Source organism: Mobula hypostoma, chromosome 28 (genome assembly GCF_963921235.1).
Source record: "Mobula hypostoma chromosome 28, sMobHyp1.1, whole genome shotgun sequence".
NCBI lineage: Eukaryota > Metazoa > Chordata > Chondrichthyes > Myliobatiformes > Myliobatidae > Mobula > Mobula hypostoma.
In genome coordinates, this window is record NC_086124.1 from 20,588,748 (window position 1) to 20,695,495 (window position 106,748).

The 106,748-nt window shown below is 51.8% G+C and overlaps 2 protein-coding genes and 1 long non-coding RNA gene across 3 annotated transcripts; 1 reads left to right on the forward strand and 2 right to left on the reverse strand.

The window, feature by feature from the left end:
* Positions 1 to 5,511: 5,511 nt before the first annotated feature.
* Positions 5,512 to 72,977, reverse strand: LOC134339145 (protein bicaudal D homolog 2-like). Its single transcript, XM_063035509.1, has 8 exons — positions 72,644 to 72,977; positions 27,348 to 27,560; positions 22,906 to 23,058; positions 19,860 to 20,252; positions 18,036 to 18,854; positions 16,347 to 16,498; positions 11,258 to 11,492; positions 5,512 to 7,235 (listed from the first exon to the last, which is right to left on the reverse strand). The coding sequence occupies exons 1-8, from the start codon at positions 72,851 to 72,853 to the stop codon at positions 7,218 to 7,220; spliced, it is 2,193 nt and encodes a 730-aa protein (XP_062891579.1). The 5' UTR covers positions 72,854 to 72,977; the 3' UTR covers positions 5,512 to 7,217.
* A 162-nt stretch (positions 72,978 to 73,139) lies between these two features.
* On the forward strand, positions 73,140 to 77,142 carry LOC134338822 (uncharacterized). The gene is made up of 3 exons (XR_010016292.1): positions 73,140 to 73,275; positions 74,910 to 75,058; positions 76,907 to 77,142. It is a non-coding gene; the product is annotated as an uncharacterized LOC134338822 (long non-coding RNA).
* Positions 75,542 to 105,638, reverse strand: tktb (transketolase b). Its single transcript, XM_063034897.1, has 14 exons — positions 105,376 to 105,638; positions 95,668 to 95,785; positions 93,683 to 93,796; positions 91,769 to 91,866; positions 90,346 to 90,537; positions 90,101 to 90,228; positions 89,475 to 89,668; positions 87,939 to 88,103; positions 83,663 to 83,819; positions 83,258 to 83,388; positions 79,545 to 79,628; positions 77,826 to 77,922; positions 76,168 to 76,287; positions 75,542 to 75,905 (listed from the first exon to the last, which is right to left on the reverse strand). Exons 1-14 carry the CDS (start codon positions 105,621 to 105,623, stop codon positions 75,733 to 75,735), a joined length of 2,019 nt encoding a protein of 672 aa, XP_062890967.1. The 5' UTR covers positions 105,624 to 105,638; the 3' UTR covers positions 75,542 to 75,732.
* Positions 105,639 to 106,748: the final 1,110 nt, after the last annotated feature.

A 106,748-nucleotide genomic window follows, 5' to 3' on the forward strand; every position in this document is an offset into this window, starting at 1 on the left:
TGGCTCCCAGAGCTGGGCAAGTTCATAGTCAAATGTCCCGAGGTAACATGGTGGAGGGGTTCACTCGACGGAGATAATGGAGATGTGATGCTCCCTAACGAAGACTTCAAGAGTGTGTGATGGGACAGTGTGGAGGGAGCTTCACTCAGTTTCTGACCCCAGGAGTGTGTGATGGGACGGTGTGGAGGGAGCTTCACTCTGTGTCTGACCCCGGGAGTGTGTGATGGGACGGTGTGGAGAGAGTTTCACTCTGTGTCTGACCCCGGGAGTGTGTGATGGGACGGTGCGGAGGGAGCTTCACTCTGTGTCTGACCCCGGGAGTGTGTGATGGGACGGTGTGGAGGGAGATTCACTCTGTGTCTGACCCCGGGAGTGTGTGATGGGACGGTGTGGAGGGAGATTCACTCGGTGTCTGACCCCGGGAGTGTGTGGAGAGAGTTTCACTCTGTGTCTGATCCAGGGAGTGTGTGATGGGACGGTGTGGAGGGAGATTCACTCAGTTTCTGACCCCAGGAGTGTGTGATGGGACGGTGTGGAGGGAGCTTCACTCTGTGTCTGACCCCGGGAGTGTGTGATGGGACGGTGTGGAGAGAGTTTCACTCTGTGTCTGATCCAGGGAGTGTGTGATGGGACGGTGTGGAGGGAGATTCACTCAGTTTCTGACCCCGGGAGTGTGTGATGGGACGGTGTGGAGGGAGCTTCACTCAGTTTCTGACCCCGGGAGTGTGTGATGGGACGGTGTGGAGGGAGATTCACTCAGTTTCTGACCCCGGGAGTGTGTGATGGGACGGTGTGGAGGGAGCTTCACTCAGTTTCTGACCCTGGGAGTGTGTGATGGGATGGTGTGGAGGGAGCTTCACTCTGTGTCTGACCCCGGGAGTGTGTGATGGGACGGTGTGGAGAGAGTTTCACTCTGTGTCTGATCCAGGGAGTGTGTGATGGGACGGTGTGGAGGGAGATTCACTCAGTTTCTGACCCCGGGAGTGTGTGATGGGACGGTGTGGAGGGAGCTTCACTCAGTTTCTGACCCCGGGAGTGTGTGATGGGACGGTGTGGAGAGAGATTCACTCAGTTTCTGACCCCGGGAGTATGTGATGGGACGGTGTGGAGGGAGCTTCACTCAGTTTCTGACCCCGGGAGTGTGTGATGGGACGGTGTGGAGGGAGCTTCACTCTGTGTCTGACCCCGGGAGTGTGTGATGGGACGGTGTGGAGAGAGTTTCACTCTGTGTCTGACCCCGGGAGTGTGTGATGGGACGGTGTGGAGGGAGCTTCACTCTGTGTCTGATCCAGGGAGTGTGTGATGGGACGGTGTGGAGGGAGATTCACTCAGTTTCTGACCCCGGGAGTGTGTGATGGGACGGTGTGGAGGGAGCTTCACTCAGTTTCTGACCCCGGGAGTGTGTGATGGGACGGTGTGGAGGGAGATTCACTCAGTTTCTGACCCCGGGAGTGTGTGATGGGTTAGATCCGATTGGGAATTCTGAAGAAGTTTCAGAGAGCTCAGGGAAGTGCAGAGGGAGGTAGAACCAGAGCAGGAGAGGGAGAAGAATGTGGAGAGATGCGAGAGATGCAGAGGGAAGTGTGTGACAGTAATTCTAAACCCACTTTCTCCCTCTCCTCCATTTCCGGAAGTTTCCATGTGTGGTTCCTGCCACAAAGTGTGGGTGGGTTGGACAGCATTTCGTTGTCATAATGGAATTTCTTTTTCCCAAAGAGAGGGAGCGGGAGGGGGTGGGGGAGAGGCTTAGCGAAGGCTGGGTGGAAACTTCCGGAACTCTGTTATTCCGCTAATCGGAAAATCAGAAAGCGGACGATTAATCAGAATCATAGTCAGGACACTCGAATACAGTACTGGGTAATTGTAGGGGAATGTCTCCCCTCTGTGGCAAATCCTGGAACTGCAGCTCCCTCTGCCCCCTCCCGGGATCAGACACAGGGTGAAGCTCCTTCCACAGGGTCAGACAATAACCGGGGGCGGTAACCTGCCCCAATGACTACTGCCCGGTGGCATTAACATTAACCATTATGAAATGCGATGAGCATCTGGTCACGGTGCACATTAAAGCCTTTCTCCCGGCTACACTAGTACCTTTCCAGTTCGCATCGCTTAAGATCGATCCGCCTACGATGCAGCATCCTCTGCCTTCCACTCCATCCCGTCCCACCTGAAAAATGGGATCTTATATACCAGGCTGCTGTGTATGGACTCCCGATCGGCGTTCAGCACCATCGTGCCCCCAAAACTAGCGGGGAAACTGTCCTCGCCGGGTCTCAACACCTCCCTGGACTTTTAGGCCACAGTCAGCCCATGCGAGCGGCAACGTCTCTGGTCCCGTTACACCGAGCACTGGCGCTCCCCGAGGCTGTGTGCTCAGCCGCTGCTCTTCACACTGCTGACACGGGATCCAGCTCAAACCGCGCTCTCAAGTTTGCAGTTGACATAACAGTGGTTGGCTTTATCGAGGACATTGACGAGATGGAGCATGGAGAGGAAGTGCAGCGGCCGGTGGGTTGGTGTGAGAACAACCTAACCCAGAACGTGGAGAAGACAAAGGAAATCATTGTGGACTTTAGCAAGGTGCAGATGAACCATCCCCCTCTGCGAATACCTGGTTCCTCGACAGAGTTAAGTTCCAGGGAGTTCACATCACGGATCACCTCACCAAGTCCCTTTCTATCACCTCCCTGAACAAGAAGGCACAGTTCGTAATTTGTTCAGATTCTTGTTCGATGCTGACTCGTCTTAAAACAGGTCACTCTAGCAGTAAGTCACATTTACTGCTGGGAGCTCTTCAAACTTCACTTCACACTCAAAGTATTGGTTTCCATGTCCTCTTCTTACGGACCCCGGCACGTAGAGGTGTGGAGGGGAATGAGCAGCTTGGTGGTGTTTAAGAGTTCACCTTCCACTTAGCAATCAGAAGCTAAGGGGTTGGTGGGACTAAGAATTAGCGGATTGTAGCAAGATCCGTGGGGTAATGGGCATCAGGGGAGACCCCTTTACAGAATATTACAAAACCGTTGGATTGATGGAAGAAGAGGGTAAAACAAGAAGGGAAGGAATTATATCGACTAGATTTAGAATTGGGCATACTATGCATAACTATTTCTTATATCTTGGAAAACATCAGTCTGGGGTGTCTAGGTGTTCTCATCGTTATGAAACGGTTGAACATATTATCTTACAATGTGAAGCATACAGGGTTGAAAGAAAGCAAATACAGACAGCAATACTAGCTTTGGGGGTTAACAGTCCATTTAAAAACTTTAAGTTATGGAAGTGAATTTAATTTAACTCACAATATTGTCTTTCATTATTTACCATCTACAGGGCTTTTTAGGGTAATTTGGTTTTCATTTGATAAAGAATTAGTAAGGGTTTTATTTCCCAACTCTCTACGCCATACTCCAGTTGGTGGCGGGAATGCACCTTTAAATTGGACTGCCAACCGCCATTAAATAGTCATACTTTATTGATCCCGGGGGAAATTGGTTTAAATGTCAGAAGTGCGCCTCCGCTCCCTAAGAAGACTGAAGCAGCAAGGCTCCCCGCTTCCATCTTCCAACTGTGCTTTATAGGAGCACCATTGAGAGCATGCTGACAAGTTGCATCTCTCTCTAGTATGGGAGCAGCCGAACAACGGACCAAAGGTCCCAACAAAGGAACTTTGGGGAACAGCCGAGAGGGTCACAGGGTTTTCCCTACCACTCATTGGGGTCATGATCAGGAGCGCCCCTTTTAGTATTATCAAGGACCCCACCCATGCATCCAGCATCCTCTTTGACGCTCTACCATCCGGCAGGAGACTCTGATGCATAAAATCAAGAACGGTCAGGATGGGAAAGTTTCTGCCCTCAGGCCATTAGGCTTCTGAACTCCCTGTCGATTCGTATTCCAAGTGTCACTGGTTAATCTGTTCCATACCTTTCGGTATTTAATCTATGCACTTCAGTTTGTTATTTATGTGTGGTTCATCTGTAGATTTTATCCTTACCTTCATAAGTCATCGTGTGTTGTGTGTACTCCAGTGTTTTACACCCTGGTTCAGAGAAACGTTGCCTCGTTTCTATATACATTTTATGGTTATATACGTCATATACATGTATGTAGTGAAATGGCAATAAACTTGACTGGACTCGACAAGAGTGAAGCTTCCTCCACGCCGTCCCATCACACACTCCCGGGGTTAGACACAGAGTGAAACTCCCTCCACACTGTCCCATCACACACTCCCGGGGTCAGACACAGTGAAGCTCCCTCCACATCGTCCCTCCACACTTTCCCGGGGTCAGACACAGAGTGAAGCTCCCTCCACACCGTCCCTCCACACTTTCCCGGGGTCAGACACAGAGTGAAACTCCCTCCACACTGTCCCATCACACACTCCCGGGGTCAGACACAGAGTGAAGCTCCCTCCACACTGTCCCATCACACACTCCCGGGGTCAGACACAGAGTGAAGCTCCCTCCGCACCGTCCCATCACACACTCCCGGGGTCAGACACAGAGTGAAACTCGCTCCACACGTCCCATCACACACTCCCGGGGTCAGACACAGAGTGAAGCTCCCTCCACACCGTCCCATCACACACTCCCGGGGTCAGACACAGAGCGAAGCTCCCTCCACACCGTCCCATCGCACACTCCCGGGGTCAGACACAGAGTGAAGTTCCCTCCACACCGTCCCATCACACACTCCCGGGGTCAGACACAGAGTGAAGTTCCCTCCACACCGTCCCATCACACACTCCCGGGGTCAGACACAGAGTGAATCTCCCTCCATACCGTCCCATCACACACTCCCGGGGTCAGACACAGAGTGAAGCTCCCTCCACACTGTCCTATCACACTGTCCCAGGGTCAGACACAGAGTGAAGCTCCCTCCACACCGTCCCATCACACACTCCCGGGGTTAGACACGAAGTGAAACTCTCTCCACACCACCCCATCACACACTCCCGGGGTCAGACACAGAGTGAAACTCCCTCCACACCGTCCCATCACAGACTCCCGGGGTCAGACACAGAGTGAAGCTCCCTCCACACTGTCCCATCACACACTCCCGGGGTCAGACACAGAGTCCCTCTACAGTGCGTACTGCCTCACGACTCTGGTGATCTGGGTTCGATCTGGCCGTCTGCATAAGTACACACGCCCGCACATAGATGGGCCGAAGGGCTGGTTGCCAGGCGGTGTTTTCCCACAGAAGCTTGTGTTCTTGAGAGCAGGAACGAGCATGCCTTGAGCAGCAGACCCTGGGATCCAGTCCGATTTCCCTTCCCCACCTCCCAGCTCTCCCTCTCCCTCCATGCCTCCACCCCACTGCAGCCACCTCCTCCTCCCTCTCTGCCTCCCCTCACCTCCCCCCTCCCTCCCTCCATCCACCCCCACCCACACACAAGCACTTTCCCGAGGTTGCAGTGTAATAAATTTTATGTTTCGGAGGACGTGCGATTTTGGCAGACGTTCTCCCCCCACCCCCACCCCCGCCCAACCCCACGAGTTTAGCTCGGCGCCGGGTCCCCATCCAGTCGCTCGCTCTCCGAAGTTCACCGTTTGTGCAGAACGTGTATTTACAGCGTGTGAATGTAAGGCTGAGCAAGCACAAGGCACTTGGGGAGTTAAGGCACGGGCACAGACAGGCACGGCGACTGTAGTAATACTGACATGGCACAGGAACCAGCCGGCGGCACTGGCTGGCAGGAGAGGGGCAGCCAGCAACGTGCAGACAACAGGGTGAAGGAGAGAGAGGAGATGGAGATGGGGGGGGGGAGGAGAGAGAGGAGACGGGGGGGAGAGGAGACAGGAGAGAGAGGAGATGGAGGGGGAGGAGACAGGAGAGAGAGGAGATGGAGATGGGGGGAGGAGAGAGAGGAGACGGGGGGGAGAGGAGACAGGAGAGAGAGGAGACGGGGGGAGAGGAGACAGGAGAGAGAGGAGATGGAGATGGGAGAAGACAGGAGAGAGAGGAGATGGAGGGGGAGGAGACAGGAGAGAGAGGAGATGGAGATGGGAGGAGACAGGAGAGAGAGGAGATGGAGGGGGAGGAGACAGGAGAGAGAGGAGACGGGGGGAGAGGAGACAGGAGAGAGAGGAGATGGAGGGGGAGGAGACAGGAGAGAGAGGAGATGGGGGTGTGGGGGGAGAGGAGACTGGAGAGATGTCCGCACATTTACACTGCCTGACCGCAATCCCAATTTGAACTGAGAACCTGGAGGAACCTGTGGGTAGGGACAGAAGGGTCATGTGGGGGGGGGGGACGAGTCTGGGGGACACTCCAGTGCTGTGGGCCTGGAAATGAGATCTTCGGACAGATGGAGAGCTGGACGGTACACTCCTCCTGACGGGTGAGGGAGGCGGCGTGCAGAACGTTGAATGTACAGTGGGAAAAGTCAGGATGGCCAGCTTACCCTCGTACTGTCCCCAACTCCTACCCCATCCTGCTTCACCTCTGTCTCTCCTCTCCTCCCTTCACTCTCTCTATCCCCCCCTCAGCCTTTTTCGCTCTCTACCCCACTCTCTCTCCCTCTCTCGCACTCTCTCCCACCTGCCTCTATATTTCTGTCGCTTTCTTTCTGCATCTTTCTGTGTCACTCTGACTGACTCTGTGTCTCCCTGCCACTGTCTGCCTCTCTCTCTCTCTCTCTCTGCGTCTATCACTCTCCCTCTCTCTCTGTCTCTCTCTCCCTCTCTCTCTCTGTCTGTCTCTCCATCTTCCCGCTCACCAGGCAGCCCCTCCCGCTGACGACAACTCTGCAGACCACCCATTGCCCCGAGACATCAGGGTCTTTCCCTAACCAAGAAGAGAGTCGTAGCCCTGCGTGACCACCCTCGCTGACCAGACCGGATTCCACACCGGGAGAGAGGGTGGGAGCGAGAGGGAAAACGCGATGCGCCACAAAGAGACGGTCATTTCCAGCGGCGAACCAGGAGATTTTAAACCGGAGCGACACAGTCCCGAGAGAGTCAAAGGCACCAGTTACATAAAGTGCACGGTGGCTCGGCGGAAGTTCGGAAAGCAACCGAGACTCGATTGCCGGACAAACTGTTTATCATCAGACCGCGTTTCAGCCCGAGAGAGACGGAGAGAGGGGGAGAGAGGAGGGGTGTTGCAGGGCGATGAGACGATTCCACCCTCGGTCTGTCGTGGATCGATGGATTTCTGTGAGGGTTACTGCCGGCGACCAGCTGGGAGAAGGCACAGGCACTGTCTGCTCAAGTATTCTGCTGGTGCTGTGGGGCAGAGAGAGACACAGACAGTCAGCTCCGAGGCACAGACGGAGGGAGGAGGAGTGGGGGGGGGGGGGGATGATGGCAAAGATGGAGTGTACGACAGAGAGCATTAGACCCGTCCCCACCGATACCGTATCCCGGTGTTATACAGTGACAGACCAGTCCCCACCGGTACCGTAACCCGCTGTTATACAGTGACAGACCCATCCCCACCAGTACCGTAACCCGCTGTTATACAGTGACAGACCCGTCCCCACCGGTACCGTACCCCAGTGTTATACAGTGACAGACCCGTCCCCACCGGTACCGTAACCCGCTGTTATACAGTGACAGACCCGTCCCCACCGGTACTGTACCCCAGTGTTATACAGTGACAGACCCGTCCCCACCGATACTGTACCCCAGTGTTATACAGTGACAGACCCGTCCCCACTGGTACTGTACCCCAGTGTTATACAGTGACAGACCCGTCCCCACCGGTACCGTAACCCGCTGTTATACAGTGACAGACCCATCCCCACCAGTACCGTAACCCGCTGTTATACAGTGTATACAGTGACAGACCCGTCCCCACCGGTACCGTAACCCGCTGTTATACAGTGACAGACCCGTCCCCACCGGTACCGTACCCCAGTGTTATACAGTGACAGACCCGTCCCCACCGGTACCGTAACCCGCTGTTATACAGTGACAGACCCGTCCCCACCGGTACTGTACCCCAGTGTTATACAGTGACAGACCCGTCCCCACCGATACTGTACCCCAGTGTTATACAGTGACAGACCCGTCCCCACCGGTACTGTACCCCAGTGTTATACAGTGACAGACCCATCCCCACTGGTACTGTACCCCAGTGTTATACAGTGACAGACCCATCCCCACCGGTACCGTACCCCAGTGTAATATTGACACACCCGTCCCCACCGGTATGGTACACCAGTGTTATACAGTGACAGACCCGTCTCCACCGGTACCGTACCCCGGTGTTACACAGTGACAGACCCGTCTCCACCGGTACCGTACCCCGGTGTAATATTGACACACCCGTCCCCACCGGTATGGTACACCAGTGTTATACAGTGACAGACCAGTCCCCACCGGTACCGTACCCCGGTGTCATAAGGTGACTGATCCGCCCCCACCGTTACTGTACCCCAGTGTTATATTGTCAGACCCATCCCCACCGGTACCGTACCCCGGTGTTATACAGTGACAGTCCGTTCCCACCGGTGCCGTACCCCGGTGTTATATAGTGACAGTCCGTCCCCACCGGTACCGTACCCTGGTGTTATGTTGACAGACCCGTCCCCACCCACCGGTACCGTATCCAAGTGTTACACACTGACAGACCTGTCCCCACCAGTACCGTACCCCGGTGTTATATTGACAGACCCGTCCCCACCGGTACCGTATCCCGGTGTTACACAGTGACAGACCCGTCCCCACCGGTACCGTACCCCGGTGTTATATTGACAGACCCGTCCCCACCGGTACAGTACCCCGGTGTTATATTGACAGACCCGTCCCCACCGGTACCGTACCCATTGTTATACAATGACAAACCCGTCCCCACCGGTACCATATCCCAGTATTACACAGTGACAGACCCATCCCCACCTGTACCATACCCCAGTGTTATACAGTGACAGACCCGTGCCCACCGGTACCGTACCCCGGTGTTACACAGTGACAGACCCGTCCCCACCGGTACCGTACCCCAGTGTTACACAGTGACAAACCCCGTCCCCACCTGTACTGTACCCCAGTGTTACACAGTGATAGACCCGTCCCCACCGGTACCGTATCCCGGTGTTATACAGTGACAGTCTTTCCCCACCGGTACCATATCCCGGTGTTACACAGTGACAGACCCGTCCCCACCGGTACCGTACCCCAGTGTTATATTGTCAGACCCGTCCCCACCGGTACCATACCCCGGTACCATATACAGGTGTTATATTGACAGACCCGTCCCCACCGGTACCGTACCCCGGTGTTACACAGTGACAGACCCATCCCCACTGGTACCGTACCCCGGTGTCATAAGGTGACTGACCCGCCCCCACCGGTACTGTACCCCAGTGTTATATTGTCAGACCCGTCCCCACCGGTACCATACCCCGGTGTTATACAGTGACAGTCTGTCCCCACCGGTACCGTATCCCGGTGTTACACAGTGACAGACCCGTCCCCACCGGTACCGTACCCCGGTGTTACACAGTGACAGACCCATCCCCACTGGTACCGTACCCCGGTGTCATAAGGTGACTGACCCGCCCCCACCGGTACTGTACCCCGGTATTATATTGTCAGACCCATCCCCACCGGTACCGTACCCCGGTGTTATATTGTCAGACCCATCCCCACCGGTACCGTATCCCGGTGTTACACAGTGACAGACCCGTCCCCACCGGTACCGTACCCCGGTGTTATATTGACAGACCCGTCCCCACCGGTACAGTACCCCGGTGTTATATTGACAGACCCGTCCCCACCGGTACCGTACCCATTGTTATACAATGACAAACCCGTCCCCACCGGTACCATATCCCAGTATTACACAGTGACAGACCCATCCCCACCTGTACCATACCCCAGTGTTATACAGTGACAGACCCGTGCCCACCGGTACCGTACCCCGGTGTTACACAGTGACAGACCCGTCCCCACCGGTACCGTACCCCAGTGTTACACAGTGACAAACCCCGTCCCCACCTGTACTGTACCCCAGTGTTACACAGTGATAGACCCGTCCCCACCGGTACCGTATCCCGGTGTTATACAGTGACAGTCTTTCCCCACCGGTACCATATCCCGGTGTTACACAGTGACAGACCCGTCCCCACCGGTACCGTACCCCAGTGTTATATTGTCAGACCCGTCCCCACCGGTACCATACCCCGGTGTTATACAGTGACAGTCTGTCCCCACCGGTACCATATCCCGGTGTTATATTGACAGACCCGTCCCCACCGGTACCGTACCCCAGTGTTACACAGTGACAGACCCATCCCCACTGGTACCGTACCCCGGTGTCATAAGGTGACTGACCCGCCCCCACCGGTACTGTACCCCAGTGTTATATTGTCAGACCCGTCCCCACCGGTACCATACCCCGGTGTTATACAGTGACAGTCTGTCCCCACCGGTACCGTATCCCGGTGTTACACAGTGACAGACCCGTCCCCACCGGTACCGTACCCCGGTGTTACACAGTGACAGACCCATCCCCACTGGTACCGTACCCCGGTGTCATAAGGTGACTGACCCGCCCCCACCGGTACTGTACCCCGGTATTATATTGTCAGACCCATCCCCACCGGTACCGTACCCCGGTGTTATATTGTCAGACCCATCCCCACCGGTACCGTATCCCGGTGTTATACAGTGACAGACCCGTCCCCACTGGTACCATATCCCGGTGTTATATTGACAGACCAGTCCCCACCGGTACCGTACCCCAGTGTTACACAGTGACAGACCCGTCCCCACCGGTACCGTACCCCAGTGTTACACAGTGACAGATCCGTCCCCACCGGTATCGTACCCCGGTGTTATATTGACAGACCCATCCCCACCGGTACCGTATCCTGGTCTTACACAGTGACAGATCCGTCCCCACTGGTACTGTATCCCGGTGTTATACAGTGACAGACCCGTCCCCACCAGAACCGTACCCCAGTGTTATACAGTGACAGACCCGTCCCCACCGGTACTGTACCCCGGTGTTATACAATGACAGACCCGTCCCCACCGGTTCCGTACCCCGGTGTTATACAGTGACAGACCCGTCCCCACCGGTACCGTACCACAGTGTTATATTGACAGACCCGTCCCCACCGGTACCGTACCCCAGTATTACACAGTGACAGACCCGTCCCCACCGGTACCGTACCCCGGTGTTATGTTGACAGACCCGTCCCCACCGGTACCGTACCCCAGTGTTATACAGTGACAGACCCATCCCCACCGGTACCGTACCGCAGTGTTGTAAAAACACAGTGGGTTCAGTGGACAGATACCTGTGGGCTGGCGCGTGTTCCCCTGGCGCGGTTCTTTGCGTGCACCTTGGCTCGGTTCGTCCTGGCACAGTGGCGGGGTACGTCAGTGAGGGCGTCCTGTACCTCCAGTCTCTGAGTGAGCGCCAGCTTCTGCTGTATGGCCATGCGCAGCAGGGAGTTCAGCGTCTTCTTCTCGTCCTCGGCTGCGGCCAGCTGCCGCTGCATCTCCTCCAGCTGGGTGACGTACTGATCACATCTGCAGCGCGGTCAGGGAACAGGGAATCAGCTGGCGCCCAAAGTTAATTCCACAGACTACACACACACACACACACACACACACACACGATGTGCTGGAGGAGCCCAGCAGGTCAGGCAGCATCTACGGATGGGAATAAACTGCTGACACCTCGGGCAGAGACCCTTCGTCGGGGCTGGACGGGGGTGCAGGAACTGGAGGGGATGACACAGACAGGGAGGGAGGACCTGCTTGACTGACAGAAGTGAGAAAGAGCTGCTGACACAATGAAGGAAGCCCTGAATGCCACTCGAGATTTGGGATATTACAGTCGCAACTTTCTACAGATGTGCCGTGGATTCTGACTGGCTGCACTACTGTCTGATATGGGGGTGCGGGCACCACACAGGATCAAAATCAGCTACAGAGAGTTGTAAACATAGCTTCACCATGGGCACTAGTCTCCGTAGCAACCAGGACATCTTCACGGAGTGATGCCTCAAATAGGCGGCATCCATCATTAAGGACCCCCAACACCCAGGACATGCCCTCTTCTCAATGCTACCATCAGGAAGGAGGTACAGCAGCCTGAGGGCACACACTCAGTGATTCAGGAACTGCTTCTTCCCCACCGCCATCCGATTTCTAAATGGACACTGAACATACGAACACTACCTCACTACTTTTTTATTTCTATTTTTTCACGACTGGAAAGGGTCTCGACTGTGTGGAAAACATCATGTGTGGTGTCAGTATCCAAGAAGGGCCGACCGAAAGTCTTGAATGACTCCCGTCCAGTGGCCCTGACCTCACACATCATGAAGACCCTAGAGAGGCTGGTCCTGGCTCACCTCTGACCCCTGCTCAGATCAGCCCTTGACCCCCTGCAGTTTGCCTCCCAGGAGCACATTGGAGTCAACGATGCTGTTATCTACCTGCTGAACAGAGCTTACTCCCGTTTGGATAAGATGGGCAGCACTGTGAGGATCCCATTTTATTGTGCCTTCAATACCATACAGCCCTCATTGCTGGGGGAAAAGCTCCATTCAATGCAGGTTGGCACTGCCATTGTATCCAGGATAATGGACTACCCGACTGGCAGACCTCAGTCTGTGTGGCTTCAGAGCTGTGTGTCAGACATGGCTACAAGCAGCACTGGGGCACCCTTTCCTCTTTACCCTGATACCTCAGACTTCAGATACAACATTGAGTCATGTCATCTGCTGAAATCCTGAAGACTCAGCAATAGTTGGGTGTATAAAGGGTGGATGGGTGGATGGGAGGATGAATACAGGACCCTGGTAGTGGACTTTGTTAAATGGTGCAAGCTGAATCATCTGCAGCTCAACATTAGTAAGACAAAGGAGATGGTGATGGACTTTAGGAAGTGTAAGCCTGCACTGCTCCCTGTTACTATTGATGGTGAGGACGTGGAAGTGGTGGGGATCTACAAGTACTTGGGGGTGCACCTGGATGACAGACTTGAGTGGAGTATCAACAAGAGGCTGTGTACAAGAAGGGCCGGAGTCACCTCTACTTCCTGAGGAGACCGAGGTCCTTTGGAGTCTGCAGGCCCCTCTTTCACACGTTCTGTCAGTCTGTTGTCACTAGTACAATCTTCCATGCGGTGACGTGCTGGGGCAATGGCATCAACACAGGTGAGGCCAACAGGCTCAATAAACTGATTCGAAAGGCTGGCTCTGTTGTAGAACAGGACTGGAGGCTGTGGTAGAACAAAGGACCCTACAGAAAATCCTGGCCATTCTGGACAATGTTTCTCACACTCTGCATTGCCTGAACAGAGGAGCACTTTCAGTATTAGACTAAGATAACTGCACTGCTCCAAAGAGCGCTGTACAAGGTGATTCTTACCCTCTGTCTTTGGGCTGTATAGCCGGGGCAGTGATGACCCCACTCCTGTTAGACTGTTTGAGGTCTGAAAAGAGGATGCTATCTAAGTTGCATGCCATCTTGGACAATGTCTCCCATGCACTACCTAATGTACTGAGTGGGCACAGGAGTACATTCAGCCAGAGACTCATTCCACCGAGATGCAGCACAGAGCGTCATAGGAAGTCATTCCTGCCTGTGGCCATCAAACTTTACAACTCCTCCCTTGGAGGGTCAGACACCCTGAGCCAATAGGCTGGTCCTGGACTTATTTTCTGGCATAATTTACATATTACTATTTAATTATCTGTGGTTTTATTACTATTTAACTATTTATGGTGCAACTGTAACAAAAACCAATATCCCCCGTGATCAATAAAATATGACTATGACTATGTAACTTATTTTTTAAAATTCTTTCTTGCTTCTCTTCTAATATTTGTATTTCTGTGCAATTGTGACACTGTAATTTCCTTTGGGATCAATAAAGTATCTACTAGTGGCCACCCATTTTAATTCCACTTCCCATTCCCATATGTCCATCCATGGCCTTCTCCACTGCCGGGATAAGGCCACACCTAGACTGGAGGAATATATTCCGAATGATATCACAAACCCGAGCTGCAGAGCCCTTGAAATAGCTCAGGGTGTTCCGAAGTTCAGAGATGAACTCCGACATCGTCTGTGAGGTGTGTGACAAGAATACACATAGATTAAGATGTTAGCTGTCCTGTGTGATCAGCAGTTAGTCTGCCACCTGTCTTCAGGAGAGAGAGAGATAAGGAAAACAATGGAGCAGCATTTGGAGATGTGTAATGAAGGGACGGGAGGGAGAGTAACAGAAGGAGGGGGCTGTCAAGAGCGGCTCCCCCTTTGAACCCTGAACTGTTTGAAGTGATGGACAGGCGATATCCCAGCAGAGGGATAAAAAGGGACAGGTTCGCTATGGCAGGACACACACGACACCCGAGGTAACAAGACCCTGGAAGCGGTGCGTCTCTCACAAGTCAGTGGGAAGTACCGGGCCATAAACGCACAGGGTGGAAAGGCACGATCGGCGGGAACCTGGTGTGTGTCCACCCTTGCCTGCGATTACTGCGAACTGAACTGAACTAAATTGAACTGAACTTTGCGTCACTTTGAAACTGGTCATTTACCCCTAGACAACGATAGAACTTGATTGATCATGTTATCTTAATTCTGTGTACATGTATGTTTATCATTGCTGAACTGTTGCATTCATTATCCTTTTGATTAGAGTACTGTGTTGCTTGTTTCTTTAATAAAACTTTCTCAGTTCTAGTAATCCAGACTCCAACTGAGTGATCCATTTCTGCTGGTTTGGCAACCCAGTTACGGGGTACGTAACAGGTGCCTCTGAATGGCCTCCCAGTGGAAGTTACAGATTTCCTCTGGGTGCTCTGGTTTCCTCCCACAGTCCAAAGATACACCAGTTAGTAGATTCAATGGTCTTTGTAAACTGTCCTGTGATTAGGCTCGGGTTAAATTGGGAGCTGCGGGGGTGGAGGGCTGGAAGGGCCAACTCCACACTAAATAAATGAGTCTGTAGGTCGTGGAATCACTTCAGAATTGAGGTGAGTGTGTTGCAAGGACGTGGCTGGGGACAAACCCAAGTGCAGGACACAGGCGTTAGCACCGCCGCGAGTGGGGAACCGGTATCCAGGAGAGTCTTTACACAGAGACAAGGGTCACGTAGATCAGGGGTCCCCAGCCTTTTTGCACACGGACCGGTTTAATATTGACAATATTCTTGCAGACCGGGGGGCGGGGGGGGTGTTCAAGTAGGGTTAAACTCATCTCAACATGTCTTTTACAGTTAGGGTTGCCAACTTTTTCACTCCCAAATAAGGGACAAAAGTAGCAGTCAAATCCCGGGACACTTTACCCCTGGAAAGACGACCATGACCATGAAGCCTTGCGCGGGCACCTGTGTGCGCATGCGTGTCGTGCGAATGTAATGTGCGCATGTCGATTTTTTCCCCCACCAATCGGTTTTGCCTTCATCTTCCCGACTACACTGTACATACATTATTTCTACTTTATATAGGCTGTGTAGTTATCATATCATTCCCGCTTTTACTATATGTTAGTGTTATTTACTTTCAGTTTTATGTGTTATTTGGTATGATTTGTTAGGTTAATTCTTTGGGTCTGGGAACGCTCAAAAATTTTTCCCATATAAATTAATGGTAATTGCTTCTTCACTTTACGCCATTTCAGATTACGAACGGTTTCATAGGAACGCTCTACCTTAGCGGGGGAAATACGGGACAAACCAATTTAGCCCGATATACGGGATGTCCCGGCAAATAAGGGACAGTTGGCAACCCTATGTTCAAGTTGAACAGTGCGTGACAGGGAATGAGGAAAGGTGCAGCTGACTCATATCGCTTCCTCGCAGCCCGGTAGCACATGCTTTGCGGCCCGGTGGTTGGGGACCGCTGACGTAGAGTATCCAGGAAACGATGCAGAACTTAGAAGTGACAGTTCTCAGGAATCAGGTTTACTCACACACTAGGGTCAACCAATGAACTGGCAGCTCTTTGTTGTGATCACAGGGTCTTTACCCTGCATTTCCTGATGGAAAGCAGGTGTGTGTAGTTAGGGGAACCTGGGAATGATTGGAATTTCAACGAGGGAATTGAGGCCGAATTCCTGAGTTAACTAGCAAGGTGTGGGATTGCCAGAAGGGACCATGACAGAGTGAGGTTATCAACGCTGGTTCAGGAACATGATGGTTGAGGGGTAACAGCTGTTCCTGCCCCTAAGGCACCTGTGCCCCCTTCCCAATGGCAGTAAGGAGAAAAGAGCCTGGCTTGGGTGGTCCGGGGGTCTTGATGAGGGACGCTGCTTTGTGGCAGTTCTCCTTGTGGATGTGCTAAACGGTGGGGAGAGCTTTGCCTGTGATGGAAGACACAGTTTTCACTGTACCTCATAAACCAAGTCCAAATCCTGTTCCCGTACCTGCTAGCGAACATGGCTCGGAGGGAGGAGAAGGTGGCGGCGTCCTCCTTCAGAGCCTTCAGCTCACTCCGCAGCTTCACCATCGTGTCCGACACCAGGCACTTCTCGTTGTCGTACTTGTTCTTCAGGTTTGACAGGGCCACCTCTGCCGTCTGCGGAGACAGTGTCAGATACTCCAGTACTCCAGTACTCCAGGCAGTAGGGTGGGGGTGTGGAGAGATACCAGACAGGGCCTCTGCCGTCTGCGGAGACAGTGTCAGATACCCCAGTACTCCAGGCAGTCGTGGGGGCGGGGGGGAGAGAGAGATTTGACAGGGCCACCTCTGCCGTCTGCGGAGGAGGTTTGCAGAGACGGCGTCAGGTACTCCAGTACTCCAGACAGTCGTGGGGGGGGAGAGACCAGACGGTGGGACAGACCACCGAGGGTTCGAGCGTACGGGGCCCAGCGATCCTGTGGGGGGGGGGTTGAAGGGAAAGTGGGGGGGGAGAGAGGGGGAGGGGGGGAGGGGGAGAGAGGGGGGAGGGGGAGAGGGGGGAGTGGGGAGAGGGGGGAGAGAGGGGAGAGAGGGGGAGAGGGAAGGGGGAGGGGGAGGGGGAGGGGGAAGGGGGAGAGGGGAGAGGGGGAAGGGGAGAGGGGGAAGGGGGAAGGGGAGAGGGGGAAGGGGAGAGGGGGAAGGGGAGAGGGGGAAGGGGAGAGGGGGAAGGGGGAAGGAGGAGAGGGGGAAGGGGAAGGAGGAGAGGGGGAAGGAGGAGAGAGGGAAGGGGAGGGCGAGGGGGAAGGGGAGGGCGAGGGGGGAGAGGGGGGAGGGGGAGGGGGGGAGGGGGAGGGGGGAGGGGGAGGGGGAGAGGGAGAAGGGGAGGGGGAAGGGGAAGGGGAGGGGGAAGGGGAAGGGGAGGGGAGGGAGGGGGGGAAGGGGAGGGGAGGGAGGGGGGGAAGGGGAGGGGAGGGAGGGGGGGGAAGGGGAGGGGAGGGAGGGGGGGAAGGGGAGGGGAGGGAGGGGGAGGGGAAGGGGAGAGGGGGAAGGGGAGAGGGGGAAGGGGAGGGAAGGGGGAAGGGGAGGGAAGGGGGAGAGGGGGAAGAGGGAAGGGGAGAGGGGGGAGGGGGAGGGGAGGGGGAGGGGAAGGGGAGAGGGGGAAGGGGGGAAAGGGAAGGGGAGAGGGGGAGGGGAGGGGGAGAGGGAGGGGAGAATGGAGGGGGATGGGGAGGGGAGAATGGAGGGGGATGGGGAGGGGAGAATGAAGGGGGATGGGGAGGGAGGGGTGGGGGAGGGTGGTAGGGAGTGAAAGAGGGTGGAAGTGAGGGGGGAAAGATGGGGAAGGAGGGGAGGGGGGAGGGGAAGTGGAGGGAGAGAGGGAGGGGGAGAGAGGGAGAGAGGGGGAGAGAGGGAGGGGGAGGGGGAGGATGGAGGGGGATGGGGAGGGAGGGGTGGGGAGGGTGGTAGGGAGTGAAAGAGGGTGGGGGGAAGATGGGGAAGGAGGGAGAGGGGAGGAGGGGGGAAGGAGGGAGAGGGGAAGAGGGGAGAAGGGGGGAGGGGAGGGGAGGAGGGGGAGAAGGGGGGAGGGGAGAGGGGGAGAGTGCGGGAGAGAGGGAGGAGGGAGAGAGGGGGGGAGAGGGAGGTGTGGGGAAGAGAGGAGGGAGAGAAAGGGATGTGGCGGTACAGAGAACAAAGACCCCCTGCCCCTCCCTACCTGTTTGTTGGCCTTGAGCACGGTGCGGAGGGTGGCGATCTGTTCCCGCTTGGTGCTGAGGAGCGAACGCAGCTTCAGCACCTCGGAGAGCAGTCCCTCCTTCTCCCACTCCGCTCCTCCGCCTCCGCCTCCCGCGGCGGCCGCCCTCCTCCGCTCCCGCCCCTCCAGTGCCTCCTGCAGGTGTCCAAGCTGTCGGCGGAGCACGCCGCACAGCCCCAAGGCATCCAGCGGTTCTGGGACTGAGGCGGTGGGGGAGAGCTCCCCTCCGCCGCTTCCGGTTCCCCCTCCTCCTCCTCCTGTCGACCCCGACGGACTGAGCCGCCCCCTCCGGCCAGCTCGCACGTAGTCCAGCGTGACCCGGCTGGGCGTCCGCCTCTCGCCCAGGCACACGTGGTGGTAGAGGGCGGCCATCTCCTCGCTCAGGCCGCTCAGCTCATCCTGGAGGCGGCAGAGGGAGCGGCCGGCCTCGGCCGCGGCCCGCAGCTCGGCCCTCAACCCGGCGATCAGCTCGCGGTCCTGGCGGCTGCGGCGGGCGTGCAGACGGCAGCTGGCAGCCAGCTCCTCCGCCTCGGACTGCCACACCTCCAGCTGGCGCCGCAGTTCGGCCTCGCGTTCGTGGCCTGACGCCCGCAGCTCCTGCAGTTCGGAGTGCAGGCGGGCGCACTCGGCCAGCTGCGCCCGAGACCCGGCGTCCAGCACAGCCCCCGAATCGGAGTCCTCCTTGCCGTCCTCGTCAGCCACCGCTGCCTGCCCACTCGACTCCAGGCGTTGCCGAAGTTCCTGCACGCTGCCCAGGAGCGTGGCTTTCTCTAATTCCATCTGAGGGGTGTGGGGGAGAGCAAACAAGGAGGGAAGTTAATGACAGCTTTGCTCCAATCCCCCTCCCCTTTTCACTGCCTCATTCCCTCTTCCCTTTCCTCCTCTTCCACAACTCTCTCCCTCACACCTTCCCACTTCTGCATCCTCTCTCTCTCCCCAATCTCATTTACTCCAACCATATGCCGTTTCATTCCACCCCCCTCATTTCCCACCAACTGCCCCCCAATGCAACCCCTGACCCACACACTTTGGCGGGGGGGGGGGCAGGGAATCATTAACTCACCAACCCCGCACGTTTGTTGGGACGCGGCCGAGAACTGGAGCAGGGAGAAGGTGTAGACTCCACACACACACACACACACAGACACACACACACACACACACACACACACAATCACTTGCACAGACCATGAAACACACACACTCATACAGGTAGAGTGACACATACAGAGAGTTACACAAAGTCACACACACAGAAACTATTGCACACACACTGTCACACATACACACAGCTACACAAAGTCACACACACACACACACACACACACGCACAGACAGACACACACACACACACACACACACGCACAGACGCGCACACACACACACACACAGATCATGGCACACGCTTTCACAAAGGTAGTGACACTTACACACTGGCACACAAAGTCCCACACATACAGAAACCAGGGTTTCTTTGTCCCACACACTCAGATACAACCTCACACACACACACACACACACACACACACACACAATCACACTTGTAGTTACACAAAGTCTTACACACACACACAGAGAAACAAGGTCTTTCTCAGAGTCACATGCACAGACTGTGACACACACATGCACAGTGACACATACATACAGTTACACAAATTCACACAGCACCAAAACAAGAACTTTTTCTCTCACACAAACACACACACGGCGGGATTGAACCAGGGATGGGTGGGATCTCTGCTCTGTGTTGGGGGGGTGGGGCGGGGAGACACTGTCCAGCCACACCTGCTCCAGCTGCTGCTTCAACATCTGGATCTCAGACAGGCTCAGCTCGCTGAAGAGGTCGGGGGTGGCCGCGGACCTGGCCGCCCCCGGGCTCTCGCCGTTGGCCTGGCCCGGGCTGCTCTGGAAGCCGCTGTCCTGCCCGTCCGAGGCAGCGCTGTGGTCGAGCCGCAGCCCGCTGCATTCCAGCAACTGCCCACCGCCGCCGCTCAGCGCCACCAGCTCTGCCCGCAGGGCCGCCTTCTGCTCGCGCTCCGCCCGCAGGCTCTCCAGCCCCTCCTCCAGCTGCCGCTCGACGATGGCCCTCAGCCTGGCCGCCTCCTCCAGCTGACCCTGCAACGTCTCCACGTCCTCCTCCCGTTGCCTCAGCTCGTGCTTCAGCCCCTCAAACTCCACCTGGGGTGATTGGTAGGAGAGTGCCAGAGAAGAGTTCAGTTATGGGAACACCTCCTCCCCACCCGCCTCTCCCCACAGCCCGTTCCCGGTGGTCACTGACTCTATACAGGTCCACAATCCCTTATCCGAAATCCTTGGGGCCAGTTGCATTTCAGAATTCAGAATTTTTCGGATTTCAGATCCCCCCTCCTCCCGATACCAAAAAACATGTATGCTCAAGTCCCTTACTTACTGTCTCAGAGCGGACTTTAGGACCCAGCGGCGCACCAAACCTACACACATCCTCCCATATACTTTAAATCATCTCTAGATTACTTATAATACCTAATACATTGTAAATCCTATGTAAGTAATTGTTATACTCTATTGTTTAGGGAATAATGACAAAAAGAAATTTTATTTCCAACAAAAACATTCAATAAAACTTAAAAATATATAGCTTCAAACGAACCGAATCAAACAGATGGTAAATGATTTATTGGAATGAATGTAGAACGTCACTGTCGCTATAAAACCTCAGTAACTTGTTTTTCTGTTTATTTAAATCATATACAGTTGGTAGCTCTGACACTATTTTCTTCAGTAAGACGCCGCACAGACACACCACAATCAAGCTTCTGCAATAACTCCACTTGCTGCGTTATTGATAGAGAAGATTCCTTCTCTTTTTCTCATTGTTACCCATAGGGGTATCTGCAGCTCTTTTTGACATTTTCACAGTGACGTTAAACACAAAGTCAACAGTGAACACAAAATATCAGCGAACACCAAATGCACGTGTAACCAGTACGAGCGCTGAATCACAACTGACGTCTGGCGGCCTCTGCTAGTGCTGCCACGTCACACCTGAGTGACGTCAGCTGTTGGTGAAAACAACGTCAGTTTTCGGAGCTTTTTGCATTTCAGAATTTCGGATAGGAAGGAATGTGCACCTGTACTAAAATTTCAACAGCTTTCCTCCCAAGCTTTCCTGGATTCCAAAGTTTACGACAATCTTTCCCCAGAAGTTTCCTCGAAACGTTCCCAGCTTCCAAAGTTTTCCCAATAGTTCCCTGGTTTCCAATCCCCAGTTTCCAAAGCTTTCCCCAATAGTTTCCCCAGTTTCCCAAGATTTTCTTGAAGTTTGCCCAATCTACAAACTTTTCCCAGAAGTTTCTCCAGTTTCCAAAGTTTCTCCAAAACTCCCCACCCCGTTGACCGTAGTCACTCCTCCCAGTACAGAGACTTCCTCTCCGACCCACATGTGGTCACCTCCACTCCCCCGGTATTGCTCCCATATACCAATGCTCACCCCGGTATGCACCTGAAGCAGACAAGATTCTTGCCTCCATTTAGGAGGGTGAGGTGCATGGGGTGTGGGGAGAGAGGGAGAGATGGACATGGCGGGAGACACTGATAGAGAGAGGTTCAAGACCCTAACATACAGGAAGAGAATTGGGCCACTTGGCCCATCGAGCCTGCTCTCCCATTCAATCATGGCTGTGTTTTCTTTCTAACCCCATTCTCCCGCTTTCTCCCTGTAACCTTTAACCTCATTACCAACCAAAAGCCTATTGCTCTCCACCTTAAGCACACCCAATGACCTAGCCTCCACAGCCGCTAGTGGCAATCTATTCCACAGATTCACCTCCCTCCGGCTAAAGAAATTAATCCTCGTGTCTGTTCTAAAAGGACATCCTTGTATTCTGAGGCCGTGCCCTCTGCTCCTCGACACCCCCACAACTTTACCCGAGCCTTTCAATATTCAGTAGGTTTCGATGAGATCTCCTTTCATTCTAAATTCCAGCAGGTACAGGCCCAGAGCCATCAAACACTCCTCACGCATTGACCAATAATCACTGAGGAGAAGATGGCAGTGCGACACAGCTCGCAGCGGCCACTCCGGTGATGATGATGTCTGTTATCTGTCAAGTAGGGTGCCGTGCACAATCCTGATTTGATGGAGACGGACGTGAGAGCACGGAGGAACATCTGGTGAAACTTCTGAAATGCCTGCTTCACTGCTGCTGCTACTGTGTGGTCCGGAATCTCCGGAGGGGAAGGCCGTGAGTCCTCGGCTTTGCTTGTTGCTCGGCGGCCGGGATGGGGTCGAAGCCCTCGGCAGAGATGGTGCTCGGTGCTTGGTGTCAGAGGGGCTGGTCGGAGGCTCGAAGTTTTCGGACAGACTCGGAGTCGGCTGCGGTCGGGTGCTTCCAATGCATCGGCAGTTGTCAGCGTCTGGAGGTTCATGGCAGGGAGAGTTTCTCCCTTCTTCCGTCTGTGTGAGATGAAGGGGCTATTGGGACTTGAGACTTTTTTTTTTTACTGTGCCCATGGTCTGCTCTTTATCAAATTACGGTACTGCTTTGCACTGTTGTAATTATATGTTATAATTATGTGGTTTTGTCAGTTTTAGTCTTGGTTTGTCCTGTGTTTCTGTGATATCTCTCTGGAGGAACATTGTATCATTTTTAATGCATGCATTTTTAAATGACAATAAATGAGGACTGAGTGTCCTCATAATCTAATCTAATAATCTGATATAAAGGGGCGAGACATTGTCCCATCCCTGAAAACCCATTGTCTGTGGACTTCTCTGGAAGCAGGGAACAGAGGGGGGAAGGGAGAGAAAGGGGGTTGGAGCAGGGGTGAAGCAAGTCATAGGACGTCCCACCTGATTCTCCCGGAGCGTAGAGACCAGCTTCTGCAAGGAGATATTCTCTTCCTCCAGCTCGGTGCAGTCCTGAAGCTGTTGGCTCTCCCGCACCTTCGACTCCTTGATCTCCTCCCGCAGCTGACACCTCTCCAGCTCCAAGCTCTCACATTGCTAGTCCGTCGAGGGGTGTGGGGGTGGGGAGGGGAGAGGAGAACGCACAGGGTTAACAACGGCTTTCCTGGAGAGGATGCAGAAGAGGTTCACCAGGACACTCCTGTAATGCCGTGGGCTCTTAACTTGGTAAGCAGCCTCATGTGTGGCAATTTGTCAAATCCAGGCAAAGTTACTGGCATGGTTAGCACATTGGCTAATTGGTAGGAGGCAGCGTGTGGGAATAAAAGAATCCTTTTCTGGTTGTCTGCCAGTGACTAGTGGTGTTCCACAGGGGTTGGTGTTGGGACAGCTTCTTTTTATGCTCTATATCAATGATTTAGATGATGGAATAGATGGCTTTGTTGACAAGTTTGCAGACGATACAAAGATTGGTGGAGGGCAGATGATGTTGAGGAAACAGGTAGGCTGCAGAAGGATTTAGACTGATTTGGAGAATGGGCAAGAGAGGGGCAAATGAAACACAATGTTGGAAAATGCATGGTCATGCACTTTGGTAGTAAGGATAAATGTGCAGACTATTTTCTAACCGTGGAGAAAATCCAAAAGTCTGAGATGCGAAGGGACTTGGGAGCCCTTGTGTAGAACACCCTAAAGGTTAACTTGCAGGTAGAGTTGGTGGTGAGGAAGACAAATGCCATGTTAGCATTCATTTCAAGAGGTCTAGAATACAAGAGCTGGGATGTGATGTTGAGGTGAAGCCTGACCTTGAGCATTCTGAACCATTTTGGGTTCATTTAAGTGCTGGCATTGGAGAGGGTTCAGAGGAGGTTCACAAGGATGATTCCGGGAATGAAAGGGTTATCATACAAGGAACATTTGATGCCTCTGGGTCTGTACTCGCTGGAATTCAGAAGGATGAAGGGGGATCTCATTGAAACCTTTTGAATGTTGAAAGGCCCAGACAGAGTAGATGTGGAAAGGATGTTTCCCATGGTGGGAGAGTCTAGGACAAGAGAGCACAGCCTCAGTATAGAGGGGCACCCTTTCAAAACAGAGATGCGGAGAAATTTCTTTAGCCAAAAGGTGGTGAATTTGTGGAATTTATTACCACAGGCAGCTGTGGAGGCCAGGTCGCTGGGTGTATTTAAGGCACAGCTTGATCTGTTTTTGTTAGGATATGGCATCAAAGGTTACGGGGAGAAGGCTGGGACGTGGGGCTGAGGAGGGGGAGAAAAGGATCAACAGTGATTGAATGGCACAACAGACTCGATGGGGCACATGGCCTAATTCTGCTCCTATGCCTTATGGTCTTATGACTAGAGAGTACGAGCTTTCAGGAGAGCTTGGACAAACCTGGGCTGTTCTCTCTGGAGTGGCGGAGGCCGACAGGAAATCTGATGGAGGTCTATAAAATTACAAGCAGAGATGAAGAAGACAGAATATTTCTCGCCAAGGTTGGAAATACATAGATTGAGAATGGGTTGGAGATGAATGGGCTACCTTGGGGTCCAAGTCCATCGTTCCCTGTAAGCGGCCACACAGTTAGAAACATGTGAAGGTGTAAGGCACGCTAGCCTTCATTGGTCGGGGCACTGAGTACAAGAGTTGGGAAGTCACGTATAAGACATTAGTGAGGTTGGTCTGGAGTACTGAATTCAGTTCTGGTCGCCCTGTTAGGGAAGGGTGTGGAGACTTTGGAGATGGTGCAGAGGATTAGAGATGAAGGGGTTCTCCAGTTCTGATCACCCTGTAACAGGAAGGAAGTGGCAGCTTTCAAGAGGGTGGAGAAAAGGTTCACCAGCATGCTGCCTGGATTAGAGAGTGTGAGAGTTTGGACAGACTTGGGTTGTTTTCTCTGGAGCGGCAGAGGCTTTGGGGGGGGTGCGGGGGGAGACCTGATAGAGGTTTATAAAACTAGAATCTACACATTCAAACTGAAAGGGACCTCAGGGATAAGATTATCACACAGGGGGTGGTGGTGGGTATATGAAGAGGAAGTGGTAGAGGTGGTTAAAATTACCACATATATAAGACACTTGGACAGGTTTACAAGGATGTTGCCAGCAGTCGAAGGGCTCAGTTAAAGGGAGAGTTGGGGCAGGTTAGGACTTTATTTCTCAGAACGTAGGAGACTGAGGGGTGACCTTACAGAGGTGTATAAAGCCATGAGGGGTATAGACAGGGTGAATGCACACAGTTCTTTCTCCCCAGAGTTTGGGAAATCAAGAACTCGAGGGCACAGGTTTAAGGAGAGATTTACTAGGGATCTGAGGGGCAATTTTATCACCCAGAGGGTGGTCCGTATATGGGATGGGCGGCTGCCAGAAGAGGTGCTTAAGGCAGGTACATGAACACTATTTGAAAGACATTTGGACAGGTTCGTGGACAGGAATGGTGTAGAGCAGCCATGGATCAATACCATTAACCAAGGGGTCCGTGGAGCCCAGGCTGGAAACCTGGGCAAATATGGGTAAGCAGCATCTAGCTGGGACGGGAACCTCAGTCAGCATGCACCAGATGGGCTGAAGGGCCTGTTTCTGCACTGTGTGACTCAGTAAATCAAAGTGTTATATATCATCCCTCATTGAGTACCTTAATGCCCAGTGTTATTGATCTTATATGTAATATATAATACAATCTTGACATTATATTTAATCATGACATTGAAAATTATATTTTAAATCTTATTTTATTCATTTAGAGATAGGGCCAGAAGTTAGAGCACGGAACCTCCCAGCCCTTCGAGCTGCACCGCCCGGCAATCCCCCGACTTAAGTCTAATCACAGGACAATTTACCATGACCAATTAACCTACTAACCAGTACGGCTTAGGACTGTGGGAGGAAAGTGGGGCACCCGGAGGGAACCCACACGTTCCACGGGGAGCACGTACAGACCCGTTACAGGGGAACTCTGAACTCCGACGCGGCGAGCTGTAATAGCGTTGCGCTAATTGCTACACGACGCAACACCCTCGTGCATATAACACTCCAAATAACACATCTGTCCTGTTCGAGAGTGTAAGACAGTCGTAGGGACCATGGATAATCACAGTTCTCCGTGACTTTAGCTACTGTACATTGTTGGCAGTGGAGAGAGAGACCGGAGACTAGAGAGGGACTGTGGGCGGTGTGGGTGTGAGGAGGGCGCCGCTTACGGCTCGTCCCTGGATCGTGAATGCCTCCCTACCTTGAATCTCTGTGTTGCCCTCCCCTCCCTCTTCCTGCTGCACGCCGGATCTCCCAGCCAAGGGAGAGCCGGGTGCTGGTGGGGGACCAGCAGAGGGCAGCAAGAATCCTTGTAGCTATGCAGGATGTGGGCTAGGCGTCCATATCCGAATCTCACCTCTCCAGGCGTCTGGGGAACGGGGCAGGGGCAGAGATAGACAGGGAGGGTGTTTTTGGGATGAGGTGAAGACTGACCATGAGGGAGACAGAGGGTGTAAGGGGCATGAAGATGCTAATGAGAGGGTTTGAGGTCAAGAAGGGAGGAGGGAGGCTGATGTGGGTTGGGGGATGAGGAGGGAGATATGGATATGAGGGAGGAGAGAGGAGAATGGGGATTCAGGGACAAGGAGGGAGGAGGGGAGAGGATGAGGATCCGAGGACGAAGATGAGGTGAAAGGAGGATTGAGTTTGAGGATAAAGAGGATGGGGGTTCGAGGACGAGGAGGGAGGTAGCTGGGGGTTCAAGATTGAGGAAGGAAGGGGAGGAGGATAGGGGTTTGGGAATGAGGAGGAAGGAGGGAGATGTGGGTTCGAGAATGAGAAGGTTAGAGGATGGGGCTTTGGGGATGAGGAGGGAGGATAATGGGGCGTCAATGACAAGGATGAGATGAAAGGAGGATGGAGGTTTGAGGATGAGGAGGGAGGCGGATGGAGGTTTGAAGACGAAGAGGGAGGAGGATGAGTGTTCGAAGACAAGGAGAGAGGAGGATGAGTGTTCAGGGACAAGGAGGATAGGGATTTGAGGAAAACTAGGGAGGAAGGAAAAGGATGGGATTTTGGGAGTTTGAGGACAAGGAGGGAGGAGATGGACATTCAGGGATGGGGGGAGTTGGGGGTGAGATGGACGTTCAGGGACGGGGGGTTTGGGGGTGAGACGGACGTTCGGAAATGGGGGGTTGGGGTGAGATGGACGTTTGGGGATGGGGGGTTGGGGTGAGATGGACGATCGGGGATTGGGGGTGAGATGGACGTTCAGGGACGGGGGGTTGGGGGTGAGATGGATGTTCGGGGACGGGGGGTTGGGGTGAGATGGACGTTCGGAGATGGGGAGGGGGAGATGGAAGTTCAGGGACAAGGGAGCTATCAGCAATGAGAACGCTCTCCCCCTATCCCCAGTACCTTGCTGAGTTCCTGCAGCTGGGCTGTGAGCCTCTCGCCCTCGGCTGTGGCATTGACTAGTGCTTGGCGAGCCTGCCGGGCCTCGGCCTGCAGCTCCCCCACACGCGCTTCTGTCACGGCTTCCCGGCGGGCTGCCTCTCGCAGCAGAACCTCCTCCCGGGTCTCCCCGTCCGCCGCCACCTTCCTCTGCTGGCTGCAGGCTTCCGCAAATGCCTGTGGGGGAGGGAAGAGAGAAAGGAAAACATGGGGGGGGCAGGTAGGTAGAAGGTAAGTTTGGACAATGAGGAGGGGGGTCAACACCCAGATCAGACACAACCCCTGCCCGATCCACAGGCGCCCGGGTCAGACCCCAAACTCCAACATCCATTATTGGAACCCCACCCTCCCTGCCGCAGCCTCTGTCTCCCCCTCCCAACCCTGTTATCACAATTACTGAATACAAAAACAGGCCCTTCAAACCCATCTGGTCAATGCCCTCCAGGATTACCATCCAAGCCAGTAGCATTTGGCCCGTATCCCTCTAAACCTGTCCAAGTGTCTTTTAACTGCTGTTCATGTACCTGCCTCAGCCACTTACTCTGGCACCTCTCCATATAGAGACTACCCTCTGAGTGAAAAAGTTGTCACTCAGTTTCCTATTAAGTCTGTCCCCTCTCACCTTAAAGCTGTGCCCTCTGGTTCCTCATTCCTCAGCCCTGGGGAAAAGGCTGTGTACAATCACCCTCGTGATTTTATCATCCCTCAGTCTCCTACACACCAAGGAATAAAGTCTCAATCTGTTCAACCTCTCTCCATATCTCATACATCTGACAACATCCTCGTAAATCTCCTCTGCACTCTTCTCAGTTTAATGACATCAATGGAGAGCGTGAAGAGCACGATGTTCCTTGGGGTGCACACGACAGACGATCTGTCCTGGACCCACAGCTCCTCCTCATTCCCAGTGGCGTCTTCACTCTCTAAGGAGATTGAGGCGTGCAAGGCTCCCCATCCTCATTCGAACAACAGCACCATGGAGGGGGTCCTGTCTGCCTGCATCACTGCGCGGTACGGAAACTGCAAGGCACCGGACCGCAAGGATCGCTAAAACCGCCGAGAGGATCCTCGGGGTCTCCCTCCCGCCTGCTTGCGACATTCACCAGGAACGCTGCAGAAGAAACATTACTGAGGACGCCTTCCACCCATCCCGTAATCCCTTTGACCTGCTACCATCAGGAAGGAGGTACAGGAACATCAGACTGGGTAGCAGCTTCTTCCCCTGGGCTGTGAGACGGTTGAACACCCTGCTACCACCGAGGTCTCGTCATTAGGACAGCAAGCTGTTCACTGCTTTTTGTACTTCATGTGTATTTTGAGATACATTTTATGAACCCATTTGTGGTAATATTTTGCTTTCTGTGCCATGTGTGATATGTGTATTGTGGGGGCACTGTGGTCCGGAAGAATATACTTTCGTTTGGTTGTATACATATACAGTCAGATGACAATAAACTTGAACTCAAACTTGAAATCTTTCCTATAGCAGGTGACCAAACCTGAACACAATATTCTAACAACACACACGAAAAATGCTGGTGAATGCAGCAGGCCAGGCAGCATCTATAGGAAGAGGTGCAGTCGACATTTTGGGCCGGGACCCTTCATCAGGACTAACTGAAGGAAGAGCTAGTAAGAGATTTGAAAGTGGGAGGGGGAGGGGGAGATTGGAAATGATAGGAGAAGACAGGAGCGGAGGGGAGGGGTGGATCTAAGAGCTGGAAAGTTGATTGACGAAAGGGATATCAGACTGGAGAAGGGAGAGGATCATGGGACGGGAAGCCTGGGGAGAGAGAGGAGGGGGGAGTGGAGAGCAGGCAAGGAGTTATAGTGAGAGGGACAGAGGGAGAAAAAAAGAGAAAAAAAAAAAACGGGGTGGAAATAAAAAATATAAAAAATAAATAAATAATGGATGGGGTACAAAGGTGAGGAGGGGCATTAACAGAAGTTAGAGAAATCAATATTCATGCCATCAGGTTGGAGGCTACCCAGACGGAATATAAAGTGTTGTTCCTCCAACCTGAGTGTGGCTTCATCTTGACAGTAGAGGAGGCCGAGGATAGACACGTCAGAATGGGAATGGGATGTGGAATTAAAATGTGTGGCCACTGGGAGATCCTGCTTTCTCTGGCAGACAGACATGTCTTGTACAACAGCAACGTGACGCCCCAACTGCCCTGACTGACAACGGCCAGCACGCCAACGCCTTCTTCACCATGTAATATTCCAGTGTTACACTGAGGTCAGTTAACTTCTGGTTTAAAATGGCGCTGCTGAAGGCAGGCGACAGCTTACTGGCCACTCCCAAAGCAAGAAATGCAAGTAAGTACTTTATTAGTAACACTTTTTCCTCTATATAATTATGGCAAACAACCACTGCAAACAATGGCGTGGCTGAGTCGCGGGTCGTAGCGTGCGGATGTGAGACGGAGTCGGAGAGAGGTTGAGGCGTATTCGAGACGGAGTCGGGGTGTGCAAAGCTGAGAAAAGTCAGAGCGGAGGAAATCGGGAGTGAGGTTGGGTTGGCCCAAGCAACGCCAGTGTGGAGAGGCCGGGTACGGCGGCAGGGTCCAGGCCTAGGACGCATCGATGCGGCGGGGTTGGGCCAGTTCCGCTCGTTGCTCACCCACATTTACTCTGCTCTTTGGTGAACTGAGCCTGAGGCTGTGGGCCTGCTCTGGCTCCTGCAAACTTTGCGTCTACGGACTCGAGTTTGTTCTGAATGTTATTTGCTTACTTTCATTCTTTGCACGATTTGTCTGCATATTGGGCATTTGTCAGGCTTTTTTTAAAAACTGGGCTTTTTTTGATTTCTTGTTTTGTGGCTGCCTGTAAGGAGCCGGATCTCAGGGTTGTATAGTCTATACATACTAAATGTACTTTGAACTTTGAAGCACTGAGGTCCTGTGTCCTCTCGAATTGTCCCTGACTGACACCAGGTTCCTCAAGCACCTCAAGACAGGAACAGTTCTTCCCCTCTGCCGATCAGATTTCTGAATGAAAATAAACTCATGATTATTACCTCAGTATTTTTCCTTCACTTTTTGCAATAATTTTTGCACAGAGAGCTGGCGGGAGGAGAAGATGGCGGTGTGACGCAGCTCGCAGCGGCCACTCCGGTGGTGATGTCTGTTATTTGTCAAGTAGGGTGCCGTGCACAATCCTGATTTGGTGGAGACGGACGTGAGAGCATGGAGGAACATCTGGTGAAACTTCTGAAATGCCTGCTTCGCTGCTGCTGCTACTGTGTGATCCAGAATCTCCGGAGGGGAAGGCCCCGAGTCCTCGGCTTTGCTTGTTGCTCAGCAGCTGGGGTGGGGTGGGGTCGAAGCGCTCGGAGAGGCTGTGTCGGTGGGGCTGGTCGGAGGCTCGAAGTTTTCGGACGGACTCAGAGTCTGCTGCGGTCGGGTGCTTCCAATGGTGCTGCATCGGCAAGTTGGCGGCGCTTGGAGGTTCATGGCAGGGAGAGTTCCTCCCTTCTGCCACCTGCGTGAGATGATGAGTCTATTGGGACTTTGAGACTTTATTTTACCGTGCCCATGGTCTGCTCTTTATCAAATTATGGTATTGCTTTGCACTGTTGTAACTACATGTTATAATTATGTGGTTTTGTCAGTTTTAGTCTTGGTTTGTCCTGTGTTTTCTTGTGATATCATTCTGGAGGAACGTTGTATCATTTTTTAATGCATGCATTTCTAAATGACAAAAAACGAGGACTGAGTGTCCTCATAATCTAAAAAAATCTAATCTAATTTAAAATTTTACACACACACACACACACACACACACACATACTCAGTCACTCACTCAGTACCGGGCTCCTGGGAAGAGATTCCCAACTGGACAGAGGGAAAGCATAAAGGATGTACCCCTCCCCCACCCCCGACCGCCAAGGAGGAATGGATCCATCCAACACAAACTCCCAGGACAAATCAGCATACTGGAGCAGTTTCAAATTCCTGAGTGTCAACATGAGGATCTATCCCGGGTCCAACATATTGATGCAATTACAACGAAGGCACGACAGCAGCTATATTTCATTAGGAATTTGAGCAGAGTTGGTAGTCTCCAGAGACACTTGCAAATTTCTGCAGATGTACTGTGAACAGCATTCTCACTGTCTAGTATGAAAGGGCAACTGCTCAGTAGACAATAGGTGCAGAAGCAGGCCATTCAGCCCTTCACTGTGATCATGGCTGATCATCCACAATCAGTACCCTTTTCCTGCCTTCTCCCCATATACCTTCACTCCGCTATCTTTAAGAGCTCTATCTAACTTTTTTGAAAGAATCCAGAGAATTGGCCTCCACTGCCTTCTGAGGCAGAGCATTCCACAGAACCACAACCCTCTGCGTGAAAAAGTTTTTCCTCAACTCCGTTCTAAATTGTCTACCCCTTATTCTTAAACTGTGGCCTCTGGTTCTGGACTCCCCCAACATCGGGAACATGTTTCCTGCCTCTAGCGTGTCCAATCCCTTAATAATCTTATATGTTTCAATTGGATCCCCTCTCATCCTTCTAATCTACAGTGTATACAACCCCAGTCGCTCCAATCTTTCAACATCAGAAAAAGCTGCAGAAAGTTGCAAACTCAACCAGCTCCATCCTCCCCAGCGTCCATACCTTCAAAAGGTGATGGATGCATCTAAAAGGACCCCCACCAACCAGGACATGCCCTCTTCTCATTGCTACCATCAAGGAGGAGGTACAGGAGCCTGAAGACAGACAGGGAAAGTTCTTCCCCTCTGCCGATCAGGTTTCTGAATGAACTATAAACTCATTACTGCCTCAGTATTTTTCCTTCACTTCTTGCACTAATTTAAAATTTTATATATACACATACACATATATACACACACTTCTTATTGTGATCTATAATTTTTTATTAGGTATTGCAATGTACTGTTGCCACAAAACAACAAATTTCCTGACATATGCTGGCGATATTCCTGGTGGCCAACCAACCGTTCCCATTCCGATATGTCAGTCCACAGACTCCTCTTCTGCTACCATGAGGCCACATGCAAGTTGGAGGAGGAACACCTCATATTCCGTCTAGCTAGTCTCCAACCTGCACAAACTTCGATTTCTCCTGCTTGCAATAATTTATTTTTCCCCTCCCCTCTCCTCCAATTCCCCACTTTGGGCCTCTTACCTCATCTCCTCACCTGCCTATCACTGCCCCTCCGTGCCCCTCCGTTACCTCCTTCTCCCATGGTGCATTCTCCTCTCCTATCAGATTCCTTCTCCAGCCCTTTACCTTTTCCACCAATCACCTCCCCTGCCCCCATCCACCCGGCTTCATCTATCACCTTCCAGCTATCCTCCTTCACTTTCCCCCCCACCTTCTTATTCCGGCTTCTTTCCCCTTCCTTTCCAGTCCTGAAGAAGGTTCTTGGTCCAAATCATCAACTGCTTATTCCCCTCCATAGATGCTGTCTGACTCGTCGAGTTCCTCCCGCATTTTCTGTGCGTTACTCTCCAGCTGCCCTGTTGGAATCTCCTGAGGGGAATAAGCAGTCACTGTTTATGGACTCTATTCCCCTCAACACAGTCCGGTAATGGCAGAAACATTATTTAGTCCAGGCACGGACTAGCAGGGCCGAGATGGCCTGTTTCCGTGCTGTAATTGTTATATGGTTAAAGCATCCTATCCGGATTGATCACGGCAACTGTTCTGCCCACGACTGCAAGAAACCGCAGAGACTTGTGGGCACAGCTCAGCTCATCATGAAATCCAGCCTCCCCTTCGTGGACTCTGTCTACATTTACTCACTGCCTCAGTAAAGCAGCCTGCAGAGTCAAAGTGCACCATGTCCGGAAAGGAATAGAGGCCCAAAACGCTGACTGTTTATTCCCCTTCCTTGGATGCTGCCTGACCTGCTGAGTTCCTCCAGCATCTTGTGAGAGTTGCTCTGGATTTCCAGCGTCTACTGAATCTCTGAGCAGAATCAAAGACCCCACCCACACCGGACATTCTCTCTTCTCCCCCGACCCTTCTTGCAGAAGGTACAAAAGCCTAAAAGCACGTCCCACGAGGATCAAGGGCAGCTTCTACCCCATTGTTGTCAGACCTTTGAACTGACCTTTTGTATGATAAGATGGACTCTTGGCCTCACAATCTACCTCATTATGATTTTGCACTTCATCGTTTGCCTGCACTGCACTTCTCTGTAGCTGTTACATCTTTTCAGAATATTCGTTCAGCTTTTACATGCTAGAATAAAAAGGTGGGGGGGGTGAATGGGCGAGGGGAAGGAAGACCAGCTGGAAGGTGACAGGTGAAGCCAGGATGGTTGGAACGATAATGGGCAGGAGACGAAGAAATCTGATGGGAGAGGAGAGGGGATCATCGGAGAAAGGGAAGGAGGATGGGACCAGGGGAGGTGATAAGCAAGTGAAGACAAGCGGTAAGAGGCCAGCGTGGGAAACAGAAGAAAGGAGGAGGAGGGAGAAAATTTTCCGGAAGAAGAAACCGATGTTCGATGCCATCAGCTAGACGGAATATAAGGTTTTTCTCCTCTACCCTAAAAGTGGCCTCATCATGGTAAAAGAGGAGGCCATGTACCTGTACCGGCATTTCGGAATGTGAATGGGAATAGGAATTAAAATGGCTGACCACCGGGAGATGCCGCTTTTGGTAGATGGAGTAGAGGCACTCGACAGCACAGCCCCCCCACCCCCAATTTATGTCGGGTCTCACCGCTGTAGAGCCGACCGTGTTAGGAGCACCGGACACAGTAGACAGCCAAAGCAGATCCACAGGTGGAACGTTGCCTCATCTGATAGGAGTGTTTGGGAAGGGAGGAAGTGTAGCATATCTATCGCTTGAAGGGATATGAGGCAGGAGGGAGATTAGTGGGATGGGATGAATGGACAAGGGAGTTATGGAGAGAGTGATCCCTGTGGAAAGCAGAAAGTTGATGAGGGTGGGGGAAGGAGTAAGGGTGTGTTTGGAAGTAAGGATCCCATTGAAGAAGGTGGATGTTGCAAAGAATGATGTGTTGGATGCGGAGGTTCTGGGATGGTGCAGAAGCCTGAAGACCTGCACTCAACGTTTTAGCAACAGCTTCTGCCCCTCCTCCTCCAAGAGGACCACACCCTTGTGTAGGGTTTGGAGGCTTGTGTGCTTCAATGACCTGGAGAGCTGTGTTGGCTGGAGTCAGGGCTTTATGCTTTGGCTCTTGGCTGCCTGACCCATGCCAAACAGGTCGAAGGGCACTGGTAAAACAAAACAGTAACAGAAACAGCAATGAAGAATCCTTCTACCTCTGAGTGGCCAAGGACACAGGGAGATGGTGGACCTTTATCGCTGTCCTAAACGCCAGAGGTGTAATGAGCTGGAAGTAAGTAAATCTTCCTCTCCTCCCATCAGATTTCTGATCCGAGGAACACGGTCTCACTACTTTTGCTCCCCTTTTCCACTATTTATTTACTCTTTATACATTTTTATTGTAATTTATAGCAATTTTTATGCATTGTACTGTTGCAAAGCAACAAGTTTCACAACACACATAAAAAATGCTGGTGAATGCAGCAGGCCAGGCAGCATCTATAGGAAGAGGTACAGTCGACGTTTCGGGCCGAGACCCTTCGTCAGGACGAACTGAAAGAAGAGACAGTAAGAGATTTCGCAACAAACTGTATGTCTAAGGTAGGGACATGTTCGGCACAGCTTTGTGGGCCGAAGGGCCAGTATTGTGCTGTAGGTTTTCTATGTTTCTATGTCAATGACAATAAACCTGATTCCTATTTCGATGAGTGTGCAAGACAAGATTTTCACCGTATCTCAGTACACGGGACAATATTAAACCAGTTCCAATACCATGTCTCTCTTCTCCCCTCTCCCATCAGCAGACGATACAAAGGCCCAAAAGCACGTCCCACCAGGCTCAAAGGCAGCTTCTACCCTGCTGTTATCAGACTATTGAACGGACCTCTTGCACGATAAGACCACAGCAGTGGAGGCTACCTCAGTAAATATATTTAAGACAAGGTTGGATAGATTTTTGCATGGTGGGGGAATTAAGGGTTATGGGGAAAAGGCAGGCAGGTGGGGATGAGTCCATGGCCAGATCAGCCATGATCTTATTGAATGGCAGAGCAGGCTCGACGGGCCAAATGGCCGATTCCTACTTCATATGTTCTTGTTATGATCTTGCACCTTATCATTTACCTGCACTGCACGCTCTCTGCGACTGTCACATTTAATTGTGCATCCTGTTTTTGTTTTACCATATTCTGCCTCAGTGCTCTGTGTGATGATCTGATCTGAATGAACAGAACGCAAGACAAGCTCTTCTCTGTATCTCTGTACACATAGTCATACTTTATTGATCCCAGGGGAAATTGGTTTTCGTTACAGTTGCACCATAAATAATTAAATAGTAATAAAACCATAAATAGTTAAATAGTAATACGTAAATTATGCCAGGAAATAAGTCCAGGACCAGTGACAATAATAAAGCAATTCCAATGTGCAAGGTGCAGACAGCCTTGGACTCTGCCCTAAACGTCACGGGCACATCCCTCCCCACCGTTGGTAGTATCTACCAGAGGCATTGCTGCACCCGCAGGGTGGGACGGCCAGGAGGGAGTGCTGTGTTTCTCTGTCCTAAGCAGACCCCTGGTCGACAGCTCCCCCAGCCATCTCCACAGCTGGTATCACCAGCCCTCTGCATCTGCGTCCGTGCCAAGCAGCACAAGTTTTACCAGCTGACTGGTCCCCGAGGACTATAGGATGGACTCTTGACCTCACACGTACCTCACCATCACCCCTGCGCCTTATCGTTTACCTGCAATGCACTTTCCCTGCAACTGTGACACTTGATTCTGCTGCGCTCAGCAGGCCAGGCAGCAATCAGGGAAACGAATAAACAGCCGGCGTTTCCGCCGAGACCCTTCATCAGGGCTGGAAAGGAAGTGGGGGGGGGTGGGAAGACGCCAGATTAAAGAGGAGGGAGGCAGGGGAAGGAAGTTGGCTAGAAGGTGATAGGTGAAGCCAGGATGGTAGGAAAAGTGAAAGGCTGGAGAGGAAGGAATCTGATAGGAGAGGGGAGGGGACCATAGAAGAGAGGGAACAAGAGGAGGACCCGGTGGGAGGTAATAGGCAGGTGAGACGAGTTAAGATGCCAGAGTGAGGAATAGAAGACCTCAGAGGGAGGGGAAGGATTTTTAACCAGGAGAAATTGATATTCTTGCCATCAGGTGGGAGGCTACCCAGCTGTTGCTCCTCCACCCTGAGCCTGTCTATGGCCAATCCTATAGCCTGTAGTGAGGTGCCAACAGGGCTCTGGTGGAGCTGTATAGGTCAATCCCCTCTACAGTGGATACCATGGATTGCAGAAGTGTTGATGAACTCCAACCAGACCGTCAACTTCAGATATATAACATTAAGAACCTGGTGGCATGGTGCGAAGACAATAACCTATCCCTCAATGTCAGCAAGATGAAGGAATTAGTTGTTGACTTCAGAAGGAGTAGCGGACTGCATGACCCCATTTACATCGGTGGTGCGCAAGTGGAACAGGTCAAAAGCTTTAAGTTCCTCGGGGTCAATATCACAAATGACCTGACTTGGTCCAACCAAGCAGAGTTCACTGCCAAGAAGGCCCACCAGCGCCTTTACTTCCTGAGAAAGCTAAAGAAATTTGGCCTGTCCCCTAAAACCCTCACTAATTTTTATAGATGCACCGTAGAAAGCATTCTTCTAGGGTGCATCATAACCTGGTATGGAAGCTGTCCTGTCCAAGACCGAAAGAAGCTGCAGAAGATCGTGAACACGGCGCAGCACATCACACAAACCAATCTTCCGTCCGTGGACTCACTTTACACCGCACACTGTCGGAGCAATGCTGCCAGGATAATCAAGGACACGACCCACCCAGCCAACACACTTTTCATCCCTCTTCCCTCCGGAAGAAGGCTCAGGAGCTTGAAGACTCATACAGCCAGATTTGGGAACAGCTTCTTTCCCACTGTGATAAGACTGCTGAACGGATCCTGGCCCGGATCTGGGCCGTACCCTCCAAATATCTGGACCTGCCTCTCGGTTTTTTTACACTACCTTACTTCCCATTTTTCTATTTTCTATTCATGATTTATAATATAAATTTTTATATTTACTAATTTTTACTATTTTTAATATTTAATATTTGTAATCCAGGGAGCGGGAAGCACAGAATCAAATATCGCTGTGATGACTGTACGTTCTAGTATCAATTGTTTGGTGACAATAAAGTATAAAGTAACACAGCAGCGAACGTTAACGTGATTAGAGTACCAGCGACTTAGGTTCAATTCCCACTGCTGTCTGTAAGGGGCAACCAGCAGGTCAGGCAGTCTCTGCAGAGAGACAAACAGAGGGACTTCGACTTGAAACAAAAGTTTGTTCTCGTTCTCTCTCGACGCTGCCTGACCAGCTGAGTATTTGTCATACTTTCTGTGACCCCGGCCTCTGCAGTCTTCACTCTTGTGTTAATGAAACTACGTGACAGGATGAAGTGCCCGCCTACGATGCGAAAAAAAGCCCAAAAAAAAGATACTAGACGGAAATCAGATTGCAGTCCGGAAACACACTTCGCACATAAGGGTTCTGGGTAAACAGGAAAAGGTTGGTTTTCTCTCTCTCCTGTTACCTCTGGTTTTTAATTTTTTTAAAAATTCACTTTATTTGGAGATACAACGGCCCTTCCAGGCACAGGGCAGTACCAGTACCAAGTAATAGATTCCTGAGCAGGTTCGCCGATACATGGACGGGAGGCATCAGAGTACCACGGTTACATGGAGTGCGAGAGGTTGCCACCCCCATTTGAAAATCTGAAGGGGCTGCTCCTCAAGTTCTGGCTGCACTCCGGCCCCATGCTCCTGATCAATGGTCATCCTGTAATGGGTTGGGGGCAGGGGGAGAGGGGGGTCGTCCATCGGCAGGTAACATAGATTCATAGAAAAGTACAGCACAGAAACCTGCCCTCCAGCCCATCTAGTCTGTTCCAAACCATTTAAGTTGCCTACTCCTATCAATCTTCACCCAGACCATAGCCCTCCATACCGCTACCATCCAGTCACCTAACCAAACTTCTCTTAAACGTTGAACTCGAACTCGCTTGCACCACTTATGTGGGCAGCTCTTTCTTCACTTCTGAGTGAAGAAGATTCCTCTCATGTTCCCTTTAAACTTTTCACCTTTCACCCTTAACCCATGACCTCTGGTTGCAGCCCCACCCAACTTAATGGTAGAAACCTGTTTGCATTTACCATATCTATACCCCTCATGATTTTGTATACCTCAGTCAAATCTTCCCTCAATCCTAACCCATTCAATCTTTCCTTATATCTCAGGTCCTCCAGTCCCAGCAAAATCCTTGTAAATTTTCTCTCTGTACTCTTTCAATCTTATTTACATCTTTCCTGTAGGTAGATGACCAAAACTGCACACAATATCCAAATTAGGCTTCACCAACGTCAATACAACATCCCACCTCCTGTATTCAGTACTTTGATTTATGAAGGCCAATGTGCCAGGAGCTATCTTTATGACCCTATCCACCTGTCCTGGGAGCTTTGCTCTTGGGCCTGGCCAACCTGGCCACTTGGAGGTCCAAGCAGTGGGCTGTCGCGGGCTCTGCCCGAGCTGATTGCCTGCCCATCTTCCGTGGCTACATCTGTGCCGGGGTGTCCTTATGGGTTCAGTGAGGGGGATTTCCGGGAATGGTGGGCCTCCCAGGGAATTGAGTGCATTACAGATGGTAACAACTGTATTTTAATTTCAGTTCAGTAACTGTATTGTAACGCAGAACCCTTGTATGTCTTTTGTATTTGAATGAAGTTTTGTATGTCTATGTAAAAAAAAACAGGCCCTTCCAGCAACTCACACTAATTTTGGGACAACTTACAACGAGAGGTGGAGACAGAGACAGAGAAAAGTGTCTTTACAGATGGTGGCAGGAATTGAACACCAAACTCCGATGCCCTGAGCTGTAATAGTGTTGTGCTAAACACTATGCTACCTATTGAATAGGATTAGTGTAAATGCAGGTGGCAAGATGGAGATACATCTCTACCAAGGGAGTAAGGCGCTCCTTCCCTCCGCTAGCCTGCAGGTCACCCTTGGGCAAGGTGTAGCACCTGCTTAGCCCCCCGATCAGGGTCATGTGAAGCTACTGGAGCAGGTGGTGGATGGTCGTACGAGCAGCCGGTGCAGATCACAAGTCCTGCTTATGAGACCACTGTCACCAGCCAATCTCTGAAGAATATTGACAATGGCTGGGGTCACCCGTCTTGAAAAGACACTGCCCAGAAGGCGGCAATGGCAAACCACTGCTGTAGAAAAGTTTGCCAAGAACAATCATGGTCATGAGACCAAAAGACAATGACTACCCTTAATGATGACACTGTTGATAAATATAGATGGGTGGCCTAGGGCGAGTGTGGACTCAGAGGGCCGAAGGGCCTGCTTCTCTGCCTGTTGATTCCATTACCCAAAGAGTTGGTGTCAAGATCAAATCTGTATTTATTGATTGATTGATTGAGATAGCGCATGGAATAGGCCTTTCAGCCCATCAAGTCTGCTCCACCATTTCATCATGACCGATCCACTTTCCCTCTCAGCCCCAATCTCCCGTCTTCTCCCCACATCCCTTCATGCCCTGATACCCCTCCAATCCATGCACATTTACATGTATCTAAATGCCCCTCAAACGTTGACATTGTATGTGGCTTTCACTGCCCAGCAGGCACCCACCACTCTGTCAAAAAATATGCATAATTCCCCTCCCCACTCACTTAGTATTTGACCGGTGAAGCCTACCCCACCACTGAGCACATCTACACGGAGCGGTGTCGCGGGAAAGAAACCTTCCTCATCATAGACCCCAACCACACAGGTCATGCTCAGTTCTTGCTGCTGCCGTCAGGAGCCTGAGGGCTCACACGACCAAGTTTTAGGAACAATTATTACCCCTCAACCATCAGGCTCTTGAACCAAAAGGAGATAATCCCACTGCATTTTTAAATCTTTTTATTAATTATTATTGAAAATCAACAAAAAAAGTAATCAAATCAACATATCAATATGTACAATAAGAGTTAAACTATCACATAACTGATTAACCAAGCTAAACAGTATACCAATAATAATAAGAAAAAACAAAATGTTAAACCTATTTTGTTTTGGAAAAAAGAACCCCTACTAACTAAAACAAAAAAAACCCTACTAACCAAAAAAAACAGAGGAAAAAAAAACCCATGGGGAGCACAACCCCGGAGCTATACGCCATACAAGCTTCCATAAAAGAAAAACATCAATCCACCAGCCAAATCCAATTACACAAGAATCAGAAGGGGACCATCTTAATTAACTCAAATCAAGTGATAGTAGCAGGCAAAAGAACCCCACCTTTTCTCAAAGTCAAATCGAGGATCAAAAGTTCGGCTTCTAATAATTTCACTTGCCCCATCATTGAAATGTTCCCACAACCTATGGACCCACTTTCAAAGACTCTTCGCCTCGTGTTCTTGATATTTATTTCAGATCTCAGGGTTGTATATGGTGACATACAGTATATGTACTTAGATAATACATGTACATCCAACTTTGAGCATTTCCACCCTTGGGGAGAAAGATTCTGACTTTACCTATGCCTCCCTGTTTTATAAACTTCTATCAGGTCTCCCTTCTGGATGTGATGTTACAGTTGTATATTCAGTGGCTACTTTATTAGCTGCACCTGCTCGTTAGTGCAAATATCTAATCAGCCAATCAGATAGCAGCAACTCAATGCATAAAAGCACACAGGAGCGGTCAAGAGGTTCAGTTGCTGTTCAGACCAAACATCAGAATGGGGGAAGAAATGTGATCCAAGAGATTTTGACCATTGAATGATTATTGGTGCCAGACGGGCTGGTTTGAGTATCTCAGAAGCTGCCAATTTTCATGCACAACAATCTCTAGAGTTTACAGAGAATGGTGCAACAAAAAAAATCCAGTGAGCAGCAGTTCTGTGGGTGAAAACGCCTTGTTGATGAGAGAGGTCAGAAGAGAGTGGTCAGACCAGCTCAGGCTGACAGGAAGGCGACAGTAACTCAAATAACTACACGTTACAACAGTGGTGTGCAGAAGAACATCTCTGAATATACAATGCGTTGAATCTTGAAGTGGATGGGCTACAGTAGCAGATGATCATGAAATACACGCAGCAGCCACTTTATTACATAGAGGAGGTACAAGACACTGAGTGTACAAGACATTGGTGAAGGTTCGGTCAGGGAGGAGGTACAGGAGCCTGAATAGCTTCTTCCCCCTCCACCATCAGATTTCTGAAGGGTCTACGAGCATAGCTCAATATTCCACCTTCGCACAATTTTTAAAATCGTAAATTATAATAATTTTTATGAATTGCATTGCGCTGCTGCTGCAAAACAAGCAATTTCACAACATGTGTCAGTGATAATAAGCCCGAGTCAGATTCCCATTTGGAATATTGTGCTCAGTTTTGGTCGCCCTGCTGTCAGAAAGATGCCACGAAGCTGGAAAGAGTGCAGCGGAGATTTACGAGGATGTTGCTGAGACTCTGGAGACTGAGGGGTTGGGCAGGTTGGAACTTTAACCCTTGGATCACGGGAGACTGAGGGGTGACCCTATAGAAGGGTATAGACATGGTGAATGCATGCAGTCTTTTTTTTGCCAGGGGTGGGGCACCAAGAACCAGGGGGCACAGGTTTAAGGTGAGGGGGGAAGAGAGATTTAATAGGAATCTGAGGGGCGACCTTTTCACCCAGAGGGTGGTCTGTCTATGGAACGCGCTGCCTGAGGAAGTGGTTGAGGGAGGTACACGAACATATCAAACACACTTGGACATCTACATGGGCACGAAAGGTTTACAGGGACACAAGCCCAATGCAACGGGAGGGAGAGGGTTAGCGCAACGCCGTAACAGCTCACGGCATTGGAGCTCAGAGCCTAATTCTAACATCATCTGTATTCCTCCCCATGGAATGCATGGTCTTTCTCCGGGTGCTCTGGTTTCCTCCCACAGTCCAAAGATTAGTTTAGAGTATTGTGTGCAGTTTTGGTCACCTGCCTACAGGAAAGATGTATATATGGTTGAGAAAGTTCAGAGAAAATTTACGAGGATGTGCCAGGTCTGGAGGACACAAATTGTAAGATTGAATAGGTTAGGACTTTATTCCTTGGAACATGGACAATGAGAGATTTGATAGAGGTGTACAAAATTCTGAGGGGTATAGACAGGGTAAATGAGTGAAGAAGTTTCCCCTCGTGTTCCCTTAAACTTTTCTCCTGTTACTCTTAACACATGACCTCTAGGTGTAGTGCCACCCAACTGTTGCCTTTTTCCAGAGGTTGGGTGGGACTACAACTAGAGGTCATGGGTTAAGGGTAAAAGAAGAAAAGTTTAAGGGAAGATGAGGGGAAACTTCTTCACTCAGAGGGTGGTGAGAGTGTGGAACGAGCTGCCAGCATGGTGCATGCGAGCTCAGTTTCAACATTTAAGAGAAGTTTGAATAGGCACATGGATGGTAGATTGTACGGAGAGCGAAGGTCTGGGTGCAGGTTGATGGGAGTAAGTTGAAATAGTTCAGCATTGACTAGATGGGACGAAAGGCCTGTTTCTGTGCTGTACTTTTCTATGACTCTCTGACTTTATGTTCCGGTTAGTAGGTCATTGTAAATTGTTGAGGCATTGATCATGTGGATAGCCAGAGACTTTTTCCCAGGGTTGAAATGGCTAACACAGGGGGACATAGTTTTAAGGCGCTCTGAAGTAGGTACAAGGGGGACGTCAGAGACAAGTTTTCCCCCACACAGAGAGAGGTGGGTTCATGGAATGCACTGCCACAAAGGTGGTAGAGGCGGATACAATAGGGTCTTTTAACAGACTCTTACGTGGGTACATGGAGCTTGGAAAAATAGAGGGCCAGGCGGGAGGGAAATTCCAGAGTAGGTTACATGGTCGGCACAACATTGTGGGCCGAAGGGCCTGTAAGGGGCGGTAGATTTTTATGTTCTATGTAAATTGTCCTGTGATTAGGCTCGGGTTAAATCGGCGGGGTGAAGCTGGGTGGCGTGACTGGAACGGCCAGAAGGGCCTATTCCTTGCTGTATCTCCATGAACAATTCTAAATAAACTCAGGCAAATGGGACTGGCTCAGATGAGAACCTTGATCGGCATCGTCAAGATGGGGTGGACAGCTAACCTGGATAGCGACAGAAACATGAGGGTGATGGGAAAGAATGGGGGCAAAGGAATTGCAAAAAGGGGTGTAGGAAGAGGAAGAGCCCCTGACTGAGGCAGCAGGGGTGGGGTGAGGGGGTGGATTTTAATGCCAGTCTATACGAGAGAGAGTCGTTTGTGTACAGCGGTTGCTATTCGGTCTGCAACCCAGCGGTGTTTGCCCTGGTTGGAGGAGAGACGACTATCTTTAGAAGCAGGACAGCTCTGCTGCACAAATATAGAATGACTTGCGGAGTGGGGGTCAGACAGCTGCTAGCGATGGACAGGGAGACACAGAGGGCAGAGAGACAGGGGAAGACAGAGAGAAGGCAGAAATGATGAGACGCCGTGGGGGGGGGGGGAGGGGAAAGGGAGGGTGGGAGAGGGGATGGAGGGAGAGACAGACATTTGCACACAGGGTCAGAGACAGAGACGTACACAGGGACAGAGGCAGAGAGCGACAGAGACACAGAGAGAGAGACACACACAGAGACAGACACACACAGACAGAGAGAGAGGGACACACACACACACAGAGACAGAGAGACACACACAGAGACAGAGACACACACACACACACAGAGAGAGAGACACACACAGAGACAGGGACAGAGAGAGACACACACACACACACACACAGAGACAGAGAGACCGATGTTGAGGGAGGAACTGCAGAGTGAATCAGTTTGCTAACGGATATCCACAGATCCCCGAGGCAGGCCGCTCTCTCTTCCAGCTGGCTGCAGCTGTGATAATATTTTGGACTAAACTTATTTTTCTCGTAAATTGACAACAGGAGGGAACATAAAGCAGCGCTGGTGGGGCGAGTCTCTCTGGGAGTGACGAACGGGCAGAGCTCCGAGGTTTGTGTGGATCCGTGGCCCCGGCTATTATAACCCCCCACCCCCACGCCACGGAACATTCAGCTGCCGTTCAGAGCGGGAAGCGAACAGTTCACGCGGCTCAGAGCGCCCGTGAAAGTGCGGTGGTGTTCAGTCGGCCGTCCCTCACAGAGATCACACCTCCCTCCCTCTCCGCTAGAAAACACACGCCTGTGGAAGTGACGGGGTCACGAACCCCTGCAGGCAAGAACCTTTGAGACACATTCACACGCGTGCACACACACACACACACACACACACACACACACACACACACACATACAGAGGCACGCACACGGAGACGAGAAAGAGAGAGACAGAGAAAGAGAGGGAGAAAGAGAGAGATAAAGACCAAAGTAGATTTGAAAGAGAGACAGACAGACAGACACACACACACACGGGTTGAGACGGAGAGAATTACAAGAGATAGACTGGGGGTAAATCGGCGAATCACTTTCCCATGGTAGCGGGGGAGGGTGAAGGTGAGAGGAGGGAGGTTTAATGGAGACCAGAGGAAGTTGAGCGTTTCACACAGAGTGTGGGTGATGCCTGGTAGAGGCTCTCAGATACATTCACTGAGTTTAATGGACATTTAGACAGAGACTTGAATAGACCAGGCGTGGATGAATATGGTCCCAATGGGATTCGGGTAGTTGGGGGGAAAGGTCAGTACAGTCCTTTCGGGCCGAATGGCCTGCTTCTCTACTGTATGACCAAGCCGAGGGAACAGATGAAGGAATGTACCCTTCTCACTAATCGGTAGATGGTAACATAGTCACTTAAAGACAATTCACACAACTGTACATCTATTTCTACGAAGTACATCTCCTCATCCAATACAACACAGGTAGATTGGGTGACTCCCAATGTGCGACTTCATCGGTCGGGGTGTTAAGTATCAGTCAGGAAATCACGTGGTTGCTGTTCCGACTTCATTTAGAGTATTGCGTGCAGTTCTAGTCGCCCCGTTACGAGGGTGTGGGGGGAGGGTGCAGATTCACCAGGGTGCTGTCTGGATTAGAGAGTGTAAACTACAATGAGAGGTTGGACAAACTTGGGTTCTTTCCTCTCGAGCAGGGACGGCTGAGGGGAAACCTGATAGAGGTTTAGAAGATTATGAGATATATATATATATATATATATATATATATATATATAGAGAGAGAGAGAGAGAGAGAGAGAGAGAGAGAGAGAGAGAGAGAGAGATAGAGAGAGCGAGATAGATAGAGAGAGAGCGAGAGAGAGAGAGAGAGAGAGAGAGCGAGAGAGAGAGAGACCCTGTCTCCCGCTCCCGTTAAACCCACCGGGACCCCGCCCCCCGCTCCCTTTAAACCCACCGGGACCCCGTCTCCCGCTCCATTTAAACCCACCGGGACCCCGCCCCCCGCTCCCTTTAAACCCACCGGGACCCCGCCCCCCGCTCCCTTTAAACCCACCGGGAAACCGCCCCCCGCTCCCTTTAAACCCACCGGGACCCCGCCCCCCGCTCCCTTTAAACCCACCGGGAAACCGCCCCCCGCTCCCTTTAAACCCACCGGGACCCCGTCCCCCGCTCCATTTAAACCCACCGGGACCCCGCCCCCCGCTCCCTTTAAACTCACCGGGACCCCGTACCCCTCTCCCTTTAAACCCACCGGGATCCCGTCCCCCGCTCCCTTTAAACCAGGGTTTCCAACGTGGGGACAGTAGACCCCTCGGTTAATGGTAGGGGCCCAGGGCATGAAAAAAGTTGGGAACCCCAGCTGTAAACCAACCAGGACCTTCTATCTCTCTCGCTTTAACCTCAGCTGCTTATTGCTGTGTTTTTTTTTTCTGCATATGGTGTATTTTGTGGGGTACAAATACGATGAATTGGCTGTGAAACACTTGGACTTGTCAAGCTCCCCAGAGGCGTTGCATAGCCTCTTTTTCACGCGCTTCTGGACCACATCCGTGCCAAGCAAACTGAAAGCGTGCAAGTGTTCTCAAACAGCGAAACTGTGCTCCGACCTTTAGACAGCCCCGCACAGAACATTTGCATTCAGCGGATCTCAGGCGACCAACAGGAAATCAGATCTCTGCCAGCACTGAGTGATAACTGGCACAGAGACGACAAAAGAACTCCAATAATCTACCATCATCCGGATCACACTGTTCCATCCACTGACACACTTTTCATTCACTTTCTCGCCATGAAAGGCACGCACTTAGCGATTCTGGAACAGCTCCTTCCTCTCTGCCATCAGATTTCTGAATGGATGTTGAACCCATGAACGCTACCTCACTACTTCTTAAAATGTAACTTTTTAAATATTATACATTTTGAAACTGATCAACAGAAAAAAACTTTTGTGTGATTAATTCAGATCGCTTTGTTTACACTTCTTACTATTCTTAATATTCATTTTTAATATTAGGTCACATCTGAAGTATTGCATATAGATCTCCCAGTGGCCACACATTTTAATTCCACATCCCATTCCCATTCTGACATGTCTATCCACGGCCTCCTCTATTGTAAAGATGAAGCCACACTCAGGTTGGAGGAACAACACCTTATATTCCCTCTGGGTAGCCTCCAACCTGATGGCATGAACATTGACTTCTCTAACTTCCGCTAATGCCCCACCTCCCCCTCGTACCCCATCTGTTATTTATTTATATACACACATTCTTTCTCTCTCTCCTTTTTCTCCCTCTGTCCCTCTCACTATACCCCTTGCCCATCCTCTGGGCTTTTTCCCCCCTCCCCCTTTTCCTTCTCCCTAGGCCTCCTGTCCCATGATCCTCTCATATCCCTTTTGCTAATCACCTGTCCAGCTCTTGGCTCCATCCCTCCCACTCCTGTCTTCTCCTATCATTTTGGAGCTCCCCCTCCCACTTTCAAATCTCTTACTAGCTCTTCCTTCAGTTAGTCCTGACGAAGGGTCTCGGCCCGAAACGTCGACTGTACCTCTTCCTAGAGATGCTGCCTTGCCTGCTGCGTTCACCAGCAACTTTGATGTGTGTTGCTTGAAATTCCAGCAGCTGCAGATTTCCTCGTGTATTGCATATAGTTCTGTTCGCCCCACTATTGGAAGGATGTTCAGGCTTTGACAAAGTTTACCAGGATGCTGTCTGGTTTCGAGGGCACGTGCCATCACGAGAGGCTGGATTGCTTTCTCTGGAGCGGAGGAGACCGAGGAGAGAGCTGATGGAGCTTTACAAGATTATGAGAGGCATAGATAGGGTAGACAGGGGAGCATCTGTTTCCCAGGGTTGAAATGCCTAATACCAGAAGAAGGGGGCAGGTTCAAGGTGGGTGTGAGGGGTAAGTTTTTCTACTCAGAGTAGCATGGTGGTAGAGCCAAGTACAATAGTGGCTTTTAAGAGACGTTTGGATATGAGGAAGATGGAGGGATATGGACATGGTGTAAGTAGGAGGGAATAGTGTTTGGGTGTTTTTGATTTACTTTTTAGCCGGTTCAGCACGAGATTGCAGGCCAAATGGCCTGTTTCTGTACTGTACTGTTCTATGTATTGCAATGTGCCACTGCGGCTGCATAACAAATTTCATGGTACACGCCGGTGATATTAAACCCGATTCTGATTGACGTTTGAGCAAATCCAGGGAGATACTAAGGAGAGGGTGTACAGGGTTACAGAGACGGGGAGGGAGATTGTCACGGAGATGGGAAGGTAGGCAGCCACAGAGACCTTGCCTCCTTTTCCGCTCGGCACGGCACGACACTTTACAAAACCAGCTACCCGGGTTCAATTCCCGTCACTGTCCGTAAGGAGAATGCTCGTTCTCCCCGTAAATGCATGGGTTTCCTCCAGGAGCTCCAGTTTCCTCCCACAGTCCACAGACGTACCGGTTGGTAGGTTAATTGGTCATTGTAGATTGTCCCGTGATTAGGCTACAGTTAAATCCGCGGTTGCTGGGTGGCACAGCTCGAAGGGCCAGAAGGGACTACTTTGTGATGCATCTCAATAAAGAAATATAGATTCTGGTACAGAATCTCCAATGCGCAGGAATGCAGGTTTCAGACAGTGCCATCACAGAGCTTAGTCCCCACCATCTACTCTCTTCAGCCCCTTACCTCTTCCACCGACTGCCTCACAGCTTCTCACTTCCTTCCCCCTCCCCAGCCCACCTACGTTCCCTCCTCACCTATCACCTGCCAGCTTGTACTCCTTGCCCTCCTTATTTTGGCTTCTGCAGTCTTCCTTTCCAGTCCTGATGAAGGGTCTCTGCCCGAAACATTGACTGATTATTCCCCTCCATTGATGCTGCTAGTTCCTCGGGGTTGTTAGTGGGGACAAAGCTCCCACTACTTATTCAATGCTGCCAATGGCGTGAGTCTCAAATAGCCTAAAACAACCAAGTCCAGCTCCTGGCCTTCACGTGTGGCTTAGCCACTAAGCCCAGCTGAACGGTTTCTACTGACAGGAGCAGGGGGAAAAGGCGGGTTACTGGCGCCTGTAAACCAGTCGTTCCAGACAGATGAGGCTTGTCAGCTGTGGTTGGCAGCTCATCTAGAAGGAAAACTCTGATCTCCACCCTCCACTGCCTTATGCTATACCCATTCATGGGGGAGGCTTTGGGAGCAAATACTCCCGCCCCCCCCCCGCCCGAGGTCAAATCCGGAGCTGGAGTCCCTAAGTCAGTCCTACATTGAGTTCAATGCCGACTGGCAACTCCTGCGATGCCACCGGTACCAAACCTTATCGGAGTCGGCTGTTGCTTTGGGTTTATCAGCTGCACAGAGAGGGGGAGCCTGGTACACAGCTCTCCGTATCGTACTGCCCTGCGTATCACGTAGACCGCTGGGACGCGGTACCCACAGTCGACCCCGACCAATGGTGGGCTTCAAGATGCTGCCTGACCTGCTGAGTTCCTCCAGATTGTTGTGCGTGTTCCTCTGGATTTCCAGCACCTGCAGAATCTCTTGTGGCAAAGACTGGATAGTTTGGATTCAGAATTGGCTTGAGGATGGTGGTTGGAGGTCTGTTCTACAGAGATCAGTTTTGTGAACTCTTTTTTGTGATACACAATACATCTATGACTTGGATGAAAATATAGATGCGTGGGTGACTAAGTTTGCAGCCAGCATGAACATTAGATTCCTCTGCCAGCTCCAAAATGGACACAACCCCCCCACCTTTGAGGATACCTTCAAAAGGCATCCATCGTTAAGGTCCCCCGCCACCCAGGACATGCCCTCTTCTCATTGCTACCATCAGGGAGGAGGTACAGGAGACTGAGGATGTACACTCAACATTACAGGAACAGCTTCTTCACCTCCACCGCCAGACTTCAGAATGGACAATGACCACCTCACTATCCCTCTTTTGCACCATTTACTTCGGAGGAGGAGGGGAGGGAGGGGAGGGAGGGGAGGAGGAGGAAGGGAGGAGGGGGGGAGGAGGGGGGGAGGAGGGGGGAGGAGGGGGGAGGAGGGGGGAGGAGGGGGGAGGAGGGGGGAAGGGAGGAGGAGAGGAGGAGGGAGGAGGAGGGGGAAGGGAGGAGGAGGAGGGGGAAGGGAGGAGGAGGAGGGGGAAGGGAGGAGGAGGAGGGGGAAGGGAGGAGGAGGAGGGGGAAGGGAGGAGGAGGAGGGGGAAGGGAGGAGGAGGAGGGGAGGGGAGGAGGAGGAGGGGAGGGGAGGAGGAGGAGGGGAGGGGAGGAGGAGGGGAAGGAGGAGGGGAAGGGAGGGAGGGGAGGGGGAGGAGGGGAGGGAGGGGAGGGAGGGGAGGGAGAGGAGGGAGAGGAGGGAGAGGAGGGAGGGGAGGAGGAAGAGGGGGAAGGGAGGAGGAGGAGGGGGAAGGGAGGAGGAGGAGGAAGGGAGGAGGAGGAGGAAGGGAGGAGGAGGAGGGGAAGGGGAGGAGGAGGGGAGGGAGGAGGAGGAGGGGAGGGAGGGGAGGGAGGGAGGGGAGGAGGAGGAGGGGAGGGAGGGAGGAGAGGAGGAGGAGGGGAGGGAGGGAGGAGGAGGAGGGGAGGGGAGGGAGAGGAGGGAGGGGAGGAGGAGGAGGGGGAATGGAGGAGGAGGAGGGGGAAGGGAGGGGAGGGAGGGAGGAGGAGGAGGGGAAGGGAGGGAGGGGAGGGGGAGGAGGAGGGGAAGGGAGGGAGGGGAGGGGGAGGAGGAGGGGAAGGGAGGGAGGGGAGGGGGAGGAGGAGGGGAAGGGAGGGAGGGGAGGGGGAGGAGGGGAGGGAGGGGAGGGAGAGGAGGGAGGGGAGGAGGAGGAGGGAGGGGAGGAGGAGGAGGGAGAAGGGAGGAGGAGGAGGGGGAAGGGAGGAGGAGGAGGGGGAAGGGAGGAGGAGGAGGGGGAAGGGAGGAGGAGGAGGGGAAGGGGAGGAGGAGGGGAGGGAGGAGGAGGAGGGGAGGGAGGAGGAGGAGGGGAGGGAGGAGGAGGAGGGGAGGGAGAGGAGGAGGAGGGGAGGGAGGGGAGGAGGAGGAGGGGAGGGAGGGGAGGAGGAGGAGGGGAGGGAGGGGAGGAGGAGGAGGGGAGGGAGGGGAGGAGGAGGAGGGGAGGGAGGGGAGGAGGAGGAGGGGAGGGAGGAGGAGGAGGAGGAGGGGAGGGAGGGGAGGAGGAGGAGGGGAGGGAGGGGAGGAGGAGGAGGGGAGGGAGGGGAGGAGGAGGAGGGGAGGGAGGGGAGGAGGAGGAGGGGAGGGAGGGGAGGAGGAGGAGGGGAGGGAGGGGAGGGAGGGAGGAGGAGGAGGGGGAAGGGTCATGGGAAGCAGAAGTGGAGGGGGAGAAAGAGGAAGAGGAATGAGGAAAGGAGGTACAGAAACCTGGAGATTCACGCCTAGCAATTGGGAAACAGCTTCTTCCCATCAGCAGTAACACACACAAAATGCTGGGGGATTTCAGCAGGTCAGGCAGCATCTTTTGTCGCCATTCCTTTCTGTGGCAACCTTGCCGTTTCTTCAGCATTTGTGTGTGTGTGTTTTTTTTTAAAAAACAAGGCCCAGTTGCTAGCTCGACGTTCAACCAAGCATGGATAGGAAGCGTGCAAGGATCTGGCTGGATTCAGACACGGGACCACTCGCCCCAAAGTCCTGCGTGGATGTTACTGTACCACTGGCTGGCAGGCAGCATCCATGTAGAGGAATAAACAGTTGATGCTTCAGGCTAAGAGGTCGTCATTTGGAGTAAAGACCCTTCATCAACTGTTAATTCCCTCCATAGATGCTGCCTGGCCTGCTGAGTTCCTCCAGCACTGTGTGTGCACGTGCATTGCTCTGGATTTCGAGCATCTGCGAACTCTGTGGTATTTATGTTCGTCCCCTCCACCATCAGATTTCTGAACAGTCTATGAACACTACCTCACTATTTCTGTTTTGCACTAATTTTATGTTGTAAATTACAGTAATTTTTATGTCCTGCACTGCACTGCTGCCACAAAGCAACAAATTCCCCAACATATGCTCAGTAACCACTTTATACGGTACACCTGCTCGATAATGCAAGTATCTAATCAGCCAATCACATGTCAGCAACCTAATCCATAAAAAGCACACGGACATGATCAAGAGGTTCAGTTGTTGTTCAGGCCAAACATCAGAATGGGGAAGGAATGTGATCGGAGTGACTTTGACCGTGGTACGATTGTTGGTGCCAGATGGGGTGGTCTGAGCATCTCAGTAACTGCTGATCTCCAGGGATTTTCACACACAGCCGTCTCTAAAGTTTACAGAGAACGATGCGAGAAGTGAAAAATATGCAGCGAGCAGCAGTTCTGTGGGCGAACGTGAGAGAGGTCAGAGGAGAACGGGCAGACTGGTTCAAGCTGACAGGAAGGTGACACAACCCCGGCGGCTGTGCCCCTTAACAACAGGTACTCCTGTTTGAGTACTGTTGGGGGGGACAGCTTACCCGGGGGAAGCGACAGTGGCCCTGCCTCCGGCACAGAGTCTGGCCCTGTAGCTCAGAAGGGTAGGGCAAGGAAGAGGAGGGCAGTTGTGATAGGGGACTCGATAGTAAGGGGGTCAGATAGGCGATTCTGTGGACGCAGTCCAGAGACTCGGATGGTAGTTTGCCTCCCTGGTGCCAGGGTCCGGGATATTTCTGATCGTGTCCAAGATATCCTGAAGTGGGAGGGTGAAGAGCCAGAGGTCCTGGTACATATAGGTACCAATGACATAGGTAGGAAAAGGGATGAGGTCCTGAAAGAAGAATATAGGGAGCTAGGAAGGGAGTTGAGAAAAAGGACCGCAAAGGTAGTAATCTCGGGATTACTGCCTGTGCCACGCGACAGTGAGAGTAGGAATGCGATGAGGTGGAGGATAAATGCGTGGCTGAGGGATTGGAGCAGGGGGCAGGGATTCAAGTTTTTGGATCATTGGGACCTCTTTTGGCGCAGGTGTGACCTGTACAAAAAGGACGGGTTACACTTAAATCCTCGGGGGACCAATATCCTGGCAGGGAGATTAGCGGGGGCTACTGAGGTGACTTTAAACTAGAATGGTTGGGGGGTGGGAATCAAATTAAAGCGGCTAGGTGTGAGGAGGTTAGTTCACAACAGAGGGATGGGAACCAGTGCAGAGAGACAGAGGGGTGTAAAGAGAGCGTAGAAGCAAAAAGTACAAAGGGGAAAAGTAAAAGTGGCAGGCCGACAAATCCAGGGCAAGCATTAAAAAGGGCTAAGAGAGTTGTAAAAGAGTGCCTGAAGGCTTTATGTGTCAATGCAAGGAGCATTCGTAATAAGGTGGATGAATTGAAAGTGCAGATTGTTATTAATGATTATGATATAGTTGGGATCACAGAGACATGGCTCCAGGGTGACCAGGGATGGGAGCTCAACGTTCAGGGATATTCAATATTCAGGAGGGATAGACACGAAGGAAGGGGAGGTGGGGTGGCGTTGCTGGTTAAAAAAGAGATTAACGCAATAGAAAGGAAGGACATAAGCCGGGAAGATGTGGAATCGATATGGGTAGAGCTGCGTAACACTAAGGGGCAGAAGACGCTGGTGGGAGTTGTGTACAGGCCACCTAACAGTAGTAGTGAGGTCGGAGATGGTATTAAACAGGAAATTAGAAATGTGTGCAATAAAGGAACAGCAGTTATAATGGGTGACTTCAATCTACATGTAGACTGGGTGAACCAAATTGGTAAAGGTGCTGAGGAAGAGGATTTCTTGGAATGTATGCGGGATGGTTTTTTGAACCAACATGTCGAGGAACCGACTAGAGAGCAGGCTATTCTGGACTGGGTTTTGAGCAATGAGGAAGGGTTAATTAGCGATCTTGTCGTGAGAGGCCCCTTGGGTAAGAGTGACCATAATATGGTGGAATTCTTCATTAACATGGAGAGTGACGTAGTTAATTCAGAAACAAAGGTTCTGAACTTAAAGAGGGGTAACTTTGAAGGTATGAGACATGAATTAGCTAAGATAGACTGGCAAATGACACTTCAAGGATTGACGGTGGATATGCAATGGCAGGCATTTAAAGGTTGCATGGATGAACTACAACAATTGTTCATCCCAGTTTGGCAAAAGAATAAATCAAGGAAGGTAGTGCACCCGTGGCTGACAAGAGAAATTAGGGATAGTATCAATTCCAAAGAAGTAGCATACAAATTAGCCAGAGAAAGTGGCTCACCTGAGGACTGGGAGAAATTCAGAGTTCAGCAGAGGAGGACAAAGGGCTTAATTAGGAAGGGGAAAAAAGATTATGAGAGAAAACTGGCAGAGAACATAAAAACGGACTGTAAAAGCTTTTATAGATATGTAAAAAGGAAAAGACTGATAAAGACAAATGTAGGTCCCCTGCAAACAGAAACAGGTGAATTGATTATGGGGAGCAAGGACATGGCAGACCAATTGAATAATTACTTTGGTTCTGTCTTCACTAAGGAGGACATAAATAATCTTCCAGAAATAGTAAGGGACAGAGGGTCCAGTGAGATGGAGGAACTGAGCGAAATACATGTTAGTAGGGAAGTGGTGTTAGGTAAATTGAAGGCAGATAAATCCCCAGGGCCAGATGGTCTGCATCCCAGTGTGCTTAAGGAAGTGGCCCAAGAAATAGTGGATGCATTAGTGATAATTTTTCAAAACTCGTTAGATTCTGGACTAGTTCCTGAGGATTGGAGGGTGGCTAATGTAACCCCACTTTTTAAAAAAGGAGGGAGAGAGAAACCGGGGAATTATAGGCCGGTTAGCCTAACGTCGGTGGTGGGGAAACTGCTGGAGTCAGTTATCAAGGATGTGATAACAGCACATTTGGAAAGCGGTGAAATGATCGGACAAAGTCAGCATGGATTTGTGAAAGGAAAATCATGTCTGACGAATCTCATAGAATTTTTTGAGGATGTAACTAGTAGAGTGGATAGGGGAGAACCAGTGGATGTGGTATATTTGGATTTTCAAAAGGCTTTTGACAAGGTCCCACATAGGAGATTAGTGTGCAAACTTAAAGCACACGGTATTGGGGGTAAGGTATTGGTGTGGGTGGAGAATTGGTTAGCAGACAGGAAGCAAAGAGTGGGAATAAACGGGACCTTTTCAGAATGGCAGGCGGTGACTAGTGGGGTACCGCAAGGCTCAGTGCTGGGACCCCAGTTGTTTACAATATATATTAATGACTTGGATGAGGGAATTAAATGCAGCATCTCCAAGTTTGCGGATGACACGAAGCTGGGTGGCAGTGTTAGCAGTGAGGAGGATGCTAAGAGGATGCAGGGTGACTTGGATAGGTTGGGTGAGTGGGCAAACTCATGGCAGATGCAATTTAATGTGGATAAATGTGAAGTTATCCACTTTGGTGGCAAAAATAGGAAAACAGATTATTATCTGAATGGTGGCCGATTAGGAAAAGGGGAGGTGCAACGAGACCTGGGTGTCATTATACACCAGTCATTGAAAGTGGGCATGCAGGTACAGCAGGCGGTGAAAAAGGCGAACGGTATGCTGGCATTTATAGCGAGAGGATTCGAGTACAGGAGCAGGGAGGTACTACTGCAGTTGTACAAGGCCTTGGTGAGACCACACCTGGAGTATTGTGTGCAGTTTTGGTCCCCTAATCTGAGGAAAGACATCTTTGCCATAGAGGGAGTACAAAGAAGGTTCACCAGATTGATTCCTGGGATGGCAGGTCTTTCATATGAAGAAAGACTGGATGAACTGGGCTTGTACTCGTTGGAATTTAGAAGATTGAGGGGGGATCTGATTGAAACGTATAAGATCCTAAAGGGATTGGACAGGCTAGATGCAGGAAGATTGTTCCCGATGTTGGGGAGGTCTAGAACGAGGGGTCACAGTTTGAGGATAGAGGGGAAGCCTTTTAGGACCGAGGTTAGGAAAAACTTCTTCACACAGAGAGTGGTGAATCTGTGGAATTCTCTGCCACAGCAAACTGTTGAGGCCAGTTCATTAGCTATGTTTAAAAGGAAGTTAGATATGGCCCTTGTGGCTACAGGGGTCAGGGGGTATGGAGGGAAGGCTGGGTTCTGAGTTGGATGATCAGCCATGATCATAATAAATGGCGGTGCAGGCTCGAAGGGCCGAATGGCCTACTCCTGCACCTATTTTCTATGTTTCTATGTTTTCTATGAACTCAAATAACCACACGTTACAACAGTGGGGTGTGCAGACAAGCATTTCCGAACACACAACACGTCAGACTTTGAAGTGGATCGGCTACAACAGCGGGCCACCATGAGCATACACTCAGTGGCAACTTTATTAGGTACAGGAGGTACACTGAGTTTATGTCCGTAATAATAAACCTGATTTAGTGTCTGATTGCAAACATGGCCTCCTCTACTGCCAGGATGAGGCTAAACTCAGGTTGGAGGAGCAACACCTCATATACTGTCTAGGTAGTCTCCAGCCCCTTGGTATGAACATTGAATTCTCCAACTTCCGGTAATTCCCTCCCCCTCCCTTCCTCTATCCCTATTTCACTCTGCCCCTCCCCTTGCTACCTATCACCTCCCTCATGGTTCCACCTCCTTCTACTACCCATTGTGTTTTCCCCTATTCCTTCTTCACCTTTCCTGTCTATCCCCTCCCAAACCCCTTTATCTTTCCCCTTACTGGTTTTTCACCCGGAACCTACCAGCCTTCTCCTTCCCACCCTCCCCCCACCTTCTTTATAGGGCCTGTGCCCCTTCCCTCTACAGTCCCGTCGAAGGGTTCCGGCCCGAAACGTCCACTGATTGTTTCCACGGATGCTGCCCGACCTGCTGAGTTCCTCCAGCGTGTTGTGAGTGTTGCTGAGTTTCTGACTGTACTCTGGCAGCCTACTCCACTCACCCACCGCCCTCTCCAAATCAAAACCACATCTGCGTATCTGTTTGGCGCCGCAGGCAGAGCCACTGCCTCACTCCTCTGCAGACCCGGGTTTCATCGCGACCACCGGCACGGTCTGTATGTGGAGTCAGTACGCTCCCCCGGTCACCCTGTGTACACCCTGGTCTCCTCTCCCGATGTATGCCCTTGAGGGTGGGGGGAGCAGCGGATTTGATGGCAAGAGTGGGCAACAGGTGAAGATTCGGGGGAAGAGTGGATGGGGCGGCTCAGTGAGCTAGCATGGATCCGATGGAGCGAATAGGCTTCCAATAGACGGTCACTATGGAGTCTTGGACTGGGTAAATCTCACCACCCCCACCCCCCAAAAAGGAGGGTGGTTGGAAGCCTTCGGGGACTGCCCCATAGGGTGGGGGTGTGTGTCTGTGTCTGTGTGTATAGGATGGGAGGAGTGCTGTGAAAGATAAGATCACTGTATCAAAGGAATGCCACACTGTGGAAGGGGCAACGGGGAGCTAACCTCTGCTCCCTCTCCCTGCCCCCTTTCCCCCTCCCTCCATCCCCTCTATCTCTCCACCCTCCTCACCCCCTTTCTCTCTTCCCCCATCTCCCCCTTCCCTGCCCCGCTCTCCTTCCAACACTCTCTTCCCACTTCTCCCCTCGCCCTCTCTCTCTGCAGTGTGATTGAGGATAAACAACAGGGGTGGAAGATTGGGGATCATGGGGTGGGGGGAGCCGAGGAATGGGCAGCGTTGGGGGGCAGGGGAGAGAGTGAGCTAAGGACTGAGGGGTTTGCTCTCCGTAACCTGATGGCTGAAGTTCGGCGAACAGGGAGATGTTGAACACCCTGTCCCTGGCTGCCCCACAGCCCAAGGTGCAGCTAACCCTCAGTAATCAGATTAAACAACTCCTGACTGGAATTACTGTGGGAAAAGAAAGAGGAATGCAAGCAGAATACTGAGGCAGCACAGAGAGATAGAGATAGAGATAGAGATAGAGATATAGAGAGATAGAGAGATAGAGAGAGAGATAGAGAGAGAGATAGAGAGAGAGATAGAGAGAGAGATAGAGAGAGAGATAGAGAGAGAGATAGAGAGAGAGATAGAGATATATGGGAAGTGAGCACACAGAGAGATCAGCACATCATTAGGGGCAGAAGGGCAGCAGGCTCAGGAAGAGCTTCTTCCCTGAGGCTGTGACCCTGCTGAACCTCTCATCACAGCGCTAAGCAGTATTGCATCCGTATTGTACTGTCTCAGTACTTTTATATTTGTGTGCTGTAGCACTTTTTTTATTCGCAGTTATTTTGTAAATAACACTATTCTTTGCATTTCTGGTCAGATGCTAACTGCATTTCATTGGCTTTGTATCTGTACTCGGCACAATGACAATAAAGTTGAATCGAATCTAAAATCTAAATTCCTTTGCTGCACTTCTCTATGTTCTATGCGGTGGGGGTCACAGAGACGGTGGGCTGTAGGGGAGGGAGGGGTTTACAGATATCGGGAGGGAGGAGTGGTCCCAGAGACAGAGAGGGGTATAGGGGCTGATTTACCATGGGATCAGACACAGCAGTTAGTTCTGTACCCGGCTTGCTGCTATTGTTTGAATGCGTTGCTAATTAAGCATGTTTATGAGTTGGACTGGAGGCCTCTTGTCTTGGCTGCCAGCTCATCGCCTCCACCCACCAGCCAACCCCCCCCCACAGTCTATGAATCACCACCTCCAGGCACACAGTCAGATCTTTGGGACGGCTTCACAAACATTCTCTGCTGTGGTTCGGTTTGGAAATCCAGGCCCAGCCCTCCTTGTTTTTGTAAAAATCTCTGGCCTCTACACCCCTCCCTTTCTCTGTAAACCTCCCTCTTTTACGCACCTCCCCGTCTCAATGACCCCCTCCCTCCTCCAACACCACTCCCTGTATCTGCGACCCCCCCTCCCTCCCCCACACCCCTCTCCGTCTCCGCGACCCCTCCCTTCCCCGTCTCTGTGACCCCTCCCTGTCCCTGTAACCCCTTCCTCACGACCCCCTCCCTCCTCTACACCTCTCCCCGTCTCCGCGACCCCCTCCCTCCCTCCCTCATACCCTTCCCCATCTCAGCAACCCCTCCGTCCCCGACACCCCTCCCTGTCCCTGTAACCCCTTCCCCGCGACCCCCTCCCTGTCCCTGTAACCCCTTCCCCGCGACCCCCTCCCTCCTCTACACCTCTCCCCGTCTCCATGACCCCCTCCCTCCCCTATACCCTTCCCCATCTCCGCGACCCCTCCGTCCCCGACACTTCTCCCTATCCCTGTAACCCCTTCCCCATCCCCACAACCCCCTCCCTCCTCTACACCCCTCCTCGTCTCCATGACCCCCTCCCTCCTCCAACACTTCTCCGTCTCCGCGACCCCTCCGTCCCCGACACCTCTCCCTATCCCTGTAACCCCTTCCCCATCCCCACAACCCCCTCCCTCCTCTACACCCCTCCTCGTCTCCATGACCCCCTCCCTCCTCCAACACTTCTCCGTCTCCGCGACCCCCTCCCTCCCCTATACGACTTCCTTCTTCCCTCCCTATCTCCACATCCCCCTCCCTCCCCTACACCCCACTCCATCTCCGCGACACCCTTCTTCCCTATACCCTTCCCCATCTTCACGACCCCTCCCTATCCCTATAACCCCTTTCCCGTCGCCACGACCCCCTCCCTCCTCCAACTCTTCTCCCTGTCTTCGCGACCCCCACCCTCCCTGTGTCCACAACCCCCTCAATCCCCATCTCTATAATGACCAGTTTGCCAATGGATCCACTTCCTGCTGCATCCGTAGGCAGACCTCCTCGTTACACTCAACTACCCCGATGTTCAGTCCATCCTCACAGCAACTGACTTGAAACCCCCCACCCACCCAGCCTGACACTCACTAATCACAGAACAGAACAGAGCAACATCTCACAGAGAGCCTGCAACCCACTCGAAACTTCAAAGTCCATTTATATCAGAGTAGGAGTACGTCACGATAGACTATCCCGAGTCAGGGCTTTATTCTTTGGCTCTTGGTGGGGTCACCCATGCCAGACGGGCTAAAGGGTAGAGGCCAGACTAAGAGTGGTCCACTGGTCCTCCAGGTTCGGGGGTTCAGCTCAGGGCTAACAACTCTGATTGACAAAACAAAATGGCTATGGAAACAGCAATGAAGAATCCTTCTGCATCTGAGTGTGACGGTATTCCTGAGTCTCCACCCGGGATTTGCAAGACTGACAGTAGTGAAAACTGGGAGCAAGCTACTGACACGATGAAGGAAGTGCTGAACACCACCAGAGATGGAGGACCTTCGTTGCTGCTCTGAACGCCAGCGGCGTAACGGGCAGTTGGTAGGTAGCTCGTGCTCCTCGGTCCAGAGGACCGTTTCATTTGGCAGTACACAGTTGAATGACAATCAACTTGAACCTGATTGTGCCATTGGTGGTAGAGCGAGTCAGCAGGTTTACATTCCTGGGTGTTAGTATCTCGGGTGACCTGTCCTGCGCCCAGCACACAGACACAATCACAAGAAAGGTGTACCAGTGTCTTTACTTCGCCTCAAGGAGGTTCAACTTGTCAACGAATACTTTATAGTCGCCAAACAATTGATACTAGAATGTATAATCATCACAGCGATATTTGATTCTGTGCTTCCCGCTCCCTGGAGTACAAATCAATAGTAAATATTAAAAATTTAAATTATAAATCATAAATAAATAGAAAATGGAAAGTAATGTAGTGCAAAAAAACCAGGAGGCAGGTCCGGATATTTGGAGGGACGCCCCAGATCCAGGTCAGGATCCGTTCAGCAGTCTTATCACAGTTGGAAAGAAGCCGTTCCCAAATCTGGCCATACGAGTCTTCAAGCTCCTGAGCCTTCTCCCGGAGGGAAGAGGGATGAAAAGTGTGTTGGCTGGGTGGGTCGTGTCCTTGATTATCCTGGCAGCACTGCTCCGTCAGCGTGCGGTGTAAAGTGAGTCCAAGGACGGAAGATTGGTTTGTGCGATGTGCTGGGCTGTGTTCATGATCTTCTGCAGTGTCTTCCGGTCTTGGACAGGACAACTTCCGTACCAGGTTGTGATGCACCCTAGAAGAATGCTTTCTACAGTGCATCTATAAAAATTAGTGAGGGTTTTAGGGGACAGGCCAAATTTCTTTAGCTTTCTCAGGAAGTAAAGGTGCTGGTGGGCCTTCTTAGCAGTGGACTCTGCTTGGTTGGACCAGGTCAGGTCACTTGTGATATTGACCCCGAGGAACTTAAAGCTTTTGACCTGTTCCACTTGCGCACCACCGATGTAAATGGGGTCGTGCGGTCCGCTACTCCTTCTGAAGTCAACAACCAATTCGTTCATCTTGCTGACGTTGAGGGATAGGTTATTGTCTTTGCACCATGCCACCAGGTTCTTAATTTCCTCTCTGTACTCAAACTCATCATTACCCGAGATACGGCCTAGAATTGTTGTGTCATTAGCAAACTTATGTATTGAATTCGATGGAAACTTGGCTACACGATCATGGGTGTACAGTGAGTACAGCAGGGGGCTGAGTACACAGCCTTGTGGGACACCGGTGCTCAGAGTGATTGTAGAGGAGAGCTTGTCCCCTATTTTTACAGCCTGGGTCCTGTCTGTGAGGAAGTTGAAGATCCAGCTGCAGATCTGAGTGCTAAGGCCCAGGTTCTGGAGCTTAGGAATCAGTTTATTTGGAATGATGGTATTAAAGGCAGAGCTGTAGTCAATGAAAAGGAGCCTTACGTATGTGTCTTTATTCTCCAGGTGTTCTAAGGAGGAATGCAGGGCCAGAGAGGTGGCATCCGCCATTGACCTGTTGCTCCGGTAGGCGAATTGCAAAGCGTCGAGGTTGACCGGTAGGCTGTGGTTGATGTGTGCCATAACCAATCGCTCGAAGCACTTCATAGCAATTGATGTCAGAGCCACAGGTCGATAGTCATTCAGGAATGCCACCTTGCTCTTCTTCGGCACTGGGATTATCGTTGCCTTCTTAAAACACGAGGGGATCTTAGACTGAAGCAAGGAGCGGTTGAAGATGTCAGCAAACACTCCAGCTAGCTCGCTTGCACAGGTCCGGAGAATCCGTCCCAGCACGCCATCTGGGCCCATCACCTTCCTCGGATTTATCTTCAGGAAGGCCCTTCTAACGTCCTCCTCGGTGATGATGAATCTTGATGCCACCAGGTCCGGTTCATCCAGAGGGAGCGGAAAGCTCCTCTTCTGTTCGAATCTTGCGTAGAATACGTTAAGTTTGTCAGGAAGAGAAGCGCCACAGTGACTGATATTCCCAGCCTTTTCTTTGCGTCCAGTGATCTCATTTAGACCCTGCCATAGTCTACTGGCATCCCTTTGGTTAGCCTGGGCTTCCAACTTGGCTTGATATTGCCTCTTGGTGCCCTTAATGGCTTTCCGGAGTTCATGCCTGGATTCCGTGCAGCAAATGGAAACTCTCATAAACTTTCATTGATGTCCAGTTGAAAATGTCCCGACTGGTTGCATCCCAGTCTGGTACGGCAATCCGAATGCGCAGGAAGCTGCAGAGAGTGATGGACTCAGCCCGGTACATCACGGGCACGTCCCTCCCCACCATCGGTCGTATCGACAGGGGGCAGCCACAAGACAAAAAAAAATGCCATGAAACCCGTTCGAGAAAACATCGAACACCCAACGTGCAATAAAAAGAGAAGTTTCACAAGCCGCAAAAAGCCAGCAGATAATGCAGAGTCAGAGAAGTACAGCACAGAAACAGGCCCTTCAGCCCATCTAGTCCATGATGAGCCATTTAAACTGCCTGCTCCCCTCGACCTGCACTGGGACCATAGCCCTCCACACAATCTACCATGCATGTACTTCTCTTAAAGGCTGAAATCGAGCTCGCATGAATCATTGTGCTGTCAGCTCTCTTCGCCCTCTGAGTGAAGACGTTTGCCCTCAAGTTCCCGTTAAACTTTTCACCTTTCACCCTTAACCCATGACCTTAGCTGCGGTCCCACCCAACCTCAGTGGAAAAAGCCTGCTTGCATTTACCCTGTCTATCCGGGAGACCAGTAGTATTCAGCTTAGAGGAGCTCAGCATCACGCCACTAGCCAATGCAGGCCGCAGGACAGAACATTCTTCAGAGAAACGCCTCAGACTGCATCGTTTGCCCTGAACCAACCACTCAAAAAACAGCAAAAAAAAAGTAACCAGAATCCAGGACCACATGCAACATGAACCCCCAAAGTCCCCCAAAACAAGTCCACAGCCTCTCTGACCAATCCTTGCAACGTGGATTCCAAAGACTCCTGCACTTTCCTCCAAGAGCAGCTGGCGAGGAGGGGGAAGACTGGTCAGACACAGGGAGACGCCTGTCCTTCGCTCTCATCCTCAACCTTTCTCAACAGCTCAGTCGGAGAGAAGCAGTGGGGTCGATCGTGGGCTCGCAGGCTGTACCCTCCACTCCAAACCTCGCCGAACTCCCTCGGGGACAACAAAGCAGCAGGTCACTCAATTGGTCCCACGAAAATGTAAACTGCAGGCTTCAACCACACACAGCTTAGAAGTAGAATCATATTGGAAAGAGTTAAAAGCAAATCTTTCCTCATAACACATGCTCTCTAATCCAGGCAGCATCCTGGTGAACCTCCTCTCCAAAGCTTCTACATCTCTCTTATAATGAGGCGACCAGAACCAAGTTCCTCATTTTTGCACTGTTATAAACTTTCTTCGATTAACCTTGAACGGATGTCCTGTGGAATTGGCCATTTCCGTCCTGGGAAAAAGGACAGGCTGTCCAGTCCATCTCATCATCACCCCCGTTATGATGTGGGTGATCATGATCTTTAACATGATTGTCTTGGCAAATTTTTCTACAGAAGTGGTTTGCCATTGACTTCTTCTGGGCAGAGTCTTTACAAGATGGTGACCCCCCAGCCATTGTCTATCCTCTCAGAGGTTGTCTGCCTGGCGTCAGTGGTCGCAATACCAGGACTTGTGATCTGCACCGGCTGCTCACACGACAATCCACCACCAGCTCCCATGGCTTCAGGTGACCCTGATCGAGGGGCTGAGCAAGTGCTACACCTTGCCCAAGGGTGACCTGCAGGCTAGCGGAGGAAAAGAGTGCCCTACACCTCCTTTGGTCAAGATGTATCTCCACCCCGCCACTCCATCAATCGCTAATGATCTTGTACAAATCTTTCAGGTCATCGATCATCCCCCATTGCTGCAGAAGAGGAAAGCCCCATCTCACCCACCCTCTCCTCATAGGGAATGCTTTCTAATCCCCATGGCATCCTGGAAGGCAAATGAAATGTTAGCATTCCCTTCAAGTAGACTAGAATAAGAAAGCAAGGATGTAATGTTGAAGCTTTATAAAGCATTGGCTAGGCCTCACGTGGAGCAGTTTTGGGCCTCTTTCTAAGACAGAATGTGCTAACATTGGAGAGGGTTCAAAGAAGATTGAAACCTATCGAATGTTGAAAGGCTTCGATAGAGTGGACGTAGAGTGAATGTGTAGTGGATGCTTCCTGTGGTGGGGGAGTCTAAGACCAGAGGACACAGCCTCAGTATAGCGGGATGCCCTTTTAGAAAAGAGATGAGGAGGGATTTCTTTAGCCAGAGGGTGATGAATCTGCGGAATTCGTTGCCACTGGAGGCCAAGTCATTGGGTGTGTTTAAGGCAGAGGTTGATAGATTCTTGATTAGTCAGGGCTTGAAGGGATATGGGGAGAAGGCAGGAGATTGTGGCTGAGAGGGAATCTATGAAATGGTGACATAGACTCGATGGGGAAATTGGCCCAATTCTGCTCTTGCGTCTGATGGTCTAAACCTTCTCCGCACTCCAGCAGTCTCCAAGAATGACAAACACAGACAGCAGTGAATTGGATCTTGGAGTGATAGAATAGGAGCCAGTCATGACTTTCAATAAATGAACCATCCTGACCCACAAGTCTCACAGTGCAGAAGCAGATCCTTCGGCCCAACATTAGGAATTCTGCAGATGCTGGAAATTCAAGCAACACACATCAAAGTTGCTGGTGAATGGAGCAGGCCAGGCAGCATCTCTAGGAAGAGGTACAGTCGACGTTTCGGGCTGAGAGTCCTGACGAAGGGTCTCGGCCTGAAGCGTCGACTGTACCTCTTCCTAGAGATGCTGCCTGGCCTGCTGCGTTCACCAGCAGCTTTGATGTGTGTTGCTTCGGCCCAACATGCCTGTGCAGACCCCTTTCCCCCATCTACACCAATCCCATTTGCTCGCGTTAGCACCCTATCCTATACATTCAGAGCTCAAAGTAAATGTCTGTATGTATATGTTTACGTTGCGTACATAGTCGTGGCAAGCGGAGACGAGCGGTGGCAGAGGCGCAGGCGTGGCACAGACATGGCAAGCAGAGTCGAGAGTCTTAGTAGAGTCAAGGCAAAATTGTGGCAACCCTGAGAGCGAGGGAAGTCCCAACATCTGATCAAATCAAGTGCCGGGCTGAATTGGAAAGGTCAGGTATGGGCCGAGTTGTAGCGTCAGGCCCCAGGCCCCAGGCCCCAGGACAGTCTAAGAGCGAGGTACAACTTGATGTTTGGAAGATTTAAGCGCCCAGCCAGATTAAAAAAGGTCAAGGTGTCAGAACCAGAGGCGAGGGCCAGTTCAGCTCGCTGCTCTGCGACGTTCACTCGGCTCTGCGCTGAACCGAGGCCGTGCCCTGCCTGGCCTCGTGTCTGTGGTCTCGCAGCACAGACTCGGCTCTGCGCCGAACCGGGGCCGTGCCCTGCCTGGCCTCGTGTCTGTGGTCTCGCAGCACAGACTCGGTTCTGCGCTGAACCGAGGCCGTGCCCTGCCTGGCCTCGTGTCTGTGGTCTCGCAGCACAGACTCGGTTCTGCGCTGAACCGGGGCCGTACCCTGCCTGGCCTCGTGTCTGTGGTCTCGCAGCACAGACTCGGCTTTGCGATAAACTGCAGCTGCTTCCTACTCCAGCTGCAGAGATGTCTGACTTCATTTCTTTCGTAAAACTCCAGTTCTCAGTGCTATTTGCTCACTTTTATTGTTCGACGATTTGTTTTCTTTTCTGCACATTGGGAGTTTGATGGTCTTTTTTTTTAAAATGGGCCCTACTGGGTTTCTTTGCTTTATGGCTGCATGTAAGGAGACAAATCTCAAGGTTGTATAAAGTATACATACATTGATAATAAATGCACTTTGAAGTTACCATATGCTATCTTGAGATTTGCTTTTTTGTGGGCATTCACAGAAAAATACAATAGAATTTATATTAAAAATATACAAAAACAAACAGATAGTCAACGTCCAAAAGAACACAAACTATGATAACAGAAGATAGTACTGAGAACAGGAGTTGTGGAGTCCTTGAAGGCACGTCTGTAGGTTGTGGAATCAGTGCAGAGTTGAGGTGAGTGAAACTGTCCCCTCTGGTTGGGAGCCTGATGGTTAATAACTGTTCCTGAACCTGGTGGGATCCAAGGCTCCTGTACCTCCTGCCAAATGCTGGTGGGTGCTGCTTTCTTGCGGCAGGGCTCCACATATGTGTGCATACTGGTGGGGGAGGGCTTTTCCTGTGATGGACTGGGTCTGTAACCACCACCTTCTGTAGGCTTTTCCATTCCGGGGCACTGGTGTTTCCACACCAGGCTGTGATGCAGCCGGTCAGGATGCTCTCCACTGTGCACGTGCAGAGTCCAGCCTATCCACCCTTTCCCCATAACTCAAGTTCTCCAATCCGGGCAACATCCTGGGGAGCGTTCTCTGCATGATACATCCACTGGTTAAAAAGTTTTGCTCCAGTTTCCTCCCACGGTCCAAAGACGTACCAACCGGCAAGTTAACTGGTCATGGCAAGTCATCCTGTGATGAGGCTAGGGTTAAACTGGGGGATTGCTGGGCAGCACAACTCAAAGGGCCAGAAGGGCCTATTTGTGCTGTATCTCAATAAACACAAATTTTTTAAAAATATAAAAGTCTTAGGCACAAATATATAGCTAAGGTGCCCAAAACTCTTGTACAGTACTGTAGCAATGTTATGTATTGCACTGAACCACTGCCACAGAAAAACAAAATCAAATTTTGTATCAATATGTGATAAACCTGATTCTGATATGGGTCTCTGTTGTGGACCGAGAGTGGGAAGGGGGCAGGGAGAGGGGGAATCATGGTTGGGAAAAGAGGGAGGGAGCAAGAAACATCAGAGAGACATTCTGTAATGATCAATACAGTATGCCAATTGTTTGGAATGAAAAGACCTTGCCTGGTGTCTCAGGGCTGGTTGTGTCCGCACCCGTGCCAAACCCCAGCCCTGGCACTCCTTCTCTGCCACTTGTCCCACACCCCTTCCTCACCATTCCCGACATCCTCTGTTCCCACCAGACTTACAATCTCGCTCTCCACTCCACGTTGACAAATACAGTGCCGTGCAAAAGGATTATTGCATGGCTAACACACCACAGCAAATTCCTAACGTATGTCAACGTATATGATAAATAAAGCTGATCTTCGATTCTTTTGTGCTATATATTTAGTTTTGTAACTTACATCACTTGTTGTAATCGAGGCGGGAGGAGAAGATGGCAGCACACTGCGCGTGCGCAGCCCTCCGGTGAAAAATGATATCGTATCTGTCAATTAGGGGCCGTGGACAATTCTGATTTGATGGAGAATGGACGTGAAAGCACAGAGGAACATCTGGAGAAATTTCTGAAACGGTCGTTCACTGCTGTCGTTACTGTGGTCCTGCATCTTTCGGAGGGTAGGCCTCAAAATCCCCAGCCTTGCCTGCTTTTGGTGACCGAGAAGGAGGTTGAATCGTTTGGACAGAGCAGGAGTTCAGTACTCGGTGTCGGAGAGCTGATCAGAGCTCGAAGTTTTCAGATGACTCAGAGTCAGATTGTGGTCGGCATGGCAGGGAGAGTTTTTCTTCCTTCTCCCATCTGCGTGAGATGTGGGACATTTGAGAAACTTTGAACTTTACTGTGCTCACGGACTTCTTCATCAGGTTATGGTATTGTTACACTGTTGTAACTATATGTTATAATTATGTGGTTTTGTCAGTTTTTTCAGTCTTGGTTTGTCCTGTGTTTTGTGATATCACACCGGAGGAAATAATGTATTATTTCTTAATGCATGCATTACTAAATGACAATAAAAGAGGACTGCGTGTCTTCATAAACAAATAACCTTGAGAAAGTCCACAGACGCCGGAAATCCAGAGCAACACACACAAAATGCTGGAGGAACTCAACAGGTTAGGAGCATCTGTGGAAACGAATAAACATTTGACATTTCGGGCCGAGACCTTTCTTCAGGACGGGGTTCCGAAGACAGGTGAAACCTTGATGCCTGCACTGCCACAAAACAACAAACTTCCCAACATAATTCAACGGCAATAAAGCGGACTCTGTTGCCAGTGCAGTCACGTGCCTCTGACAGTGCGGTAGCCAGTGGCAGACAGTCCGCTGAGGAAACCTAGTGGGTCAAGCAGTGTCTGTGAGGTCCGGTGGCAGATGGGCAGCGCTCTGGTTCCCAGCATCTGTAATTGCTCACAGTCTAACCAGAGTTTCACAAACTTGTAATTCAATTGCAATGAGGGGTGGCCTCAGTGAAACCTGTTAGGCCGTACGCTGGAGTTATGGTATAGAGGAAATACTAATTTCAACAGCAGTCTTCAGACCTGAATATGGATTGTAGACTACTTTAAAATGCAGCTCTGAACAATATTCTTGGAGTTGTCGAGTGGTGTTGATTGTAAACCAGACTATGCTGATTAACATTCATTTTGGGTGTCTGGAGTGTGGGTGCAAAGAAGGAGGCGTATGCAAATATATTCAATTCAAAGGAAGCATTGTAGATACATTGAAACTATTGAATTGTCCTGCTGTTACTTTTAATATTTAGCATATAAAATGTCAACTAATATTTGGCTGAGCAGACCTCTTCCGGAGTGTCTCGAATTATGACGCCTGTTGCTTGTTTTTGTTGAATAAACCTTTATATCCACTAGCTTCAGTGTCTTTTACAAGCCCTAGATAGAGTGGATGTGGAGAGGATGTTTCTGATGGTGGGGGAGTCTAAGACCGGAGGATACAGCCTCAGAATAGAGGAATGTCCATTTAGAACGGAGATGAAGAGGAATTTATTTAGTCAGAAAGTGGTGAATCTGTGGAATGTGTTGTGCAGGTGTCTGGTGAAGATAAGTCATTGGACATATTTAAGGCAGAGATTGTTAAATTCTTGATTAGTCAGGCTATTAAGGGATAGAGGGAGAAGGCAGGAGACTGGAACTTAAAGGGAAAATGGATCAGCCATGATAGAATGGCAGGGCAAAGTCGATGGGCCAAGTGGCCTAATTCTGCTCCTATATCTTTAGGCATCCATTAGTCTCATGTGACCATGAATTTGCGCCTTGGAAGGTTTCCAGGACGCAGGCCTGGGCAAGGTTGTATGGAAGACCGGCAGTTGCCCATGCTGCAAGTCTCCCCTCTCCTCGCCACCGATGTTGTCCAAGGGAAGGGCATTAGGACCCATACAGCTTGGCACCGGTGTTGTCGCAGAGCAATGTGTGATTAAGTGCCTTGCTCAAGGGCACACACGCTGCCTCAGCCGAGGCTCGAACAAGCGACCTTCGAATCGCTAGACGAATGCGTCAACCACTGGGCCACGCGCCAACACTCCTATACCTTATGGTCTTAGTTTATCTCCCTGTGCTGCCTCAGTCACAACCTGGACAGAAGTGAAAGCTCTGCAGTATCTATACTTTCCCAGGAGATTCACGGAAGCAAATCTGCACCAAAAGCTGCTGGTAAACTTTTTACCAATGCGTAACTGAGAGTATGGTCCACCAGCTGTAACAAGATCGACCAAGGAACACTTCAGCGAGTGATCAGGACCACACAGGACATCAGCGGGACACAACTACCAGATACGGAAACCGTCTGCAACTCACGCTGTGTATGGCAGGCTCACAACATTGTGATGGACCCATCCCACCCCCCAGTAATCACCTGCTCAATCGTCCCCCACCTGGCAGGAGATGCAGAAACACCCCTGCACGGGCATCCTGACTGAAAAAAAACAGCCCTTCCGCAGGGCCGTTGCGAAGAATGCTCCCTCCCCCACCCAGTACAAGGGCACGAGCAACATTTGAGTCTAAGTGGGGCCGCGACCTCCCTTTCATTTCAGAGCTGTTCCCCTTAAATCTCAGCTTTAGTTGTTGATGCCAACTTACATCTGATCATTATACCAAGGTAGTGTGGTGGTCGGGACGGCGCTATTAGTACCAGCAACCCAGGTTCAATTCCCACCGCTGTCTGTAAGGAGTTTGTACGTCCTTGCCGAGAGCGCATGGGTTTCCTGCCTCAGTCCAGAGATGTACCGGTTAGTAGGTCAGCTTGTCCCCCTCCACGAGGGCCACAACCTTGTGTTAGGATTAATCAATGACCTGGATTAATCAATTAGATCAATGGCCTGGAGACCTAAGTTGGCTGGAGGCAGGGCTTTAGGTAGGGTCACCCACGCCAAGGAGGTCGGAGGGTAGAGGACAGACTGTGGTCCCAGGTTCGGGGGTGGGAGGGGGACTAGCTCAGGGCTAACAACCCTGAGTGGTCAAACAAAACCGTCGCAGACATAGCAAGGAAGCATCCTTACACATCTGAGTGCGACAACATTCCTGAGTCTCCTCCCGCGACCTGCATGACGGACAGTGGTGAAAACTGAGAGGAAGCTACTGACGTGACGAAGGAAGCCCTGAAAACCAGCAGAGATGAAGGGTCTCCATCGATGCCCTAAACGCTAGCAGCGTAGCGGGTAAATTGCCCCATGATTAGGATAGGGTCAGATACAGGGCTTGCTAGGTGGCACGCCACAGCTCATAGAGCCTATTGCACACTGTAGTTCAATAAATAAACTTTTAAAAACTTAATAACATGGGCATTTGAAACACTTGAACACCATTTCTATTTAGAGTCATTTGCTTTTAATTCAGTTGTAACTCAAATGTCATTTTAAATGACTCAGACGTTATTTTTAAATTTAGCTACGGAGTGAGATATATATCAGCCAGTTGAGTGTTGTCATAGCAACAACCCTGCACTCAGCATCAGCAAGACCAAAGAATGACTGTGGAATTCAGAAAGGGCAAGACAGGGAACACACACCAATCCTCAGGGGGATCGGAAGTGAAAAGAGCAAGCAATTTCAAATTCCTGGGTGTCAACAACGCTGAAGATCTATTCTGGGACCCAACATATCGACGCAGCTACAAAGATACGACAGCGGCTATACAGAAGTTCATTAGGAGTTTGATATGTCACCAAATACATTCGGAAATTTTTACAGGTGTACCGTGGAGAGCATTCTAACTGGCTGCATCACCGTCTGGTATGGGGCGAGGGGGAGGGTCACTGTATAGGATCAAAGTAAGCAGCAGAGAGTTATAAAATTAGTCAGCTCCATCACGGGTACTAGCTTCCGTAGTATCCAGGACATCTTCAAGGAGCGATGCCTCGAAAAGGCGACGTCCATCATTAAGGACCCCCATCACCCAGGGCATGCCCTCTTCTCATTGTTACCATAAAGGAGGAGGTACAGGAGCTTGAAGGCTCACACTCAACGATTCAGGACCAGCTTCTTCCCCTCTGCTGTCAGATTACTGAATGGATACTGAACCCGTGAACACTACCTCACTACTTTTTATATTTCTATTTTTTTCCACTACTTATTTAATTTAATGATTTTATACAAGAAAAAATACATATAGATATATACATATCCGTGAGATTATAGATATTACACATACAGTATATACATAGACACACATTTACTGCAATTCAGTTTTTTTTTTCTCTTTTATGTATTGCAACGTACTGCTGCTACAAAGTTAACAGATTTAACATATGTCGATGATATTAAACCGGATTCTAGTGTGTTTAGTGATTGAGTATGCTGTTTTGCACTAAATGGAGTAAAACGGCAATCTTGTCGTCCTCAACAATGGCAATAAAGCTCTAATTTTCCTTAGACAGATAAAACCAGCCTCTGAAAACACGAGGAATTCTGCAGCAGGCCAGGCAGCATCTCTATGAAGAAGTACAGTCGACATTTCGGGGCGAGACCCTTCATCAGGACTAATGCTACCCTCGGATTGCTATGGTCTACCCCCTCTCACTCCAAGCCTATTACACCTGACCTAGACTCCTCCACTGTGAAGAAAACAGTTACCAACCACTTTGGTTACAAACAAGAGAAAATCTGCAGATGCTGGAAATCTAAGCAACGCAAAATGCTAGAGGACCCTTCAGCTGGATTCGGCCCAAAACATCGACTGAACTCTGAGTTCCTCCAGCATATTTGAGGATACGGCTAAAATCCTTCTCCGTTCCACTTTATTCTATATTAATGCACCGTATAAGGATTTGATTTGTATAAACAGTATGCAAGACTGTACGTGTTAGAACAATCTTCCACTTTCAAGGACTGACATAAACCAGGATACATTTTTCCCGCGTCTTCCAACTTCAAATCCGGCCCCACCCGCTTTGTCTGTGATGGACAACCATCTACAGCCAATAGCCGGCGCCATCGCATTGACGGCTATAACAAGAGATTAGCCAATCGCCGCGCACAATCCCGCCCCACTCCCATCAGCGCTCCGCCCTTTATCCACGATTGGTGGCCCCGCTCCTCATTGGCGAAAAAAGGGTAAACAGACAGGATAGGCACCAATCATCGGCCGGATTCCCGCTGCCCACGTGCGCCGACTTCTCACGATTGGCAAAACGGAGGGAAAGTAGGGGCTGTGTCAGAGTGAGCCAGCCCTCCCATCTCCGATTGGATAGGGACACTTGACTGAAGGTGGTTTCAACCAATCAGCCTACAGAAGGTCGACGGGGAGGGCGGCGATTGGCAGAGTTGAGAAAAATGGGGGTGGGCTCACCTCCTTGAGCTGCTCCAACTCTCGCACGGCGGCTTCATGCTCCTGCTCCAGTTCCGAGTAACGTAGCGCCAGGTTCTGCTTCTCCTCCAGTACTGCCAGGCCATACTGGGCAGCCTGCACCTTCTGCTCGCTGGTCTCCGCCAGCTCAGCGCTCAGGCGATCCACCTCGGCCCTCAAGGCCGCCACCTCCTCCGTCTCCCCTGCCGACATGTTACCTCATCGCCTTCCCGCCTCCGACCGTTGTTTTTTAAATGTCGGCCGAGTTTTTATTTCCTTAACGCCGCCTCGGCCAGCCCAACCGCTTTTATTCAAATTCCCTCTTCCGCTGTCCCGCCCACACCAGTTGCGTCACCGCATATTTACATTTTCCCCGCCCATTGGGCTGTGCCAATAGGGTGGGCGTGGCCTCGGCGGTCGGAAGTCGCTTGTGCAAGAGGAGCGCATGCGCTTCGCTCGAATTGGTTGTTCCGCATCTTTTGTCGACGTCATGCGTTCCGCCCCTTCCTTCTGATAGGTTCTCTGTCCACCTAGTACAATGTCCAATGCTGCGATTGGGCCGGGGAGCTGTCAGTTCCGCCGGGCAGTTGAACAAGGAGACAGCGCCGCCTTGAGTAGGAATAAGTAAAGTCAAGGTAGATGACAGAATCCTATGTTCTTTTTTTTGTCTGCATCCACACGTTTTATAATGTTTTTGGGTTTTACAACCCGATCAGATGTAATTCAGATGCAGAGTGGCAGCGGGGTACCGCCTTATGAGTCTAGTATAGTCCTTTCTCTGCCGCAGCGCATGCTGGGAGATCTATGCCTCCATTGCTAGAGGTCTCAAATTGGAGCATCTAATCCCAGAAATGTGTGAACGTAACGGCAGAAGCCTTGAGCCTTCTTCGGTTTATTCAGTTTAAGGTGCAGCGCGTTGTGGTACAGCCTTATTAAACAGTTGTTCGGCTGCATTTGGAGCATTACAGGACGGACCTGGTGGCTTTTGGGAGCGTTTACAAAAGCGATTTACTGGGATATTGGCTAGATCAGAGGACAGGTGGGGTAAGAGGTTGTACAAATCTGAGTTGTTCTCAGTGGGCGATTACTATCTGATTGCCCCACTATAGGAAAGATGTCAAGGCTTTGCAGAAGAGGTTTAACCGGATGCTGCCTGATTTAGAGGACATGCTATCACGAGAGGCTGGATAGACTTGGGTTGATTTCGCTGGAGGCTGAGGGGAGATCTGACAGAGGTTTACTAGATTATGAGAGGCATAGATAGAGTGGACAGAGAGTATCCGTTTTCCAGGGTTGAAATGTGCAACACTGGAGGGCATGCATTAAAGGTGAGAGGGGTGAGGTTTAATTGGTTGTGGGCTGAACCAAAGGGCTTGTTCTGGTATCAGCCAGTATTCTACCCCAGTGACATTTAAATCCAGAAATTATCCATTTGTCTCGCATGAAGAAGTCATCTGGAATGGAGAGGGTGGGGGAAGAATTCCAAAGACTAATCATCCGAGTGAAGGGATTTCTCTCTCTGTTTCTCTCCCCACCCCCACCCCCCAGCAACACCACTTCAAGCCGTGACCCTCGGTCCAACACTCCCCAACCAACAGCAATGCCCTCTCCCCGTGCAGACACAAGAGAGACTGTTAATCCAGAGCAATACCCAAAAATGCTGCAACTGTACAGGGTACTGGGGAAGCCATATCTGGAGTAACTGTATAGGGTGACTTTGGAGGTGCTGCAGAGGAGGTTCACCAGGTTGATTCCAAAGATGTGGGGGTTAGACTATGAGGAAAGATTGAGTCGCCTGGGACTGTACTCACTGGAATTCAGAATGAGAGATCTTATAGAAACATATAAAATTATTAAAGGGATAGGTAAATTAGAGGTGGGAAAGTAATTCCCACTGGTAGTTGAGACTAGAACTTGGGGACATAGCCTCAAGATTCAGTGGGGTAGATTTAGGAGAGTTGAGGAGGAACTGCTTATCCCAAAGAGTAGCGAATTTGGAATTCTCTGCCCAGTGAAGCAGTGGAGGCTATCTCAGTAAATATATTTAAGGTTGGATAGATTTTTGCACAGTAAGGGAATTGAGGGTTGTAGGGAAAAGGCAGATAGGTGGATATGAGTTCATGGCCAAAGCAGCCATAATTTTATTGAATGGCGGAGCAGGCACGACGGGCCAGATGGCCGACTTCTGCTTCTTATGTTCTTACGCGAGAATTCCGCTCTTCAAGTAAGTTGTCAGCTTTAACAAGATCTCCTCTCCTTCGAACCTCAGGCACAGACACTCTCTTCACGGATTTGGAGAAGTTCAGAGAAGGTTTTCTACACGGGTACCTACTACACCTCTTCTCCAAGGATTGTCGCCTCGTCGTGGTGGAGAGGCTTCTTAGATCCCAAGTGACGCCACCCAGAGTTTAACAACCGGTAAGATCACAAATCCTCCAAAGGACCACAGCCTCATCATGGTTTGGAGGCTTGTGTTAGCTGGAGTCAGGACTTTATGGTTGAGCTCTTGGTAGGGTCAGCTGTGCCAAACAGGTCAAAGGGTAGAGGACAGACTAAGAGTGCTCCACCAGTCCTCCAGGATTGGCTCAAGGCCAAAAACCCTCACTGGTAAAACAGAAACAGCAATGAAGAGCCCTTCTACAGCTGAGTGTGACGGTGCTCCTGTCACCACCCAGAACTCACTACTGACAGTAATCAAAACTGAGCTATTGACACGATGAAGGAAGCCCTGAACACCGCCAGAAATGCTTGCCCGTGGTAAGTATCCAGACCAAAGAGCTGTCCAACCAAGATTTAACAGTGGAGTAGCCCCCTGGAATCAGCCCATTCCACAATGGTGTTCCAGGGGGCTAGGTGAAGAATTGCAGACCGGTCTGGGAAAAAGAATCCAGGTGACACAACTGCAGTACACACGTCAACGTTTATTTGTTCTTTCATGACTTTGATCACAGGGGCTCTCGTCAGGGTAATGGGATTGGGAGTAGGGAGAGGGAAGTGAGGGCCCCAGATTGGTCACCATTTGATTGGAATGTTTCAGAAGGACAAAGGGACCAGACCGTGGAGGGGAGGTTGGGGGGGGGGGCGGAGAGTTGTCATTTGGCCAGGAAGGAGCGGACGGCAGTGGCAATCGATCCGGCGTCGATTCCAAACGCGGCTAGCAGTTCCGCCGGCTTCCCACTCCAGGCCACTCCCTGCACCGCCAGTTGGCGCACCTGGATGCTGGGGTCTGTGCAGACGGCAGAAAAGACGGCTTCACCAATACCACCTGTTGGGGGGTGGTGGGGGGAGAGAGAGGAGAGAAGGGGAGATGTTTTAGTTTGAGGACACTCCTTCAGCATGCTGCGACTCCTCACCACCCTTTCCCACACCCCATCTCAGCACTTGCCCCCTCCTCACCCACAGACCCCACACTTCCACCTCTTTCCCTCCATTCTATCCCTCCACATCACCCTCCCACACGCCCATCATCTCCACCTCCCTCCCCACCCCACGCCCCAGCAGAGGCAGGGGTTCCCACCAACGGGTACCTTCGGGATAGTGGTCCTCCACGGTGATCACCTTCCCTCCGACCGCCCGGGCGTTGGAGACGACGGTGGCCACGTCCAGCGGCTTGATAGTGAAGGGGTCGAGGACACGCACTCCGATTCCTGGAGAACGGGTGAAGCAGAGAGTGAGTTGGGGGGAGCGGGTAGGGGGAGTAATAACAGAAGAGCAAAATGGAGGGAACGGGTGGTCAGTCAAACTACTGGACCAAAGGATTCCAGGGTCTCGAAATTGGTCCTACAGCACACCCAGTCTCCAGTGGCACGCTATCTCTCATTTCATTCCCCCACATTCCCATTCATGAGCTTCCCCCCCCCACTATTCTGCCTCTCACATACACGGAGGTGGAGCAATTAAGCCCCTGCAAGTTTATCGGAAGTTTATCGGAGCCCACGGCGTGACAGGGAGAGTGAATGTGGGCATGGCACAGCAGAGCGAAGGCTTATTGCCTGCCACTGAGTCACAGAGTGAGGAAGTCGCAGAGATGCCGTGTAAAACTTCGGTTTAACGTGTGCAATGTTGGTCACCCCATTCCCGGATGGATGTGGAAACCTCGGCTGAAGTTCACCAGGATGCTGCCTGGGTTAAAGGGTGTGAGCTACCAGGAGAATCTGGACAAGCTTGGGTTGTTTCCTCTGGAAGGAGGAAAGGGGAGGCGAAGGAGAGAGGGAGATAAAGGGACTTTAAAACATTTCCCCTCTCACTTCGTTCTCTCCGGAGCAGTCGTGGGCTGACGGGAAACCGAATGGTGTAGAGCACCACGCACGAAACGCTGGAGGAACTCAGCAGGTCAGGCAGCGTCCATGGAAATGAGTAAACAATCGGCGTTTCGGGCCGAGATGGCGGAAGCTGTCTCGCTGAGTTTAAGCCAGCAGGTGGGTGAATTTCCAGCATCTGTGCACTTTTGTGTAGACAGGCATACACAGAGTAGCTGCCTTTGGGGTGGGGGGTGTGGGTGTGATCACATAGTGGTCAACACAACACTTTACAGTACCAGGTTCATTTCCCACCACTGTCTGTAAGGCGGTTGTACGTTCTTCCCGTGACCGCTCGAGTTTCCTCCGGGTGCTCAAGTTTCCTCCCACAGTCCAAAGACATACTGTTTGGTAGGCTAATTGCTCATTGTAAATTGTTCTGTGGTTAGGCTAGGGTTAAAACCAGGAGGATTCCTGGCCCGGAAGGGCCTATTCCACGCTGTAACTCAATACACAAGGTTTGGGGTGGGGGGGGGGGTAGTTTCAAATGTCCAATACTAGAATTTATTCATTTAAAGTGAGGGGAGGGCAAGGAGACGTGCGGAGCAAATTTATTACCTGGAAGAGTGGTGAGTGTCTGAAATGAGCCCCCAGGGATGCCAGTAGAAGCAGACACAATAGGAGCGTTTAAGAGGCCACAAGGTAAACACGTGAATACTCAAGATTTACACAGAGGTGCACCTTGTTCAGGCAGAAGAGATTTGGCATCATATTCAGTACCGACATGATGGGCCAAACAGCCTGCTCCTGTGGTGGGGAATACAGGTGCTCCTGGAAGGGGAGATGGGTTGGGGGGGGGGGGAGAGAAGAGACACAAGGGGTGTGTGGGGTAGGACCGGGAAGCAGTGTGCGACGGACAGCAGTGGGCACGGATTTCAGGTTCTCACCTTCGCCCGCCAGCTGTTTGGCGGCGGACAGGGCTTCGTGGAGGGTGATGCCAGCCCCGATGACCAGGACCTTGTCCGCGTCCGACTGCAAGACCACCTGCGCGGGGGGAAGAGCAGTGACACCCATCTCAATGAGCGGTCTACTGAGGAGATACAGCAACGCCCACCACCGGAGCTCCACGATGTTGTGCCCTCAGACCCCCGCACCCCACTCTACTCCCTGTACACTCACCACTGCGAGGCCAGGCCCTGCTCCACGTGCAAGCTCGCAGAGGGCCGCATCTCAAATAACGAAGATTCGGGGTACAGGAGGGAGACAGAGGGCCTAGTGCCATGGTGTCATTGCCAACAAACTTTCCCTCATGGTCGACCAGACTAAAGAGTTGATCACTGACTTTAGGAAGGGGGACGCTGAACACACCATGCTCCTTTCTACATCGAAGACCGACAGGGTTGAGAGTTTCGAGTTTCTAGTAGTCGACACCACCAATAGCCTGTCCTGCTCCAACCACAGACAACAGCCAAGAGAGCTCAAGCAATGGCTCTACTTCCTCAGATGGCTAAAAAAAAATAACAATTCAACCCATCTCCCATCAACCCTAACCAATAATTGATGCACCATAGAAAGCATCCTCTCCAGCTGCATCACTACTTGATTACGGCATCTGCTTGACCGTGTCCGCCAGGGCGGTAAGGTAGCGTAGTGGTTGGCATGACGCTTTACAGTACCAGCGACCTGGGTTCAATTCCTGCCGCTGCCTGTAAGCAGTTCGCACGTTCTCCCTGTGACCATGTAGGAGAACGATTTCTGGGTGTCCGATTTCCTCCCACAGTCCAAAGATCTACCGGTTGGTCACTGTAAATGGTCCTGTGATTAGGCCTGTGTTAAATCGGGCGGTCACACGCACAAAAATGCCGGAGGAACTCAGCAGGCCAGGTAGCGCCTATGGAAAAGTGTACAGTCGACGTTTCGGGCCGAAACCCTTCGCGGGACTGTAGGAAAAAAAGCTGAGAAGTAGATTTAAAAGGTGAGGGGAGGGGAGAGAGAAACACCAGGTGACAGGTGAAACCAGGAGGGGTGAAGTGAACAGCTGGGAAGTTGATGGGTGAAAGAGATACAGGGCTGGAGAAGGGGGAGTCTGACAGGAAAGGACAGAAGGCCATGGAAGGAAAAGGGGGAGAGGGAGCCGATGGGCAGGCAAGGAGCTAAGGTGAAGAGAGAAAAGAAGATGGGGAATGGTGAAGGGGGAGCTATCAGAAAATGGCCCCCCCCCCACCCCACCACAGACATTCTCTCTTCTCTCCTCCACCATCAGGCAGAAGATACAAAAGTCTGAAAGCCCGTCCCACCAGGCTCAGGGACCGTTTTACCACACTGTTATAAAACAATTGAATGATGGACTCTGGACCTCACCGTGGCCCTTGCACCTCATTGTCTGCCTGCACTGCACTCTCTCTGTGAGTGTAACACTTGATTCTGCGCTCTGTTACTGCTTTCCCCTTGGTCTACCTCGATGGCCTGCTGCGATGAACTCGCTTGTACGGCTGGGACACAGATCAGCGCCTCGCTCTACCCCAGTAAACATGACAATAGTAAAGCCAGTTAACTCCCAGGCACTGACACACACCTCATGAAGCACAGCATCCCCACTCCCCACACCAAGGCGCCCAAAATCGAACCAGCGACCGATTTCCCTCCAGCCCCCACCCAGCACTCACCTTGGCCTGGCCAACGGTGAAGGGCTCCTCGTTGGAGTAGATGACGGGGGTGTCCGGGCGGCTGGTTCTAATGAAGCAGATACCCTGGGGGAGGGAGGAAGAGAGACAGACAAAGGTGAGGGAAGGGTGGTGATCGAGAAACCAGGACGGTGCTGAGCAGCGAGGAGCACAAAACCTGATACCCACTCCCGAACCGCCAGCACCATTGCACCGCAGGGTCCACTCAACAGCAGAAACACTTCCTGCCAACGAGACGAGCCCTGCCCACCCTCCCTCCTATTATAAGACCCCTCTGGGCTCGCGCCAACATCTCGGCTTCAACGAAAACCGGCGCCAGGGCCAGAAGATCCATTCCACCAAGTCACAGAAGGGCAGAGTTCAGGAGCAGGCCGTTCAGCCCATCTTGTCTAGGCCGACCACAATGCCTATCTGTGCTCATCCCACTTGGCCCCTATCCCTCTGCACTTCCTCGGCCCATGAACCTGTCCAAGCGTCTTTTAAGTGTTGTTCACGTACTCATCTCAATCACTTCCTCTGGCAGCTCTTTCCATACACAGACCACCTCTCGGTGAAAAAGCTACCCCTCAGATTCCTATTAAACCTCCCCCCTCTCTATCATAAAACCTGTACCCTGGGGAGAGGACTTGGTGCATTCATCCTACCTACAGTGCTGTGCAAAAGTCTTTGGGGGGGGTGACATACGTGAGTGATAAACTTGACTGATACGGGTCTCTATTGTGGACTAAGAGTGGGAAGCAGGCAAAGAAAGGGGAATCATGTTGGGGAAAGGGGGAAGGGAGAGGGGAATCATGTTGGGGAAAGGGGGAAGGGAGAGGGGAATCATATTGGGGAGAGGGGAAGGGAGAGGGGAATCATATTGGGGAGAGGGGAAGGGAGAGGGGAATCATATTGGGGAGAGGGGAAGGGAGAGGGGAATCATATTGGGGAGAGGGGAGGGGAGAGGGGAATCATATTGGGGAGAGGGGAAGGGAGAGAGGAATCATATTGAGGAGAGGGGAAGGGAGAGGGGAATCATATTGGGGAAAGGGGAAGGGAGAGGGGAATCATATTGGGGAGAGGGGAGGGGAGAGGGGAATCATATTGGGGAGAGGGGAAGGGAGAGAGGAATCATATTGAGGAGAGGGGAAGGGAGAGGGGAATCATATTGGGGAAAGGGGAAGGGAGAGGGGAATCATATTGGGGAGAGGGGAGGGGAGAGGGGAATCATGTTGGGGAGAGGGGAAGGGAGAGAGGAATCATATTGAGGAGAGGGGAGGGGAGAGGGGAATCATTGGGGAGAGGGGAAGGGAGAGGGGAATCATATTGGGGAAAGGGGAAGGGAGAGGGGAATCATATTGGGGAAAGGGGAAGGGAGAGGGGAATCATATTGGGGAAAGGGGAAGGGAGAGGGGAATCATATTGGGGAGAGGGGAGGGGAGAGGGGAATCATGTTGGCAAAAGGGGAGAGGGGAATCATATTGGGAAAAGGGGAAGGGAGAGGGGAATCATATTGAGGAGAGGGGAGGGGAGAGGGGAAGGGAGAGGGGAGGGGAGAGAGGAATCATATTGGGGAGAGGGGAGGGGAGAGGGGAATCACATTGGGGAAAGGGGAAGGGAGAGGGGAATCATGTTGGCAAAAGGGGGAGAGGGGAATCATATTGGGAAAAGGGGAAGGGAGAGGGGCAGAAGCGGGAAGCGACAGAGGCATTGTGTGATGATTAACCTGCCCCCTCTCCAGTACCTGCACTTCTTGTGGAACCAGAACTGCACTTGTAGAATTTAACTTCTTGTAGGAATTCCCCCGTTATTCCTGTCAACCACGGCTTTCTTCTTTCCACCTGACTTTGAGGAGAAAAAGCCTACCCTACCTACGTTGAGGCCTCCGTTGGCCAGGGTCGTCCATGGATCCTGCATCTTAACTGTCTAGGTATGCAAGCCAGGGCAGTACGATACGGAGAGCAAGCCGTTGCCAATGCAGCAGGCTCCCCCTCTCCAGGAAGTCGATGAATCCAAAGCAACGGTAGAGACTGACACAGCTTGGCAGCAACAACGTCGCAGGAGTTGCCAGTCAGCATTGAACTCAACATAGAGCCTTGGAGACTCCAGATCCAGAATTTTCCCCTCGGCGTTTACTCCCGAAGCCTTCCCCGTGAGAGGATACAGCCACAAGACAGCAGAGGCTTGAGATCAGAGTTTTCCTCCGGCTATATGAGCTGCCATCTCCGGTTGTGGAGCCCCATCTGCCCGAAGCGATTGATTTTAAGGTGCCTTTGCCCCTCCTCCTGCCAGTAGAAACAATTCCACCAGGCTTGGTACCTAAGCCACACGTGAAGATCAGTAGGTGGACTTGGTTATCAGAGGCTATTTGCGACACGTGCCATTGCGAGCATTTAATAGGTACGGGGAGCTTGTCCCCCATTACCATCCCCGGCTGTAACAACCTTAAGAAACCAACCCCACCTATGATTGTCATGATTTTTAAAAAGCGAATAAGGTAGGTACATAATAAGGGAAGACCGGGGCAAACCCCAACGAAAAATCTGGAGCTGGAGCATCGAGTTCAACGTTGACTGGCAACTCCAATTACTGAGTTTGAAGTTCAAGACTGTCATAGCCAGGTTGTTAACGGGGATAAGCTCTCCACTATGTATTAAATGCTCCCAACGGCGCATGTCTCAAATAGCCTCTGACAACCAAGTCCAGCTCCTGGCCTTCACGTGTGGCTTAGCTACTGAACCCAGTGGAACCGTTTCCACTGACAGAAGGGGCAAAGGCGGGTTACTGACACCTTGAAACCGGTCGCTTCGGGCAGACGAGGCTCATCAGCTCATCCAGAAGGAAAACTCTGATCTCAAGCCTCCGCTGTCTTGCGGCCATACCCACTCATGGGGAAGGCTTCGGGAGTAAACCCCGAGGGAAAATTTGGAGCTGTGGTCCTGAAGGCAGTCCACATGGAGTTCAACACTGACTGGCAAATCCTGTGACAAACCTGGTCTCTGCTGTTCCTCTGGAGTCATGGAGAGGGGGAGCTTGTTACGTTACGCCCTCCATACCGTACTGCCCTGGCTCACGTATTACAAAGGCAAATAGGACACAGCATCTGGTTGACCCCAGCCAATGGAGGGGCCCCTCTTACAAGGTCACCTGCAAAACGCTGGAGGAACTCGGCCCGTCAGGCAGCCCCTGTGGAGAGGAATAAACAGTCGGCATTTTGGGCCGTGACCCTTCTTCAGGACTGGAAAGGAAGGCAGCAGACGCCAGAATTAGGAGGGGACGAATGGAGGCTGGAAGGTGATAGGTGAGGACCTACTGTCCCCTTCCTTTCCAGTCCTGATAAGAAAGGGTCTTGGCCCGAAACACTAGCTGTTTACTCCCCAAACTCATAGATGCTGCTGAGCTCCTCCAGCTCTGTCTGTGAGTTGGTCAAGATGTCCAGCATCTGCAGAATCTCATTTATAGTCCGGCCTCCCCTCAGGCAGGGGGAGAAATCGAGCTCGCCCGGCCTCCCCTGGCAACCATGGGCATCCATTCCGCCCAGCGGCCTGGGGACTCTCTTCTGCCCTCTCTCTCCATCGCCCGCACATCCTTCAACGCAGAGACCAGAACCGCACAGAGTTTCCCACCCCCCCTGTACGGACGGACCGAATGACGGGTGCATGAGGGGCACTGTGTGTTACTGGGGGGGGGGGGTTGAGGGGAGGGATCCTGGTTACCTGGGTGTTGGCCGCCAGTTCAACGGCTCGTTCCGTGGACACCGCGTCACTAGGATAGAAGACAGTGCAGGTGGGGATGGCCCGGAACATTGCGATATCCTCTAGGGCCATCTGGGAGGGCCCGTCCTCACCTGGGAGGCACAGAGAGAGGAGAGGCAGAGGGTGAAAGAAAGAAAGAAAAGGGATTGGAGGTAGGGAAGAGAGAGACAGAAGAATCAGTGAATCAAACCAAGATCATCACAACTGTAGGCCGACACCCCCGCCCCCCCGCCAACACCCAAATGCCCAGTCAGGAAATCTTCCCTGTGTCGAGCAGCGCAGTGTTATGGGAGAGGGGTGCTGACTAGCCTCTCCGCGACGCCAGACACCTCGTACCGGTTGGGGCAGGGAGGTGGGTGTACTCACCGATAGAGATGCCGCAGTGCGAGCCGGACAGGTTGACGTTGCTCTGGGAGATGGCAGCCATTCGGATCTGGTCGTAGCCGCGGGACAGAAAGGCCGCGAAGGTGCTGGCAAAGGGCACGGTCCGGTCACGGGTGGCGCAGCCGACCGCCACGCTGATCTGCGGGACGGGGCAAGGAGGAAGAATGGGTTACATAATGTAAACCCCCTCAGGCCACAATGTTATGCCAGCCCTTTACCCTTTCCCTCACACAAAGCCCTCCATTTTACTATTGTCCACGTGCCTATCTGAGCATTTCTTAAATTACCCACATGTATCTGCCTCTAGCACCCCCCAATTCAGACATTCCCCTATACTTTCAAAATCATGCTGCCTTGCCTCAGCCATTTCCACCCTTGGAAAAAGTCTCCAGCTGTCCGCTCGATCTATGCCTCGTATCTTGTACACCTCCGTCCTCCTTCACTCCAGAGACAAAAGCCCTGGCTCGCTCAACCCATCCTCGTGAGACACGCTCTCCAGTCCAGGCAACATTCCGGTAAATCTGCTCTGCACCCTCTCTGAAGCTCCCACGTCCTTCCTACAATGAGGCGCCAAGAACTGAACGCAATACCCCAAGTGGGGGGGGGGGGAATGGAGGGAATCTAACCCGATCACAAGAGAAGATCTGCGGATGCTGGAAATCCAAGCAACACCAACACACACACACAAAACTGCTGAAGGAACTCAGCAGGCCAGGCACCATCGATGGAAAAGAGTTGACGTTTTGGGCCGAGACCCTTCAGTGGAGTAACCGACTCCACCAATCCCTGCACAGCCCCAGCTGCCTCCCAAAAGTTAACACCACTCAACCACAAAGACCCTTCTGCCCATCGCCCCAGCTCCTGATTCCACCATACATGTGGACTCTGATTTCAGACACGCACTACGCTCGTAATTTTTAAAAGTCTGTGTACGTCACCATATACTAGTCTGAGATTCACTTTCCTATAGGCAGTCACAGGAAAAACCACGAAATACAAAAGAAATTTACTTAAACAAAGACTGATCAGCAACACACACACAAAAAAGCTGGAGGAACTCAGCAGGCCAGGCAGCATCTCCGGAAGGGAATATACATTTTGGGACGAGACCCTCACCGGGTCAAGTGACCACTGAGCAGAAGATGACAAGCTGTCCAAATAAAAAAAAAATCCGAGAACACCAGTTGTAAGGAGACCTCAAAAATGAGTCTGTAGGTCAGAGAAACAGTTCAGAGTTGAGGCGAGTGAAGTCACGAGCCTGAAGGTCATAGGTAACAGCAAACTCCCTTACGGCCAGCAGCAGGAATTGGACGCCAATAAATCATTCCGCTCGCTGCTGAGCTGCCGTGCTTTCTGTAAGCTTCTCCATTCCTGGGCCTTGATGTTTCCACAACCACCGTGCAGCTACAGAAGTTTGTCAAAAGTTCTTGATGATGTGCCGAACCTACTCAAACTTCCGAGACGGTAGTAGGCAGTTACGTGCTGGTCCCAAGGCAGATCCTCTGATGCCTTTGGGCACCGTGGTAGAGTAAAGGTTACCATGACGCTGTGACAGCTCGGTATTCCGAATTTCGGAATTCAATTCCAGCGCCATTCTCTAAAGCAGCGGTCCCCAACCACCGGGCCGCAAAGCATGCGCTACCGGGCCGCGAGGAAACGATACCAGTCAGCTGCACCTTTCCTCATTCCCTGTCACACACTGTTGAACTTGAACACAGGGTTGCCAGCTGCCCCGTATTTGCTGGGACATCCCGTATATTGGGCTAAATTGGTTTGTCCCATAGGGGACCGCCCTTGTCCCGTATTTCCCCTGCTAAGGTAGAGCGTTCCTATGAAACCTTTCATGCCGAAATGGCGTGAAGCAAAGAAGCAATTACCATCAATTTATATGGGAAAAATTTTTCAGCATTCCCAGACCCAAAAAATAACCTAACAAATCATACCAAATAACACATAAAACCAAAAATAAATAACACTAACATATAGCAAAAGCAGGAATGATATGATAAATACACAGCCTATATAAAGTAGAAATAATGTATGACAGTGTGTGACAAAAGAACCAGTTATCAGAAGATTGATGCCGATAAGAGGACAATGGGGGAACATTCAAAATGCTAATAAGAGAGAGACGAGAGAGATTACCGAAAGGAGACACAGTTCCCAGTATTGTCAGAGACCGGTTGCTTTGAACTGTTTGAAGTTTGATGGACAGGCGATACCCCAGCAGGGAGATAAAAGGAACAGGTTCGCTAAGGCAAGGGACACACGGCTCCACGAGGTAACGAGACCCTGGAAGCGGTGTGCCCCCACAAGTTGGTGGGAGTTTTGGAGGTCTGGTCGCGCGACCAGCCATAGATGCACAGGGTGGAAAGGTGCAGTCGGGCGGGAACCCGGTGTGTGTGTCCGCCCTTGCCTGGGTGCCGGGTTCACCGCAGAAGAACGATCGTATCTGGAACGGAGGGGTCACAGTCGGTGACCTTAGAAGACATTATAAAGGGCTCGCCCGAAAGCTAACTGCGAGGAATGTCGAAGGTCTGTTTGGAATCCAGTTTGCATAGTCATTCGTTCTCTCTCTCTACCCAACAGCACGATGGCGATTACTGCGAACTGAACTAAACTGAACTCTGTGTTACTTGTGACTGATCATTTTACTCCTAGACTGCGATAGAGCTTGATTGATCCTATTATCATAGTTCCGTGTACATGTGTGTTTATTCATTGCCAACCTGTTGCATTTATATCCTTACTATTCGAGTACTGTGATGCTTATTTCTTTAATAAAACTTTCTTAGTTCCAGTAATCCAGACTCCAACTAAGTGGTCCATTTCTGCTGGTTTGGCAACCCAGTTACGGGGTACGTAACAAGTGTAGTCGGGAAGATTAAGCCAAAACCGATTTGTGGGGAAAATAATCGGCACGTACGCGCATGCGCACACAGGTGCCCGCGCAAGGCTTCATGGTCATGGTAGTCTTTCTGGGGTAAATGCAGGGTCCCGGCATTTGACTGCTAATTTTGTCTCTTATTTGGGAGTGAGAAAGTTGGCAACCCTAACTGTAACTGTGTACATACATCTATTGATGCTTCTGGACACATCTTCAGTGATGTTCCTGGAATCATCGGGTGTTTCGGGTCTTTCAACATCATACAACCTCGTCCAGGTGACCCAGCCGGGGCTGATCAGACCCCAGCTTGTGTCCAGCTGGCTAGCTACTTATGACTCCATGGCTCCCCTCTTTTGAGCCGCAGCCATCTTGAGGCCCTCTCTGCCGCATCGATGGTACTGCGGATGGCTCTCCTCTTCCTCTCTCCTTCGTAAATGCAAGTGTCCCGGGATTTGACTGCTAATTTTGTCTCTTATTTGGGAGTGAGAAAGTTGGCAACCCTAACTGCAAAAGACATGTTGAGGTGAGTTTAACCCTTCTTGAACACCCCCCCACCGACCCCCGGGTCGGCAAGAATATTGTCAATATTGTGAATATCGTGCAAAAAAGGTTGGGGATCCCTGTTCTAAAGGGTCTCTGTACGTCCTCTCCATGGAATGCATGGTTTTCCCCTTGGCCACTCTGGTTTTCTCCAATGGTCCAAAGACGTACCGGGTAGGTTAACTGGTCATTGTAAACTGTCCCGTGATTAGGTTAAGGTTAATCAGGGTGGTGGGGTAGCATGGCCCAAAAGGCCAGAAGAGCCTCCACCACCCTGCATCACGAAATGAAATAAACATGTGAAACGTCAAGGAGTTTAAAACTGTTGATCCTCTCCACTTCCGATCCCCCGATGAGGACTGCCTCATGGACCTCTGGTTTCCTCCCCCTGAAGTTCATAATCAGCTCTTTGATTTCGCTCATCCTCCCTCTCAATCATACAATCAAATAGGCCACCCAACCACGAACACTACGAGAGGCCTTTCTGCCCATCCATCTCACTCCTGGTTCTAGGGTCCAAGCGGACTCTTTCAGACGCATGCAAGAGGCCGGCAGTTATCTCAGACTCTCCCCCACCCCCACCCCGAACTGGAACGATTCTCCCCCACCCCCACACCACAGTCCGTGTAGGGAAGGCATTCTCACTGTCCCATCAGGGGAGGGAGTGCTGGGATTTAGACCTGATGAAGGAATGGCCGGCTGGACTTTGGGTGGGAGCGAGAGGGTGCTTGCTGACCTTGGCCAAAGAAAGTTGGGGGAAGTTTGGGAAGGGCAGCTGGAGATGTTCCCCACCCCAAGCAAGGGGCCAGTGATATGTGCCCCGCCACTCACCATGTTCTGCTCTGCGATGTAGCACTCCACGAACCGCTCGGGATGCTCCTTGCGGAAGAGGTCGGAGAAGGTGGAGTTCTTGGTGTCCCCGTCGAGCGCGACCACTCGGGGGCTGGCGCGGCCCAGCTTGGCCAACGCTTGGCCGTAGGCCTTGCGCGTGGCAATCTGGAGAGAGAGAGAGAGAGAGAGAGGTAACAAGCAGACTAACACAAACAAGGATTCAACAAGGTGGACGAGGAAGACCAAGGTGCGATTGGTCAGTGTGCAGATGACATTAAAATAATTACCGTTGGCAGTGAACAGTTTTCAGGATTTACAGAGAGATCCCAATTAGCTGGGAAAATGGGCCCATTGATGGCAGATGGAGTTTAATTCGGATAAATGCAAGGTGTTAACAGTTTGGGAAGACAAATGAGGGTAGGACTTTCATAGTTAATGTTCAGTCCCAGAGGTATAGGTACACAGTTCCCTGAAAATAGTGTCACAGGTAGAAAGCGTTTGGCACTCAGAGCACTGAGTACAGGAGTTGGGATGTTACGTTGCAATTGAACAATTTGCAAGGCCACACTTTGAATATTGTATTCAGTTCTGGTCGCCCTGCAGTAGGAAAGATGTCATTAAGCCAGAAAGAGAGCAGAGTAGATTTAGGAGGATGTTGCCGGGACTCGAGAGATTGAATTAGCACGGAGACTGGGTAGGTTAGGTCTTCATTCACTGGAGCGTAGCAAACTGAGGGGGAGACCTATAGGAGTGTATAAAATTCCATGGATGGCAAGATGGGGTCTCTACCAAAGGCGTAAGGCGCTCCTTCCCTCCGCTAGCCTGCAGGTTACCCTCGGGCAAGGTGTAGCACCTGCTTAGCTCCCTGAATCAGGACCATGTGAAGCCACAGGAGTAGGTGGCGGATGGTCATATGAACAGCTGATGCACATCACAAGTCCTGGTTATGCGACCACTGACACCAGACAATCTCTGAAGAGTATCGATAATGGCTGGAGTCACCCGTCTTGTAAAGACACTGCCCAGAAGATGGCAATGGCAAACCACTTCTGTAGAAAAATTTGCCAAGAATAATCATGGTCATGGAAAGACCATGATCGCCCACGTCATATGACACGACACATAACGGACGACTGAGCAGCAAAATCCCAAAAGGGCATAGGTCATGCGCATTCACCTCTTCTTTCCCGTAAGGCAAGGAAATCAGGAACTAGAGGGCAAAGGTTAAAGGTGACAGGGAAACCCGAGGGGCAACATTTTCACCCAGAGGGTGGTCCGTATAAGTAACGAGCTGCCAGAGGAAGTGGTTGAGGCAGGCACATGAACAGGAAAGGTTTAGAGCAGGGGTTCCAAACCTGAGTCCATGCTTAATGGTATTGGTCCATGGTATACGGTTGGGAACCCCTGGTTTAGAGGGACATGGGCCAAAGGAAACAGTCCTGGTCAGCACAGTCTAGATGGACCGAAGAGCCTGCGTCTGTACTGCAGGACTCCCTGACACATCGCGGTTCACGGGGACCCCTCCCCGACACGTACCTTATCCCCCAGCTTGTAGCCGCAGGGCGAGGGCATTTTGATCTCCGAGAGGTCAGCGGGGGGGACAGTGTCGGTGGGAGATGGCGGGGTGGGGGCGGCCAGGCCCTGGATCTGGCTCTGGATGTCCTCGATGATCGCCTTGGCCCGGTCCTTCGGAATCGGCTTCCCGTGCCAGTTTTCCATGTCTTCCACTCCTGTGGGTGGGGGGGGGGGCAGAAGAGAGAGAGAGGGGGGTGTCAGGGATTTGCAAGTGAGAGGGCAGAGTTTAGGATAAGAGGGAGTGGGGCCTGGGCCAAAAGTGTAGGAGAGGCCATGTGTGTGGCGATGGGGTGGGGGTGAGTGAAGGGGGGACCCCCAAGGCCAATAGGTCAAGTCCAGGAGGAAGAGGAAATGAAATGGTGGGGCCACTGAGGTAAGGGGTGGGGCATACATTAAGGCAGGGTCGAGTGACAAGGGGCAGGGCGAGACCACTGGGGTATGGGTTACGGCAGTCTGGAGGGTCGGGGCCAAGGGCCAGAAGTGGGTGATCATGAGGGGTCGAGCCAAGGCAGGAAGGGGAGCCGGGTGATGAGGAGAGGGTGGGTGGGCAGAGATGGGTCAGTTCCCTCAGGAAGGGGGCCACTCACCTTTGATCCCTCGGCCCTTGTAAGTCTTGGCCACGATGGCGGTGGGGCGGCCAGGGACCGTCCCTTCCGGTCCCAGGGCCCGCAACAGCTGCTCGACGTCATGTCCGTCCACTACGTGGGTGTTCCAGCTGCAGGGGGGGCCAGGGGCACAAGCAGAGGGTCAGCCTTCCGCCTTCCAACCCACCCCCCCCACCCCGAGCGTCAGTCATCCATATATCACCCCACCCCACCCACGGCTGACTCACCCAAAGGCCTCACAGCGCTTGTGGAAGACCTCCACCTGGTGCGCCAAGGGCGCGGGCTCACTCTGCCCCAGCCGATTGACGTCGAAGATGGCCACCAGGTTGTCCAGCTGGTAGAAGGACGCGAAGCCCATGGCCTCCCATATGGCCCCTTCTGAGGCCTCCCCGTCCCCGATCAGGCAGAACACCCGGTAGCTTGGGAGTGGAAAAAAGAGAGAGAAAGATCGACCCCATCAGCCAATATCGGAATAGATGGCGACTGCCTGGCTGGCAGAAGGCGGGGAACAGGGAGAGACGGAGCACGAAGCAGCCGATGGAGTTGAAGTGTGAGGTGCGCATTTTGGGAAGACAAACGAGGGTAGGACCTTCACACGAACAGTGGAGACTACCGCAGAACGGAAGGACCCAGGGGTACAGGTGCATAGTTCTCAGAAAGTGGCGTCTCAGATAGACAGGGCAGTGAACATGACGTTTGGCACAGTTAGCCTTCGTCGGTCAGGGCACTGAGTACAGGAGTTGGGATGATTATGTTACAGCTGTACGAGACGTCACTTGGAGTATTGTGCACAGCTACAGGTGTCCCCCGCTTTACAAACGTTCGCTTTACGCCACTTTGCTTCTACGAAAGACCTACATTAGTAACTGTTTTCGCTAACCGAAAGAGGATCTTCGCTTTTACGGGGAAAAAAAAACACCTGCTTTAAACTTGTGCTTACCCCGAGAAAGACTACCGTGACCGTGAAGACTTGCGCGGGCAGGTGTGTGCGCATGCCTGTATGTGCTGATTTTTTTTCCCTACAAATCGGTTTTGGCTAAATCTTCCGGATTCTGGTAAGTGAAACTACACCGTACGTACTTTATTTCTACTTTATATAGGCTGTGTATTTATCATATCATTCCTGCTTTTACTATATGTTAGAGTTATTTTAGGTTTTATGTGAATTTGGTATGATCTGGTAGGTTATTTTTTGGATCTGGGAACGCTCAAGAATTTTTCCCATATAAATTAATGATAATTGCTTCTGCTCTTTACGCCATTTCGGCTTACGTATGGTTTCATAGGCACGCTCTACTTCGGATAGCGGGGGACACGTGTATACGGAGGATTGCATTAAGCAACAGACAAAGTGCTGGAGGAACTCACCAGGTTAGGCAGCATCTCTGGAAGTGAATAAAATCAACATTTCTTCATGACTGGAAAGGGAGGGGGAAGATGCCAGAATAAGAAGGTGGGGGGTGCAGGAATTTTTTTTTTAACCGGAAGGGGAAAGTCGATATTAATGCCACCAGGCTAGAGGCTACCCAGGTGGAATGTACGGTGTTGCTCCTGCACCCTAAGGGGTCCCCTCACTGTAGCACAGGAGGGCCGACGCTGAGCTGGAGAGGGGGCAGGGAAGATTAGCCAGTGGGTGGAGGAGAGACGTACCTGGCCCGGTCAAAGTGCTTGCCGGTGTAGGCCATCCCGCAGGCCGCCCCCAGCCCCTGACCCAACGACCCCGTCGCCACGTCCACGAAGGGCAGCTTCTGCGGACGGAAGGGAGACCCAGTGTGAGAGAGGGGGGGCAGGTGGCCTACCTCTCCCCTCCCCCCGCATGGCAAGATCCCAGACAGACTGGCACAGGGTCCTGCCAGTTCAGCCCCTTCGCCCACCACTCTTAGCAAGCCCCTGTGCACCCCTCCCTTTCAACTACTTGACCCTATCCCTCCCAACTACTGGTTCCTCCCCTTACCTCCTTCCCCTCCACTACTATCAACCCTGTCCTATCCTCCTCCATCTCCACTAGTAGACTCGTTCCCCCCCACACCACAGCTGCTGCCCCTGACCTCGCTCCAACCATCCACTGGATTCCCCCCCAACCCACCACTTGACCCTCCCCCTCATCGATCAGTCATTAGACCCTCAACCTCCTTCCCTTTGGCCCCACCCCTCCCTCCCCCTGTCCATGAGGAGCAGAATTAGGCCATTCAGCCCATCAAGTCTTCTCCACCATGCAATTGTGACTTATTTATTTTCCCTCTCAACCCCATTCTCCTGTCTTTGACCACCCCCCTTACCAACCACCACAGCCGTCTGTGGCAACAAATTCCACTGGTTTCACTGCCCTCCGGTCAAAGAGGTTCAATGCTCCTCACATTAACCCTTTCATTCCCGGGATCATTCTCGTGAACCTCCTCTGGACTCCCTCCAAAGCCTGCACATCCTTTATTAGGTAAGGGGCCCAAAACCGCTCACAATACTCCCAAGTGCGATCTGACTAAGCATTACATCCCTGCTTTTATATTCTAGCCCTCTCGAAATGATGCTAACATTGCACTTGCCTTCTTCACCTCCATCTCAACCTGCAGGTTAACCTTTAAGGCAGGGGTTCCCGATCTGGGGTCCGTGGACCCATTGACTAATGGTATTGGTCCATGCCATGAAAAAATACTGGGAACCCCTGCTTTTGAGAATCCCACACAAGGACCCCCAAGTCCCCTTTGCCCTAGATTTCTGAATTTGCCCACCGTTTAGACAGTAGTCTATGCCTTTATTTCTTCTAGCAAAGTGCACAATCGTACACTCACACACAATGTATTCCATCTGTCAGTTCTTCACCCGTGTTCCTAATCTGTCCAAGTCCTTCTGCAGTCTCCCTGCTTCCTCAACCTGCCCCTCCACCTATCATCCACAAACCTATCCACAACGCCATCAATTCCGTCATCCAAATCATTGGCATATAACGTGAAAAGAAGCAGTCCCAACACCAACCCCTCCAGAACATCACTGATCACTGGCAGCTAACCAGAAGAGACTCCCTTTATTCCCACTGCTTCCTCCTGTCTATCAGCTAATGCTCTATCCATGCTAGCATCTTTCCTGTCATACCATGGACTCTACCTTATGTAACCTCATGAACAGCAGCTTGCTGAAGACCTTCCAAAAATCCAAGTACACAACGTCCACCGACTCTCCTTTGTGTACCCTGCCTGCTATTTCCTGAAAGAATTCCAACAGATTTGTCAGGGAAGATTTTCCCCACAAGGAAACCGTGCTGACTTTGGCCCATTTTATCACAAGCCTCCTGGTACCCCGAAACCTCATCTTTAATGCTGAGGCTTTATAGGACTTTGGTCAGACCACACTTGGGAGTATTGTAAGCAGTTTTGGGCCCCTTATCGAAGAAAGAAAATGTGCTGACATTGGAGAGGGTTCAGGGCAGGGTCACAAGAATGATTCTGGGGAATGAAAGGGTATGTGGAGCGCTTGATGGGCACCAAACTCAGGCTAACCGGCCTATCGTGTCTCGCCTTTTGCCTCCCTCCCTTCTTGTCCCCGACTCCCCACCCGTTGCCTAGTTACCGGGGTAGGATGCCCCTCCAGCAGGCATCCCTTCTTCCTCAGGTTCAGCAGCTCGTCTTCCTTCAGATAGCCCGCCTCTGCCCACACGGCATACAGGATGGGCGCTGCGTGTCCCTGGGACCAGAGAGAGACAGAGACATACACACAGGTTAACAGTCACTCACCATCACATCCTCTGCTCCGCATCTAACAGCTGGGGGACCCCTCAGCGTAAAGAGGCCATTGATCCCTCTCTGGCCTACTAGCCCTTCAATCCACAGAACGGCACAGCACAGGAAACAGATCAATCCGCACGTCAGCACATGGAGATGGTACTAAAGGTGAACAGACTGCAGAATAGAGTGTCCCAGTCAGGGAAAGTGCGCTACAGATAGACAATGAGATGCAAGGGCCACGATGAGGCAGGCTGGGAGATCTCCTTTTAGCATACAAGAGGCCCATTCAATAGTTTTTTTAAACAGTGGGGTGAAAGCTGTCCCTCACTCTGGGGGCAGAGTGCAGATACATCCCTACCAAAGGAGGTGTCAGGCACTCCTACCCTCCGCTAGCCCACAGGGCACCACTGGGCAAAGGGGTAGCACCTGCTTAGCCCCTCGACCAAGGTATCGTGAAGCCAGGGGAACAGATCGTACGAGCAAGTTCTGGTTATGCGACCACTGACTCTGAAGAGTATCGATACCAGTCTTTTGGAGACAATGCTGTTGAAACTCTGATCAATTTCTGATCCTTAGTGTTCTTCCAGGAGTCAAGAATGACCAAGTATTCTTAACTCTAAGATTTCAGTTTATTTTAGAGAACAAACAAATATACTAATCAGAAGCAAACTAAATAAAGAGCTGACAAACAATGCTGAGAGATATATGGACAAAAGAACAAAGACAGCATTTCTGAAAAATCACTTTGAAAAATTCCTTAGATAGAGATAAACTAGCTAATAGGCTACATAATTAAAACAGTTACATCACACAGGTGCTAATACTTGGGCAATGAAAAATGAGAAAGGTGATAAACCGTTAGTTTAGCTACTATACTGCTTTCTGCCAGTGAGTGGGAAAAATATATGAGTTTGTTAACAAGTATAAATCTCTTAAAAATATTAATTTAAAGAAGACAGTGGTGTCCAACATTGCCCAGAAAGCAATGGCAAACCTGTTCTGTAGAAAAATTTGCCAAGAACAATCACGGTCATGGAAAGATCATAATCGCCCACGTCATACAACACGGCACGTAAGGAGCCTGGTGGTAACATGCTTTCAGGTTTTTGTATCTTCTGCCCCATGGGGGAGGGGGGGGAAGAAAGAATAAATGTTCATGCGAGGGAGAATGAGTGATAAGAAATGGAATTAGAGTGGGTTTATTATTGTCATAGGTACCGAGATACAGTGAAAAATCTGTCTTGCACACTGATCATACAGAACTGAGCACTGAGGTAAAACAATAACAGAATGCAAAAGGGAGTGTCACAGTTACAGAGAAAGTGCAATGCAGGTTGACAATAAGGTGCAAGATCACAACAAGGTTGTGAAGTCAAAAATCTGTCCATTCTATAGTTTTATAACAGCAGGGTAGAAGCCTGCTGGTACATACATACTTTTATGCTTCCGTATCTTCTGCCCGATGGTAGAGGGTGAAAGAGGGAAAGACCGGGGTGGGTGGGTTCTTTGATTACACTGGCTGCTTTACTAAGACAGCAGGAAGAGTCCGTGGAGGGGAGGCTGGTTTCAGTGCTGGGCTGAGCTGTGTCCACGACTCTCTGCGGTTTCTTACGTTCATAGACAGGATGCTCTCTACGGTGCATCAGTAAATTATATTCCTGCACATGTGAAATGTCGTACCGGACCGTGCTGTGATGGATAGGATGGGACTCGGGGAGGGAACAGAAGAGACGCAGAACGGAGAGGGCATGCGGGGAGAGGCAGAACAGGGTAAAAGGGAGGCAACGAGACAGAATGATCACCCTGAGAAGCCCTCCTCTACCCCCTTACCTTGGAGAGCACGAAGCGGTCAGAGCTGGGATCGCGAGGCTGGTTCGGCTGGTACCGCATCACGCGGAAGAACAGGACAGAGAGGATCTCGGCCGCGCTGCAACACGAGGTCGGGTGTCTGTGAGGGTGAAGAGAGAGGTCAACTCTTAAATCAGTGCACCACCTCACCACAAACCTCCCCTCCACCACTCCCCCAGCACAAGGTCAAGTGTTGGTGAGGGGGAGAGAGGGGCCAGTTCTCATATCAGTCAGCCTCACCCCAAAGTCCCTCCAGCATGTACAGCATGTGTATGCGTGTTTGTGTAGGCCCCCAAATGGAAACAGTCACACACCACCACCCCCCCCACGATTTTCAATTTGATTCTTCAAACTCTTCCTTCCCATCTTCCTGCTTCTGTCCCTTTTCCCTGACTCCCTCCTTCATTAACAGACTCCCTCTTCTCCAGCCCTGTATCTTTCACCCAATTAACTTCCCAGCTCTTTACTTCATCCCTCCCCCTCCTGGTTTCACCTATCACCTCGTGTTTCTCTCTCCCTTCCCCCACCTTTTAAATCTACTCCTCATCTTTTTTTCTCCAGTCTTGCCGAAGTGTCTCGGCCTGAATCGTCAACTGTACTTCCCCCCCAATAGATGCTGCCCGGCCTGCTGAGTTTCTCCAGCATTTTATAAGTGTTGCTTGGGTTTCCAGCATCTGTTTGTTAGCTAATCAGCCAATCACACGGCAGCAAGTCAATAAGCACGCAGACATGGTCAAGAGGTTCAGTTGTTCCACCCAAACATCAGAATGGGGGAAGAAATGTGATCTTAGTGACTTTGTCCTTGGAATGATTATTGGTAGTCTGAGCATCTCGGAAACTGCTGATCTCCTGGGATTTTTAGGCACAACAGTCTCCAGGATTTACAGAGGATGGTGAGGAAAACAAAAAGCATCCAGTGAGTGGCAGTTCTGTGGGTGAAAACCCCTTGTTAATGAGAGAGGTCAGAGGAGAATGGCCAGACTGGTTCAAGCTGACAGGAAGGTGACAGAACTCAAATAACCACGATACAACAGTAGTGCGCAGAAGAGCGTCTCTAAATATACAACATGCCGAATCGTGAAATGGTCGGGCTACAGCAGCAGGAGACCAAAAACACACTTAAGTGGCCACTTTTTCGGTAAAATGGAGGTATCTAATAGGGATGGTATCTGGTTAGAGATGGGAACATTTTAATATAGATTCTGTCAGTATTTTTTTTGTAGTGTTGTTGATCGTGATCTGTATTTAGCATTCGCTCGGAAGCCACTTTATTAGGTACAGGAGGTATCGGGAAGACCAGTTCAGGTAGGCCATTGAGCAAGCTGCTAAATGTTGCAGAATAGAGGGACCCAGGGGTATGGGTACAGAGTTCTGTGAAAGAGGCATCGCAGGTAGACTGGGCGGTGAAGATGTTTGGCATGCCGGCCTTTATCTGTCAGGGTACCGAATGCAGGAGTTGGGACATCATCTTGCAGCTGAACGAGATGTTGGCGAGGCCGCACTTGGAGTACTGTGCTCAGTTCTGGTCACCTCACCAGAGGAAAGATGCCATTAAGATGGAAAGAGTGCTGAGGAGATTTACAAGGATGTTGCCAGGACTCAAGGGGCTGAGTTATGGACAGAGTTCGGACAAGCTGGGATTTTATTCCTTGGAGTGTATCTACAGTATATCTGGTCCCGGAACGCCTCTACGGTCGCAGTGGACTGTGCGTGTTCCTTTTCAATATTTACCCGAGCACGAACATACCCCCTAAACATTGCCAGGCAGTCCGCCGGGGAGAACCTCCTGCCACCCGTTTCCAGGAGCCACGGATGGCAATTTTTGCCAACCCCAGGAGCAAGCTCACAAGGACATCCTCATGCCTCTGTGCCCCCCTCCTTACTGGATGACCATATATGAATAGGGTGGGACTGAAATGCGACCAGAAGGTGAGAAGCAGCCCACGCAAATACGCGAAAAGGGGCTGCAGTCTCGCACACTCCACGTCCATGTGGTACACGGTCTCCTCCAGCCCGCAGAAGTGACACGCGGCTGGGAGATCCGTGTACAGACTAAAGAGCTTATTGCAGGGCACCGCTCTGTGCAGCACCCTCCAGCCAAGATCCCCGAGGTGCATGGGAAGAACCCCCTCATAAAGGGACTTCCACTGGGGACCCCCCTCACCTCCAGGTGGAAAGACCACCCGCCATGGCGTGTCGGGACGGTGGACAAGGGCAAGGAAGCGGAGGGTGTGGAGCAGCAGCCCACAGAGGTACCTCCTACTTGCATCTCTGAATAGGATTGTGTCGAGGAGAGGCAGTTCAAGTTGTGTGGACTCGGCTCCAGGGTAAGGCTGCGGGGCCTGGGCCCGACGAGCAGCTCAGACTGAGTCGATCCACACACCCGAAACGCACCGATATCCATTGAGGCAGGGCAAGGGTCGGCCAGGACTCCACTCTCTGCCAGAGGAGGGGATTCCTGGCCTGAGGCAACCACGTTCCAGACTCTCAGTAGATCCTGATAGAAGCCGGGCAGCCTCCACAAAGCAGCACAGCTGATGCCCGCCGGAGGCAGCTGCATATTTTCGTGAAGGCAGCAGCCCCTCGGGAGGAAGAGAGTCGCCAACGCGCGCCAGCTGGGAGGGTGCTCAGCGTACAGGAATCTCTGCAGAGTCCTGAGGCAGAGAGCCGCCAGTCGCGTACGTACACACACAAGCGACTGTCCGCCCTCTCCCGCTGGGAGACTCAGAACCGCTGCGGAGACCCAGTGTTTCCTATTACCCCAGAAGAAGTCCACTAGCTTCCTCTGCATTCTCACCACAAAAGGGGCGGGGGGGGGGCCAAGGTGACCATCCGGTACCACAACATGGAGGCCACCAGCTGGTTTATGACCACCACCCTGCCTCGATAGGAAAGCACCCTGAGAAGGCCTGACCAGTGCCCTAGCCGGGCCATGACCTTTGTCTCCAGGTCCTGCCAGTTCGCCAGCCAGGTCTCCCCAGAAGGACTCAGGTAGATTCCCAGATACAGAAGACGTCTGGTGCTCCACTCAAAAGCTCTCATCTCCTCCGGCAGGGAGTCCACCTGCCACTGGCTTACTAAGAGTCCGGAACATTTCGCCCAGTTGATCCTAGTGGAGGATGCCGCCGAGAAAACATCTTGGCACTCGCGCATCCTCCGCAGGTCACTGGGGTCTTCATCATGAGGAGTACATCATCGGCGTAGGCCGAGAGGACGACCTCCATGTCCGGTTCACGCAGAGCCAGACCTGTCAGCCTTCACCGAAGAAGGCTGAGGAATGGCTCGACACAGATGGCATACAATTGACCAGACATGGGGCACCCCTGACGTACTCCTCTTCTGAAGGGAATGGGTGCTGACAGTGATCTGTTAATCTTAACTAGGCACTCTGCGGCAGAGTACAGGAGCCGAACTCGGGCTATAAAGTGTGGTCCGAGCCCAAAAGCCTGCAGAGTGCCCACCAGGAAACTGTGGTCTACCTGGTCGAATGCCTTCTCCTGGTCAAGAGAAAGAAATGCTGTCGGGGTCCCAGTCTCCTGTTGTAGCTGAATCAAGTCCCTCACTAGGTGGACATTGTCCTGAATGGAGCAGCCTGGGAATGTGTAAGATTGGTCAGGATGGATCATCTGTCCAATTACCAAACCCAGACGGTTGGCCATTGCCCGGGCGAAGATCTTGTAGTCCGCGCACAAGAGGGAGACCGGCCGAAGATCTTGTAGTCCGCGCACAAGAGGGAGACCAGCCGCCAGTTCTTTAGCAGGCGGAGGTCTCCCTTCTTGGGCAGTAGGACCACAACAGCTCTCCACCATGAGAGGGGCATTTCTCCGGTGGCTAGGCTCTCCCCTAGGACAAGGCTGTAATCATCCCCCAGGACATCCCAAAAAGCCTGATAAAACTCCACACTCAGTCCATCTAAGCCAGGGGACTTACCCCTCCGGAGTTGCCGAAGGGCAGTAGACAGCTCCTCCCGAGTCAGGGGGGCGTCCAGACGCACTGCGTCCTCTGAGCTGACGTTCGGCAAATCCTTCCAGACCACTTTGCACGCCTCCGCATTTGATGGATCCGGCAAGAATAAGGACTGATAGAATGAATGGACTTCTTTGTTAATTCCTTCGGGGTCCGTGATGGAGGAGCCATCGGCAGCCAGCAACTCCACTAGCTGCTTTTGAACCCCCCCCCCCGCACCCCCCGCCAGTTCTCCAACGAGTAGAAGAAGGGTGAGCCACGGTCCAAATCCTGCAGCATTTAGATCCGTGACCTCACGTACGCACCTCGGGACTGCTGAAGCTGCAGATTCCTTAGTCCGTCCTTCTTCTCCTGGTATTCCTGCCACAGCTGCTGGTCTCCAGCGGTCGGACCGAGGCGGGACTCCAGGTCAAGCAACGCTCTCTCAAGCCGCTCAGTCTCAGAGCCCCGCCCTTTTGTCGACCCCCTAGTGTACTCCTGACGTAAAAACCCGATGTGGGCTTTGCCCACATCCCACCACAGCCGCAGGGAGCAGAACTCTCTCCACCTCTCCTTCCAGGTGACCCAGAACGCTCGGAACGAATCCCGGAATCGGCTGTCCTCCAGCAGCCGGTTGTTAAAATGCCAATACCCGGATCCCGCCTGAGGGTGCAGAGGAATAAGTTCCATCCACACAAGGTGATGATCCGAGCACGACACTGGCCGCATGGAGGACGCCGACACGCGGGAGACGTGAGCCCAAGAGATTACAGGCGGTCTATCGGGGAACCTCCCTCTCTAGATCCTCTCGAGAAGGCGCAAGAGTCGGGGTGAAGATTCCGCCAGCTGTCCACCAAATCAAAGGAGCCGACTAGCTCCTTTAACTTTTTTGCCGATGCTGGGTCGCGTTGGAGGCCCGAGCAGTCCTCCGCCTCGAGGGTACAGTTGAAATCTCCCCCGAGGATGACGCAGTCCCCAGGATCGATGGAACTCAGCAGGGTGGACAGCTGACAGAATAGGCGCGTCTGCATCACACCGCGCCTCGGAGCATACACATTGATAAAATGCAATGGTACGCCATCCAGGTGCACAGCCAGGTGGAACAGACAGCCAGGCACAACGTCTTGGACCCTCCGATTTCTGGCTGGAAGGTCGAGGCCAACAGGATCGCCACCCCGCTAGAAATGGAGCTGAGGTGGCTCATGTAGACCCTGCCCTGAACTCCAGGAGCCAAGCAGACTCGTCCCCCGGGATGGTATGAGTTTCCTGCAGGAAACTCACTGCATATCTCCCACCCCTGAGGACTGAGAGATTGTTATACCTGCGGAGAGGACCCCTGCTACCGTTTACATTTAGACTCGCTATGGTAAGTTTCATGGCGGGAGCACACTAGGCCTCGGCAGCGTACCCATCCCGGTGAGAGCAGAGGCGCCCTCCACCACACTGTCCCGAAAGAAAGCAAGAATACTTTTTGCTTTCTGGGCTCGAGTGGTACCAACACCGCCCCCCCCCCCCCCGCCCCGTGACCCACCATCTCCAGAAGGATCAAGGCTGCTTCTCCCTCTGATGTCATCTAGAAAAGATTTTAGTTGCCGTCTGTCGTTCCCCGACACCGCATTCCTCTTTCCCTTCCCCTTTCGTCCGAGGATGACTCGCAGGGACCTCACCAGCCTCGGCATGCTGGGCCAGCGAAGCGAGGCTAGTTGAGGCCGGTGCTTGGCACCCTCAGAGGTGAGAATGAAATGCTTAATTTCCTCCACAGTTATCAATGGGGATTTCTCAGGAGGGGTGAGGATGTCCATTGTCTCACTATCAAAGGAGTCCCCCTCCAACCCTTCGCTGCAGACAGAATTCCCATCGTCCTCCCCGCATGTTCCAATAGATGGCTGCGCTTGTGACCCACACCGCGCAGCGGGTACCTCACTCATACCTGCCTGCTCCACCGTCGCATCAGTCTCATCCACAGTTACGACAGTGGAGGGATAATCCCCAGGGACTCACTGCAAGCCATTAATTGCTGGGGGCGGCGTGCACAGAATATCATCCTCCCCAGGGGGCAGGTATGAAGGGGAACCCGGCACCTTTGGTCCAAGGGATTCACAGGCAGCCTGGTGCTGAGAGTGAGAGAGCTTTGTCTCGTCTCCTCTTACACTATTCGAATCACTTGCCTCCAGAGAGGCGCTGACTTGTAGGTCCTGGGTGGAGGACTCCGGGGCTGTCTCATTTGTGCAAACAGGGCTATCACAGGCTTTCTGCACAACCACATCATCTACCACAGGACTGGTGGCTGCATCAGGGGACTCAGGTTTAGAACCAACATCCGCCCGGATTCCCACCCCTTCCTGGGACTCCCCCGCATCTACATTCCCTGCCCTCTTTGGGGAACATTCCCTTCTCCTCTTCATGCCAGAAGAGCACGCAGGTACAGGATTCACCGATAGGGCGGTACTCTCCGCTTCCATCGCCTCGTCGAACTGCGCACGTCCCCGTGCCTCACGCTGCACTTCAGGGCAAATGGGCGTGAGCTCTGCGGTCTCGGGGGCCGACTTCTCAGGGCGTTTGGACTTCTTCTTTGCTTTCTTGCCCCGCACAGGCTCCGCCCCGTCCCCCACCTGAGCCACAGGGGCAGGAGCAGGGACTGACCCAACCGTAGGAGTAGGGACAGGGGTAGGAGCAGGGTGAGGGGCTGGGGCAGGATCATGGGCAGGGACAGGGTGAGGTGCAGGCGCAGGAGTAGGATCAGGGGCAGAGGTAGCTGGGGTACTGGTGCCCGAAGTGGACTCCCTAGGGTTTCGAGTGGTAGGACAGTCCCTCTGAAAATGCCCCACCTCCCTGCACGCATGGCACCATGGGTGCTCGGAGCTCCAATACACCTGATAATCTACCCCTTCGTGCTGGACAGTAAACCGGCCCTCAACGTCGTCCTCCCTTTCCAGCTGCATGAATACCTGATGCCGGAAAGATTACGGAGCGGAGGGTGCGTCTCTTAAATTTGTGTCGGATGGCAGTTATCTCCGACCTCATTTGCCCTAAATGGGCCAGTGGGGGAAGCAGGTCCTCATCGGGAATGAAAGGCTTAATGTGACCGAGGACGATGCGTTATGTGGGGGCTGTCACCAGCTCCATCTCTACCGTAACCCCCCTGCTTAAGAGCCCAGTGCACTAACTCTTCATTCGCCAGATAGAACACTACCTTCCCGAACTCTTTCTCGGTGGCCAAAATACCACCTTTCCCCACCAGGTCCTCCATGGCCTCCGCACACTTTTCTAGAGTCATTCCAGGGCGCAAAATACATTGCACCCCACGTTCCACCTTCACCGACCGGAACAGGGCGTTCTCCGAGGCTGGGGAGGCAGCTGCCCTTGCATAACTCCCCGAAGGCCTGCAACTCCCTGGAGACCGGTCCGACATGTTGGCACTATGTCCGAGTTGAGAGATATACGACAGTGCCGGTTATAAAGTCCTGCAGCGAGTCGAGTAACTGGCCGGAAAAGTTTGTCCTCGACAGTACCTTGCTGGCTCGCCGCCAGAAATTCCAACGCCAGGAAAGGCTCTGTCGGTCCTGAGGAACTCCCAGGCCATGAGAGGTTGAGAAGTTTCTACTGATGCTCGGGCTCCAACACCGAACAAGAATCAGGAAGATAAGGAGGAGGGACGTTGTCCCGACGTCAGTGGGGGAACAACGGCGTTTGTCTCCGGTTTTTGGAGCAAGACGGCTTCTTGGCGAGTTGCCAGCGGCCACAGCTGGGTGCTACACAGTTAGCGGCCGCCAACGAACCCAGTTCAAACTGGAAGAAAAACTCCAAACGAAGCTTCCACACCAAACCAGCTTCTCACTCAGATGTCCAAGAGACATTTTGACCAGCCTCCAAAGTATCTCACGAACTTTATGCAGTAGTTTTCCCTCGATTTCTTCCAGCTCAGTCAGCACAGCTCCACTCTGTGTCTGACCCCGGGAGTGTGTGATGGGACAGTGTGGAGGGAGCTTCACTCTGTGTCCGACACCAGGAGTGTGTGATGGGACAGGGTGGATGGAGCTTCACTCTGTGTCTGACCCCGGGAGTGTGTGATGGGACAGTGTGAAGGGAGTTTCACTCTGTGTATGACCCTGGGTGTGTGTGATGGGACGGTGTAGAGGGAGTTTCACTCTGTGTCTGACCCCAGGAGTGTGTGATGGGACGGTGTAGAGGGAGATTCACTCTGTGTCTGACCCTGGGAGTGTGTGATGGGACGGTGCGGAGGGAGCTTCACTCTGTGTCTGACCCTGGGAGTGTGTGGTGGGACGGTGTGGAGGGAGCTTCACTCTGTGTCTGACCCTGGGAGTGTGTGGTGGGACGGTGTGGAGGGAGCTTCACTCTGTGTCTGACCCTGGGAATCTATTATGACCCCGGCTGTTCACACTACCCACACCCTCACTATTTTCCAGACCTGATCAGATCTTCCCTCAGATCACTGCCTCAGAGAAAACCCAAGTTTGTCTGCCCTCCTAATCCAGGCAGCGTCCTGGCGAACCTCTTCTGCGCTCTCCAAAGCCCCCAAACTCTTCCTGCAATGGAGGCAACCAGAACTGAATGCAACACACACACAACGCAGGAGGAACTCAGCAGGTCAGGGGCATCTAGGGAAATAAAGAAACAGTGGGCATTTTGGGCCGAGATCCTTCATCAGGACTGGAAAGAAAGGAAGATGCCAGAATGAAAAGTTGGAGGGGGGTGAAGAAGAATAGCTGAAAGGTGATAGATGAAGCCAGGTGAGTGGGAAAGGTAAAGGGCTGGGGAGGAAGGAATCTGATAGGAGAGGAGAGTGGACCCTGGGAGAACGGGGACGGAGGAGGGGACCCAGGGAGTAGCAATAGTCATGTGAGAAAAAGCGGCAAGAGGCCAGAGCAGAGAACGGAAGAGGAAAGGGGGTGGGAGAAAGGGGAAATTACAAGAAGGAGAAATGTTTAGGCCATCAGGTTGAAAACTATGAATGAAATGTTGTTCTTCCACCTTGAGAGTGGCAGATGCGGCCTAACCAGAGTTTCAGGGAAAGCGACTCTCAATCCTGATGTGAACTTTCACTAACCCCCATTCTCTACAGCGAAAAGGCTGGGGGGGGGGGGAGAGAGAGAAAGAATAGGGTGGCACATCGTGTCTAGGATCGATCTCCCCCCCTCCCAGAGGAGCTTCCTGTGCCACCTGCTTGGGCTGCCTTATCAGATCCTTGTGCAGGAATGTGCCCCAGGGTAGAGACCGACTCGTCGTGCAACCACCCCCTTACCCCGCCTGCTCACGCTCACACACACACACGCCCCTCTTCCTCTCCCCACGGTGCGGGGGCAGTTCCTCAGGAGGAGAAGTGAGTTGGGGGGGTGGGGGAGGGAGGACGGAAGCACCACGCCGGCGATGCAAAACGTGCAGCGGCAGTGAACGTGCACAGAACCAGCGGTCGCTGCCCAGAGAGAGACACACACACAGACAGACATACAGAGAGACAGACACACACACAGAGACAGGACCCATTAGAGAGAGACAGACAGACAGAGACACCATTAGAGAGAGAGAAAGGACAGACAGGCACATAGAGAGAGAGCGGAGGGGGTGAAGAGAAGGGTAAAGAGGGGAGGGAAGACCATAATAAAAGAGGGGAGAGAGTGAGGGGAACGAAGAGAGAAAATCGAGAGGGAGGAATGAGGAAGAGAGAGAGAGAGAAGGGGGTAAGAGGCTGGGTGATGTAGAGGGAGGGAGGCGGCCGGCACTCACCCGGAGTTGGAGGCGCAGGTAGCGCGGATGGAGAGGACACGGAGCCGGTTGGCCACATCCCGCAGAGCCTGCAAGGTCTCGCTGTCGCACTGCACCTCCATGTCGGTCGGTCTGTCCGCTCGGCTGGTCTCCCCACCGCTGGAAATCTCCGGGCAAAGAGGCGGAGCCCGGCTCACACCATCCGCCTCCGATTGGCCCAGCGACCAGGAAGAAGGTTTTGCCCCCTTCCTGGCCCCGCCCACTGCCATTGCCCCGCTCCCTATTACCCCGCCCAGGCTGACTTAGCACAATTTGTTTCGGGGGCAGGAGGACAAAGAATTCCTGTGTCCCGTCTCCGTCGCTCGGCTTTCAGTTCCTCTTGGTCTCTGTCGCAACAACGCACTGCAACACAATACAGCACAGGGCAGGGATCGCCCACGGAAGCGATCTACCAGTCTCTGCGTTCACTGTCCGTCCATGTGCCCCTGAAACATCTCTCCCCACCTTCTTCCCCCTCCTCTCTCCCCATTTCTTCATCATCTTCACTTTCCTCTCCCTAACTAACGGCAGGTGTATGGGGTTGAGTGGGATCGTGGATCAGCCATGATTATGGCGGAGCTGACTGGATGGGCTGAATGGCCTAATTCTGCTCCTATGTTTTATGATCTCCACATTTCTTCCCACCATCTTCCCCCTCATCCCTCCATCTCCCCACCCCACCACTTACCTTCTATCCTTTTCCACACATCTCCTCCTCCCCTCATTCTCCTTTGCTCTCCATCTCATCCTCTCCCCCTCCTTTTCCACCGCATTTCTTTTTCCTCTCCCCACCTCCCATCTCTCTTCCCGTCCCCCACTCTTTTCCCCACCTCTCTCATCCCGCTCTCTCTCCCGTCCCTCTTGCGCTCCCATCTCTCAATCTTTTTGCTACCCCTTTCTCTTTCCCTCTCTTTCCTCTCCTGCCTTCTTCACTTCCCCTTTTGCCCTCCTTTCTCTTATCCTTTTTTCTTCTTTATTCTCTCCCTTCCCAACTTCCCACCCTCACCCTCTCCCGTTGTACTATCTCGTCCTTACCCTCCCTTTCCCACTAATCCACAGATTCTGATCCAGTGGAGACATCCACCCAAATTTATCAATCGATGTACTTTGTGAGGGCGAGATAGTGGATGACTCAGGAATAATGGAGAAATGATTGGAATGAGGGTGTGTCCTGGCACAGAGATATACCGTGTCCCTTGATGTTGACAAGAATAAGACATCTTAATAAAACATAGAACTGTTTCTGAGGCTGGTTCCTTAAAGTTTTTATAGCCAGGGAGTGGGTGTAGTGGGGACAAGCTCCCACTTCCTACTAAATGCTCCCATTGACGTGCGTCTCAAATATACTCTGACAA

Coding starts and splice junctions, on each gene's coding strand:
- LOC134339145 (XM_063035509.1), bottom strand. CDS start 72,853: ATGTCGGCAGGGGAGACGGAGGAGGTGGCGGCCTTGAGGGCCGAGGTG. Junction 23,059..27,347: donor AGCTGCAGGAACTCAGCAAG/GTACTGGGGATA, acceptor TCGACGGACTAG/CAATGTGAGAGCTTGGAGCT. Junction 11,493..16,346: donor CGAGCCATGTTCGCTAGCAG/GTACGGGAACAG, acceptor ACCGCGCTGCAG/ATGTGATCAGTACGTCACCC.
- tktb (XM_063034897.1), bottom strand. CDS start 105,623: ATGGCAGTGGGCGGGGCCAGGAAGGGGGCAAAACCTTCTTCCTGGTCG. Junction 88,104..89,474: donor GCTACAAGCTGGGGGATAAG/GTACGTGTCGGG, acceptor CTCTCTCTCCAG/ATTGCCACGCGCAAGGCCTA. Junction 76,288..77,825: donor CAAACAGCTGGCGGGCGAAG/GTGAGAACCTGA, acceptor CCCGTTCTCCAG/GAATCGGAGTGCGTGTCCTC.